Here is a 144,179-nt window from a genome sequence, read left to right on the forward strand (position 1 = left end):
TTCCTTTTTATTATTGCCTTTGCCTTCTCCAGCTATTTATAGCTATATCTACTAATGAGACCCACCTCTAGGTCCAGACCCAGAGCCCACTTAAATCATTCGAACCATAACTAAGGCAAAGTGATTGAGGATTTAGTCTAGGGTATGGACATTTTGAAGGTACACACAATTAAATAATTTAAATGTGCCGTGCAAACTGTAAAGACACCTTATCCTAACATGAAGTGTATTAGAGATGTACTCTAGATGTCTGTGTAACCTCCAAGTCATAGATCCTACTCACTGCACCCTCTGTCACAGCTAGATCTCCTGGAACCAACTAAAGACTCCACCTGTGCATTTTACCTGGAATCATCTGCTGATGGATGGATGTATCCTGTCCTCTTCTTCCCTGAAATATTTTGGAACTTCATGAATTCCTTGGACACAATGCCTTAGACATCCATCTGCCATTGTTGATACCAGCCTCCTCTGAATTGCAATACCTCTGGTCTCAGTGTTGCCACCCATTCTCAGCCTAGAGCCTGAGCTCGCTCTAGTTATACTGCCTTGGTATATGTTGTACTGGAATTTGACTTGTGTAAGAATTAGTGAGTTAACCTAAAATGCGGGTAAACTAGAGGAAGGAAGAGGAAGCCAAACTGATTTATTTCCAAGTGAACCACATATCATATAAATGATATTTAGTTACTACCTCATTCAAAACCTTTGATGACTCCACTGGCCTCTAGTATAAAGTTCTAATTCTTCATTCTAGCAATCAAGGCCTTGCACAATAGCCTCTACTTACTTTTCTAACCTCAACTCCCATTACTCTATACAAAGCTTCTGTGAGATCCTGGAGGGCAGAAGCTTTCTCTTTTTTACTAGTAGCCTGGCACTTTAAATTGTATCTGTTAGTACATATAACAGCTAAAAATTATTGAGTTCTTTACTCTGTGCTAGGCATGTAAAACATGAAGTACTTTACAGATATCACCTCACTTTACAGGCATCATCTCATGTAATCCCCCCAACTTTATGAAATAGGTAGTACACTAATTTGCCCAAGGTCACCCAGCTAGGGAAATGTTAGAACCAAAAGTTGAACCCAGATCTGTTTAGCCCCAGAGCTTGTGCCATTAATAACTACATCATATTACTTTGATGGTGTCTGCAGAAAAAAATACTTGAGCCAAACTATACTCTTAATTGTTTGCCTAACACAATGAACTTACTGCAGCTTATGTGCCTCTACAAACACCCTTTCCCACACCTGAAAGACTTTCCCACAGCTTCTAGGTCTTTAGCCACTCCTTTGGACTTAGGTTATTTCAATGCTGAGTACTGCTGTTTGGATACATGATAAATACTTCCTTGTATTTGTAGTTCTACTTTTATGATATCCATAGCTAGACCCTAAGCCCTTGGAGGGGAGGACTCACGTCTTACACTGTTACGTATTGTCAGTCTTAAGTATCAAGTACAGGAACTTAGATCAATTAAGTAATATTTTCTGTTGGCGATGGCTTAAATGGGGATGAAAAAAATAAATTGAAGTAAGGCTCATGATTAATTACAGTTGGCAAGAGACCTACATTACATAAGGATGTATCAAAACATGAAAGTCCTTTCATGGGCAAATATTAGTTACTGGGATGAGAAAGTGAAGAAACAGGAAAGAAATAGTTAGTCATCATCATAACCATCATCCTTACAAGTAAATCTGCTTCGGAGGTTGAATTATCCTAACACCTATCTTAGACCAATCTATGGGAACTTCCAGAAATCAGAAATTAGTTGCTTAGGCTGGACATAATTATTTTGCATTTATGGAGTAATTTACATTTATAAAACTGCTTTATAATAATTACAGTGTTCACAGGAGATCAAACAAGACTGAACAGGAAACCTGGGAGGAACTTCAAAGGCTTCCTGATGACCAGGGACTGCCTATGGTAGGAAATCTTTGGTTAAACTCTATGTAGATCTCTTTTTCTCAAGAGAGGATCAGATTTCATTGATCTCCATGTTCCAAAGCTGTTCATGAGCCCTGCTGCTCTGGATGTGTGACAGCTATTTATTTCTCAGGGAAAAGGGAACTAAATTAAGCATCTTTATTTTACTCTCCTTGGCTAGAAAAATGTAATGCTATATTGGAACAGGTTAATGGTCCACCAAGTAATATTCAGAGCCCTGAGTTATAAAGGAAGAGAAGCCCATGCGTGAATCTTCTTTAACATATAAGAAAATATGTGAAATTCAGAGTTGTAAATTTTCTTCTGACTCTTGTAGGTGATTACATCTGCTGGGGTTTTAATTTGGTGATTTCACAGACTATGAGGTCAAGTATGGTACTCCATTAAAAAAATACATATATATATATGTATATAACGACATAACTTTCTATTCTCTTTACATTAGGAAGAAGAGTCTGTGGAAGACGTCTTCATATACATTGACACTGAAGAGGGAAACTCTATCTAAATTTTTTCCCCCCCAGATAGCCCTGATCTCTACTATGGAGCATGCAATTTGATTAGCTTGCTAGTGCTCACTTATATTGCATGACTAACAAAATTATTAATAGCTATAAAATTATTCAGTTCCTTAAAGATGCAGTCACTATGCTTCTCTCAGTGGTCTCTCACAGCAGCAAATTCTAAGCTGATAAGAAGTTGCACACTGATTTTAATTTTAAATGTATTTTCCATTAATTTAATTGAGCTTACTCTTGCTCTTCTGCAATGGCACCAAGAATCAGAAGGGCTTTCCTGTCTCTCCCACCACATCTCCATGGATGGAAGAAATCAGACGCGGATTTTCTCACTTCTCATCTTCAGGCTGAGCCTGTCTTTTTCACTTTACGGTTTCTTTCTGAATGACCCTGTTGTTGACCCTGGGCATGCAATCTGAGAGCTGCATGGGGGGTGGAGTGTGGGGAGGATGTTCTGGAGCTCAGCAGATGGATCCCAAGAGCACAATGGCTTACTAGCCCTTCCGTGATTGTTGCCAAAACGCCTTCCTGTTTTCAAAAGTGTCTTGCCCCCTGCTCCTTTGTTTTGCTCTGTTAGGAGACTGCAGTTCCGATTTTGCTAGGGACCAAAATCTGCTGTTTCAAGGAAATGCAGCTGCTTGCTTTGGTGGGTGAGTTGAGAGAGGGAATTTTTCTACCCTTCTTCCCCAACCTCCTTGCTACCCCACCCCCACATGAACTCCACTGGCTGGCTCATCATTTCATAAAACATTGATTTTAGAAGCTGACTATTTGCTTTTGATTGTTTGGCTGGGGCTGCAACGAAGTCATTGATGGATCTCATTTTGAGCTATCTCCTGTCCACTCTTTTCGGTCAGCCTTCCAGAACTGATTTCCTCTTCCCCCAAATGAAACTGTACAGCCAGATGGCAAGGCTTTTTCAAGTTCTACTGTTTCCCAGGGCAGAGAACATGCAGAGCTGCCTGGGCCTCAAGCTGGGCCAGCTCTCCTCTAAGACTGTTGGTTCTCTTACCAGCCTATCATTAGGCACAAGGCTTAATCTGATCACTGCTGCCTAGCCTGGTATCCCTGAGTAGATATTGCCTGGTACTGATGTCATTGCATTTTGTGATCTTTGCTGAAAGGGACCAGACACGCTCAGCCCAGCTGGTTTCTTCTGTGATTCAGGACACCCTCTTTCTTTACTCCTCCCAAGTCCCAGCTTTTGGAAGAAAGGTCTTTGGTTCTCTCTGGCCATTCTGACCTCAGCTGCAGGCAACAGACACAAATTAATATGCTTTCCCTCCCCACGTCCAGTACACCAATATGCAGACTCTTGGACCCCAAATCGGGATGTTTTCCCAGCTGGCAAGCCATTGTTTTCTTCTCATTCAAAAAAGGTGCATAATTTCTCTGCTGCTAAGATGATTTTTCTGTCACTTCTGCTCTGTCTGTCCCCTTTATGGTACTCTCTCTGTCTACTTCTGGGATCTCCATCTTTCAGTTTATTCTCCACTGCCCCAGGGCTTGTCAACCTGAACAGATATGGTGCATTGTGCTGTTAGTGGCATACGTGACATGCCTTTGGTACTTACATTGCTAGCCCAGGTACTGTAACTGTAGCTGTCAAACTGGTAGTTCTTCATGTTTATTAGTTTTCTTTCTTTCCTTCTTAAGTTGACATTAAACCAACTAGTAAGTTTCCTAGTTCAGTGACAAATCAGTCAGTGGAGCAGCTGGAACTCCCAGGGAGCTACACAAGGCCTCTCCTGAGTTTTGGGAGAAGCTTTGGAGGAACCAAGAGCAAACCTAGGCCCAGCCTGGTCACCTAGGATGAAAGAGTATACAACAGGTCGGGGGTCCTCACTGAAATCATCTTTTGCCCAAGATATCTAGAGAAGCCCAGGAAGCTGGCTCATCAGATTGATTTTTGTGTTCCTCTTTTCACCAGCTCTTTGGCTATTATTGTCTATTTGAACTTAAGGCAAAGGGCTGCTCTAGGTGGAGTTCACACACTTACCCCAGCTCCATCACTGTATATCTCAAAGCCTTAAAAGATCTGATTTGTTTTTTCCAGTCCTGTGGACATCTCCAAAAAGAGTCCAGCCTCCTATAAAACCAGGCAACCAGATAGATATTTTTTTTTAGTTTAGAAAATTAATCTTCAAGGTCCATCCTGTAAGGCTGATATTTTGGTAAGGGATCTTTCAGCACCATCAACCATTCCTTTCAATTATATTTCTGCATCTTTTCCTGCTCCACTTGAACAACTCCAGAAATAGCAGAAGAGACTTTGAGAGAAGTCGAGGCTGGGAGTCAAAAGCCAGCCGTGTCTGGAGCTCTAATCTAGGCAGTTACACATGGTATAGGGGCCCCTAGAATCCACTTACTAGGTTGCAGTACTAAAATGTGGGGATAGCAGTGCAAAAAAATGGATTGGCCTAAAAGAGAGCATCCCTAGTCTGTACACTTTCAATTGTCTCTTCTTTTTAGCATTCAGTTTATATTTCAGTTGGTTTTTGAGGTCTTATTTGGTGATGATTTTTTCCCAAGTTGTCAAGAAAGCATTTCTTCTGGTGGTAGTGGGGGTATGGAATGTCACTCTTACCCTCCTCCTTGGGATGAGAGAAGCAGCAGTGGGAAGGATGGGCATGATCTGATCAGAGTGCCTTTGAAGGGAGAGCTTTCTGTTTTCAGAAGTGCTGGTGGTGGGGAACAATAACAGTTGGTATGAGTTTGCACCTAGGAAAATAGCGTTTGGGATCCACTTGGAGAGAATTCACATGAAAAGGTTCAGGCAATAATGTCATGAGCTCAAATGGTGCTGTCAAAACATCACAGGTAGTCACTGCAGGATAGTACAGAAGGTGTTAGAGAGCAGTGTCATTTATTGAAATGTATCTGCTGATTTAGCTTTTGCTAATTAAATAGTCCCCATGATGTGTGTTTATGTAGGGACCAGTTATGAGTTTTGTAGCAGCAGGGATTTGGCCCTTTGGGAAGTGCCATTCCTAATGAGAGGGGTTAAGCATGGAAAGGACTTGGGCATAATCTGTTCAGGAATGCTGGTCTTGTCAAAATGGGAAGACTTGGACTGATTAATAGCTTTCAGTCTCTTTTTCACCACTGTTCCCTACCTCTCTGTGTTTCGTGGAAAAGGCAAGCATCAGGGTCATGATGAACGATTTTAGCATGTAAGGAACACTTTCTCTACTCTTTGTTTTTCCTGCTACAGCTCTCTGGCTGTCATTATTATCCTTTGTCACAGGGTGGGATTGGGGGTGGGGCTTGGGAGGAAGAGAGGAAAAAGTAAAAGGGACTCAAAGACTTGCCTTGTCCCCCTTCCCTTATCTTCCTGGTATTTCAAAAGTGTCATAAACAGCATCCAGGATGGTGAAAAATCACCCCACCCCTGCCCAGCAGGCCTACATCCCTGGCTGCTTCTCTTAAGGCCTTTCCTTGTGATGCCTGTGTGTGTGTGTGTGTGTGTGTGTGTGTGTGTGTGTGTGTGTGTGCTGGGGGTTGTTAACTAGAAATTGGGCAATCACTTTGGGCAGAAGGGACAGAATTTCAGGAAGATGTCAACATGATATACCTCATTCTAGTTCTGCCATTCAGCATTATTTCAGTGGCATGGCTGAAATTTTAAAGATAAAAGTATCTTACCAGTTTGATTCTGGCCTCAGAACCAAGAGCTGTCTTGGTCCAGAGAGCTGGCCCGGGCTGCACAGCATTGTAGTTGATACCTAGGGGGGCCTAGTGTTTCTCAGCAAAGTTGGATCAAAAATACTGAGGATGGTCACTAGATGTCCCTCTTGTGTCTCTAAAGAGGCTGAGGAGGGGGGGCTCCCTTCAGGATTGAAGTAAAGGGAAGCTAAGACTGAGGGAACTTTCTTTTTGTTTTTATTATCTACACCCAGAACGGTTTTATTCAATTAATTAATAAATTCCTGATCATGAAGGTGTTTTCGGCTACTCACTTAGTCAATAACATTGTTGCAGTACAATGATCAAGTGTGTCTATGAGCAAACATTGGTGGAGTATAATGATAAAGTGTGTCTATTCGCAAAAAATACATTCTGAGAGCAAAGGACGGCGGCCTTAGGGTTATCTGTAGAAGTTGATTGCGGGGGATGGAAGAACTATTTTTTTGGAAGGGAGGTGTCACTATCACTTTGATCTTGGGGGTGATGGGAAGGTAGGAAAGCAGAGGCACCCGCCCCTGCCTCTCTCCATACCTGGCTTCCATAAAGCAGTTTAGTATAGCTGGGAGTACTTGGGGTGCTCTACTTGGAAAGGAGGGGCGCATTGAGTGTGAACGGGGAACAGGACCCAGGGGACCACGTGTGATCTCCTTAGCTAAGAGAGCATTTGTCTTTGCAAATGCAGAACAGGTTTTTACAATGTGATTGCACTTACAAAGGTAATGACATTGTACATGAATTGAATTCTCCTATTTATCTTTAAAAGACAGCAGAATATAGACATTCTATTAGCACTCCCCAAGGTAAGAGGTCCTCAGCCCTCTTATCTTGTTGTGTGCATCTTTTCAGATGCCACGGCAATATTAATCATTTTACCTGAGTAATTCTTCCATTTCTTGTTACCTGGGGGATTGTTAATGGCCGAGACTACTTCTCAGACTCTTTGCTCCCGCTCAATCAAGCCGTGGAGGCGCCAGTTTACTTTTATTGATCAGCGGGTTCCTGACAGCCTTTGCCACAAGGAAGCAGCATCATCCTTTTTTAACTTAAAGGGGAACAGATCGCCTTAAAGTTTACAGCTAAAAGCTTCTAAGCAGAGCATGCAAACATTTTAGTATGCTGCTAATTGTTCTGTTTAAATAGTCCAAGCAATATTTTAGAAAGCTGCCAAACGCCGAACTCATATCCCGTGATCAGATAGCAAACCCATTTCAAATGCCTTTTTAGGCCTTTTTAATTAGACCAAGATGCACTTCATTCCCACTCGCTGACATCAAGGGTAAATAACTGTGATAAATCAAATGGAGCCCTTCTCTTTACGGAGCGCGTGAGGTGCGCCCGCGTTGCCTGCCATGTTGTCACTCTCCTCCAGAAGGGTCTGCAGAAAACCGGGCGGGCCGCGGGGCTCCCTCGAGCCACGCTCTGCTGTTCACCCGCATCTCTAAACGACCAAATTAAATGATACTTATTGCAGATGCTTCGATTTTCTCCTACATCTTCTGGGCTGAATTGCATCCTAATGTGAGAGAGTGAAACGACCCCCGCGCGGAAAGCGGATCAAGCTCTCCGCGCCCTCCGCTTGGTCTCAGATGCACGTTTAGGGGGTCTCAACCTCACTCCCGAAATAATTCCTTCCTGTAGGAGGAAGCTGTCTTCTTCCCCTTCCAAGGTAAAGGCTGCTAAACTAGCTCCTTTTGGAAAGAGAAATATATTTTTTAAAGCAGCTGGGTTGCTCTCTGCAAGAAGATGGCAGTTTTGAGAAAACCTATTATGTGTTCAAATGTCTTTTTCCCTTTTCTTGTTTAATGTTTTTTAAAGGGCAAAAGTGAGTCTCATTTTAAGCAAACAGACTCGGGCCAACGTCGCTGGGCTAATTATGACATTGCTCACCCAAGATTCCCAAATATCCGAGACGACTCACTCAGAAGGGAGGTTTACTCTTCCAAGAATTCTGAATTCAGAAGCCGGTCCCCTCCACCCCCAATCTGTGATGAAAAAAACACTCCAACTTGTTCGGCGAAGTGCTTTTTATTCTTCCCGCCAGTGACCTTAATTAAGAGACTCAGAACGGGGCGGGGAGGAGTCCCCTCTGTCCCCAGGGCGCCTTCAGTCCAGAAGGCAAGCCGAGTTTGATAGCCCCAGCCACGCTGGCCTCCCGCTTCTCAGCACTGGCACACACCAGCCACTGTCGCCACCACCGCCCGAGCGAAGCTGGCAGCCCCCTAGGACCGAAGCCCCGCAGGAAGGCTGGGGCGCCCAGCACACCGGCGCCGGCTCCAGCTGCCAGCGACCTATGTGGACTGTGCGCCAGCTCCGCAGCTCCCGCTGGACTCGGGGCTCTCCCGGCTTGGCGCGGCGCGGCGCGGCGCGGCGGCGTCCGCTCCACCAGCTCTTCTCAAACGTACGGTTTATTTATAGGGAGCTAAATTCTCCAACGGGGTGGGGTGAGGGGCAACGAAATGTGTCCAGCCCTCTTGGCGGCTCACTCCCTGCGCCACAGATCTCATTTGATTAATAAACAACAGACAAGAGCGAACCGAACCGGGTCAGGGGCCCTGCTTGGGCCGGGGGTGGAGGGGGAGCGTGGTGCTGCGTCTGCCGGGGAAGGAGGGAGAGGGGTGACGGTCCAGGAGGATGGCTGCCGTGGTTCTTAGCTGAAGTGAAGAGTCACCGGCCAAGAGCCGGATGAATGACCACCTCTGGGGCGCTTTCTCCTTTCCGTTCTTCCTTCCACTACCCGAGAAGGAGAAGGGAGAAAGAGAAACTGACTGACAAACCCAGGGCGAAGAGACAAAGAGGGAGGGGGGAGGAGGAGAAAAAGGATATGAATATGAATATTATATTCAAGACATGAAGATATGTGAGGGAGATAAACACGCCGAGAGAATCAAATCCTGCAATCTCTACAAACATGAGAGGCGCGCAGTTCCTGGGGAGGCTAAGTTGCAGCGCCAGCACGCCCCTCTCTTTGCTCCACCCTGCCTTCTTGCCCTGGCTGGGCCTGCCCGCCTGGCCTCCCCTGACTCCTGCTGCGGCTCCGCTGGCTGGGGTACCACTTAGTCCCGCCAGTGTGTAAGTTTCCGGCTGGCCCCGCCCCGCCCCCTCCCGCGCATGGGCCCCTCCCCAAGCCCGGAGCCCGCTGGGCTGCGCGCTGATTGGCTAACGCCTGGCGTAGCCGGGCTAGGCAGCTCGGGCTTTCTCCGGCTCTCTCCAGACTCCACGGCCAGTAGTTTGCGGCATCGGCAGGAGCAGCAGCAGCGGTAGCGGCGGCGGTGGGCGCAGTGGGTAGACTGACGAGCGGGCACAGACGGTAGCACGGCTCCCGCGCGCCATGCCCCGGTTGCCCGGGGGACACTAGCACCCGCGTCCCTAGCCTGGCACGGGCCCTTGGCGCGTTACGCTCCGCGGCATTCTGGCTGAGCGGATTTATCGGCGATCCGAAACCTCCCACCCCTGCTCGCTCACACTCCCCACTCACACTCCCCACACCACACACTCACTCTTCCTTTCTCTCACACATTCACCCACAGCCCGAGACAGAAAGAGACTGCGAGATAGACCTCCGAGTGCTGGAGCGCCCGGGAGGGAGTGAGCCCAACGCAGCGCGGCCAGCGCCTCTCCAGGAGGATGGAATCAAGTCGCTCCCGCAAGTAAACTTTGGCGGCGACATAACCGTCGACCGTGGCAGCTGCTGAGGCGGACCCCAGCGACATGCAACTGAGCTAGGAGGGCTTCCTACCGCGGCGGCGGCGGCGGCGGCGGCCCTCGGAGCGACACCCCAGCCCAGACTGAGGGAGGAGGAGAAGCCCCTGGTACCTGCGGCGTCGGCCCCGCCTCTCCTGGCCGGTACTGTTGTTGCTTTGCCTCCCCTCCTCCCCATTCCCCGCCCCCCGGGCCATTGGAAAGACCCGGACTTCTATTTTCTTGGACAAATTGCCATCGGCCCGCTTTCGCAAACTTGACGTGGAGGCTCGGGCTGCGTTGGTAACTGTGATTTTCGAGACGAAAACGCCCGCAGTCCAACTGCTCTGTGGGGGTGGCTCCGTGCCCATCTCCGATCCTGGACACACGCGCCCCTCAAGCCTTCTGAAGCCAACCACAGTGCAAGGGAGCGCGTTCTCGTCTCGGCAGCCTCTCTCCCCTCCCCCTTCTTCTGCCGGCCCGGGGAGAGGCGTCCCGCTCAGCCGGATACTCTGGCGGCTGCGGCGCTTGACAGCAACTCAGACTCCCTCCTGCGACCCCCCTTTCTCCCCAACAGGCCTCGAAAAGACCAGCGTGACCCCCCCGGACGCGGGGCGCGTCCAGGCGGGTCCTGTCTCCGCAGTGATCCAGGAGCACTGGGGGGGAGGTCCTTGCGCATGCCAGGTGCACAGACTACGCGATAGCCAGCCCCAGTGCAGGTGCGCCGCGGCGGGCCGGGCACTGCTTGAGAGGCTGTACCCTCACTGCACTCCCCGCCTTCGCCTCAAGCGCGGTCAGGACTCAGCAGCGCGTCGACCCGGCCGCTCAGACGCCGTCCGACCCGCAGCCCTGCGCCGCTGCGGCCAGTCGAGCCCGGCTAACTTTGAAGGGGGAAAACTGAGTAGCCGGGCTGGAGGGAGGGGGCTCGGGGCCGCGCGGCGCTCCCTCGGCCCCCCGGAGCCCCCGGGTCCCCCGCGAGCCCCCGCCCGGTCCGCCGCAACCTCAGCATTGGAGCCGGCGCGGGTGTCCCCCCCGCGCCGCCGGGCCGCCCTGGGCGAGACTCCTCCGGCGGCCTCCGGGGCCCCGGGGCGCGCGCAACAGGCGGCCCGAGTCGGCGGGAAGCTGGAGCGCCGGCGGCGTCGGCCTCGGAGGGGTGTGGAGAGGCGAGGCCAGGCAGAGCCCCGCGCAGCCATGGAGTCGCTCCTGCTGCCGGTGCTGCTGCTGTTGGCTGTACTGTGGACACAGGCGGCCGCCCTCATTAACCTCAAGTACTCGGTAGAAGAGGAGCAGCGCGCCGGGACGGTGATCGCCAACGTGGCCAAGGACGCGCGCGAGGCGGGCTTTGCACTGGACCCACGGCAGGCCTCTGCCTTTCGTGTGGTGTCCAACTCCGCTCCGCACCTGGTGGACATCAACCCCAGCTCGGGCCTGTTGGTCACCAAGCAGAAGATCGACCGTGACCTGTTGTGCCGCCAGAGCCCCAAGTGCATCATCTCGCTTGAGGTCATGTCCAGCTCAATGGAGATCTGCGTGATTAAGGTGGAGATCAAGGACCTGAATGACAACGCGCCCAGCTTCCCAGCGGCACAGATTGAGCTGGAGATCTCAGAGGCGGCCAGCCCCGGGACACGCATCCCGTTGGACAGCGCGTATGACCCGGACTCGGGCAGCTTCGGCGTGCAGACGTACGAGCTCACGCCTAACGAGCTATTTGGCCTGGAGATCAAGACTCGCGGCGACGGCTCGCGCTTTGCAGAACTCGTGGTGGAGAAGAGTCTGGACCGGGAGACGCAGTCGCACTACAGCTTTCGCATCACTGCGCTCGACGGCGGCGACCCGCCGCACCTGGGCACTGTTGGCCTCAGCATCAAGGTGACCGACTCCAATGACAACAACCCTGTGTTTGGCGAGTCCACCTATTCAGTGACCGTGCCAGAGAACTCACCTCCCAACACGCCTGTCATCCGTCTCAACGCCAGTGACCCAGACGAAGGCACCAATGGCCAGGTGGTCTACTCCTTCTATGGCTACGTCAACGACCGCACTCGAGAACTCTTCCAGATCGACCCGCACAGCGGCCTGGTCACGGTCACTGGTGCCCTAGACTATGAAGAGGGCCATGTGTACGAACTGGATGTGCAGGCCAAGGACCTGGGGCCCAACTCCATCCCGGCACACTGCAAGGTCACCGTCAGCGTTCTGGACACCAATGACAACCCGCCGGTCATCAACCTGCTGTCGGTCAACAGCGAGCTGGTGGAGGTGAGCGAGAGCGCCCCACCGGGCTACGTGATTGCACTGGTGCGGGTGTCTGATCGAGACTCCGGCCTCAATGGGCGCGTGCAGTGCCGTTTGCTGGGCAACGTGCCCTTTCGGCTGCAGGAGTATGAAAGCTTCTCCACTATCCTGGTGGACGGACGGCTGGACCGCGAGCAGCACGACCAGTACAATCTCACGATCCAGGCGCGCGACGGCGGCGTGCCCATGCTGCAGAGCTCCAAGTCCTTTACCGTGCGCATCACCGATGAGAACGACAACCACCCGCACTTCTCCAAGCCCTACTACCAGGTCATTGTGCAGGAGAACAACACTCCCGGTGCCTATCTGCTCTCTGTGTCGGCCCGAGACCCCGACCTGGGTCTCAATGGCAGTGTTTCCTACCAGATCGTGCCGTCGCAGGTGCGGGACATGCCTGTCTTCACCTATGTCTCCATCAACCCCAACTCGGGTGACATCTATGCGCTGCGATCCTTCAACCACGAGCAGACCAAGGCATTTGAATTCAAGGTGCTGGCCAAGGACGGCGGCCTGCCCTCGCTGCAGAGCAACTCCACTGTTCGGGTCATCATCCTCGACGTCAATGACAATACCCCAGTCATCACCGCCCCACCCCTGATCAACGGCACCGCTGAAGTCTACATACCCCGCAACTCGGGCATAGGCTACCTGGTGACCATTGTCAAAGCAGACGACTACGATGAGGGCGAGAATGGCCGGGTCACCTATGACATGACAGAGGGCGACCGCGGCTTCTTTGAAATAGACCAGGTCAATGGCGAGGTCAGAACCACTCGCACCTTCAGCGAGAGCTCCAAAGCTTCCTACGAGCTTATCGTGGTGGCCCACGACCATGGCAAGACGTCTCTCTCCGCCTCTGCGCTCGTCCTAATCTACCTATCCCCTGCTCTCGACGCCCAAGAATCGATGGGCTCGGTGAACTTGTCCTTGATTTTCATTATCGCCCTGGGCTCCATTGCTGGCATCCTCTTTGTCACTATGATCTTTGTGGCAATCAAGTGCAAGAGAGACAACAAAGAAATCCGGACCTACAACTGCAGGTAGAGCCAACTTTTCTTTCTTTCCTTCTTTGTCTTGGGTGAATAATGTGTATCTGTGTCTCTGTGTGAAAACCCCAGTGCTTTTGTTTCCTATTTAAATACATGCACCCTACTTACAGCCCTTCTTTTTGGAGGGAGGGGGGAGTTTATGTCAGCCCAAGTTGATCAATTCTTTTGAACTGACAGTTTTCTGGAAGACAATCATTTACTGTTCGAATGGATTCTGTCACATAATGATGATGAGCAGAATAGCAATTATCATTTTAAAATTTGCACAGCTGTCTCCATGAAGTTATGGCAGAAAAAAATTAATATGAGAGAGAGAGAAAGATTGATTGATTTTTAGTAGAACCTTGAAGTACCACAACTTGATTTGGGGGCTGTAGTGTTTTGGGGACAGGTACTGAAAGGAAAGGGAGTACTGGCAGCTGTCCTGTCCTGTTGTAGAGAGAACCTCTGAAGAAAGCCTGTGAGTGGGAGTCTAAGGTAGGAAACAAAGTTGGGGGAAGAGAGAACAGGAGTGTATGGGGAAGCAGGCAATTAGAGTGTTTTAGTGTGTTCTTGGCTTATTTTGTATCCAGTCCCCAAACATCTGGCTATGTGAAGTGAAATTCTACTAGTCATCTATATGTTTTCAAATATCTGGTTATTGGGTAGAGACCAAACATCCCAATGAGGAACAGGACTTTTGCATCCAGATGTTTCACTAGAAGTAGCAATCTTCTGGAGTTGATGGTTCTTTCCTCTAATGTGGAACTCTGCTGTGGCCCTAAGAGCTGGTCCTTACCAGTGGATGTCACTATGGGCTGTGGTGTTACAGTTTCCCTTGAAATGTGTGCAGAATATGTGTGTGGTATGCCTGAGAGAGAGGGAGGTGGGGGAAGGAGGGAGGGAGGGAGAGAGATAGAGAGAGAGAGAGAGAGGGAGGGAGGGGGAATAGAAATGTGGAAACTGGAATGACACGTAGTAATTTTTTAAAAAAAAGATTTCCTGATAAGCACTTTGGAGGGTCTTACTGAAGCCCTTCCTTACAATATCCAATTTAGGATAATACATGTAATTTTTTTTCAGCAGTGTCTCATTGAAACGGTTGAAAAAAAAAGTTGTTTCTTTAGTTTGCTGAAAATGAATGATGCTGCTATTTCCAACCAAGGTGTGTGTGTGCTTTCAACACACCTACACATCCAGTGTGTCTTTTGTGCCATCTGTGCTTGCATGTTAATCAGTCAAAATATGTTCCTGTAGGTCCAATTTGTATTTGACATGAACTGAAATGCACACTTCTGTGAATCAGAGCCCCCTGAATATGTAACAGCCATGCAATTATTGTTTCCCTTTTACTATTCTCTGCGTTACACAAGTTAGTAGACAAATGCTAACCACACATGAATATCAATCAGGTGCCATAAAAGAGCAGCTGCAATGCCTCATAAATGCTTTAATCCTGTTGCTAGTGAAATGGCCATGACTTTTCTTTCCTTCAGCTCCGAGTCATTTCAGATGGGAGAAATGGAAATTAATATTACTCTTACCTTTGAAACCTGTGACTGCCAGTGGCATTTTTTATAGGAGAAAAATGAGGAGTCTATAAAATTTTATTTATATGGAGATAATGATAGAGGGGACTCTTTTAAGCCATTTCCTCAGCATAAAGTAAATGCATAAGACCCTTTCCTTGATGAAAAGAAATCAGGTTGAAATAAAGATATTGAAGGCTTTGCCACCTCTTGGTGATATATGACTCAAAGTGAGAGCTCTTTCTGAGAGCTTGCCAGGGAGATCATTAAACAGGGAGGAGAGCATTTGAAATGAAAAGAAAAAAAACAAAAAAAGTGAATCTCAGTGCTCTCCAACTTCACTCATATGTGTATTTTGTAAAGAGCTCTGTTTCCTGCGCTGGTTTGGGATTAATGAAGTACAGTTTAATTAAATAATTGCTCGATACAGAAAGGGCTGTGCAATGAATGCCTCAGCTGAATAATTGGACGGGGCATTGCCAAACTTACCCATCGTGGGTAAACAAAATGATTAGAACTTCTCATTGATTCTAAACGATTAGAAAAGAAAATCAACCCCAGTCCTGGGGTCTTTGGGATTTTATCTGCTCCCAAGCCCCAATAGCATCAGCTTGCCCTCACTGCAAGTCTGCCTGAGCACAGAGAGAAAGGGTGAGGGGAAGGCAACTGCTCAGCTCTAGGAAGATCCCTGGGACATAGCAAGAATGTGCCTCTGGAGATAGGCAATCTCCTGGTCTGATCACTTTTTAGAAACCTAAAGTTTAAGAGCTTGTCTTTCCGTGTATTAAGCAGAGGTTTCTTGTTCTCAGCCTCTGCAGAGCCTCTTCCTGAAATGCATTCATTTATGATACTTGCGAGATGATCTGCACTTGCTGTTTGAATTGGGCTCCCTTTTTGTATTCAGACAATTAGCTTTGTCGAGGGAGAATACAGGCACAGTCTTTCTCTTGTAAAGATCAACCTGTATTATTTATTAACCCTATTGTTTTGCTGATTATTGCTCAGAAATGGAATTTCCAGACAATAAGCTGAATCACTGTGTGCAAAATAATAAATGACTTTAAGAATCTGGCTACATTTAAATGTATTTCTTTTGACAAGTCTCTTAATGCTTGGTGTCTTTGGTGCGCGTTGCTGGGTCTGTGTCGGTGTTAATTAAATTGACCTCTTTATGTTCCAGCACAGCTGCTTGTAGGTACACCTGAATGGAGAGGGATGCTGAATGCACTAACCTTTAAATTCCTTTGCAGTAATTGTTTAACCATCATTTGTCTCCTCGGCTGTTTTAAAAAAGGACAAAACAGCAAGTGTCTGCATTGCATCTTGGTTTCTCCCATTAGCAAGGAGCAAGACAAAAAGGCTGAGGAGAAAGTGAGCCTAAGGGGAAAGAGGTAAAAAGTCTTTTCCCCTCGTTCAAATGGGTTTGGCTATCAGATTTCTTGAGGAGAGGTGGGGGGTGGGGTGGGGAGTAGAAGGGAGCAGGGCTAGGGCAGTGGGAACGAGGGTGTGGAGGAGAGGAGCTGAGGATTTGTCAAAGGACAGGGTCTGATTTGCTCCCGTTCAAAATCGATCAGTTCAGTCACCAAGGAACCTGATTGAGGGTGTTCGTCACATGGCAATTGCTTGGAGGAACTGGAAAGGGGATTACTTTTTATTTCTTTCTGTCTCCTCTTCTGTTAAATTAGAACTAGCTTCTTATTTCACCCAGGAGTTCCTTTGGCTTCCAAAAAAGCTCCCGATTTGAGCATTTTCATGCTTTCTCTCCCATAGGCTCAACTTTCCCCGTCCCCACACTCTTGTTAAATGGTCACTCACAATGAGGAATTCCAAATCTAAAGTATAGAAAATTTGGGGAGAGGTAGTGGGAGGTTACTATGTTTAATATAAAAACTTTACAGCCCTCAGCTTGTTTTCACATGTAGAAAGCACAGGGAGAAACCTGATGATGTAATGCACCAGAATAAGAAGCTGGAGCGGAGATGGGGTGCAACCCTCTGGGGTGCTTAATGTTTATTAAACGATGCATGGTTTGGGAGGGCGTTAGCGATACATGCTGCCTTTTCTGTCACATAGAATCGCTGAGTACTCCTATGGGCATCAAAAGAAATCAAGCAAGAAGAAAAAAATCAATAAGAATGACATCCGCCTGGTACCCCGGGATGTGGAGGAGACAGACAAGATGAACGTTGTCAGTTGCTCCTCCCTGACCTCGTCCCTCAACTATTTCGACTACCACCAGCAGACCCTTCCTCTGGGCTGCCGCCGCTCTGAGAGCACTTTCTTGAATGTGGAGAACCAGAATACCCGCAATACCAGCGCCAACCACATCTACCATCACTCTTTCAACAGCCAGGGCCCCCAGCAACCAGACCTGATCATCAACGGTGTGCCTCTGCCCGAGGTGAGTGCAGCTAAGCGGCTCTGTGAGGTCCTCCCAGGCCTCTTTCCCATGCTGCTCGCTGGACCCCATCAGCCTCTATGGTGGCACATTCCCTGGCAGGGGTGGGAGAACTTCTCTGCCTAAGCCCATTTCCAAAGTCAGGGTTTGCTACCAGTGCTTCTTGGGGCAGAGGGTAACCCAACATATTGAGCCTTTGTAGGGGTGGATGTTGGGAGTAGGAGCTCAAGGTCTGAGCCTTTGAAATACCTATATGGTATTTTGGCGTAATATGAATTGTACCACCTGTTGCAAATACAGTACGCTTGCCAGCCTGTTGTACCAGTACGACAGTTAAAGTGGCTAAGAATCAACAAGTAGTCTTAAAGATAGATGAGCCCTAGAATGCTCGGGGGCCAGTTTCCTAGTGTGAGAGTGATTCAGCCTTCTGAAGCCCCCTTTTGCTTTTTCTTTGGTCATATACGTGCTTTGCTGAGAATATGGATGGGCCGGTTAAAGGGAGGCAAACAAAAATATAAAAAAGCCACATTGCTGTTTCTTAATAGTTCTTATGGTGACATTTGACAAATGAGGAGGTTGAAACTGTCACTAATAATGAAAATTTCAGGAATTAACTATGTATTTGAGTTAGCTCTGTTTCTCTTTACCAGGAATGACTGTTTTCAAATGGAAGCATTTTTTTTTCTAGACACTACATGGTCCAGTGTTTGCTGTCTATTGAAATTTTTCAGGGTAGTAGGGTAGTAACGTGGATGATGGTAGGTTGGTGGCTGGGTGGAAGGCTATAAATAACAGCTCTTAAGTTAATTTCATTTTTCCTTGAATTGTTTAAGTCCCTCTTTGGTTGGAAATTTAATGCACTGGGAGGCATATGCCCTCTTCCAGGCCACTAATGAAAGGAATACTACATACTTGGAGAGCACTTCACAACCTTTGTCTTCTTTGATCCTTACAGTCAGGTATCTTAATAGGTTGCCCTTCAGTAGATGATGAATGGAGGTCCAGAGATGCTAAGGGACTTGTTCAGACTCACTGGGCAGGGATATCAAGAGAGAGAGAGAGGAAGGACTAGATTGCAGGGCTCTATAACTCTGGCGAGTGCTGTTTCAGTGACACTTCCCTGCCTCAGAAATAATTCAGCCTAACATACCTGGGCTGGGATGCATATAAAATGGCCTGATAGTATTTATATCAATTTCATAGGGCAAAGGGTTTTAGGATCACTTTTATCGACTGCTCCTCCTAGTTCCTGAAAAATATTTCTCATCAGAATTAATGGGGCCAAAAAGCAGTGCTTTTCATTAGAAACTGATGATTTTCTTCTAGCAACAGAGACACCAATATTGTCAATCTATAAATCTATAAGTAAGGATTTATTGAAAATCCAGTATTATGCTAGGTAGGCTCAGTTATAATTATGAATGTCAGTGGATACTACTAGGGACTAGACCATAGACTTTCTGGAGGACTGCTCATGGACCACCAAGAGTTCAACAATGCAGAGGGAGAGGTAGTGCTATGTAGTGGAATCAGATAGACCATGATTTTGAATCTGGGGGACATGTCTCACTATGGTATCCCTCTGAATCTCTGTTTCCTCATCTACAAAATGGGTACATGTGTCATGCAAGGTTGGTCCAAGGAATAATATGGCATTATGTAATGTAAGGGGACTGACACATAGGTACCCCCTGAATCGTAGGTCTCTTCACCAGACAATAATTGGAGAGTGACTATTGTAATGGCCTGCATACCTGAGTGTAACTCCCTAGGCACTTATAACCAAAGAGGAATTTAGGCTGGTTCTGTATAGAGAAGATCTACAAAGTGGTGCGGTTACCGTATTCATACTGGACTTTTAAATAACGGAGGTAAAAAATGCCAAGGTTTTGGGTTAGGTGCTGACTGCTGCTGCCAGTGGAGATGTACAAAAGAATTGAATCCTGAGGGCTTGGTGACTATGCAATCAATTCAAAGTAGTAGAGAAACATAAGCCCTGGTGTCTATGGGATGCTTTGAGGGGGCAAGAGATATATGACTATATCTGCATGGTTTACTTGAGATCTTGGTGTTCTTTCTGAGATTCTCCTGTGGACAAAATTAAACAAAGTATTGCTTCAGTTATTTAGAAAAGCCATTGAAAGTCTGAATTCTGATCTTATCTCTGACTCACAAAGCAAGATACTTTCTTATTTAACAAAGTCATGCAGACCTAGCGTCTAGGGCTAGTCAGGGCCAAGACAGCATATATTAGGCATGGTGAGGTTGTGTATTTCTAATATGCAGTCCTGGAGAGTTCAACTGACAAACCCATTCAGAAAGGAGAGAGGCCCACTCACAGCAGAGCATGAATCAGGCCATTTAAACCTGCATCTGTCACAAAATCCTGCATAGAGAAAATGACACTTCTTTTCTTCCCATACCAGAGGCCCTTGAACATGGACTAGGTAGAATACTTAGGTACAGTGAAATCTGTAGAGGTGTAGGGATGATTGATTCATACATTCAACTAATATTTGTTGTGTGTCTATTCTTTGTAAGGTTCTGTTGTAGGCTCTGGTGTTAGAGAAATGAAAAAGATGTCCTCTGATCTCAAAGAAGGCACATTCTAGTGAGGGAGATAAGCAAATAGGTGATTTGCGGTATGGAGTGATAAATGCTACTATCAGGTACAATGGGATAGTCTCCATTACTAGGATAATAATATCATAATGTATTTCCTACCTTTTCTTTATATTTTTCCAAATTAATTAATTGATCCATCTAAGAAACCAACAATTATTAAGCAATTATAGCACAGAGTGTTAAGTGCTACCATGTGATGCATATAAGATTCTGTGGAAATTTCTGTATTAAATCTTATTATGTCATGTACATTTTTCTCTATATTATTTCATTAAACCATTTTTTATTCATTAACTCAACCCAGGAGCATTTATTGCACACTTAGAACATGTCAGACACTGTATAACTTGCCGAGGATACAAAAATAAAACACTTGATCCTTGACCCCAGGGAGCTTACGGGAAGACAGACAAGTAAACAGGTCATTTCAGTTCAGGAGAACATCTCTTTACTGAGCACATATTACATTCTTACTCACCAGACTGGGACCAAAGGTCACTACGCATTAGGTTCCTTTGCTGGGCTACCTTGTGGACAAACTCACTCCCTTCATTAGCTGCAGCGTTGGTTACAGGGCTTACTGGCAATGGCATTACAGAGGAGTGAGAATTGCTTCCCTCACAGCGCTGCATCACACTTTAAAGTTTATCACCATGGCATTAAATCAAATCACTAAACATTGTTTCAGTGTCCACTGTGTGCTCAGCTGTGTGGCAGGTACCATGGGGATCCCAAATAAATATAAGATGTAGCATCTGCCTTCAGAGTTCATAGTTTGGTTGGGGAGCTAAGATCACCCACGTGATTTCCCTGTAAGCAACACAAAAGGGTTTCTAACCCCCAGTCACTTTGCAGCCTGCTTAGTACTCTCCTGCTACTCCTTCCCTGGCAGCGCAGCCATCATTTATATGTAGATTTACTGTTGAGCTCTCAAGTTTGGTGCTGATGTGAGGGTAACTTTTGCATCAGTGTGCAGACCTAGCCACATTTGAATATTGTTGGCTCTAGAAACTGAAGGGAACGTGACTTTAAAGGCAGTTAGATAGGAAAAGGCAAAGGGAATGGAGCACTGAAACATTCAATATTAAAAAACTCAAATTAAAAAATGCCTCACCAAAGAGACTGGATGTTTGACCATTTCAGCCCTCCTGAAGGCAGGAAGAGGTCCCACCCAAGTCTCTATTAATTACCAGCAGAAGGAATGAGTTGCATTGGAACTCAGCCTTTAGAATTATGGAGACCATCTTGCCTGGAATTCTTTTTTTTGTTTTTTTTTTTTTTTGCGGTACGCGGGCCTCTCACTGTTGTGGCCTCTCCCGTTGTGGAGCACAGGCTCCGGACGCGCAGGCTCAGCGGCCATGGCTCACGGGCCTAGCCGCTCCGCGGCATGTGGGATCTTCCCAGACCGGGGCATGAACCCGTGTCCCCTGCATCGGCAGGTGGACTCTCAACCACTGCACCACCAGGGAAGCCCTTGCCTGGAATTCTTTGTCTTCATTTACCTGTCCTCTGATGTTGGTCAGGAGGTCAGCTGTGTGGATTTTGTGGTTTTGTACACAAATTTGATGAGGGAACGTGGAGGATGCTTTTGCTGTTTACAGAAGACTTTTGTAGGATTAGTGATGTCAAGTATCTCTTAAATATTTTAAATTGAAGGTGAGATTTGCATTCTTTGGCATCCTGGTTTATTTAGTCCGTAGACTTAGTGTATATGTAAGTGAATGTGTGTGTGTGTGTGTGCACATGCATATGGGTGTATGGGGTGGGGGGATAGTGAAGAGAGAGGAAAGGAGGTTGAAAAAATAGATAATGGAGAAGAAAGTAAGTAGTTTTGCCAGTTTGCTAAGATTTTTCTAAACTTAGTCCAGTTTTTTTTATTATTATTATTTTTTTGATACACGGGCCTCTCACTGTTGTGGCCTTTCCCATCGCGGAGCACAGGCTCCGGACGCGCAGGCTCAGCGGCCATGGCTCACGGGCCCAGCCGCTCCGCGGCATGTGGGATCTTCCCGGACGGGGGCACGAACCCGTGTCCCCTGCATCAGCAGGCGGACTCTCAACCACTACGCCACCAGGGAAGCCCTAGTCCAGTTTTTTTAGAGCCTCCTCAGTACGGCAAATAATGTTTCTTCCAATCTTATGGAATGGTGGCATGCCTTCTGGGTGTCTCTGTATGCTACAAAGTATTACTCCTTTGTACATCAGCATTCCTGCATTACCCTTTTTGTCACCCAGGCCATGGTCCTTGTTGAAGGAGGAAAATGAAACTCATTTCTTCTGCTGGTAATGGAGACTTGGGTGGGACCTCTTCCTGCCTTCAGGAGGGGTGAAATGGCCAAACTTCCAGTCTCTTTGGTGAGATATTTTTAATTTGAGTTTTTAAATATTGAATGTTTCAGAGCTGACAATTCTAAGAGAGTGATAGTGGGCAAGAGCTTCCAGAATTCTAGTCATAGGGTGCATAGGGATTTAATTTTGGTTTCAGACTCCATCTTGAGCTCTCTCTTTTTATTTTTCCTTCTTTCACTAGCAAACTGTAACATCTTTGATATAAGACATCCTCAGGGTGTGTGCGTGGTCTGCTATGGTCACTCACGGAGCAGTTTCATAAGTAGCAGCACGGTAGCAGTGGATGAGTTTGCAGGACAAGGATGTATGTGGCAGACCAGATTGAATGCTTCCAATTATCCTACCGAAAGTCTCAGTGCGTGTTATCTTAGTGCAAATAATGAAACTAAAACATCAGTTAGGCTTTGAAGAAAAATAAGAAAGAAATAGCATGCTTTGGTCCCTAAAAAGAGTTTTAAAAGTTAGGGATTTGCAGTGATCTGAGTGAAACTCTGAGCTAAGGAGCTAGAAAAGCAGCCACAAACCTATCAGGTGTCAGGTTCAGAAGTCACTAGAAAATTAATAGGTACAATGAGGCTGGTTAGGATAGCAAGGTAACGACACAAATCACCCCCTCCAATTAAAACAAACCAACAAACGCTTCAGGAAGCAATTTTATTGTAATTTCCTTGTTTTGACAGGGTCTTGGAACCATCTGAGTCTTATCCCTAAGGGTCAAAAGTACCCCTCAGGCTTCAGAAGGAAGCAATGGAAAACAGTGCAGCCCACATATTTTCAAGGCTTACTCCAGTTTTCTTAAAAATCAAAGGCTCCACTTTTACTGAGAGACAGTCTAGGGCCACCCATTGCCTACATTGCATCTTATTGGCCCGTTTCACATCTAGTCTAAGCAGTGCGTTCCCCATGGGGATCCGCTTGCAAGATGTGTTCCAGAATAAACTGCTCCTCTGTCATCTCCATGCAACTGCTGCAGAACTGAGTTAGTTTACATTAGTATTTGCTAATTTATTATTATCATTCCTTATTGGCAATTAACTGGTTACTTTAGAGATCACCTCTCTCCCCATACACCTTCACTAAAGTTGAGCTCAGCCAGAGAGCTTGCTAATGATCCTGAGATTTCTCTCCCTAGGGGACTGGAGGCAGGACATTGCCATAGAGGATTCTGAGCCTTTGGAATTCCTCTTATCAGAGGACCACTTGCTTTGGGTCCCAGTAACCCTACCTGGTTTTTCTCTGTCAGTCAGATTTATAAGGTGGGAGGAGCTGCAGACCTCTTCTCCCCTAACCTTGCCCTAGTCTTTGCTGTGGCTTTGGTATACCATGCCCTGAGGCTGAAGCAGTAGGGTTGGGGGATTTCTTGCTCGGAATTGGAAGACTGAAAGAGGATGAAGTCACCTCCTGGCAAAGCTGGAGTCTTTCAATTATGGTGCTGCAGTGGATCTGAGGCGTCTGCTTGGAGTTTGAGATGTTGACCCCTCTGCATGTGTATCTCAGCTTCTAGGGCTTAGGGGAGGCCAAGCTTGACTGGATCAAGTGTCTCAGATGTGGGTAAATGAAGCCATTTGTACAAAAGGCCTGTGTATAAGAGGCGGGAGGCTGGCTCTGGAGCAGCCATTTTCCCCCACTGAGAGGAGGCTTGATTTCTTGATGTGTGACTGGCTGGCCTTTAATGTGAGCCTCATTTACTTCGAACAATTGATAGGCTTGAAGTGAAAAGTCCCAGAGGATCAGTTGTTTGTAGAGGGAAATGCTCTTCAAGTTACATTTCCTCTTTGGCTGTTGTGTAGTTAGGAGTGGTTTTTGTGTGGGCTGCATGGTGAGGGTCACTCTGCTTCCAGTGGGTGTACCCAGGCTGCTAGTGCCTTCCTATGTCCCCCCAGAAAACCAGGAGGAAAGTACTGCAGCCTGAAACTGGAGAACAGCTCTGCCAGCTCTAGGAACTTGGGGTCCCATGAGGAAATCTCATTTGCCATCATTCAGCAGCATTCAGGATTTTGCTTCAGGATACTGGTTAGGACCACATAGCGCCACAGCACTCCTGGAAGAGGTGTCAGAAGGGACCAGTATTTCTACTCTATAATCATGAAAATGGAGTTGCAGAGAAGGCAGATGAGTTGCCCAGGCACACATCATTTGGGGCCAAACTGGGTCCCTTTGGATCGATAGCAGTTCCTCTGTTGCAGTTTCCAAGTGCTTTCTGTCACGTAACAGAAAACTTGACTGGATTCCACAAGAAGACCTGTGGCTATACCTTTGGCCCGTAGTTGTGTTCCTGAAAAGTTGTGCAGCAGGAAGTGTTTGTTTTGTAAATTAGACCCCCTGTTAGCCACAGTAGTGGCATTCCGTATAGAAACACTGTGGTGGATTCTTTCATAAAGGAAAGAACCCTTGTGTAATGTGAATAATCAACTCCTTACCGATTTCCTTTGTAAATCTGGATTTTTCACATATCTTGTTTGCTTAAAGTGCAATTCCTCACATTGGCAAGATTTACAAAGCCTTTGAAAGGTGGGCCAATTCATTATTCCCTTGACTTCTCACTGTTTAGCCTTCCTGGTTGAATCTCACTTAATTACAAAATGTAATTATGTAATACCTAAAATACATGGTGTCCAGAGAAGACAGATAATATCTCCCAGATTTAACAAATGTTAACATTTCATATTTGCTCCAGATTTTAAAAAATTAAAGGTTACAGCTATCCTCTTCCCATTCTATTCCTCTCCCTCTATCCATTCTTTGTAAGTCTGTAGCTGGAAGAACAGCAACCCATCAGGAATGTTTTTGGTGCATTTTGTCTTAGCCTCATGAGCTCGCTTCTGAAAGAGATGGCTCTCATTTTGCAGCCCCAGGTCCTAAAAGCTCCCCAAGTCAATATGGGTCTCCTGGATTGAGTAGAGCCTGGGAATTACTTTGGAAAATGAAAACGCTCTCTTAAACTTGCTTTAAATTCAGGCTTTGGTAGTATATAAAGATGTTAAAAAAATTTCAGCCTTTGGGGAGGGAGAAAATTACTTTTTGGAAAGAAAATAAGTGAGAGTGAGAGTTAGACAGATTGACAGACAGACAGATGTCAGGGGCAGCTATCTTGAGTTTTGAGCAGACCATTTGGGATTGAAGCAGGCAAGAAGCTTGGTGTGAAGCCTGCATTCTCCTTGAGCTCAGTGTTCATGGACTAGCACTGGGGCTTCTCCATGTCAGATGCTTAAGCACTGCCTTGGTGTGCATAGTCTTCGGATGCTCCATTAAGTCTCCGAATGCCAGGGTGGCCAGTTTTCAGCTTCTCCCACCAGGCCCCATCTGGCCACTGTTCTGTGGCAAGCTGCTCTCCCTCACTGCCACCAGCACTGGTCTTGGCAGTCTCTGCTTTCTGGATTATTTTTGCTTGTAAATTTGATTTCCAGAGCATGAAGGGCACTTCATCTCAGATTGTGTAGTTTGCTCTTCTGAACAAAATGGATTCCCTGTGTAAGCTGGTGGGAAGATAAGTTCAATACAAAGGCCAGACTCTCCCTTTAGGGGAGTGTGTGTGTGTGCGTGTGTGTGTGTGTGTGTGTGTGTGTGTGTGTGTGTGTGAGAGAGAGAGAGAGAGAGAGAGAGAGAGAGAGAGAGAGGGAGAGAGAGAGAGGACATATCTACTTGTCTCACCCACTTATTCTGCCTCTGAGGTGATGGAGCCTTTATGAGCTGGCCTGATTGTATACATATCTATGAGCTTAGCTTCTCAGAGCTCCCCTCCCCACTGTGACACTTTGCTGGTTATCTCCCTGAGGAAATGCTTATAAACCTCATCACAGCAGGGTGTGATCCCCCAAATGTGAGGCCAGGGCACCCCAATTTGATATAGTCCAGGGACAGATATCCTGGGGACTATTTTTAATTGAGAGCTCTGAGTAGGAAGCAGTCAAATAAACATTGCTGTGCATACAACCTAGCTTAAGAAAACCTTACAGGGAATCTCAGTTCCTTGGAAATGATTTTCTGAGTCTCAGTTTCTCTTTTTGTCTTTTTTGGGCATAATTCTGTTTAAAGTCTTCCTCTTTGATTCACTTGGCTCAAGGAAATCTTGTTTGGGCTGCCTATGTGTATAGGTACTTTGCTATAAAACCATATCTTTTCTGAGTGAGATGTATGAGTAGGGAGACTAGATCAGACTGCATTCATAGGGATTGACTTAACCTTTAAGCAACTTTTTTTTTATAACTAAAGATGCCTGTAATCTAGCATTCATATTTGAAGCTTGACATGCTTGAGGGATACAGGACTCTGGAAATGCAGGGACAAGCAGAGGCATCTGGCTGTAGGTAATGTTGAATGACTTGTTGGAAGACTGATTCCCTTCTCTGTGCTGCCAGGCACAGAGGCCATGGTGAGGACACAGGCATGCTGCCCTCAGAAGACTGTCACTGACTCTGATCTTGCCATCCTGGTCATTTCTTTAATTAGTGCATTTCTATTTTCTCAAGTATGGACTTTCAAGTGATGGAGTATGCTAATGGCAACATTTGTTCCTAAGACCTTAGGGGAGAGAACATGATGGCATTAGTATTAAATAATGTCTTTTTCATAGTGAGATTTTGCCTGATTTTTAATTGCAAAACAATTTATGATAGTTATGGCTCTTTAGAAACAAATCTCAAATGCTATATATGAAACACTAATTTTCTGTGTGGCTTGTGAGCCTGCTAATGGGATGTGTGTCCTTACATCTCTAGGTCACTCTTTCTAATTTTGCCTCTACTGGTAATTCTTTAGAAACAGAAAAAGGTGTGTGCTTTGTTGCAGCAAGAAATACAATAAGGAAATGCCTGAAATGGAAAGAAAGTTAAACTGCTTTTGCACGAACTCTATGTAGGGTCCTGATAGAGCAAAATCTTATAAAACTGGTAAAGCTTGGTGTTTGCACATCTGATCATCTAGCGCCCTCAAGAAGTGATCATGGAAGGTGGAGAAAAACTGAACTGCAAGGGTTCATCCGGAACTGCAAAGGTTTGTGGCTGTGCATGGTGTCATATTTGGAGTCAAATATGTGTGTGACACTTGCAATACCTTGCTTTCCTCACCCTTTGAGCCTAGAAAGCTCCATTGGGACAGTTATCCCTAATGTGTGTGTCACCCCTAGTCACTGTATTCCCAAAGATAATCTAGAAATCTGTAATTCTGGGATAGGGGAGGAGGAGGTCACTAGCAAAACAGGTGAAACAGAATTAAAAACCTCATAAAAGAGGAGCTTTAGTTTATTGAAATCTATTATTACTTAGGAAAGCAGACTCCAAGACATTGAGAATTCTGAAAAATCCAAACAGATGCCAAACGGCACCAATCCTGGAACAAACATATAAGGAGACTGGGTCAGGGGATCTCCAAGTTCTTTTGCAGTTCTAAGTATAATTTGAATTTTGCAGTATTGGTTTGAAGGGTTTCATATAACTGCATTAAGGTTTGAGTCTATGATGACAATGGCTGCTACAATGGCTACCACAATGGTGGTATTGAGACTAAGGAACTTAGCTATGACAGGTGACACAATAGATACGGCCCTTTAGCTTTTACATGAGGGCAAGATATTCTGTGTCTAATGTGAGTTGTATGTACGTCAAAAGTCAGTAGCCTCCCTATTCAAATGGGTCTCCTTGTCCAATGTGAGTCCTGTCATAAAGGCAGCAATGAGTACATTAACCTGACTTCAATTGGTCTGTACTTGCTCTAGGGATGAGTAGGAGATACACTTCTCTTGCCTGGCCAGCTAGACCTTTCAGAAGAACACAAATTCACTTAAGTATAAACTATGTTGATTATCACGCTACCGAAAAAATCACAGGGCTGTAAGTCACCAAGACCTCCTTTTTAAGTTAGGTATTCTTGAGAACTGTTTTGTATATCATGATAAATTATCTAACCTTTCATACTTTTGAAGGCCAACATTATGGAAATAAGCAGCTTTTTATTCCATTCTAAGGTCAGTCTAACTAAATTATGCAACTTCTAATGCAATTGCTTGAAGCTTCAACTTTGAAAGTTTTCTCATTTTAATACCCTGCAACAGAGATAAATATTTTTTAGCTACTATTCATGCTTAACAATATATTTCCGTGATTGTCCATTTTTTTGGTGGCATTTGTTGGCATGAGAGGCAGTTCACCATGGCTTTGCTTATTTTGCTGTTTGCTATAGATAATCAGCAAAGAGCCAGAATTCAAAAAAAACATGTATTTTTGTTTTTGTTGTTATTTTTAAATTTCAGGCCATAGGAGGCTAACTGAGCCCTACAGAATCAATATATAGGGGGCACTTGGGGTTTTTCTTGAGAATCAAAAATGAGGTAGATTTTCTTTTAAAGTAGATTTGATTCCAGAATTATTAAACTCAATGCATGTTGGAGGCTGGCGGATTGCATTTAGCAGGATTTGGGGCACTATCTGTAACAAAGCAATCTACTTCTTTCAGAGAGTAAACTGCAATTTCAGGGGAAGGAGAGGTCAGTAGGGGAGCTTTTGGGAAGCTCTGTTTTACTTTTAAGCCCCCTAAAGAATATTTTTCAGGGGCTCCTTGAAGGCAGGGCCAATTCTGTGCAATTCCTTCTGTACAGTGTCAGGTGTTATTGTGTTTTGTTACTCGTGAGTTATATAGTTTCTGTGGTGGTTATTGTGCACATTAGTAAATGGTATTCATTTATTCTAGGTAAAGCCTGGCCCTCTATGTGGATTACTTCCAGACTTTAGTGAATGTACTTCCTGTTTAATTAGTTAGACTTTCTTTCAAAAAGATATTTTGGCTTGAAAATATTCACCCATTCGTCCATCCACCAAATATTTGTAGATCATCCTTTATTGACCAGCCAGTACTCAGCTCTGAGGGACATAGAGCAAGTATAAGCAGTGCCTACCCTCATAGCTTATATTGTCATTGAGGAGACAAACTGAGAAGTTAAACACATTTTAAAAAGTCAATGGGGAAACTAAGGATTATTCACTAAGTGGTGACATGTAATTGATTAACAATTAAAAAAAGTTTTAATTTCCCACTATATGTCAAAATAAATTCCACATGGCTTAAAGAGTTAAAACTTTAAGATGAAAATTCAAATAATACAATTATTAAAAGAAAACAAATAAATATCCATCTAACCTTGAAACTGAATAGGACTTCAGAAGCGTAAAAGCAGTGTAAATGAATGCGAAGAAAAATACCAGCAGCTCTGGCTAAGTAAAATTTAGAAATGTCTGTATGTCCCAAAATATCAAAAGCTAAATAAAAAATAAACTATAAGCCAGGAAATATTTTCAATTTATATAGCAAAGAACCTATATTTATTATTTCTACAAATATTTATAGAGTGCTTACTGTGTGCTTATCACTATTCAAAGTGCTGGGGATACAACAGTGAACGAAACAAAGTCTCTGTCCCCATTGAGTTTATATTTTTATGGGTACAAATAATAAACAAATAAATATATAATATGTTAGGTGGTGATATGTAGAAAAATAAGGAATGGTAAAGGGCACATGCTCTGCCAGGAATGAAGATTCTCTAGGGAGGTCAGGGAAGACATCTTGGATAAGGGGACATTTAAGCAATGCCCTTCAAATATATAGAGCTCTTACAAATCAATAAGACAAATACTACAATATAAAATTTATGGGACTTCCCTCGTGGTGCAGTGGTTAAGAATCTGCCTGCCAATGCAGGGGACACGGGTTTGAGCCCTGGTCGGGGTAGATCCCACATGCTGCTGAGCAACTAAGCCCATGCGCCACAACTACTGAGCCTGCGCTCTAGAGCCTGTGAGGCACAACTACTGAACCCACGTGCCACAACTACTGAAGCCCACGTGCCTAGAGCCTGTGCTCTGCAACAGGAGAAGCCACCTCAATGAGAAGCCAGTGCACTGCAAAGAAGAGTAGCCCCCACTTGCTGCAACTAGAGAAAGCCTGTGCGCAGCAACAAAGACCCAACACAGCCAAAAATAAATAAATTAATTAATTAAAAAATTATGCAAAGGACACAAATAGGTAATTCATAAAGAAGCTGTACAAATGACCAGTATATGAAAATATTTCAATCTTAATAACCAAATAATAGCAATGGAATGCCATTATTAACTTTTAATTATGGACACTATATATACTTATTAAAAAGTCAAGCAGTACAGGAGTGTACAAAATAGAATTGAAGTCTTCACAACTCTCTTCTCACCCATCCATTACCTCAGGGGAACCACAGACAATAATTTGATGTGCAAGATGTCATTTTTTACTTATCAAATAAGGAAAGATTAAAAAAATATACTGAGCATTGGCAAGAGTGTGGTTATCATACGTGGAGTATAATTGATAGAACTGAAATTAATATAATCTTTCTTGGGGTGCAATTTGTCGATATTTAAATGTCCTTGAGGGCTTCCCTGGTGGCGCAGTGGTTGAGAGTCCGCCTGCCGGTGCAGGGGACACGGGTTTGTGCCCTGGTCCGAGAAGATCCCACATGCTGTGGAGCAGCTAGGCCCGTGAGCCATGGCTGCTGAGCCTGCGCGTCCGGAGCCTGTGCTCCGCAACGGGAGAGGCTACAACAGTGAGAGGCCCGCGTACTAAAAAAAAAAAAATGTCCTTGAATATGTAGTGTTTCTTCTTCTGGAAGTTATCCTAAGGAAATAACTTTAGATTTGCTTAGAAATTTATGTTCAAGGGTGTGAATCTCAGCATAGATTATAGAAATAAAATATAGGAAATATCCTAAATATCATCAATATGTGAATGACTAAATATATCATGGTACATATATTGCTAGAATTCTATGAAGCCATTAATATAATATTTTGAGGAATATTTAGTGACACAGGAAAATGCTCATGTTTTACATTAATTGAAAAAAATAAGTAAACAAAACAGCATGTATAGATTGATTCCAGTTGTTTATAAATACATATGCAGAGAAAATACACTGGAAGGTAAATTACCAAAGTGTTAATAGTTATCTCAAGTTCAGGAAATCAGGTGATTTTTACTTTTTAAATATACTTTTCTAATTTCCCTATTTTTCTACATTGAACATGTATTATCTTTGACATCGGAAAGCAGTTACTTAAAAAAGTTAACTACTGTATTACACAGTAACTATTAAGGAACAAAGAGGTGGCATAAACAGGATTGTAAGTTATTATGAGGAGGGACAGATCAATTATTCTTTTCAATTTCATTTTTCAGTCAGATTATACCTTCTGAATTTTTCTTCTTATTTTTCCTTTTTTGGAGGTCTCTCTCAGATGATAACAGGTATGAAGGTTTATATTTAAAAATAACCCTTTTCTTTACAGTTTACGTTTTAAGTGTGAGAAATAATGTTATGAAAAATATATTTTCCTCCTTCATTCTTCTTACCCATATGTATACTCTTGCAAAAGTAGATTTATTTCACCAGTGTTAGACATCTGGTTCAAAAAATTTATTTTTAGAATGAGGGATTTTGAAATAGTAACATTTAACTTTAATCCATACAGATTTTTAATACTATAAAAATGGTGTAGACTTTTTCTAAGGGCCAGTTTTCACAAAATATATTTTTCAGTGCCCTTTTCAGGACCAAATAGCCAATTCAAAGGAGAATTTTTTTATACTCCTCAGTATTTGATTTCATGTTTGGGTTTGTTGGCTCTAAGACATGGGATAGCCCTGACAATTTGAAACAATAAAAATGAGGGAGTTGATGAGTTGGTGGTCACTGAGATACTCAAAATTTCAAATTTCAGCCTTGACTAAATGCACTGTTTTTTTCCCCAAAAATTGAATGAGTTCAATCCTTTTAAAGAAATGCTCATTTATTTGATTGCCTCCCCATCTAGTAGCCTAACTTTAAACAGCATAAATACTACAAAACCCAGTATCCATTGGGACACCTTTTAAATGATGGCTGTGTAAACTTCTCACATACTAAGTACTGCACTTAGTATGTAAAATGACTATTCAGTGGCCCTGTGTAGATATCAGAACTATTTAGATATTGTAAAGAAAATTCTCATTACAAACAAACAAACAAACAGATGCTCACCCCACCACCCGCCACCATAGCTAATAGATGAGAATGTCATCTGTACAATGTCACCCTGATTGTAGATGAAGTGTTTGCCAGCTATGGGAAAACATCTGTGGCCTCATTCTGTAGTCTGTCCCTTGGATAAATGGAGACTATGGACTTCAGTTGAACTGTATTTCTTATATGTGCAGTCATTTAACTAGATGAGTTTCTATTCAAATTGTGTTTTTCATGTTATAACATGGAGTATTTGATAGAAATAAATAGCTATTTCTTTCTTTTTTTTAAATAGCTGTTTCTTTTTTTGTGAGTGTGGTCACAGGAAGAAGGGACTAAAAATTAAGGGCAATTAAAGGAAACACCATTACCTTCCTCCCAGCCCTCCTCTTTTCTATCTTAGATCTTTAATGAAAAAGTCCTTATTTAAAGAAATATTGAGAATGCTTGAAACGATTATGAGGCAACTTAAAAAAGATTCACATTTTTCCTTCATATGGCTTGAAGATGAGGTTGTTTGGATTAGAAAAGAATTCCCAGGAAATCAATTTTTAATTGATTTTAAGCCAGGATTTGAAAGAAGTTAATGTGATAAAGCAGAGTATTCTACGTGAAAAAATAAAATGTAATACTATGTAAATTTGTATCACCACTAGAGTGTAAATCTCCGGAAGGTGATAAGAAGATTGAAAGCAAGGAATTTTGTTTACTGAATTCTGATCCTATTGGCGGTTGCCTATCTGTGGGGGTTTGGTACTGGCTCTGAAGAAGGCCCTACTAAACACATGCTGCTGCCAAGTATGTGTGTGAAGCTCTGATTCTGAACTTGCCTATGGGCCATGGATAGGTCTAAAGACCTTGAAGTTCTCCCTACCCTCCACTTTCCACGCTGTTGTTGCCTGGGGCCCAAGAACAGAATTGATTAGACTTTGTGGCTGAGAAGTTCTTGTTTACTAGTGCCATTATGAGGGAGATTGAGCCATGTAGGGAGATATAGACACACAAAAGCCCCCTGCCACAAATGGTAATCTCACGGGTTAGTATCTTTAAAGACACATCTGTTAATGTCCTGAGTGAATGTAGCATACTAGCTGACTTTAACTTGACAATTATTAAGAAACCTGTTGCTCTCTGGGGGAAAAGTAGTCTGGGGCCACAAGGCTTGCGGTACCTTTGTTCTCTGACGAAGGATCAAACCCATGCCCCCTGCAGTGGAGGCGCAGAGTCCCAACCACTGGACTGCCAGGGAATTCCCCCAGTGTCTTTTTTATTATTGTTCTTATTGGTTACTCATTACAAAATCAATTCATTTTCATTGTGAAAACAATGGAAAATAACAGAAATATTTGAGGAATTTGGAAAATCATCCATAATTCTACCACTCAGGGGCAACCACCATTAACTTTCTGTTCAGTGCCTGACACAAAATAAATGCTCAATAAAAGTTAGTGAATTAATGAAAAAAACTTCCACGGTTTTACTGTTTTAAAATTGGAATCACTTTAGTTGAGATCATTCTGTTTCTTTTCCCATCTTTACATTATATCATAAGAGTTTTTTTCTATATCAGTAGAAAATATTTATAAGCAAGATTTTTTTAGTGGTTGAATTGTATTCTTTTCTATAGATAGGATTTATTTTACTCAAATAACTTTTAATGTGGATCTTTTAAGTTATTTAAATTTTTGTCATATTATAAATAGCACTGTAATAGATATCTTATGTATAAATCTCCTTGTTATCTCTGATTGTTTCCTTAGAATAAATTCCCTAGAGGTGAAATTGTTTTATCTGAAGGCTTATATATTTTTAAGACTTTTGATATATATATTTCTCCCAGAAAAGTACCAATGTACAGTCCCACCAACAGTGTATAAGAACCCATTTCACTGTACTCACAAAGCATTATTATAAAATATCATCACCAATCTGATGAAACCATAGGGAACCAGGCAGTCTCATACATTGTTGTTGGGTGTATAAATTGGTACCAATCCCATGGAGGACAATTTGACAGCGTTCTTCAAACTTGCAAATGATATATTTTGACCCAGCAATTATGTTTTTAGGGTATTCATCCTATAGATATGCTTGACCATGTGCAAAATTATGTAAATACAAGATTATTCGTTAATGTATTATTCGATATAGCAAAAATTAAAACAATGTGTATGTCAAGCAATATAACCCTTTCAAAAATGAATGTTTTATGTATTGATAGTGAAAGATCTCTAAATATATTGTTAACTAAAGGAAGATTCAGGAAAATATGTAAGCATACTATCATTTGTGTGAAAAAGGAGAGAAAAAATGTACATTTTATTGTTTTATATATGCATGAAATTGTATGAAACGATAAACAGGAAATTAATTAGAATGGGTACCTGTTGGGAAAATGGCAAATGAGAGTATAGGGCACAGGAATGGGAGGAAAAATTATTAGTTCCATAGATGAAAATGGGTATCTAATTTTAGTTTAAATTTGTATTTCTTTGATTTTTCAAAAAAAAATCTCCCTTATAATTTGTTGCAAAGACTTTTTTTTCAGTGCGTTGTATGACTTTTAACTCTGTTTATGCTTATTTTTTATTTACAGTGTTTTGGAATCATTATATAGAAAAATATATCAGCCTTTTAGTCTGTGATATCTTTTGTTCCTTCTAAGCTATGAAACTTTCTTCCAACCCCGAGATTATATATATACAGTTGTCCCTCAGTATCTGTAGGAGATTGTTTCCGTGGATGCTCAAGTCTCTTTATATGTCACAGTATTTGCATCTAACCTACACATCCTCCCGTATACTTTAAATCATCTCTAGGTTATTTATAATGCCTAATAAAGTAAATGCTATGTAAATAGTTGCCAACATGTGGCAAATTCAAGCTTTGCTTTTTGGAAATTTCTGGATTTTTTTCAAATATTTTTCATCTGTGGTTGGTCAAATCTGCATATATATATATCACATTTTCCAATATTCTTATGAATTCATTTTTTCATTACATTTTAAATGCATTAGGAATTTATTGTGGCATGTGGTTGGAGGTGACTGTAAAAAAATATTTTTCTAGATGGTTAGTTGGTTGACTTTGTATCATTTATTGTTTATTTCTCCTCCATCCCCACTGCTTTCTGTTGCTTCTTAAAAACATCATATATTAAGTTTTTATATATACTAGGAACTTACCTGAGTTGTTCATTTTTTCCCATTGACCGGTTTCTCTACTTTTGTACTAATACCACACTGATTTAATCACTGATACTCTATAATAAATTTTAATAAATAGTAAGATTTGTTTCTCCTTATTTATCTTTTCAAAAAAAAACTTTTAGTTTTTCTGTATTTTTTTCAGATAAATGTTAGAATCATGTTAAATTTAAAAATGATTATGTTGGGATTTTGATTGGAAATAAATTTAGGAAGAACTGATGTACATATAGTGTTTAATACCTTTTTATAGGAACATGATATCTTTTCATTTAGTTATGTTTCATTCCATTGTCATCATTAAATTTATACAGTTCTCCTTACATTTCTTGTTAACCTTATTTCCAGCTACTTTATAGTTTTGCTGTTATTTTGAGGGGGCTCTTTTCCCCATTACATTTTCTTTTTTTTTCTTAACATCTTTATTGGAATATAATTGCTTTACAATGGTGTGTTAGTTTCTGCTTTATAACAAAGTGAATCAGCTATACATATACATATGTCCCCATATCTCTTCCCTCTTGTCTCTCCCTCCCACCCTCCCTATCCCACCCATCTAGGTGGTCACAAGGCACCAAGCTGATCTCCCTGTGCTATGCAGCTGCTTTCCACTAGCTATCTATTTTACATTTGGTAGTGTATATATGTCCATGCCACTCTCTCACTTCGTCTCAGCTTACCCTTCCCCCTCTTCGTGTCCTCAAGTCCATTCTCTACATCTGCGTCTTTATTCCTGTCCTGCCCCTAGGTTCTTCAGAAGCAATTTTTTTTTAGATTCCATATATATGTGTTAGCACATGGTATTTGTTTTTCTCTTTCTGACTTACTTCACTCTGTATGACAGACTCTAGGTCCATCCACCTCACTACAAATAACTAAATTTCGTTCCTTTTTATGGCTGAGTAATATTCCATTGTATATATATGTGCCACATCTTTTTTTTTTTTTACATCTTTATTGGAGTATAATTGCTTTACAATGGTGTGTTAGTTTCTGCTTTATAACAAAGTGAATCAGTTATACATATACATATGTTTCCATATCTCTTCCCTCTTGCATATCCCTCCCTCCCACCCTCCCTATCCCACCCCTCTAGGTGGTCACAAAGCACTGAGCTGATCTCCCTGTGCTATGCGGCTGCTTCTCACTAGCTATCTATTTTATGTTTGGTAGTGGATATATGTACGTGCCACTCTCTCACTTTGTCCGAGCTTACCCTTTCCCCTCCCCATATCCTCAAGTCCATTGTCTAGTAGGTCTGTGTCTTTATTCCTGTCTTACCCCAGGTTCTTCATGACATTTTTTTTCTTAGATTCCATATATATGTGTTAGCACATGGTATTTGTTTTTCTCTTTCTGACTTACTTCACTCTGTATGACAGACTCTAGGTCCATCCACCTCACTACAAATAACTCAATTTTGTTTCTTTTTATGGCTGAGTAATATTCCATTGTATATATGTGCCACATCTTCTTTATCCATTCATCCGATGATGGACACTTAGGTTGTTTCCATCTCCTGGCTATTGTAAATAGAGCTGCAATGAACATTTTGGTACGTGACTATTTTTGAATTATGGTTTTCTCAGGGTATATGCCCAGTAGTGGGATTGCTGGGTCATATGGTAGTTCTATTTGTAGTTTTTTAAGGAACCTCCATACTGTTCTCCATAGTGGCTGTACCAATTCACATTCCCACCAGCAGTGCAAGAGTATTCCGTTTTCTCCACACCCTCTCCAGCATTTATTGTTTGTAGATTTTTTGATGATGGCCATTCTGACTGGTGTGAGATGATATCTCATTGTAGTTTTGATTTGCATTTCTCTAATGATTAATGATGTTGAGCATGCTTTCATGTGTTTGTTGGCAATCTGTATATCTTCTTTGGAGAAATGTCTATTTAGGTCTTCTGCCCATTTTTGGATTGGGTTGTTTGTTTTTTTTTTATTGAGCTGCTTGTAAATTTTGGAGACTAATGCTTTGTCAGTTGCTTCATTTGCAAATATTTTCTCCCATTCTGGAGGCTGTCTTTTGGTCTTGTTTATGGTTTCCTTTGCTGTGCAAAAGCTTTTAAGTTTCATTAGGTCCCATTTGTTTATTTTTGTTTTTATTTCCATTTCTCTAGAAGGTGGGTCAAAAAGGATCTTGCTGTGATTTATGTCATATAGTGTTCTGCCTATGTTTTTCTCTAAGTGTTTGATAGTTTCTGGCCTTACATTTAGGTCTTTAATCCATTTTGAGCTTATTTTTGTGTATGGTGTTAGGGAGTGTTCTAATCTCATACTTTTACATATACCTGTCCAGTTTTCCCAGCACCACTTACTGAAGAGGCTGTCCTTTCTCCACTGTACATTCCTGCCTCTTTTATCAAAGATAAAGTGACCATATGTGCGTGGGTTTATCTCTGGGCTTTCTATCCTCCCCATTACATTTTCTAATTGGAAAGCTGGTAGAGTATGTAGGAGAGCTCTTGACATTTGTAGCTATTTTGCAGCTATATTTTGTATCTAGCTTTTTTTTTTTAGACATGGTTTTCACTTGGGTGAAAAGTTCCTTTTGGAGAGACAAAAAGGCAGGGCTTGGACTTATACATCTAGGCATAGAATAGGCAGGATAGTGGAAAGAGCTTGGATTCTGGATGCAGACTATTAGAATTCTAACCACTCTAGTCTTTAGCCAGTGACTTTAAGGGAAGTTACTGTCTGAGCCTCAGCTTCCTCCATTGAAAATGAGAATAATACAACCTACTTCATAGATTTTTGTGAGCATTCAATGTGAGTATTCAAGTACCTGGCACATAGTAAGCCTTTCATAAATATTAAGTAGCTATTATTATTATCATCATCTCTTTATGCCTAAGAAGGTATCTAATTTGCACCTCTCTGTTTGAAAGGAAGCAATCAGAATCTCATGTCCCTAACCATGTACTGTAGAGGGCAACACAATCCAATTTTGAAATTAAGGAAAACTTCCATTTGCCTCTATTTAATTATTACAAATAAATTCCACCCCAGCATACGTTTTTTGCTATTAGTTACATGAAGTCCCTTTTGCATGACAATATTTAGTTTTTTTCATTAGCGGCTCCTTCAAGGTTTCTCATTGCTCTTTACTATGATACTCATCTCTAGTTCAACTGTGAAGTTGCAGGAGGTCCTACACGTATCAGAGTTAGCTAGATGTGCTGGCAGGAGAGCAAAAAGCTCTTCTCTGATGTTATCTCCTTGTATTTTCTTTTCAAAGTCAGTGGATATCAATTTAGGCCTTAATCTGGCATTTTTCAACCTTTCTCCTGCGTGACTCTGTGCTGGGCATCTCCATTAGCTAGGAAGCTCTAGAGATGGCAATTTCATGGACCACTGGCTTGGGGTTGTGACTTGCACTTCAATAAATACTGCCCCAAGCCTTTCTTCTCCTGTGACCTGCTGCTTCCGCAGACCTGGGCTCTGTTTGAGGCCCACTGCTTTTTCTTCTCTCTTTCATGCAAGTGACTTACAAATGAATTTTAAATAACTAGTTCATGGTGAGGAAATTTTGAGCTCACGTTTCCAGGACTGTGCTCTGTGCCAGACATGCCTTCCTTCCACCCAGGAAACCAGTTCCTGGTGTCTCTTTTGAGGGATACTTTATACTCTTTTCTCAACTTTTGGGAAGGAAGATAAGGGCCTAGGACAGGGGCTCCAATTCCACTTTGGCCACTTGGGGACCATTTTATACTTTTGGGAGTTTCAGGGAAATGCCAGGAAGTTAGTGGGAGTGGGGGTAGGAAGGGAGAACAAAGGTTGATTCTCTAGTATAATATTTAATGTGAATGAAAAGTGTGAACCTGGCAAACATGGCTTTACTCTGAGTGAATATATTTCACCTGAATGGAAAGTGTGAACCGTGGCAAGCGTGGTCTCACTCAATCATTGATGCCAACAAAACAATAGGTAGCTGGGTGCCACTATTTCCTAATCAGGTTGTACGTAGTCCTGATACACTAGTTTGCTTTTTTAAATGACTAGATATTGTTCCCTATAGAGTCAGAAGTTGAGTATCAATCACTTTCTGTTTATTTAAATACAGGCTGATCTTTTTTTCTTTTTTTTTCCTTTCTAGCTTATAGAGTTGTAATCCATGTGCATACAATTAAAATGATATCCACATACAGCTCAGGGTTTCCTGCGAATTTGTAGTGGCTTTTGTGCGTAAGGAAGGTTGTTGCTTTGCTGTAAACCACAGACCCAGCGTAAACCTCAGCTGTGCTGTAGCTATTTTGGACTGCAAGTTTCTTGTTGCTTGTGTGTAATTGCCCATATTACATCATCCTAACCATTGTGAAATGTGCAAAATACAAAGCTTATCTGATGATTCATTTCAGGTGGATAGTTCCTTTTAATGTAATTTTAGAAGTGGTTCCCTGCACAAAGCAGATTCCCCCCTTTGCTCTTGCTTTCTTGTTCAGGCACAATGTAATTTAATGATTGATAACAATGTAGCAGAGAGAAGTGTATCATATACATTGTGCTCCATAACCTTGACAGTCTACCTAAAACATTCTATGGGATGTAGTTTCTCTTGGTGCAAGAACCAAGGGGGAGAAAAATTCCCTCTACATCAAATCAAGTAAGCATTAACCCCAAATGAAATTTGATTTCCCTATGGCTGAGTGGAAGAGGAAGAAAAAATCTGCTTTCAATGACCACAAGAAGCTTGGATACAAATCACTCACTGGTTTTACCGGGGTTTCAGTTTGTCAGATTATGCTGTCTTTTGTGTTGGTAAATGTATGTCATACAGAAGACTTTAAAATGTCTCTGTTGGTGGATTGCATTAACCCATCTTTAAGTCAGGTAGGTGAAATTCCACTAAGCTAAGACCTTCTGGCATTTTCTTACCAATGTTAAACATTTGAAGACTAGGTAATAGGTCATGTATACTCATCTATTAGTAGGAAGGTTTTTTTAAAATAACATTTATCTTTGGCCATGGACTTTATATACTGCATACAGAGTATAATTTGGTGAAAGGCTGTATAGATAATATTTCAAAGTGGAAAAAAACGATTTCTTAGAACATAAAAGTCAGAAATAGATCAAATGATTCTAGGTCTTTTTATTGCTGAATAATGGACTATGTAAATACTGTATGTGACTATTAGATCAAATGAGAATACATAGAGTTCAATATTAATTGGTTAAGCATCAGCTGATGGCCTGTTTGCAGGATACAATGAAATTATGTTATCAATATGTTTTATTGATTCCTTGGTTTGCAAAATTAAATAAGCATAGCATAAGCACTTGGAGTGGTAAGTTGTAGCAGGGAACAGGATTTTGATTTGGAATTTGAAAACAGAATTAAAGGTAATTGAAGCAGAAAGCAGGCTGTGGCATAAGAGTTCTGCCAGCATTTCTTGATGTAACTAAGTATATCTGGGTGTTTGGGAGGAATAAGAACCAAAGAACAGAGATTTTGGGGGAAGTGTTCCAAAATGCTTTTTAAGGCTTATGTCAATATTAGAAAATCCTTTTCTTGAATAGTTTAGCTTGCTTTGCTATGGATATATTCATTTATTTTATTCTATACTTTTTTCCCAGTGTTTTCTTAGTGTTCTAGATACTGGTTAAAGAGCGGTGACCAAAACGGACATAATCCCTGCCTTTGTGGAGTTGGGAGACAAAAACCCCAATATAAGATCATAGTGCTATGAAAGAAGGATCATGTTATTATGAAAGAAAATGGGAGAACCTGACCTAGTCTGGGGGATTAGGGAAGTCATATTTGAGTTGACACTTGAAAGATGAACAAGAGTTGGTGATGCAAAAAGGTGTGGAGATGGGGTGATAGTTGAAAGCTGAGAAAAGGAGTAGCTTGTATGAAGACCCTTAGGTGGGAAAGAGCTTGCTGGAGCCAGAGTGAGAGGGCCAGGGAAATCAAAGCAGGTGGGTAAGTGGGAAAACATCACATGCTGTGGCTGGTGAGGTGTGGATCTGGAATGAAACCCTTGGCTGAATTTCAGGGAGTTGTTCTTTCCCCCCAGGTGGTTTGAATCTGAATGCTGACGTCTGGAATCCCACACATAGCGGTTGGCTGAAAAAGGGAAAAGGGGTTGAGGCAGGAGGGTGGTGCACAGAGTCTACTGTGAATTCTGCAGAAAACAAATTCATTTCAGAGAAGTAGCCATGGAAAGGACTGATTTTAACGTAGAGAAAGAAGCAGCCTGCAGCCAGATTCAGATGGATGGTTTGTAGTTCAAGCCCATTCTGCTCGATGGCCTTTTGTGTTCATGCTGCATCCACACACATTAGTGAGTGGTGTACTGATGAGCTCTGTGACATAGTGTTTGTGGCACACTGCAGGCTTATCAAGTTACATTTACGACATGAATCAGTAGTGTCGAGGCATTATTTATGATTTTATCTTCTTTCTCGGCTGCTCTTGATGGAGAAGAAGGCAAAGAATTCCTCCTTTTCATCTTCCCTCTGGATAAATAAACAGCAGGCCCCAGAGAAGAAAGAACTCTTTCTTCCCCTATGTCTCGGCTTCTTTTTCTCTCTTCCCTTTCTGTTCCTTCTTCTTTTTCTGTGAAGTTCTGCCCAATAGCCAGTAGAGGGCGCACAAATGCACTAAAATGCAGCCTTTATTCCTCTGGCCACAGTAATTTCATTGTCTTTATCTCTTCATCTTTACATTCCTCAGAGACAGGGATGCATCTTGGCCTTTTCTCTTTTAATATTTTCATCAAGGGTAATCATTTCCCCACCTATTTTGTAAAGGTGGGAAAAAACTACCGTCTACATTTTTTTAAAAAAAGAGAGAACTGGATTGTATTCCTGAGATCTGGGAGCAAATTGTGTGTGTGTGTGTGTGTGTGTGTGTGTGTGTGTGTGTGTGTGTGTGCAACTGTGACAGATCTCAGAATTGCTGGTACCCTCTGTGACTCATTTGGGAAGGACTCATTTTGCCAATAACAAGGCAGAATGTCTGGGCTCCTCTTCTTTGCTTTCCCTGGGTTGTTGTCCTCATAGCAGCTGCCCTGCTTCCTGACATGTCTTAATAATGAGGATGATGTGGCCAGGGGGAGATTCACCTTCTTCCCCAAATATGACCTCTTCATTGAATTTGCTCCTTGTTGAAGTCCAAAGAGGATTGTCTCCTTTTAACCGTGTGCTCTGTTCACTCTGCCCAAGGTCAGAGAATCCAGCTGGAGCCTGTCTGCCTCCAACATCACTGGCCGTAGAAAGCAAACCACATATGCCTGTGACAGTTCTGTGTGTGATGTATGAGAGGCAGAGGAGAGCTAGTTTAAGCTCCTCTGAAGATGTCTTGGCATGGCAGTGCTGACGAAGGTGGAGACTTGTTTGTGTCAATGACATAATCGGAGAAGACATCCACAGCCCAGCTGCAGGGAGCGAGGAGGTGTGCAGCTTAGTACCGACTTCTGACAAAAGCCCACGCACTTCACATTCGTCTGCCCCTAGTGCCAATCTCCTTCTGATGTCTTAACCTGACTTTTGTTCTGCTTTGCTCAAATGATTCTGGTGTCACAAAGAATTGCTTGGCTGGGGGTAGTTATACTGGCTAGCACATTGATACAAGTGCAGGGAGCTTTATAACTAACTAGTTTTGTAATAACTCCACATGAGGAATGAACAAGGTTTAGTTTAGCATATTCTGCCTATTGTGAAGCATCAGGCACAGTTATAGCTTTCTCATAAATAATAGTGATAGCTCTGAAAGGCCATTTGCCATGTAAATTTTCTGACTGTTGGCGAGTTTGGAAAAGAGCTGTGTTGAAGAACAGGTTATTTAAAAAGCAGAATGATTTCCCAATAAAATGCTTTTCAGCTTTTCCCCTTGGGGCTCTGGGCTGCCCCCCTTCTTTCTAAGATCCACGTGGGTAGATTGCATGTTAGCTTATGAGCCCAGTAGAAGTATTCTTCTTTTCTATACCAGCAAAACACTAATACTTTAAACACAAAGGGCATTTAACACAGTAACTGTTACTGATGGAGTGAGTGGTGCTGCCAGCTTGCTCTCTCTTGGATGGCTTCCGTATTATGGGAGCAAGATTAGGAGTCAGGCCTAGGCTACTACTCCTTGGTTTGTGTGCTATAAATGAACAACTTAAAAAAAGTGTTTGTATAGTCAGGGTCATTCCTGCCCTTTCTCAATAGACTTGCAATCCTGTGTTGAATACTTATCCGGCTTGGTTTTGTGTCTTTGGAACAAGGGAAACTTCCAGTGACCAGTTTGGTTAATCACTGTGCTTATTCCCTCTTCCCTACTATTCCGTATTGGGTTTCCTTCTACTCCAGTACATTGGATTTCCAATCACATCAAACCCTATTAGGCTGCCATCCATTCATAGTAGATTAGATTCCCTTACACCTCACTGCCTAGCAGGATTTTCCTCCCCACAATGTGGAGAGTATTAGGTTCCCTTACATGGGTTGCTGCTTGTTAAGTTGTGTTTGGTGCTGCGTAGTATTGAATTTTCTTTCCCATCAGCAGTCACTGAGTTGTTAATTACACACTTGCAGATTCATTTCTCTTGAACCTTCTCTAATGTACAGCTCTCCGTGAGCTCTGACCGCACACTTCAGTGCCTCAGGCAGCCCTATCTGCTCACGGGCTTGGTTCAATTCAGCTGTGTGGTATTGAACACCTGTGCATCAGAGTCTGTGCTCGAGGCTGCAGAGTCTACAAAAGTGAGTGGGGAATAATCCTTGTCTTCAAGGAGTTTACAGTCTACTGGGCGGGGCTAGGACAGGGCAGTACATAAGATGAAAAACTATGTGCATGAAGAGTAAGTGTTGGTTTTACCACTTCCCTAGTAACAGTTTATATTTGGCCTAATTAAAGCACCTTAGAAGGCAACTTGTTACTTATAATGCCATTATTGCCACCACTCTGTTCCATAATGAAAAAAAAATTATGAAGCACAATTGAGTGGAATATGGACATTTTACCGGGCTCCATTGCAGGTATTGACAGAATTGCGATAAAATTCTGGGGTCTCTTAACACACTCAATCCTGCTTGCATATGTACCTAGTATGATATTAGAACTCATGTGATTCTAAGAGATTCCCATCAGGCATAGAGTAATAAAAACTCATATGTAGATTACTCTCTAACAGGCCTTGACACTACATACAGACTAGGGTCTATATCTTTTTCTTTTGACTCCCAGATATGTACAATTTAATTCATCCCTGGAAGGGTGGGAACAAAAAGGAATGGAAAATGGAGTCAGTCATGGTTTCCCACAAGCATCAGCAAGGGGACAGGTGTTACCAATTGTGATCTTAATGCTCAAGAGTCTCAACCTGGTGGCAAAATCACAATCTGTGTCCCATATTAGTGTAAATATTACCTAATTCCTTCTTCGTGTAGCTCCTCACTCCTTGAACACTCACCACATGCCAGGCACGGTTCCAAGTGCTTCATTGCAGCATCTTAGTAATTGCTGACCATAAATGAACCTTCTCTGCATTTGCTGTCGATAAAAAAAATCCAAGTTTACTGGCAACAAAGGGATGTGTTTTGTATCTCTGCCAACTCAACCAGAGCGCTTCATTAACGCCAAATTTCTAATTTGATGTGAACAGTACTTAGAGCACAGTCTGAAGCCTGAAATGACAGTGATCTCAGAAGGAATGCAGTTTAGAAAAAGACCTAGCTAATAAATACAATTATTTGATATAGGAATGAAACAAAAAACAAAACTTTGGTCTAGTTTTTTTTTCTTTGACACCAAAATATTGTGCCATTTAAAAAAATCTCTGGAAGAGAGGGAACCAAAAGTAAGGCAAAGTAGAAAGAGGAGGCAGGACCAATGTTTTTGCAATTGACTCAATCTTTTCTAACTAGTCAAATTTATAGTGCATCTAAAACCCAGAGTATGATATCTGTATTTCCTATTCTAATTGTGGAGTGTAAAGACGTTTTACTAGTATGGAAAAGTGACAGCGACATTCAGAACTCATTTTTCAAAGATGTGTTACTTTTCAAACATGTGGACCATAACAGTGTTTCATTAGAATAATAAAACATTGATCTTTCAACTGAAATGCCTTACCTCCTTACTTGACCAAGGTCATCACCAGTTGTCAAGGGGACTTTTCTGAGGTTTGTCCTTACTGCATAGGGCTTAACATGCACATCTGGACGCAGACTTTATTATCCCTGAACACTGTTCCTGAGGCTTTACTGAGCTCCTACTACGTGTAACACAGCATAGCTACCCTCTCAAACCCTCTTACCAGGGTATGTACTTCCATAACTCAACTATTTCATATTTCATCCCCTTTTGAATCCAAGACTGTGACCATCACTTATGGGTTATGGCTTCAGAGGAAGAGTCGGTTACAGTGTACCCTGCTATTCTTTGGACAGGTCTTAGTTCATAGTACAGTTACCACTTTCCCCCTGTTGCTCTTTTTTAGCGACAAAGACCATAGAGTCAGTCACTGCCTCAAATTTGGCCACCTCCTTCCACATTAATAGCACAATGGCGAACATTTTGTACATTGCCTGTGACTCACATAATCACCATGCAAAATGCATCATTCCTAAATTGTTTAGTGTGACCTTTTGCACAGTAGCACTAATTATTATTATCACAGAAGCCCAGTAAACTAGACGGGTAATTATCAGGGATTTATTTGAATGGACAGCTAAGCTATTCTTGGCAAGTTAGTCAAAGCAGTTGTCATGACAGCCATACAAATATGTCTCATGAATTGGGTTAATTAGGGTAATTAATAACTGTTATTTGGCCCCCTTTTCCCAAGGTATTGCCTATGCATTATCAAAAGGGGAGAGGTAAAATTTAAAAAAAAGTTTGTTTTCTGGAAGGCAAAATCGATTTCCCCCTGTTTCTTCCATAAAGCTTTCTTCTAAGAAAGCTACTTTTTAAATCAATGAAAACCACCCAGCCTCCAAAAGTGGCTCCCCTAGAGAAACCCTTATTTTAGGGAATCTTCTCCTGCTTTTGGAGGTTTCAGAGCCAACAAGCACAAGCCACACTGGAAAAAAATGTAGTTAAAAAGAGGAGCTTCCCTGAGGCTGCTGCTTTCCTTTTAGTCACCTGTGAGAACACCCAAAGGACTGTCCCTCTGGCTTCCACTTTTGGCAGAGCCCTGCTTTGTTTTGTTTCTCATCTAGAACTTTCTTGCCTTGCTCTCTAGCCTGTCCATTGTATTGGTTTTCTTATTTTTCCCTCACAAGGAAGTTGCCCCTCTGAGGTTTTCCAAGTTTTAGTTTTGTTGGAGGCCTTTTTTAAATTTAATGCCTTGGGGACTATCTAACATTGCCTGGTGGTGGTTTGTTCTTTTTTCAAAGAAAGGAAAAGGGGCTAGCTCTGAAGAGCTTTCTCCTGGAAGAGTAAGGGGAAAAAGTCCAAGTTTCTTCTCTGTGCATCTCAGCATATTAAGTTGTTTTCCTTATTATAGTGCAAAGAAAAGACAAAGGGAGACGTTAAAAATGAAACCAGTTTTCCCCAATGAGATCATCCTTTCAGAGGATAACATTATGCGCAACAAGAATTCAAGATTTTTTATAGTGCTTTTGAATAGCAAATCGATTTCCCCCTGTTTTTCCCATAAAACAAGGAGAAGGGATCCAAGGAGGGAAGGGAACTGAGGACATTAATTGGACACTGAATCTACGTCAGTTCTTGGGCTTGATCCTTTCTTATATTAACTAACGATAGTCACAACAGCCCTTTGAGACTGGAAACAGTATTATCCTATTTCTACAGATGAAGAAACTGAAGTATTTAAAGGTTAAGTAATTTTCCTGAGGTCACATATATATCAGGACTTGAACCCAAGTCTCTCTGATCCAGAGTCCTTTCTTCTGCAGAAAGCTAGCAGAGTTTTCCAGAAAAGTGAGAGGCTTCTAGTAGTTCTAGTACAAATTCCAGATCCCTCTTTGGCATCTGGAATTTGCTTCTCTGCCTCTTTGGCAATTGAGACTTCTAGGTCAGGGGGCAGCATTCTGGCTGACCCATAAAATTTGAGTTGGCGGACAATTCTAGGAAAAACTTTTAGTAGAGGGCATTAGGCTAATACTTTAGAAATGACCACAGCACTTTCTTCCCATGTCGCAACGGAATCTCATTACCAGGAAAAGGCAGTTCCCTTCTCTATTTTACTTACAGCTGCCCTGTTAGGAAAGAAAGGCATTGTGTTGCCTGAAGTGGCTTGGTGATGCTTGGAAGACATAGGACACATGGGAAATGGAGGTGGGTGGGGTCCTCTAGTAAAACAGGACCATGTTCTGACATCTTAGGAAGCCGAAAACTGACAAAGGGGGCTAGTGTTGGCCCATTTCTCTGGTGTGCCCTTACAAAATTTAGAATGAGTATCACACATTTACTATGAAAAATTTTTTTGTGTGTGTAGCCATTTGCCTAGTCCATAAAGAACATTAATTCATTCAACAAGTAGCTATTGAATACCTACTTCACGCAAGGCAGTGTTTTCAGGGTTCCAGGAAGAGCAGTGAACAAAACAGACAAAAATTCCCAACATCATGGAGTTTACATTCTAGTAGGGGGAAAGAGATAATAAACAAAATAAATAAATATATGATATTTTAGAAGATGGGTGTTATGGAGAAAGACAGAAAAGAGGGACTGTGAGTATTGGAGAAATTTTGCAAATTTAAATAGGGTGGTTAGGTAAGGCTTCAGTGAAACTTATTTTTATTCCTTTTCACTTCACACACAGGCTCTTCTCCAGCCAGGCCCATAGTTCATTCATTCATTAGTACCTACCCTACCTACTACCTTTGTATCCTACATGGGATATGCATTTAAGAACAAAACAGATATTTCTCCTACCCTTATGGAGCCCAGAGTATAGTACAGGAGACAGTAAAAAATGGTTACGCGGATAATTACTTGCAATCATGATAAGTGTGATGGAAAGCAGTACAGGGTACTAACATGTACCACACATGGAGGCCAGGACACAGCTACCAACTCTGTGAGGCTAAAGGCCATAGACAAACCACTGAACATTTGATCTCACTGGATTATAGTAGGAAGGACTATGATGACATGATTACAAAACAGCAAGTCTCATTTGATTTTGGTTGTATCTAGGGATCCACAAATTTGTGATTTCAAATGTCTGATTGCCATAATTTCATATAGATACCTTCAGCCTCCATCCTAGATAATTACTAGCATTTGATTTTAAACACACACACACATATATGACTGTATTTTTCTGGAAAACAAATTAATGACTGTTTGATGTGGTGGATTTGTGGGGCTACTAGATAAACTAACTTAAAAGGAGGGAAAGCTTTAATGAAGTAATGGCTGACTTTCAGAGCAGAGTGCCTATTTATTTTTTTCTTCTCCTCTCATTGTGCCTGCAAAGATTCAAAACCCCCTAAAATGAAAGATTGTAGGATAAAATGCATCCTTTTATTTTTAAGCCATGGAGAGCAAAGTATTTTCATGAAATATTTTATTCTCCTATGAACCAAGGGCTAATATCCTGGAACTGGTACTTTGGCTCCCTAAAAAGACCAACAAGACAAGCCAATTACGGACTCTGAAACATTTTTATTTTCAGTTCCTTGTAATAGCGATTCATTCTCTGCTATGGTACATTAACTGGGAAACAAGTTGAAATGAGAGTTTGGGCACCTTTAGAATAATTAACTATATTTACCAAATTCTTAATAGTGTAGAAAGGCTAGTGGGTGGAGAATAGAAGAGCAAAAGGAGACATGAGGGGAATGTGTGTCCAGGAGAGCATGACTTATAATAAAGTTATGACTTTTAAATTGACACCTGTGGAATATAGTTTAGCTAACTTTTTTTCTTTCCATTTATTCTTCAGGTAGACAACAGTTTGGTTATTTATGCTGATCTCTGCCTTTATGTGCTATGTGGTGTTACTTTTTGTTTAATGTTCCCTGAATTGTTGGTACAACTTATTCTTTTAATATTTATTTATTTATTTGGCTGCACTGGGTCTTACTTACGGCATGTAGGATCTTCATTGCTGCATGCGGGATCTTCGTTTGCGACATGTGGGATCTTTAGTTGTGGCATGTGGGATCTAGTTTCCTGACCAGGGATTGAACCCAGGTCCCCTGCATTGGGAGCGCAGAGTCTTACCCACTGGACCACCAGGGAAGTCCCTAATTCATTTTTTAAAAATTGAAGCATAGTTGATTTACAATGTTGTGTTAGTTTCAGGTGTACGGCAAAGTGATTCAGTTATACATATATAATATATATGTATTCTTTTTCAGATTCTTTTCCCTTATAAGTTATTACAAAATATTGAGTATAGTTCCCTGTACTATACAGTAGGTCCTTGTTGGCTATCTAATATTTTATATATGGTAGTGTGTATATGTTAATCCCAAACTCCTAATTTATCCCTTCCCCCTTCCCCTTTGGTAACCATAAGTTTGTTTTCTATGTCTGTGAGTCTGTTTCTGTTTTGTAAATAAGTTCATTTGTATCACATTTTAGATTCCACATATAAGCGATATCATACGATATTTGTCTTTCTCTCTCTGGCTTACTTCACTTAGTATGATAATCTCTATGTCCATGTGGTGTTACTTTGGTGAGCAGGAGTAATTAGCTGTTTACAAGTGAAGAGTGCAACAGGCAAGGCTATGACATTCTTCTCCATATCGTCAAATCTGGCAGTCTCCAATTGTCCTCTTTATCTAGGTAACCTATTAGCTGGTAACCCTATTAGCTGGCCTGTTCACTTTCCTTTTCAGGAGAATTTCTTTTGTTTGGGAGTTCTGTTACTTTCCCTTTTGGTCTACTCTTCAGTGGCTCTGCTTGCCTATCTGGTGGTTTTTTTGAAAGTTCCAACCCAATGTCAATCTGGAGTGGGACTGGTAATGCCAAAATGGAAGGAGTCTTCAGGAAGGATAGAAATGTTATGAGGAGAGCAAGTTGAGGTTAAGTGGATTGCTAAAACAGATAGGATCTTAGGCCTCATTAATGAAGTATAGTTTGCCGATTATAGAAAGGATTAGCTCCTCTGAACTCTTTGCTGCTCAGATTACATCTGGAGTATTATGTTCAATCCTGCATCGCCTTATTTTAAGTAGGACACTGACAGACTAGAGTAAGCTTCAAAGGAGGTTAAGAAACTGATCAAGGAGACCATGTCATTTGTGGAACAACATTTCTATTGCTTCATTATGATGGAGGCAAAAAGTCAGTTGCATGAAGCCAACATTATCATTGGCCTGCACTGGGAAAATGTGTTGAAATGCAGATACTGAAACCAAAATGTCACAAAAGTATAAAACATTCTTCTTCCTAATGTTTGAACTTTGAATTAGTTACTTTGAGTAAAAATATATGCTGTTTGAACCCAGTACTAGCTAATTGTTCGACCAGCACAACAGCCTTTATGTACTCAGCCTGGAAGATCAGTTCTCAGGTATAAGGCTAAAAGCTCATGGATCCTTGGGTGATCATGGGGATTTCCCTTCCTCTTGTAGAGTGCTATATTTAATATTCTCATCATTTAAAAAACACCACTGCCAGAGGCAAGGTCCTAGAAAAGATGGACTGATTGCTAGTATGCTGTTTTCCATCTTCTTGACATCCTTTGCAGCTTTGTAGTGGTGCGCTTTTAGTGGAGTTAGGAAGGAGTTAGTATCTTGGAATAACCTTGAATGTTGTTTGTTTTCCTCTTAGGAATATTGAGAAGGTGAGCATGTAGGGGGAAATTTTGAGATTTTCTGGTTTATAGGCTCTTTTTCTAAAAAACACTTCTAATCATCATCATCATCATCGCAAATGGCAGAAGAAATATTAACTTATGAAAATAAATGTTCAAAAGGCAAATTTTATGAACTGCTTGACCTCCATAGGATCCTCATTATTTTTAGAACACGTAGGGAGAGGTCACTCATACCTTTATTTATTAATTGTCTATCTTCTCATGCCTTATTCATTTATTTTTAAAGCACAGGGGAGAAAACTTGTGAGGGAAGAGATAAAAGTAATCTTTTGTTTGCACAGAAACACAACGTGTACATGTTGGCTTAAGGCCTGTAGTAGACAGAAAGAGTCTGGATTGAGAGTCATCCAGAGCAGAGACAGTGTTTGTGAACAAGCCAAGATTTCCCTTGTTTCCTCTTGTGACCTTCCCTCACTTTGAGGTACTGGATGGGATCAGGGCTCCAGGGATGGCACTCAGTTACCTGGTGATAGGGAGGAACTAGGGATCCAGCAGTACCTGGAAGGCAAGAGGGTGATCCAAGAACTTTCAGCTTCTTCTGGAAGAAATGCACAATGTCAGGCAATCAGAAGAGGAATGGAAAAAGCATAAAATCCACATTCTTAGATTCCATAAAAGGAGAAAAGAAAGTGCTCACTCTGCTCCCCACCAAATGTGCAAGTTTTATGGTAATCTCTTGTAAGGCTGAGAGCAAGTGGGTCAGCCGTGCAAGGAAAGTGAAGGTCTCCACCTGCAGGCTGCTGTAGGAAAGAGCTCCATCTTCTTTCCTACCTCTGACAAGTGGACTAGGGCACCTTTTAAGAGATTATCCAAGCTAGGGTCGACTTGTCTCGGGACTCATCTTTATGCAAAGGCTGCAAAAAAGAATTTGAAGGTCATGAACATCTGACCACTGGTGAAAACCTTTCCTGGCTCAAAAATAAGTCTCTGTGGTTTAATTAGCTACCCCTTCGGACATTGAGTTTTTGAGCACTTGTACTGAATTTAGCTTGTCTTTCAAACTTTACAGAAGAGCCAACCCAAATCCAGTTGGATTTGTGGCTGTAGGGAAGTTGCTTGCTTTTATTAAGCATGGCTTATGCTCTCTTTCTCTCACACCTGACACTCACACGTAGCTTGCAAAGTCAAGAATTAGAGCTAGAGAGAAGAAAACTCTTCCCCCCAAACAAATGATTTCCCTAGTTCCATCCCCCACCTTAGATTGAATGTGTCTGAAAGCAGTTCTGATGTCAAGTGTCACCTAGAGGAAACTTCTTCTCTGTTGCTCTCTCCTCTGTGCTCCCACACATATATACCCTTGTCGTAGCACTTACAACATGGCATTATAATTCTGTCTTTACTTACATGTCCCCAACACTAGAAATGTGGACTCCTTGAGGGCAGGAGTGTAATCTGATACATCTCCATACCCTTAGCATCTACTATGGGTCCTGGCACATAGTTTTAATAGTATTTGTTGAATTGAATTAAATTATTTCAGGCCTGAGCTGTGTATTGCTTCCATTTGTTCTAAACAGCAGTCAAGGACAGCCAGGGAGCATGAGGCAACTCTTTTCAATTGTGGGGAAGGCTCTGAATGATCTTTTTGCTTTTCCCTCTATCCCCCCTCCCCCATTACTCCCATCTACCATTTTTCACTGCTGGATGCTTATAGTTTGTGCAAAGAAAAGTCTTAAACATAGCGCTGGATTTTCTGTGACTTTTTTGTCTTTTGACCTGGGGCTGATGGCTTTGTCATTTTACTCAGCCTTTATTTAGTACAGTCAAATCTGATTAATTGGGACTAACTTGAGGGAAGGCCAGTCAGAATTATAGATAGAAATGAAATGCAATTTTATTACTTTCAAGTTCATAGAGCAATAAGAAGTAGACTAACAAAGCCCTTGCCAGGAAGTTTTGCCAAGTAGAAGTCCTTGGATCTTCTTTAATGAATAAATAAGAATGATGTGCAATTAACATATTTATTGTTTGTAAATTGCTTCTAAAGTGCTTAAAAACAATTTATTCTCTTGAGTAGTTTAAACACTTCCCTTGTAATCTTGTTTACACCATAATTTGCCCAGCAAACGTTTTAAAAAATAGATACAGCAGCCTAGCTCTATCAGAATGATCACCAAATGTGAATTAGTGACATCTGAACTACAAAGGTATGACTCCAACACGGTGAAGCAAGTAAGCCTGAGAATGATGCTTTGAGGAAGTGGGCAGAGCAGATTCCTCCTTTCCTGCTTAGTTGTTAGTCACAGAGGCAGGACCTCAGTCCTATTCAGAGAAGAGAAAAGCTCCCTCACCAGGAAGCAACACTTGCTATCAGTCTAGCCCCCCCTCAGTGGTCTAATGCCAGTTTCCACTGAGGCAGTAAAAATGAGCAAATTTACCTTTTCAATAATTTCAGTATGATCAAACAATCCCCAGTGGGCAAAACTAATAGAAGATACTGTATTTTGATTGCAGTTTATCTCTAGCAATTATAGATGAGCAATTTAAGTGGCAACAAAGCAAGTCATTTGCTAGAATGAGGCTGTATTTCATCGAGCTTTATCATTAGACTTTTTTCAGATCACTCAGCTAAAGACAGTCTGTTTCCTTGGGTGGATCATACATCCTCTTTCTGCAGTATCCTGAGGAACAATTACTTTTCTTAATGATAGGACATTGACAAAAAATGATTTACAAACATCATTTGCACTAAATTTTACTTTTCCCTCCCTTTAGAAATTTTGTTGACGGAATTTACAGCATTAGGTTTTACTCTTTGGAGACTTCTTAGAAGAGATAAGAGGAAGGAGCTGGGAAGGTGGAAAGGGATGAGCCCTGGCCTGGGTGCCCAAAGAGATGAGTTCTAAACTTATGTCTGGGTTTCTAATAACCAGCTGTGATGCTTTGAGGGTGGTGGTGAGGTTCCCTGGGCCCATTTCCTTGTCTTAAAAATATTGACTGTGTGTGCGTGTGTGTGTGCATGTGTGTGTGTGAGAGACAGACAGAGACAAAGAGACAGAGAAACAGAGAGATAGCGAGGGAAGAGAGACAGAGAGAGATTAGATACTCTCTAAGATCTTTTTGAGCTTTAATGCTCTCTGAGTATCTGATTCTGTGACGGTCATGAGGCCAAAAGGGAATTTTTCAAAGCCTAGGGCATAGCATGGTCAGACTGCAATAATGATTTCAAGAACTTTGCAAATGACCACATTTGGCAGAAAAGCAACTGAGGGCTCTATCATGACCTGAAGAAATAATTAATATTGCATAAAAGGATGTATTTCTTTGTAATTTATGAAAGATAGAACTCAGAAGAGACTATAGATTGAAAGCAAAAGCAGTGCTGGCCAACTGGGTTTCCATTTCCTACTGTCTATAAAGTTAGACTGGGTGGAAGGTCCCCTGGTCTGGGAAGCAAGAGTCTCAGGTTCTTGCTCTGACTCTGCCAAAAATTGGCTATTGATTTTGGATTCAAAAACTCTCTGGGCCTCATATTTTCCATCTGTTAAAAAGGGAAAATAATACCTTGCCTATGTACTTCTTAAGACTGTTGTGGTTATTGGAAAAGAGCATAGAGAAAGGCTGTGTGAAAAACAGTCACCATACTGAAACAAGGTGCTATTTAAGAAAATAATTTTTTTTAATTGGGCCATTGAGAGACACAGCCCTACAGGTGTTTCTCACTGTATTAGATTGTAAAAACTTGTTTTAAATGTGTAGATTGTATCATGTTCATCATGACGTGTATTATACACTGGCATCTTAATGTTAATAAACATACCATTCTAATTTTTTAGGTTCACAAGTGATTCTTTGGATGAATGAAAGAGATGGGTTTACAGGGGTGGGAGACAGAAGGGTAGTTTTAACTTAAGCCAGTCCTCCCTACAATCTAAATTCTTGAGAAATGTTGAAACAAATACAAGTCTAGGAAGCAGAGTAGCCTTTCTTAAAAGAATTTTGCAAATCCTTATATTTCATCTATGGAAGAGACAAATGAACTCTTCCTATCTGATGGACAGGTCTAACATCAGCTGTTAGCTGACTAGCAAGTAGTGGGTGAGTACCTGCTCTGTTCCAGGAATGGTGACAGGCACTGAAGATACAGACACTAAAGACGTGGTCCTTGCCTTCAAGGAGTTTCCAGTCTCATATAGGTAATAAAATGTGTTACATGATGTGATAGAGGTAAGTCTACTCCTTATATTTCATTAGGTCACCAAGGGCATCACATTTCATAACTGGAGAGTCCTGAGTCACAGGCCAACAGTCTCTCTAAGGCAGCACTATTCAATAGAACTTTAAGGGATGATGGAAATATCTATATCTGTGCTGTTTAATACGCGAGCCACTAGCCACATTTGCCTACTGAGCACTTGAAAGATGGCTACTGTGATTGAGGAACTAAAAATTTAACTTGATTTTTGATAATTTAAATTAAAGTACTACATATATCTGTGCTATTGGACATGGTATCTATGCCATTGGACAGCACAGCTCTAAGGAATGGTAGAATGAGCCCACAGTAGGCTCCAGGGTGGTCCTGAGTTGAACTCTCTCATTTCTTTGGAACTTAGAAGGCCCTGGTCAAGCTGCTCCAGCCCTTTAACCATGTTTTTCTATCCACACACTACACTAGGTTTTGAATGGCTCCTTTCCAGCTGACTGCTCTGAATTATGCATGCTAATGTGCTTTACTTAACGCTGGGATGAGGTTTTCTTTTTTTCTTCCTTCCTTCCTTCCTTTCTTCCTTCCTTCCTTCCTTCCTTCCTTCCTTCCTTCCTTTCTTTCTTTCTTTCTTCCTTCCTTCCTTCCTTCCTTCCCCCCTCCCTCCCTCCCCCTCTTCCTCCCTCCCTCTCTCTCTTTCTTTCTTTCTCTCTCTCTTTCTTTCTTTCTTTTTTCTTCCTTTCTTTCATCTTCCCTTTCCCTCCCTCCCTCCCTCCCTTTCTTTCTTTCTTTTTCTTTCTTTCTTTCTTCCTTCCTTCCTTCTTTTTAAAAAGAGATTCCATGACAGTTCAATCATAACAGAGGAAGCAAATGGGGCGAAGGAAAACTAGTTTATAAAGGATTTTAAAGTGTCTCAAATCTTGCCTTTCACATAATTTCAGATGTTATGAGGTCGTTTCAACTCTCTTTAGATGAGTTGTCTTTCTCTCTCTCTCTCTCCACACACACACACACACACACACACACACACACACACACACACACAAACACACTCCAGCTAAGGTGTTGAATCAGCAATTAGAGAAGTTGGGTTCATGTATATATATTTTTATCTGTCATGCCAGAAAACAAGACTGTTCACTGCATTCTTTCTTTTTCTGATAGTACAGTTAGGGGGAGAATGAGATAAAATATCCTAGTAGGAAACCTCAGAAAAAAACTATTCATGATGTTGAATGGAAATTTAGTTGCAAATAGAAATGAGTATTCAAGAGAAATCAAGTTTATAACCTGATAATCAGATGACCTGTCATTTGTCTGGAAGTTCACTTTTAGAAAGCACCTGCACATTTATTATTTTATTTGATCCTAATAACAACTCTGTAAGATAGTTAGGACAGGTGCTATTTCCATTTTATAGATTAAGAAATTGCAGATCAGAGAGGTTCAGTGATTTCTGCAAGGTCACACAGCTATTTTTACCTTGAAGGTTCTGTATTTGGAGGGTTTCTAGGACTTTTCTTTGAATAGTCTGTGTTCTTTTCTAACCTTAAAACAACCTGAAGAAACAATCACCAGGGTGACTTATGGCCCTAACTGAGCTGTGTCGACCAGGAACAAGCATTTTTTAATATGGAGACACAAAAACACAACCCTCTTTCCCTCACAAAAATTATATGTAATCTGCGTGTACCTGTGTGTGTGTTATGAATGAAGATATGACTGCCCGCACCTGTTTGTACTGGTTGAACCCCAAACAAAATCTTTCTTTGTTATCAAGTAGACAGAAGTATTGGGCAGACCAGGATGAGGAGTGAGTGTGCTAGAAATGGAGAAAGAGCTGAGAAAACCATAATTCAAAAAGAGTCATGTACCACAATGTTCATTGCAGCTCTATTTACAATAGCCAGGACTTGGAAGCAACCTAAGTGTCCACTGACAGATGAATGGATAAAGAAGATGTGGCACATATATACAATGGAATATTACTCCGCCATAAAAAGCAACAAAATTGAGTTATTTGTAGTGAGGTGGATGGGCCTAGAGTCTGTCATACAGAGTGAAGTAAGTCAGAAAGAGAAAAACAAATACCGTATGCTAACACATATGTATGGAATCTTAAAAAAAAAAAAGGTTCTGAAGAACCTAGGGGCAGGACAGGAATAAAGACAGATGTAGAGAATGGACTTGAGGACACGGGAAGGGGGAAGGGTAAGTGGGGACGAAGTGAGAGAGTGGTAGTGTATATATGGACATATATACACTACCAAGTGTAAAATAGATAGCTAGTGGGAAGCAGCCGCATAGCACAGGGAGATCAGCTCGGTGGTTTGTGACCACCTAGAGAGGTGGGATAGGGAGGGTGGGAGGGAGGGAGATGCAAGAGGGAAGAGATATGGGGATATATGTATATGTATAACTGATTCACTTTGTTATAAAGCAGAAACTAACACACCATCGTAAAGCAATTATACTCCAGTAAAAATGTTAAAAAAAAAAAGAAACCAACGCAGCCAAAATAAATAAATAAATTTATTTATTAAAAAAAAAAAGAGCATTTGGAAGACTGGCCAGGAGAAAGCTGGGGAGGGAGGACACTAAGAACTGTGTGGAGAAAGCAACATAGAAGTTACTTGTACAGGTTGAGTGGTAGGGCTCCCAGGCACAGTACAGTGTTATGTTTCTGACAGCATTAAGTTTTTTTTTAGACAGTTAATTTTGGAATTGTTCCTGGTTTTTGCTGCTGGGAGTCTGATGGGAGAGGGAAGGTGAGGTGTTCCCCCTCATTATTTCTTAATCTTCCTGCAGGAGGAAATTGCTCTAGTTGTGTTCACTGCCCTTGAACCTGTCATGTTCAAGCAGGCTAGGGTATTTTTTTTTCTCCCAAATAGTACATCCAGTCAGCCAGTCTTAATTACTTCTATTTCATTGCATTTCCCAGAATCCTAATGAGGTGTGGCCTAGTGGTGTGAGTGCAGGACCTGCAGTGAGAAATCTTGAATTCTGGTTGCAGATGTGACACTGCTTCTCTTTAGCAGAGGGCAAGTCTCTTAACGTGTTTTGTCCTGCTGTTAATGGGGTTACTAATATTTATTTAACTTATAGTAGCAGGAGGATTAACTAGTTAATGTTGGTTAAAAGGGAAAAAAAGAAAAAAGGGCAAGTTTTTTTGTATCGTGTTCATTTCCAAATGCTAATTCTTTCAGGATGATATTGACAGGAGGCACCTGCTCTGTTGCACTTATCAAGCACCTCCTGGAAGTCTTGCTGGATGGATGAGAAGCAAAATTCTGTGCCATGACCTCTGTAGAAAATGTAGCTACCTTCAGGCCCAGTTTCTAACCTGGGTGTCTGTTTTCTGCCCATCTAAGAATATTCCTCTATCTTATGGTTACTCAAAGGTTAAGTACATTTTTTTCTCTCTCCTGAAACTCTTTTTAAACTTTCTGAAATTCTTTGTGAAAAAGGTTTCATATACATGCAAGGTGCTTTAGTAATTGTTCTGTTGGTGCATTGCATAACTACATTACAGATTTCTGATACTCTGACAATTTCAAACTGCTCATAATATTAGCCACTTTTCAAGGTGTAATCATGGATTTACTGTGCATGGTTGCCAGCATTCTTAACGTCAGATAGTAGCCTTTTGATTAATCTCTGTTTAAAAAATCAGGTCAAATTCCAGCCTACCCTCACCACCCCCACCCTGGCATAAAACAAGAAGGTCTGTTAGGATTTGGGAGGACAGGTAGGGGTTTTGAAAGAATGAGTAAACATTTCCATTACTTCCTTGAATCAGTCCTCTTCCTATTGCTTCTCATTGATGCTTCATGAGGTGATGCCGAAGTGTAAGCTCTGTCTTGTCTCCAGCACTGATTTGCTGCAATGCTTGTTTTAAGTCACTAGAAATTGGAGGTTACTGTGGATTTCCTTCAGTGCCTAATAATTTCAACAAAACCAAATGCCCTTTATTTAAACTCCAGTCATAATTAGAGGGTTGCCAATGTTAAGCAACCGATGGAGTCTGATTTTGAGAAATGTTTATTGTGCCTCATTAAATTTGAAATTAGTACTTAAGATCAGAAATAAATAATCTGTTTATATTTTGGTAGTGGATGCTGTGTGTGCACACCCTTTCCTCTATGCATCCCAGTGAACTGAGACACCCCTATGTTTGCCATGGTGGTAATCAAAATAGCTACACCAAAAGAGAACTATGGAGGATTTCATTGACGACAAACAAGAAAATGATCTATTGAGTTGTATCTAATTAGAAAACATTAATATTAGAAGCTAACACATTCACTATTTCTAAGATGGTATATAACTCGGTTGTTTTTTGTCAGCATGATCACACATTACTGGCTTGAGCAACAAGCCAATACAAGGGAAATGAATTAAGAATGGTATGCCAAAGGCTGTTACTCCTTCACTCTTAAATAAGCTTGTGGAGACAACTGGGTTTTAAGTGATGTATAATATAAATAATGAGATTGGGGCTGGAACTGGATTTGGGGGTGTTGTTTTGGCCCACAGGCACAGGGCCACCCACTGCTTTCCCTCCAAATATTATGAAAGTTTTTCAGCTGGCAAGGCTTGCTCAATAGAAATTGTACTCTGCAGGCAGTCAAGGCTCTGTAGCTGCTAAGTAGTAGAGAATTGAGACCAATGAAATAGAATTTAGCAGAAATGGACCAGCTCAGAGTGCTGGACCTTCTCTAAGCCAGGAGGGCTCAAAGATAGGCTGGATTCAGGAGAGCTCATACTGTGGATCCATGGGCCATTGCTTGTGGGACACCTTATATTGGTTTCTAACTGTCAGTTAGACCAGCTTTACCAAATCATAGCTTCTGAAGTTGAAGCTACACCATAAGTCATCACTAGTCATCTTAGGTCATCTTGTAAAGATGGTTGTAAATGCCTCTAAAGGACAATTGAAATGGTCACCGAGGTTGCAGGGAAGAAAGTGGCTCATTCCTGGATCCTTTGGGCTATGTGACTGGGTCCTCCATCTAGGTCTGGAGAACTTTCTCCAGTTAGTGTGTGCCAAATTTTTCTTTTGTCTATCTGCTACACTATACTCTCCTGACCCACTCACTGAAAGTAGCCAAGAAAGTCATTCAGAGAAAAATAGGTATAAAGCCGGCTAATCACTTCCCTGATGTTTCCATCTTGTGTTTGCTTTCCATCTCAGTAGTAGGTAATGCCAAGAACAGTGTTCCTGGGGATTTTTCTTGTTTTTGTGACTTGTTCTAGCTGAGTCAGTATTTAATGTGGCTGTAGCACTTAACCTGTATGTTTGTTTTCTTGGCTGTTTAAGGGGGAGAGTAACAATTGGCACCTGCTTGTAAAGTACTTTAATATTTGGGGATGAAAGGCACTCTGAGCCTGCAAAATAGCTTTAATGTGTTGTAGTTACATATTTGGGGATGGTGATTGGACTTCAGGGTTTGTTCCATTGGTGAATGTGGTTGATAGCTATTTACTTCTCAGGTTGAATTTTGTTTATGTGGGATGAGATAGTATGACTCATGTGATTGGGTTAGTCATTTTATTTAAACTACTTGTATCCACACCGAAGTCCTGTTGATTTTGCATTCCTGTGTAGAATAGGCATTAACTGGTTCCTCAGAGCTTTTTACAAGCAGATATTATTTTAAAGTGCACTGTGCCCCACAGAGGACTTAGAAAAGGGTCCCAGAGCCTTATTCAGAAGCCTGTTCTTATCTATATAATGGGATGGTGCTTAGCCTGGTCATTCAGTAGGCTCTTTGCCTCTGAATTGCATGGATTCCTGAAGAAAGCTGCTAGGTTTCTCAAGGAGGCCTTTGTAGTAAAATTTGCACTGGGTTGCTCTTCTAAAGTCACAACTTTGACTCAATAAAAGATGAGGGTGGAGAAAAGTGATTTCCCTAAGCTGCCTTTGTCACCTCTAGGTAGTCTGACCACATCAATGGTGCCAGTGGAATTTTAGCAGTGATGACAAAAGGCCACCAAGAGGGGAACTCTTTCAACTTGACTTGGATGTTAGCTAAATGGGCTGTGTTTCCCACTGATAGCCCTGTCCTGAAAGCCATTGGAATCCTAGAGTTCCCTTCCACATGCAGAAAAGTAGCTGCCACGCTGTCAATCTGTGGCTCAGAAGTCTACAGATAAGGCAAAGCCTTATCTTATCACAGAAATTTTATCTACCCCTGGTTTGGAAACAGTATCATGTGTCACTACTGCCATTCCCAGAGATATGGCAGGACTGATGGATGATGGGCAGGAAGCACCTAACTGTGGCATCTTATCTTTGGCAGTTATATCCAGACTACTGTGTATTTATAAGGTCATAGTTGAAAGTGAGGACAGAGAACAAACTGTAACTACAGAAGACAGTGGGCAGAATAGATACTTTCTGAAGAAACAAGACCACCTTGGACTAATAGAATTGGTCACCTGCTTTAACTGCAATAAGAAGCTTCATTCTAAACCTCTTCCATTTATTCTCTGGTCTTTCATGGATGGATTCATTACATGAGCACTTGCTAAGTGTCCAGCATTGTGGCATGGACACTTCAAATGAAAGCTTCCAATCCAGTTGGAGGATGAACTGACATGCTACACACTGAAGTAATCATAGAACCTGAGGAAATTCATAACTACATCACACAGTCTGTACACTAAGTGCTGAGAACATGCTAAGCTATGTGGGATGATCAGGGATGTAGACATATTAGAAATGAAGGAAATGAGATATGAGGGAAATAGAGGACTTGTGTTGGATGACTGCTTAGCTAAAGATTTAATTTAGATTTAGTGCTAAATGTAACAGGGAACCACTGAAAGGGTTCTTTGAGGCCTTGCAAACAGAAATGCTGTGATGAAAATAGTGGGTGAGGAATATTATCCACATAACGTTTTGCAAAATGGGCTAGAGGAAAAGGCAAATGGAACTGAAGAAATAGTGTCACAAGGTGATGAAAGCTGTTGAAGTAGAGCCAAAAGGACGTATACACATGCTATTTCTAAGAACTTCATAAGTTTTATAGCTCATTTGATAGGAGAGGGATGTGGTTTGTATTTGTGATATGGGTTTGTACATGTAACAAATATAAAGGCCAAATCCGCCTATGTGCATCACCTACTACCATCAAGCCACCAGGATGCTACTTAGTTACATAAAGTTGCAGTGTAATTCTCAAAGTTGCACTCCATAGCCTCTGTACAAGTATATGCATGTGTCTGCAGGTGTATGTGCCTCTGTGTGTGTGTGTTTCATGTTTTTCTGAATGGCTGACATTTTAACCATCCCCAGCAAGAGGCCTATCAATTTGTGACCTCCTTACCGGTACAGCCTATATCTTTTTTTCATCCTCAGGGTTTGGTGCATGTGTTTTGAATGGATGAATGAATAGATGAATCAGTGCGTGAACAAGACCCATTTTGTTTTAGAATCCTACAATTTGAGGGGGCTCGAAGGGAACATTGGCATCATTTGGGTTATTCTCTTCATTTCCTAGATAGATAAATTAAGGCTTCAAGAGGAAACAAATGATTTATTCAAGGCCATCAACAAGTCAGTGACAAACATGAGGAGGGAATTCAGGTCACCCCACTACACCACCTTGCTTACTATAGTCAAACCGCGTGTGTGTGTGCGCACGTGTGCGCGCATGTGTGTGCATGAGAATTAGTGCTGGTGTGTACATAGGCATGGCTAGTGGAAGTTTATTTAGCTTGTTTTCCAGTTCAGGGTAAATATGAGCTTTCTAGTGATGGCAGCTCTGGGGATGGTGCCTTTTATTCCATCTTTACTAATTCCTCCTCCAGCTTTTGTTGTCTGGATGGATGTCTTTGAATATACATTCTAACTGGAGGCATGTTGACTTTGTTTTTATATAGAATTTACATTTTAATTTTTATGTGTTGAGGATAGTAAGGAGGAAAAAGCCATTTTTCAATTCATTTTCTAAAAACGCCTTTGTGAGGAGATGCCATTTGAACATCTAAAGCAGCAAGCGCTTTTAGAAAAAGGTTATGCGTCTTATCATTATTGATCAAGAACTAGCATTTAAAAATCATTTTGCTGTGCATCTGATTTAGGATTCCAGTTTTCCTATTTGTATTGATAAGATGACTGAGTGAAAAATTAAAAAGAATTAGCAGATCGCAGTTATAATGATTTTCAGTTTGATGGGACTTTTAAAGTGTAATTTAAAATGGCTGTTCATTTTCAAATGAAAACCTTAAGGTTTGATGAATCTCTTGTTTTCATCTCAGCATCTGTAACCTTTTTTAACTTTGTAGCATGACCTGGGGATTTGTGCCGCTGGGCAAATATTCTAGTCCTGGATATCTGCATTTATTGGGCTTGTTTCTCCTTAGGGCTGAAGTCTCTCCTGGTGATAAATGTGGTGCTGAGAGAGTCGCAGTCACTCTTCCAGAGACTAGGGCACAACTTAGTGAACTGTGAAAGTAATGCAAAATGACAGTTAAAGTAGGGCATTCTGGTACCTTGGGGGCCTGACAAAGTGGAAGTATTTGACTTCAGATGTGCCAGACTCATTAACATAATAACATACTACCCACCCCAAAGTCTCTCTAGAAACCTCCCATATCCAGAAAGGAGCTGCGAGTAGAAAGTAGTTAGCAAAGAAGGCTCCTGACCAGGTAAAAAAACAAACAACAACAAAACCCAAAACATTATACAGAAGTCCCTATAGTAAAGATCACGTCATTTCCCTCTCAGAAAAACATCTCAGCTCTCTACCCAGAACTTAACTCTCATTTTCTAGACTGTTCTAATAATTATATAGTTTCCAAGACAGCAGAGTGGAAATATCAAACTTGAAACAGAAGAGGAGCTGCTTTTGATATACTAATAGTACTGAGAAGTAACAATATTGAGTGTTTTATAGCAAGTTGGTGGGAGACATATGTTAAAAATTAAAGGTAAGAACTCAAAAAACACAGTGCTTTGGGGTCAGTGAGTGTACAGGCAAAACCTGCACGGTACAGTGATTTATGTTTAGAAAGGTTCTTCTAAGGAACCAATAAGGAACTGTGTGATAACTTTCAAAAAGAAGGCAGAATGGGTAGGATTTTAAATCAAAGTTTTAGTCCTTAGAGGAGAAAGCACTAAGCTATCTAAAATGTGCTATCCAGGGGCTTCCCGGGCTTCCCTGGTGACGCAGTGGTTGAGAATCCGCCTGCCAATGCAGGGGACACGGGTTCGTGCCCAGGTCCGGGAGGATCCCACATGCAGCGGAGCAGCTAGGCCTGTGAGCCATGGCCGCGGAGCCTGCGCGTCCGGAGCCTGTGCTCTGCAACGGGAGAGGCCACAACAGTGAGAGGCCCGCGTACTGCAAAAACAAACAAACAAACAAACAAACAAAAAACCCTCTGCTATCCAGAAGTATTTATTCTTTAGGTTTTCAGAAAATTAAGATTTTATTAAACCTAAACAAAGTAAGAAGTCTGCTCTCAGTGAATCCTAGGATAAGGAATTCTAATTAGAGAAGGGATTTGGGAGAAATATATTAAATGATAGGAAAGTGACTCTTATTTACCACTGAGACAGAAAATAAGTTTGCTCTAGACCCATTTTTTTTTCTAATGTCAAAATTTAGGTTTTTCAGAAACAAATATTCTTGTCTCTTTGTTGTGTTCCTGTGTTAACTTGGCTGTCTCATTAGAGATGGGGACATTTCCTAGTGAAATTAATGTGACATTTAGAGAAAATTTCCCCTCTCAAATGTTTTATGTTATTTGCCATTTAGAATACTTAGAGAGGGGATTGGAATAATGTCAAGCAAATTCTGATTAAATAAGGCTAACCAGGAGCCAATACATTCATGCAAAAAAAAAAAAAAGCTCTTCTATTATTTCTTAAAAAGTGTATTTCTGTTGTCATTCTTTATCTTCTATTGAGATCACCTTGGCAGATAATCTGACAAAAGAGATCCATCTTCTAAACAGCTGAGCTTGCCTTAGAAAACACAGCACATCAGGTCAAAGCCTGTGGCCCATCTTTTGCTCAGGAGAGTTCTCCACTCTGGATGTCTGTTAGAATTACCTGGGAAGCTTTTAAAAAAAATACTAATGCCTGGGCCGCATTCCATGCCAATTACCTCAGAATCTCTTGGAGTGGGACCTTCACAACAGTATTAAAAAAAAAATTCCCTAGTTGATTCTAATGTGCAGTTAGGGCTGAGAATCACCGGCTTAAGGCACGCAAACTATTCATTAAGAAAAGATTATTTCCTTCTTCAGGGTGGTCTGAGTCTCATTGTTTGCTCTGCCTGAAGTGTGAAAAAAATTTGCTCTTTCAATGCACAGGAGTTGGGTTTGAGCACACGCCTTGGATCAGTATGAGCAAGAACACTTGATGTTAGTATACCCTGACCCATAAAAGGCCATCTATGGCCAGTTAGCTCAGTTGTTTGGATTATAGTTCTAATGAGGCCAGAATAGTGTATCCTACCCAATTAGAATAATTCTGTTGCATACGTTGCTTCCATAACGCTAACCAAGCTGCCTCACAAAGAAACTTGATGCTGATTAAATAGGCAAAAGACAATGGATGACTCAGCATAGTACCATCCATTATGGGAAAATCAGTTCTAGTAACCTGCCTCATGAACAGTACTTCTAATTGCATGAGGATGCAGCATGGGCCATCTGTCCATTATGGTTGGTGCTGGTTTGGGGAATGGAGTATTTACATTTGAAGGCCAGGACCCACGAGAATGGGAGGGGGGTTTACTCTTTTAGACTAAGAAAAAGGAGAAAGATAGGAAGGTGATAAGCTTCAATGATACTCTCCTACCTACAGTGGCAGATCATGGCTGGCTTTTCTGCCCAGGTTAACCCATCTGTATATCACAGCAAGGGAAAGAGAATTGTTAAGGTTTCCATAAGCAAGCCTTTTAGACCTATGTCCTCTTTTAACTCAGTGCCTGTGAGTGGGAATCCTCAAGGTGAGATATATTATTCCATTAGGACCAAGAAGTAGTACAGTCACCAGGGATAAATTTGTATGGTTTTGCTTATTTGCCCAGAGTTCTGGCACCGTGCCTGGAGGTCACATCTCCACAGGACTCCATATTTGATGCACAGTGCACACAGATTGGACACCCTCATATGCAAGTCTATGTAAAATATTCTGCTTGAAAACTGGCTTCTTTAACGTGACAATATCTTGGGATGTTGCTCATGCTTTCCCTGCAAAGCCAGTATCCTCTTTTCTTTTACATCTGTTTCTCTATCTATTAACTTTCTTGAAAAAATGATTTAGGAAGTTTGGAGGCTGAGATGGAATGTATGCACATTACTCTTTTATTGCCTGAATGTGGTCAAATCCCTGCTCCTACTCAGGGATCCAGGTTCTGTAGAAAGCAGAGGATAAGGGTTTCCATCATTCCCACCATGAGTCATGATAAATGCACTTGAAATTCCCCTTTGGATTTGTGTTCTATTATGCCTATTTTATAGAGGAGTAAAATGAGACACATAGAAATTAAGTAATTTGTCCCGGTTGTACAAACTAATAATTAAAACTCCTGAGTGCTTAATCAATTCCCTGTTTTATTTGGACAGAATGCTTTTGGGGGGGCGGTTAGGAGATTTCCACTTATTAAATTATATATTGTGCTGAATATCATAGAAAAGCCCATTTACCCAACACCATTTTTGCATTTTATGTTGGTATAAAAATCAGTTCAAGAAGTGTTTGTTGGTTGACTGACTGATGGACAACCTCTTCCAGCATTGTATTCCCCATGCACCTTCAAGTTTGCTTCCTCCTTCTGTAATTATGTTTGCAACAATTTCAGCCTCCATTTTCTTATGAACAAATTAGAAATGAAATGACCCTTTTGATTTTCACTCTCCCAATCCATTCCTTCCAACAGCACAAAAACTTACTTGTGGTTTTCATTAAAGGGGATTTTATCCTCTAGATAAAAGCAGTGTGGGTGGATATTATACAGCTCATCTTCAAATAAGGGGCATGTGGAGGGCATGGGCATGCCTGAGTAAGTACAGGGCAGTGATGGGATTTAGTTTTCTTCTCCATATGTTCTTCCTTCTTTCTCTCACCTACTCTCCACCCCCATCCCCACTTACTCTAGATACTTAGGGTCCCTATCCTGACTATTGGCTATTTGGTGCTCATGTGGTAGTTAGATCTGCTTTCATCTGTCCTGTTTTCCCCTCTACCAAATTCTGAGCTCCTTGAAACATAAAGCTGCATCTAAGAGCCTAGCGACAGTAGTCATCGGAAAGGAATGTACTATTTTGTTAGCTCGACAGCTATTGTGTTTCCTTTCCCAGGCACTTTCAGTTGAAGTGATTTCAGAAGGCCCTAAGGAATGGTGAGAATGGTGAGAATTTCTGGTAGACTGGCATGAGAGTGGAGGAGATGTGTTTGGACATTTTTCAGTTTATACAATGGTTCAAGGAGAGTAGTACTTTAGTGTTAGAGGTAAGATCCACTTTACTGGACTTTCAGTTACTTCAATGTTGACTTTTCCCTGTGTTCCCCCTTCTAAGGCTGCCCCCCCTTCAATCCACCCCCAACCTCTGGATGCTCATCAGCTGTTAGCCCATCTCTTTCATCTGACAGGTATTCTGCATTTGCTTTTGTAAAACCATTGTTCAGGCAGTCTGCTGTAACCAGATTAGACAGTGGTGTTTTAATGATAGGAACGTGCTATGATAGGTTTGCTTGCAAACTTCATGTTTCACATGAAAGGCTTTGGCACCCCCTGTGGACTGCCCTTCATCCCGTTTTAGGCATAATACTTGTTTGCCTTTATGTCTGTGATAAAACGAAGGCCTTCCTGTATAACCAGTGCTGAGCAAAATGTCTTAAAACAAAGGGAAGTGCAGTTTAAATCCACAGTGATTACCTTGCTTGCATTTCCATATCTATGGAATACATATTTTAACATGTTAATTATCTACTACTAATAAAAATACCTTTGAACTTCCAGTCAATTTGATGGGCACAGAATTGTGTCCACTGGGGAATGGGAAGCAATTAGTTTCTGTAAAGATTTTGGGTCATGCTGTATCTTCCCTAAGTGGTTGCATGGTCAGTAGCCAGGCATATTCTAGGGGATGTTTGTGTCAAGTTCATCTTCATCTGCCTGGGAGAGCTGCCTCCACAGAGCCCCCAGGGCCCCAAGGAGGTGTCAGGCATTCGTCAGGCTGTTGCACCACTATGGCCTTGGTTTCTGATTCATTCATTGCCTCTTGCCCAGTAGAAAAATTCCTCCTAAGCAGGAGAGTTTAGCTCTTTTCATGAGTCATCTCTGTAACCTTTTTAATCTTTTTTTCCCCCCCACTGCAGACTGAAAACTATTCTTTTGACTCCAACTATGTGAACAGCCGAGCCCATTTAATCAAAAGGTATGTTGGTTTGCTTGCCTATTTCTACAACTAAGCTTGATTTAATATAAAAAGCAAAAAGATTAAGTATTTTTAATGGTGCCGTTTTCAGATTTTGAAATGAAAATACCTATCTGTTTATCGTAGAAAATTAGGAAAATTCAGAAAAGCACTAAAAAAAACTAAGTAAAAATCACTGGTAATTCCGCCACCTAGAATCACTGTCGACATTTTATCATGTTTATTTACATAACTGTATACAGAAATAATTAACAAAATAAAAAAAATTGGGGTCATATTAAAATACAGCTTTATGTGATGATTAAGAAATCTAATATTAAAATTTTCTCCTGTGGAACTTCTAGTGAATTTCAGCATGGCTGTTATTTTGACAACTTTGAAATCATTTTAAGGCTATTTTAATGACAGATAAACTAATTCCTTATCTTTAAAAAACTTTATAGATGAGAGAGGGAAAGAAAAGGTATTTGCCTAATTCAATAAATCTTGAAATAGAAGTATTTCAAATGAAGCGTTCAAAGTTGAGATTTGTGTGAATGGTTGGTCATAACTCAGTTATCCATGGAGCCACAATGTATGTGAATACAGAGCTGAATACTGCCAAGGAAGATTTCTATCTGGTGCGGTGGGCACTGAGGTGCACAAGGCAGGCAAGACAAGGGGTTCAGGGAGTCCTCTAAGGAGAGAACTTGTGCAGAAAAATTGGTACTGACCATTCAGATGATGCCTTTATTACTGTTTGATGCAGATATCCTCTTGAATGGTCCAGTGGTTATTCTGCAGCTAAAATTGAACTCTGTGTGTGATTGTTAAAATAATAGAAATGAAATAGAGAAGCAAGCAGGGTATGTTAGAGCTGCAGTAGAGAAGATCTGAAAATTCTATTATTTGCTGGCTCTAATTCCATAAATTTACATCACCAGAAGTGTAGGATTCGAGGAATAAACTAGTTTGTTGTACAAACAACTTTAATTCCGATCTAATTTAATTCACGATGCTGCAGTAACCCCTGAAAACTGCTAGGTTTATCTGTATCGGTCTGGAATCGCTTGTGACCTTAAGTGTCGATCGTTAATTATCTGAAAATGGATAGCCCAGTATTAACAGTCATAGCATTGTTTGGAAGTTTTTGAGGGGTTGGGAGGAATTCATTTTGAATATTTTCTTGGCCTACAGAATAAAAGCAGAAGGGGAGGAATTCAAAATTATCCGACTGATCTATTAGGAGGGAAAAAGCCCTCTTTTTTGTGCACTTATTAGAGTAACCACAGCAGAAATTTGCTTTCTTTCTGCTTCAGAACTGTTATTTCATAGCTCCTTTTTTAAACTTCTGGTAAAAACAGTGACTTACCTTATCCTCATAGATCCCTTGGGCTAGCTCTGGGTACCCGGGGATTCTACGACCAGGTTAAACTAATAGCATAAGCCGGATTTTCATAGCATGGCAGAAAGCTAAGACTCCTGGGGACCCTCACCGTCTTAGGTCAGACCTGAATATCCATTTCACAAGGCAAACTGATGAGATGAAAACTTATGTTCGAACATTTAGCTGTCGGGACACATGTATTTCCACAGCAGCTTTGGGACTCACTTGAACTTCTGATTTTGATTAATTACTTTATATGTTTTTGTTTGCACACACAGACACACAAAAGGCACAACCTGGACTCAATAGGATCTCAGTGGAAAAATCTCCTGATGTTGCCTGAAATCAAAGATAGTGGCTTTTTACCAGGGACAACCTTGATTAAGAGGAAACATCTGAAAGCTCAGGAACACATGCATTTTTGCCAGGTTCTGTTTTTGGAGCCCTGAGGGCTTTAGAAAACCACAAAGGCCTTGGAATTTATAGGATCAATTGAATTTAGACAAAGCACAATACCTGGAAAGACACAGGGAATCTTGTGTGCTATGCTTTTGGGGGGGACTAACTATTTTAAATGTAAAATGTGTGGAAAATGTTAAGAGAGTAGTGACTAGGTGATAAAACCACACAAAACATGTTCAAATAGCTCACAGTGATGTTTGAAAGGCGTTTCGCTGTATGTGGTTTCTTGAGGATCCATTTACATGCATGGAAAAAGCTCCTGGCCAGGACATTCTGAATCTGATTATCAGTTTTAATTTTATTATCAAGTCCTTGTTTCTTTAAATGCCAATCCAATTTCAGGCCAACCTTGAGAACTTCTTTTCCTATCCATTTTTTCTTCCTCTATTCACTTTCTACCCATCCAAGGATGCTTCTTGGGCCCTTCTTTTTAGCATTCTCCAGCAGTTATTAACTGTCTTACACTCAGACTTCTTTTTTTCTCTCATCTGTCTACCTAGGGTAAACCAAAGGAAAGCCAGAGGGCAAGGGGGTTCTCCTAGCACAAATCAAGGTTGAGAAGGGTGAAGAGTAGATATGGAAGGGTAACGGAAGATATATGGCACATTCGTCCATAATCTTCTGCACTGAGTAATCTAGCAATATATTTCTGTAGTTTTTTTTTTTTTTCAGAACGTCACCTGTAACCTGCAGGTATACTCAAGATTTATGTCAGAGTCCAGATTAACAAGCCAAGACAGTTAGGAGTTTTTCTGGATGGATTTCCTTCCTGCTATGTTTGTTTCCTTGCTGTCATCTCAGCAAGGAAAGCCAGCAGTGCTACTTTGTCCCTGCTGCAACACTCTTTCCTCATGCCAGTTTTCTGTGCTGCTGTCTGATACCTGCTTCTACAGTGCTTTTTGAGCAATATCAAGCAGTGCATGTGGCTATAGCTCAAAGAAAATAAAACAGGAAATGAATATGGTACTGAAGCAGTGTGGGGAAAAAAATGAGCATTGGCTCCTAAACCATGCATAGTGCTTTCCTTTTCCACCCGAATTGTCCTGGGGTTTTGCAGCACCTGGTATGGTGCCTTGTCTATAACAAATGTTGGTACATGTTTCTTGAAGGAATGGAGGAAAAAAGTTGAAAAAAACGCCTCAGTATTTTTCCATTGAAAACTAGCATTAAATGTTCCCTTAAACCTGCAATTTCTGTCCTTTTATGTGCATTAGAATCTCCTGGGAGGCTTGTTAAATGCAGAGTCTCTAGCTCCATCCCTGGAGAATCTCCAGTTTTCACAGGTTCCCAAGGTGATTGTGATACAGGTGGTCTAGGAACCACTCTGGGATCTTCCTTATGTTTCTTAAATATAGTTTCCCTTCTCTTTTGACTTTCACTCTTTTCTCATTCTCAGAAGGTATTTCCTGGGTATGTGGTGTGACCTACTAGGAAGATAAGACCTGTTTCCTTTCAGATTTTTTTGTCTTTTGGAAAGATTTCCAATATTTTAAAGGGTAAATACGGGTCAGAATGTTATTAATGATCATTCATCAAGAATTTTATGAGTAACCATTGTGTGCAGAATCTTGTTCTAAGTTTTCTCAGACAAACTTGTCCCTCTGTTGGCCACCAGAGCAAGTAATAGAAACATTTGTATTTACAATACCATTGCAAAAAGAACCCTAATTTATTGTCCCACAAAAGTTGGTTTACAAGTCATTCATCTCCCAAGAAGTACACAGGTAATAAAGCAAGTGGAATCAGCATTTTTTATGCCTGGCATAAATTGTTATTTGTTTTGGGTGAGTGGCCATTTACCAGGCTGTTTTACAATTTGCAGCATCTTACTTACTGTCTTAAACTGCCTTACAGAAATCCATTCATTAAGCCACTAAATGTCCTTACAGGATGAGAGAGAGAAAGTGGTACTTAGAGAGTAAGTGGTACTTAGTTTGTCAGATGGGCAAACTGAGCTTTAAACAAGTTAACTATTCTAAGGTTTGGAGGAGGGGGTTAATACTCCTTGCTTTTTCTTTAGAGAATATATGACTTATTCTCTCCTTACCAGTCCCTTAAGTCCTAGTAGCCAATTCTTCACTATTTTATTATTTCTCTTCTTTCTACCTAAAAAACCAAAAGCTCCGAGGTGGTTTATAATATTTAGATGCATATAAAAACGATGATCAAAAATTTAAAAGACAGATCCAAAACCAATTACAAGAAGCTAAATAGAGATCCCTGGCATGTAACTCACTGCAATTAAACATTATATTTTCCTTGAAGCTTTTGAGAAGCCAAGACAGAAAGGTAAGTATACCAGAGCGTGTCATTCTCATTTTTTAATAAAGGAAGGACACACATTTGACAGGAGAGTTTTTTTCCTGTCCCTGAATTTTAGAAGAAATTAACAGAGTGGACAATGTCTGACTATAGTTTATAGAAGATATAGAAACATTATTTATATATACATTTCCTATATCAATCCTATAAAAAGACTATGGACATAATATTTAATGGTAACTCAGTGAAAGCATTACCACATATGGGAGTAATGATCATATTAAACAATAACCATTTACTGAGCATTTGTGTATACCTGGTACTTCATGTGAACTATCTCATTGAGTCCTCAAAATGGCCTCTTGAAAGAGGTTTTAGCAAATGCATTTTATTATTTTTTTAAGTTTTTTCTTTTTCTTTCTTTTTTTTTTTTAAATTGGAGTATAGTTGATTAACAATGATGTACTTAGTTCCCCAACAAGGGATTGAACCTGGGCCCTTGGCAGTGAAAGCATGGAATCCTAACCACTGGACCGCCAGGAAATTCCCAGCAAATGCATTTTACAGACAAGGAAGTCTAGGCACCAAGACATTAGCTATCAGGCCCAGGTTCCCATAGATGAAGTGGCAGATTATGGATTATCACTTGTTCTAATGACTCCAAGTTCAGTGCTCTTTCCACTACAGTCAGGAAATCTAATATGCTACAGGAATAGAGTTTAAAGAACCTAGAGCAGTGGTTCTCACCTGGGAGTGATTTGGCAAAGTCTGGAGACATTTTTGGTTGTAACTTCTGGGAGGGGCACTACTGGCATCTAGTGGGTAGAGGCCAGGGATGCTGCTAAATATCCTACAATGCACAGGACACCCCCCCCAACCCACAACAAAGAATTATGCATCCCAAAATATCAGTGGTGCCGAGGTTGAGAACCTTACTCTAAGGAATGGTTAGTTGCATTGTCCTTATTCTACACCCCTCACCATCGTATGTCTCAAGCAAGTTTTAGCAACTGCTGAAATGCAGTCAATTCAGGGTTGAATTCTGTGATTTAAGGTAACAATTTTGCATTGTGGATTAAAGAAATTTTCACATGCTTCAGATAGCAGAAATGCAGGTCAAAAAATTATTTGTTATAAAAATGTAGGAACCAGTAATACCATCCAGGCAGGTTTCCTTTCTCCTGAGGTGCAGGGGTGCATGTGGGCAGGACCAGATTTTTTTCTAAAAAACAAACTTTGAATCTGTTCATGCTGTGTGATTAGTATTTACAGGAAGCCTCCAAATCTGTGCCATAAAACTAGAGGTGGTGACACACTTTAAAGCATGTGTTTCCATTTGGTCTTAATGACCATAAAAGACTCATAAGATGATTGATTTTTGAATAGGACTGCATCCTGGTGGGTCCATAGGGCTGAGTAGCTGCATGACATAATTTGGAGGAGCTGAGTGAGTTGGCCTATTGAGTGATTTTAGTTTTAATACAGTTGATGCTCAGTTATTCTTTCTGAAAATAATTAGCAAACAGGTCAATGCTTCACCCCCTTCTGCCCTTCATTTTCTGACAATTATGGCTTTCCAGTTACTGCCCTTTTGGTCTTTTCCTTTTCATATTCAGGGCAGCAAGCATTCTACATCTAGGTTGGTCATATGTTAAAAATCTGCTGTGATTTCCTTTTGACCAAGTGTGGAGATTGACAATGTAGCCATTGTGTCCATGGCATAGCTCTTCATCGTATGTACTGAATGTTCTTATCAAAGCTTCAGAGAGCCAGGCCTGTGGATGTTCAAGGTTGAGCAGATCAAGCGAGTTTGCAGTGTCATCTCCACAGGGCTCCCTTTTCAGAGGTAGAGTAGATCTGTTGAGACTTGTCCTAATTCACAAGCCTGCCACTCTCCCTTGTTGAGACAACAACACATTTTCTTGAGTATGCCTTTGCAGCTTCCTCACTGACTAGGGAATGGATTCCCCATTCACTAGGTATTTCAGATGCATAATTTATGGTCCATGGTGGAGCACAGCTGCAGATTCTGTCAGGACACACAAAGTATTAGAAATAGCAGATGGGGCCTCTATGGATGTACCTAATGTATTGTTCTCTATTTCGTGAGAAATGGTGTGGGGATTTGGGGTAGTATGCTTAGTGCATTGAATGGTGGATTGATTTAATAGGTGCAAGAAAAATTTACACACAAAGTCTTGAGCTGCAAGTTGCCATGTTCTTAGCATAGCTACACTCACAGTTTTCTTAGAGTTCACTCTCTGGTTCTCACTTTTGTCTTACTTTCCATGCACGAAGGCTCTCTTCTTCTCAGCTCCTACCTCTCCTCTTTTTCTTTGACTCTGTCCCTCAACCTTTCTCAGTTAAAACTGACCTGAGTTCTCTGATCCTGATAACCCTTTCTATTTGAATTGCATTACCTCAATTTCTTCCACTTTCATTTTCACAGTTGGTTAGTAGATATCTTTGGAGAGGTAGTATACATAGTGTTTAAGGGTCCAGGCTCTGCAGCTAGACTGCCTGGGTTTGGTCTTAGATCTGCTACATTTTAACCAGCTATGTGACCTTGGACAAGTTATTTAACTTCCATGTGCCTCTCTTTTCTTCACCTGTAAATGTGAATATTAATAGCACCTGTCTCTTATAGAGTTGTGATTATTAAAATAGTTAACTCATGTCAAGCGCTTAGAACAGTGCCTCATGCACAGTAATCCCTCAGTAAACATTAGCTGTTATTATTTTAATTTGATTATATAAGAAGAGAAAAAAACCTTCTGAAATGATGATATTTTTTGCAGGTGGTTGTTTCAGAGTTGTAGCTTCTTCCGCCTCGCCAGTAGTGATGCAATGAAGATAAGTGAATGAAAGTATTAGCTGCATCAGCATCCAGTAGTGGGAACCTCTCTACAATGTTAAGTTCCGTGATCTTTAAACAGAAATTTCTCTTCCTCCTGCCCTGTTGGACAATCCAGTTGCTGTTGGCCTCACCACAGAGCTGACATCATCCTGGCTCTGAAAGAGTTTTAAAAATCAGATCTATCACAGTTATAAATTATCATTCTTTCTTTAACCCAGCAGCTCCACCTTCAAGGACTTAGAGGGCAACAGCCTGAAGGATAGCGGCCATGAGGAGAGTGACCAGACCGACAGTGAGCATGATGTCCAGCGAAGCCTGTATTGTGACACTGCTGTCAATGATGTGCTGAACACCAGCGTGACCTCCATGGGATCTCAGATGCCTGACCATGGTAAGGGCTGATAGGCTGTAAGTTGCAACCATAGATTCCAAAGAACCCAGGATGTTTGGAGGCTCACTGCATTACTTTACTGTAATAAGTGTATTTTCCTACAGGGTTTTGAGATGTCCTGACACCTGTCCAGACTCTTCTTCACCCTCCATGAGTGGATCCCCTATGATCATATAACGTTCAGGCATTTAAAAAGCCAACTACCTATACATATTGTATACATACTCATCGATCATAACTGCACTGCACACATAGGAAATTAGTAGATGCCTTCTCACTAGGAATAAACGCCTCTTTTTGCTTTAGTACATGAATTGGACTGATCAGTTGAGTTGCAGAGAACACAGCACTTATGACACCAAAGGGGTGAGTTTTATTTCCATATCAAGTTGGTTAACTTTACCCAGAAAGAGACCCTGTTCTCTGACCACAGATTGCATACTCTTTACTGAGGAGAGAGTACAAAACTTCCCATTTTGTCTATGGGGCTGTGATGCCAAATCCCACTAGCTACCATGCAAATGCATGCCATTGTTCATAGGAGAGACCAGGGTAAGAAAACATGGCTGAATTAATGTAACATTCTGTGCATGTCAAAAATGCCTCAAAGCGCATGTCAGGAACAGCATCCTCATGTATGAAGAAGAGTCTATTTTTGGGAACTCAGCCACACATGCTTTAGCAAGAAGAGCCAAGCATAAACCAGGGTATAAAAACATTAGCAGAGTTCAGCTAAGGCAGAATGTTCAGATGGACTTGGGCACAAATGTCATTTTCAGTGTTTTACTGATGCAAACATGTTGGGCAAGCAGCCTGTCTTTTTCAATTAAGAACTATGAATTCAGCTTGGTGTTTAGGCTCAGTGAAGGTTCAGAATGCTTGGCTATGTCTTGAGAGAAGCTAGACGCAAGCTCAGCTGGAAGCCCCACTGCTAAAAGACTTAAAGATGAGAAAACAAAATATGGTGATTATGTGCTGGTCTTCAGCTGTTTCATTTCACTGTAAACATCATTAAATGCTTTTGTTTTGGTCTTGTAAATGAATCCAAAGGAAAAAAAATGTAAGATCCACAAAATAAAATGTTTTCTATGGAGAAAAAGTTAGTCACTGTAGATTCTATTAAGTTGTTTAGTCCATCCCCTCCCCAGCAGATCCAAGTGTCAAAGTCTATAATATATATGTCACTACCGATTGTGCACTGCTGCCTTCTCCCATTGGTGAGTGGTGCCATCCGCAGAGATACTATACTTTCTGGGTAATCTTACTAAGACTAAAGATGAAAAAATTAAACATTTATATAACTGAAACAGAGGCTATTTGATTCCCAGAGGATTAGCAGTGTGTCACAGGATACAGACTGATATGTATCATTTACTGGTCTTGTGTCTCAAAGAAATGCTTTTTCATTTGTATCAGAAAGGGTTTTAGTTAGATGCTCTCTAAAATGAAATGACTCCAGGAAAAGAGATAGTCATAATTGATTCTCACTTTGTGCCTGGCTAGAACAACATTTGTTTTAGTTTTTTGTCACATGTCTCTAGGAAAATAGTACCAGTGGACTGCAGCTAATTTTTCTGAGTGTTTCTTACAAAAGGGATGTATTGTGTATAGATACTGTAGATTTGTAATAATGAGACTTCTAAAGCAAATGTGTGGCATTATCCCAAGGCTCTCCTATGTTTAAGATGGGGATTACACACACACACACACACACACACACACACACACACACAGTTTTTTGCTCTTCTGTTTTGGCAACACTTTTACATTTTGTTTCTCAATATTCGATTCTTATCTATGTATCTTCATTTTTTCCATTATTCTAGCAGTGGCTAAACCTTGAACCAACCCTCGGGTTTGTTCTTTTCAATTTGGTTGAGTCATTAAAGTTTAGTTACAAAGGGAATTCAGGCCTTGTTTACATCTCTGGCTCTACCTTATGATATCCCAGTACTACTGAGCTTTCCATAATGGTACTTAATTGTATCCCCAATCAACTCTAGGCTAGCCACATAGGTGGTGTCACCAGTTTACTTGGGTTGAATATTGCTACCTCAAACAATAGCAATGATTCAAAAATTAACGTTTTCTAGCATTTTCTCAAACTTGGATTCATATAATAAATGTTTTTCATTTTATCCTAAGGCACAGTGGTTGAAAGTCAATCACTGACTGATTGCATTTTGATTGCCCCAACCAAACACATCTGTGAGCTGGGTCAGGGTGGAGATATGATGGAATGGCAGGAATCTCTTCTTTCTGGCTTATTATCAATCCTGGTATCACTCTCGACAAGCCTAAAACCAGGTCAGTGGGTTGATGAACTGGCTGAGCTGAATTTCCTGGTTGCCAGGTGACTGAATTACATTTATCATCTGCAGTGCCTTTGAATTAATATGTCTCAGCTTGTCCCCCATACTGTAGCTCTTGTCATGGCTTCCCAGAAAAGAAGGTGATGGAACATTCTTTATCCTGTACTTCTACTGGCATATGGCACTTTTTTGCAATGCTATCTCTCTATAGCTCTCAGAGTGCCTTGAGAACAAGTAAGTGTTATCACTCAGCAGATTTTACCACCTGATCTGGTTCCTGATGTGATTTGGTGCTGAGCTGGGGAGTCGCACTCAAATCTTTTAACCATTGTTTTCCCTCCCTGAATTTGAGTTATTTGGTAAAATTACCACCTTCTGGCAGGGACAAAAATTTCTCCCTATGCAATTTCTGCAGACAATCTCTAAGAAGCATAGCCAAAAAGTAGGGTGGTCAGAGATGCCAGAGGCTCATGGGTTTGTTGCACAATTGGGGGTTTCACTGGGCTTGAATCTCTTCCTGTCAGGGTTATTTTTGGATTGAATAGTGCTGGGTTAAGAGGCTTTTGTCTCCTTGCTTCTTTGCATGCCCATTTGTGATGACTTGGATATCCCATTATGCATACTCAAATGTGTAGTCCTGATATGAAATTAGAGTTTATAGGTTCATGTCTTAGAACTGTACATACTAGTCCCAAGCCCAGCTAATTTGTTTCAAATCACACTCAATCTCTTACCTTATGATTTTAGTTATTGATTATAAATTCATCAGCTGAAAAGATGACTCTAATTCCTGTAATATGCACCTAATTTGGAGTTCACTACAACACTGAATTGGTTTCCCCTCCCATGCTAATTGATACCAAATGGAAGCAACATACAGAAATTTGTGATAACATCTAGCTGATTTTGACATCTAAAATCACCAAAATGCAATATAATGATTGCTTTATTTCTCGGAGTGTAGGTTCTTCTGCATGTTCCTAAACTTGTTTATTTGCTAGTTTCATCGCCTGAATATCATTTAACATGTTTGTTGTGTAAAACATGGATTTGAAGAACTTGATCTGTGTCTAATGTAACCACTGTTGCAAATTAGCCACGAAAATGTTCTGTAGACTGCATACTATGCATATTCTAATTTCAACCACAGGTGTATTAAGACGTTTACACTTTCAACACTCTACCAACAATGTGTAATTTAATTTCCTCTAGGCTTTTAATGAAATTATGATTCAGTGACTAAACATCCTTTCCTTATCCTCTTACCTATCCCCCGACTCACCTCTCACCTCACTAAATTTCCAAACACTCATTTCAATTAATCTCTTAGCAAAATAGGGAGTTCTCAATGGAGAATATTTTGTGACATTGCAAAGCAGTGTGCTGCTGGGCTCCAGAAATGGTAGCATAAACCAGATGTTCATAGAGTAATTGAAAATTCCATTTTATCAGAATAGCATTTGCTGTCAAAAAGTTTTATCTTTACTTCAACAAAGAGGTTGATTAGCTCCCCCTGGACCCGAATTAGCATCTTTCAGGCTAGATATACTGTTTTGCAATTCATGTGGTTATTTCTCCCCTGGTTTTGCTCATATAGAATCTTTTAAAGGTGTCTTTAGCCTCTTGAAAATATACCAGGTAAAATGTTTAATTACTTGGACACAGTAATGTATATGTATACAGTGTTTCTATATATATGACTTGCAGGTTTTTTTCATCTTGCCTTAGGTATACAGCATTCTAACCAGACAGGAACAATCCATGCATAGATATATATTATTCATTCATTCAGCAATATTTTGGAGTGCCCACTATATGTCTGGCTCTGGGAATGTGTCAACTACTTCTGTTATTGACTGTGAAAGTTATCTTTTTAGCTATGCTTATCCGGGTTTTACTGGGGTGACCAAGGTCAGCTCAATGATGAAATGAATAATTCTTTCTGATTTTAGAAATCATCATAAGAATAGAGCCTGGGACTAATAAAAACCTTATTAATATTGTGCCAATAAAGCAAAAGAAGCAATAAAAGAAGACTGTTACACTCAAGATCTTATTTTTAGTAAGAGTATCACGAAAGGTTCTTGATGTTCTAATTTGAACAGTGTCACAATGTTAAACATTTTCTTTTTAAATCCATCTACTCTGAGGTTGAACTTCCTGCTTACTTTTAGTTACTGTCATTGTAAGATGGTTGGTTTAATCTCTGACATGCCCAGTTACCTTGCTGGTTAAGAGGTACTCAGTGATACTCAATACCCAGTCTCCCTTTCATTCTGACATCCAGGACGTTTATCCATTCTCAGTCTCAGCAATGGCTGGGTAGGTGGGAAGAGAAGTGACAGGTGGATGCTTTTGTTTATTTCAACTACATTGCTGCACCAGATAATTGAACTCCTTCCAAAGCATTATTTACATTTTATTGGCAAGGTAGCCGCTAGAATAAAATGTGTTGTCCTTAACTAATGGAAACATCCATGCTCTTAGCAGTTGTTTACTAGCATTATTTTGGCCTGGGCCTTTTGGTCAGAGAATTCTTTTAGGACAGCTCTGTTCATCTGCTTTGAAATAAAAGCACTATTCCTTTTCTTAATATAATAATGTTTTCCTGATCCACTTGGAACTTTTAGTTGTCTCATAGTCATTGTCTATTTTAAAATTTATTATTATTAATAATTACCTGTAGTATGGGATTCATTACTCATCACGAGAGTAAATGCCAAGGGCTTTCTTTACTGGTTGGCACTAAGAATTTCTATATTTCTGAGCACTCGGAAAGCATTGGAGGATGGAGGCTATATAAAGGGAGCACACTGAACAATTAGCAGTTTCATTCTCTAGGAGTTTATGATCCAATAGCACAAATGGTCCCGTATGGAATAGACTGCATAGGATCAGTGAAGAAATTAATTAAGATTATTTGAGCTGGAAAGCAAAGTGCATTTCAAAAGACAGTTTGGTGTAATGGGATCCCTTTGGAGGAAGAGTGGAAGCCAGGCCCCGACATAGTATGCAAGATAAAATTATGCTCTGTGTGATTTGCTAGGTGAATTTTTTCCCAATTGCTTCATGATGAAGCAAGTTCTATAGGCCATGATAAGTAGGGACATTGCCAATAGGACAACAGATGAGAAACAAATCAAGTTGTTGTATAGGGCTAGATCATATGGTTGATTCACATACTCAAAAAGTCCATTGAAATGTCAAGATAATTGTTTTCTTTGGGTCTCTCAATCTATTTAACATTATTTCTGTCCTATCATAAGATGGTTAAGGACCATAAATAAACTCCATCAGGATGGGAAAACATAAATCTGAACTTTCTGTTCAAATATTTATGAAGTATTTTTTCTGTCATCTTCCCTTTAACCCTTTTATTATGAAATAAATATGAAGAATTGAGTCATAATTTAAAAAGCAATTTCAAGAATACCAAAATCATGTATTATTCCTTTATTGCACTGTAGGCAAAATACTTGTGAGATGGCTTTCCTTTCTTACTGTAGATGCTTTTTGTCATCCAGGATCAGGTCTTTGCCCCAGGTATTTTGGTCTCTGTCTTCACCAGATGGCTCATTGCCTGTTTGTTCATTTTGGGCCAAGGAAAGCTAATTTGACACATCCACTTTTGAAATGTGGCTTGACAAGAAAGTCTTTTCAATTTCTATTCCTACCCCAAGGCTTACCCCCAATAAAACTTCAACCATGGAAAAATCACCAGGCACCAAATTGGAAAAGGTTTGAACTGGCCTTTAGAGCCATCAGAAAAGTTACTTTTTAGAGACTTACACACAGCTTAAAGTGGGTAGACAAAACAGATGCTTTTGCAATTGGGCAGAATGGAACCCCCTCCCTGCCAACTAGTTATTCTGCCTTGCAGAGAGAATACAAAGCAGTTCCCCACGGCTTCTCATAAAGATTATCAGTGAGATACCAGTCTCTAGAGTTGTTTTGGAGCAAATCCTTTGGGACTAGACATTTGTGTGCAAGTGACAAAGTCAGAAGGGTGTTGTGGGATTTTAGGTTTTATGATGAACACTGGACTTCACCCCAAAACGTGCACCCCAAAGATCTACTCTTCTGGTTAGAGGAATAGGTGAGATGGTAGGTAGCAGAGGTGATTTGAAAGGCACTGAATTCAGAAGGGGCCAAAGGAGTTTGTCATAAAATGAACTCTGGATGAATTCATTCAAAGTTTTGTCTCATTGAGGTGGCCTCATGAGAGACACTTTGTCTTTTGTGGGTTCCTTGTTATCAGAAATAATAATTCTACTCCATTATTCTTCACAACGGTGTAGAAAACAAACTTGTAAACTGTTAAATCTGAAATAATAGACGACACCATCTTATTGTTAGTTCTTTTAAATCTTTAATATCCATTTTCATGGCAAATGAGACTCTTTATGTTCCTTTCTTAGTTGAATGGGGAGATTTTCAGTTTGGAAGAAGTTAAAACCTTAAAAACACATTCATCTCCCCCACCCCAGTTAGCTAAGCCTTAGATTCTTTCTAATTTGTGGTTTAGTAACTAGACTCTAAGTCATGCAGGAGTGCAACTGTAATCTACTTTAAAATAAAAGCATAACCTATTATACTGCTTCCCTTTGAATAGATATCTGTAAACAAACACTACTATAATCACCTGGAGAAACTTGGTAATCTTAGTTGATTACAGCAAGGCAGCTTCCCAGCCATGAGTTTGCAAATTCAAATCCAGTGTCAGAGATACATTTTTCCAATGTGTGGCCGCTTTTGCCACTTCTAAGCTCATATAGTCTCTCCTTTCTGTCCTTAGGTTGCATAATAATAGATGTTTGACCACTTGCTTTCTTCTCTCCTCTTTCACCCTGTGGAGTTTCCAACCTGTGTGAACAATAGAATCTTTCCTTTTTAATACGTGTAAAAGGGGGAAAAGAGGAATGGTAGAGGTTCCAAGATACTCAGACTGGTCAAACTGTTCTAAGACATCACCACCTGCTGTTTTTAATCATTAATGAGGCTGTCAGTTGCTCTAATCTGGGAGGTGAACAAAAAGAATGGTTTTGATTTTAATTTAATTTAAAAATCAGCTTATTGGAAAAAAAATGCCTCCAGCTTGTAAGAGTCAGGTTGCCCACTGTTGATAAACTAAAGTAAGTCAGATGCAGAAGCTGAACCATGATTCATATGCAAATGTGAACTATTTTAAATTTGGGGAGCTATTATTATTATCATCACTAGCTAGAAAATTTAGTCCGTTTAATTCAAGGACCCATTTTATTGCAGAGACATGCTTCGTATAAATATCTGTTCCATTTTTTTTTTCTGGAAGAAAAACTGATGCACCAAGAATTTGAAAACTTTATTCACATCAGAACACAAATCAATGGCAAAGTCCAGAGTGAAACCCAAAGTGCAAATTCTTTTGCTTGACTCACTGCCCATCAAACTGTACATTTTAGAAGTTGAGTGATTATCTGTGAGTACTCTATATTAAGTTTGGGTTTTCTTACACTGGATGATTTTGCTTAGCAGCAAAATGAGAATTCAGAAATATGGTGTCGATGCACAAATTGGATATTAAAGACCTGGAGCCAGACCTTTGTTTGTGCCAACTGTCAACTTAGAAGGTTTCATTATGCCTCTCAGAGCTTCACCAAACACTTTCAGATTTATAATTGATGTCAACTGAAGTTGAAGGCAAAGAAAATCTGCCTTATTTGACTGCAGAAAATGTTACCTTACTGTTGGGCCCTAGTTAGCTGTAGGGTAGGTGTATGGAATCACACTAGCTTTCTGCTAACACAGCAAGTGAGCACTTCCTGAATTCAGCTGATAATCAATCTAGGCAGCTAATGAGTTTGCAAACAGACTGAGCTGCTGGAGCACCAGGAAACCACCATTCCAAACTAACCATCTCTTATTAACCTTTTGGTGTTTCCTTTGTGATGCTAATTAGAGACTCATAAAGCTATCTGCTTTGTATCTTTGGTTTAAAATCCAGTTTTCAAAGAAACACAGTCTACTTTAAGGCTTCCATTAGTATGGTGCCCCTCATGGAGGAAAATGACTGACTTGCCATTTAAGTAAGGTTTGCTTAATTAATCTCTAATGTTCCAGCAATTAAAATGCCAGAAAAAGTTGCTTCTGTAGTTGGTATAATTTATAATGCTCTCCAGATTCCGGTGGTTTTGAAGTGGGTGGCAGATGTTTCTACCAACATTATAGGTTGATGGTCTGAAGGTACCCATTCCCAGGCTGTAACCCTGTCTGCCAGACTCCCTGTCTGCCTTCTGCGTTGAGCTAAATTCCTCTTGATTGCCTAAGGGCGTTAGAGGTGTGTTTTGCTTATTTTCTGCAGGATGATGAGCCAAGGAATGAGAATTGTACTGTCGGGAGGGGGGAAGTCTTCTATATTTAAAGAGCTGTTTAAGTAAAAATGATAGGTTATCAACTGGGCCTACCCAACATTCAAACGATTACATTTGCATGATGAAGATGAAGGAGCAGCATTCCTTTCTGCTATTGTCCCCCATCCCACTGCCTCGTTGATAGTTTCCACGCCCAGAAATAAGTGTCACTGAGGAAAGAGCATTGTGAGATAAGCGTTCAAAACCTGTTGGACTCATGTCTTCATCCTGTGCTTTTGTTTATCCATCTACAGCACCTTTAACTGCCTCATTTCTCTCTCATTGTCGTAATGAAAAATTATCTAAAATGAACAACTTACATGATCCTAGGGGACAGAACCTTTAGATGAGGAATTGGCTGTCTATTAAATAAGTGAGATTTGCAAAGTTAGACATTGTCTTATTTAATTTAGAAAAGTGGTACTTTTTCCAGAAGCCTAATGTTAATTATGTAGGATCCTTTAGAGATTAAAATACCTATACCAGAAATGCAGACACAGAACCTAATATTCTACCTGCAGCATTACTTAGAGGCCCCTTTGGTATCTTAATTTTCCACTTAACATAGAATGTTTGAAGTCCTGAAAAGTCCCCAAAATCATCGTGAAAGGGAGTTCATGTTATATCATTTATCTATTACAGCAACCCTGAGAGGGAGACAAGTGTAGAATTTTAAAAAGTTAACAGAGGAGTGACAGCCATTTAAAATGAGACTCAAAATCAGAATCTTAGCTGATTAAGAAAGGTAGACAAGGTTAGAATGAAGAGTTGAGAGAAATGAAATAAGATACAAATATCTGTGGTTGAAAGTAAGGTTGGCAGGGACAGGAGAGGCATAGTCCAGACAGACTATCTAGCTAATCCTCATAGGTAAACCGGAGAATGCTAATTGTCATTAGAGTTTTCCAGACACACAGTGTCCCACCAATTCAGGCTCCAACTAGTATAAGCAAGTCCAACTTCTACCCTGTTCCATTCTCTTCAGGATCGACACCACTAGTCTGCCTGTAAATCTGAAGGCAAGCATAGCATCATAGTGACTACAGATTTTGGAATAAGACAGATCTAAGTTCCATGCTTATCTTTGCTTCTTAATAGCTATTAACCTTACTCAAATTACTTATTTTTTGGAACCCTCAATGTTCTCATCTATGAAATAGGAGTAAACATAGAAATTACTTATCAGGATGGTTGTGAGATGATCCAGGTAAAGCACTTAGTGTTACTTCCTGGCACATAGTAAGTGCTCAAAAATAAAAAGTGCTATTATTACTACAGAGATTCAGTCAGTGGAATATCTACTTTCCATGATTTCAGGGACACCACTGTCCAGAGCCTCTCATCTGCTTGCTGCTATCTATGATACCTTTAACAGAGGGTCAGGCATTTCATTTTACAATTATAGCTCAAATTTCAAGCAGCCCATGGGAAGAGGGAATGCATTTATTCAAATTCACACTAAGTTGTAAATGACTGCTATTAGATTGTTTCTAAGTTTGGAATTTGGTGTGTGTGTGTGGGTGGTTTCTAGAATATTGAAGACTGAGTCTCAGCAGGTAGAGGGAAGCACAGAAAAGGAGTGCCAAAGATGACAACCTCATGAGTTCACCCACAGCTATCAATGTCCAAATGAATGCTGGATAATTATTTGATTTACTCACTGTGAAATATCTGAATGCTGAAAAGCTGCCTTCACTATCACATCATGTTTCTGAATTAGCCCAGACTTTGGTTTGAGAAATTAAAGGATGTCCACTAAATGTTCTTATCGATGATGAAAACTTGGCCTCGGTGCACAGGTGCCAAATAGAATCTTTGAGACAGAGTTTTGGGTGAAGTAGAAAAGAATATCTTTGTTGCTTTGCCAGGCAAAGGGGGACACAGCAGACTCGTGCCTCAAAAACTGTGTGTCCCAACCCGGGAGGATTTGGTGAGGAGTTTTATAGCAATGGTTCAACAGTGGGGCTGCTGATGAGGATCAGGGTGCGTGCAGGGCCTGCACTCCTTTAATCTGGTTTCAGGTGGTCTCCTGATGAGTTTCTCTAGATATTCAAACTGTGATCTTCTCTGGAATGAAGAATGCTAAAATCTTCCATTTGTTGGGGGTTTTAGTTCTTTACAGAGCTCAAAGATATTGTTATGTGTATCCTTGAGGCGGAACCAGGACCCTGCCGTAAGGCTGCACTATTGTTTCTTGGCTGCTCCTCCTTTGTCTCTGCATCCCCTCTCTTCCCTGATTAGCAACTGTTCGAATCTGCCCTTTGAAACTCAGGGAAGGTCATGGAGGCTGGATTCTATTCCCTACAAACAAGAAATGGGGGACATGGAAAGGCTTCTGTGCCCAGGAGCCCCACAGTGTCCTGCTTGGTTTCATTGTGGAATTTGAAAGAGAGGTCCATGTTAATCTATGTTACAAAATGCACATATTCTTGAACACCTGTGGTGAGGCAAGCAAAGTTCTAGTTCTTTTCTGTTGGCATTGACTCTGCTTTGCTTTCCCTCTGCAAAAATGTGCATGTTCCAACCCCCAGGGGCTTTATCCTTCCCTGCTCTCCTTCTCTTGCCTCACTGCTTTTAAATGGCTAATGGGCCATCATTTTGATTCCTTTTTGTTTGTTTGTTTCTACCTCATGCCCAGACTTTCATTAAAAAATAAATGAGAAAAAAAAAATGAGGAGATACATTTTTCATTTCTAGTTCTCCTCTAGAAGTCACCCTGCAAAGGATCATTTCTATTCTTTTTTTCTGCCAATGGACTGAAAAATGCCCAGCTCCTACCTGAAAGGTCATATCTCCTTGTCATATGAATGAGCTCACAGCAGGTCCATGGGGACAATGTCATCTGAGCAATGATGGGAATTTATGTGCCTTTGGATTTCTGCCTCTTTTTTGTAATGAAAAAAATGAATTTGTTAATGATAGAAAAAAACTCAGCCAAAGCCCCTTATAAAATCCTCTCTATATAAATGCCAGGAGAGAGCCACTCAAATACACAGTTGATAAATGAATTTTCTTTTTCTTTTTCTTTTTCCTCATGCCTTGCTTAGAGCTGTTTGTCTTATATTAAGGTAAGTCAGGTAGCTCATCTTCACTGGTTATAGTGTGTTGAATTTAGCTGGCAGGCTGTGGTTTTGTGACATAAAATGCTTTGGCTTGTAAGGGACCTTATGCTTCTGTTTGCCAATAAATGGAGATGGAGAGAGCAAGAAAGACAGAAAGAATGAGAGAGGGAGAGAGTGAGAACACATACAGAGACTAGTGTGGAATTAGGGATATGCAAAAAAGACTTATAACACAGGAACACGCACTGTGTTTAAAAAAGGCAGGTTCTGAAAAAGAAAACCAAACTTCCCTAGCTTGAACATAACATTCTATGATCAGTGTAACTGGAAGGGCATAATTTTTGCCTTTATAAAAATCCAAATCCACATGATACTGCAAAATGCTAAAAAGATCATTATAGCCCTAAAATGATTTAATACCATGTTGCCCAGGGGAAAGAGAGTTATAGTTTTCACTCTATTATTTATTCATCACAGAGCCCTGGGTAAGTCACTAACCTCTCAAAATCTTAATTCATATATTTATAGAGAGGCTGATGAGCAATGTTGCAATAATGTTGCTAGGATCAATAACCAAAGTGCTATTTATATGTGTATAATACTTTTTCTTGGTACAGTATAATTGTGATCAGCTATTTTTTTTTCTCTGCCCGTCTCCTGCTTGACCTTTTGACCTGAGCACTTTACTATCAGCACAATCTAGTTTAGCAGATAAACACTGACCTGAGAGTCAGGGGATTTTGGTTCTCGTTATATTCCACAAATTCATAGCTGTGCAACTGTATGCAAGTTACTTGTCCTGTCCAGTCTTTGGGTTTCTCATCTGTAGAACAGAGGCTATTGGTAGTACCTACCTTATAGGGTGATTGTAAGGATTAAATGAGATAATGCATGTAAAAATCTTAGATAAGTACCTTTCTTATAGTAGACACACAAAGAATCATGGTGGTAAGATGAAGCTAATGAAATCATTCTCCTTCTTGGCTTGCTTCCCCTCTTCACTTATCCATATCTCTTTCTTACTTTAAAATCCTCTTGGGCAAAATTTAAGTCCTATAAGAAGCCATTCTTGACTGACTCTCCTTTACTTGGTACCTCTTCAACAACTATATACACAGTTTATATCACATTAATTTGCATTTTACCTATTTTTTAAAAATGTAAAATGAGGGTGTTGGTAATTGTTAGGACCTTTCAACTTCCAAGCTCTTTTTATTCTGCATTTTGGGTTCTGGGCACAATCTTTTTAGATTCCTGAGCACACAGCCATTTGCCAATGGATCTGTAATGAGTGCCATACTCAAGTTAACAGACGGTATGGTGTGCTTGCTTTGAGGGGTAATTGCTCTTTCATCTTAATTTTCTCCCTTTGGCGTTCCTTTCTTGGAAACTGCTCAATGGCAATGTCATGAAGCATGGAGTGAAAATCAAACTGAAGTAACAGGTCACTTGTCTATTTTAGGAAAAATTACAGTTAAAAAGTAAGGAACAGTGAAGTTCTACCAAGGGAGGGGCTTTTCACCCTAGTATTAGAGGCCAAATAAGTCTAAGGACACAATGAACTTAGAATGTCTGTTCATTCCTCTTTTCCTAAGCAAGTTGGCTATACCTAGTTGATAACTGTCTTCATTTTCCTTAAACAATGTTTAAGACTCCTCCTCCTTGGCTACCATGTCACACCTCTCACAGTCAATCTGTTGTTCTTAAAATCTAATACTCTAAGCCAAATCTGGTGTCCTTTCTTCTATGGGGTCAGTTGTAAACTGCTCACTTTACTGTAGCCTTTCCCTCCCCCTCCTCCTCTTCCCTCCCCCACCTTTTTCCTTTGATGTTTCTTATTTAGTTCTTTCTCCAACCCTACCCCTTTTAAACTCAGCCTAATTCCATCCTCTTTTCTTCAAGGGACAGCTTCTCTTTCACCACTATATTTTTATGAAAAACAGAGATATTTTCAATGACATCGAGTAAGAATTTTTTTGGTTGTAGTGGTTCAGTGTTCCTTTATGGGAGATTTTTATGGCTTCTTTTCATTTAGTAGAGTTGCCTTCTTTATTACTTTTCCCCTCCTCCCACACAGCTCATAGCACACTCCTATGACTAGAGAAGACCCTTAGTGAACAAATGTTGATTAGTTCATTGCTCTGAACACTACCAAACAACAGATGCCAGCCACCAATGTTTGACCCCCAGGGCAGTTCTCATCCACCCCTTTCTACAGATGGCGGAGGTGAAATGATTTCCTCTAAGACAGTGCAAGGATCAGGAGAGAGTTTGTGTTTCCTGGACTTGTTATGTGACTCCAGGGCATTGTTCTGTTTTTCCATTTGAAATCTCAAAGGCTATTGGGCTGGCAGGAAATTTTCATTCCTGTTATTAAAGGGCTACCTCCTCCAGTTTAGAAGATATGTTGCTTAGGGAAATTGCAGCAGAATATGGCAGTGAAGCCAGAAAGATCAGGGAGTCAGAAGCATTACTATGAGATGGGAGGAAAGAAATGTGCCTAACTAGCCCAGGGGGCATGTTTGATAGTACCTGGGTGTGTCTACAGTATATCTATATAGATATTGGCCTTTCACTTTGTTTCTTACATTTTACTCTTTGAGTTGGTCTGCTGTGTAATCTGTTTCACTGGCAATTCCATTGACCACAACACTTCAATTGAATCACAGCTTGAGTCTTCTTGAAGTTTCCTTCCCTCTAACCTTGATGATTTCTTGCTCATGTTGGAGCTTGAAAAAATGCCTGATGAAATTCAAATCTTTAGTTTCTGTTCCCCTCATCATTTCCTCTGATCTGGACTATTTTGGGTCAAATATTTTCATTAAGATAAATGTCCTAAGTTTTATCATATGGTTTCATTCTTTTTCACTTATTGGACTGCAAACTTGCTGAGATCCAATCATTCTAGATTGGCTTGTTCTTTGTGGTACTGTATGGGCATTTTGGTGATAGTCATTTCTCAAAGATGACCTAAAAAATATTTTCCACATTGTTAAAACACCCTGTGATCATTCTTCACTAGAGTCTGTCATACAGAGTGAAGTAACTCAGAAAGAGAAAAACAAATACCATATGCTAACACATATATATGGAATCTAAAAAAAACCAAAAAGGTTCTAATGAACCTAGGGGCAGGACAGAAATAAAGATGCAGAAATAGAGAATGGACTTGAGGACTTCCCAGTATTTATTAAGGTGTTTTCTATTTTTTTTCTTTTTATTGTGGTTTTTGTTGTTTGGGGAAAAGCCCTGATTCAGGCATCTGAATTCAAGTCCTGGATCTGTTACTAACTCCCTTTATGATCTTAAGCGACTTACTTCCTCATTTTGGGCCCCAGTTTCCTAATCTGTAAATGAAGAGTTTGGACTGGAATGATTTGTAGGGCTCATTATTGCTGATACTTTATGACTCTTTAATTTTCATTTAGTATGAAACGATTATTGGGGAAGTAGAAGGCATGTTGGCTGAATTTTCCTTTGTGTTTCTAAAGACCAAGCCAGGATGGGAAATATGACTCAGTCATGGGACTTTGGGTTGTAAAAATCCTTCCATCGTGGCAAGTGAAATTAGGGTGAAACATTGGTGAAGATAGCTTGTATTAAACATTCTGAGTTTCTTCCTTGTCCTTGACTTTTGCTTGCATGTGTTTAGCTTAACTCTGCTTTCAAGTGCATGCATTTTTGTGAAAATGGTCCTCCTTTCCTTTTTACACCCGATTCATGTTCTCATCTTCCTTCTCCCTTACTGAATCATCGATTTCTGAATAGTTTGCAATTTTCAACTTAATTAGGTCTTTCCCCTAACTGAAGAACACAGCTGTTCCCTCTCTGATGCTTTGGCAGCTGCCTCTGCCTTTCCCAAAATGTAATGATTAGCTCTTTCTTTCAATTTCTTAGCTGTTCATTAGTTCAGGACTACTAGCCCATCTCCTGGTGATGGAACTCCCAAATCTGATGACCAGAGTTGTTCCCTTTGGTGCCTTTCAATCTTTGGGGGTCTTAATTCACATGAAATGGGGAATTTAGCAATCTTTCAGAGCTCCATTTGCCTCATTATCCCCAGTGACTCTGTTGTTCAGCCTTTTGAGACTGATTCATCTATGAGGAGAACCTAGGCCAATGTCTCTAATGTGGTTTTGATGGAGAAACAGAGGGTAAGAAAGATCCTAAATATACTTTTCCCCTGAATTAAATGGCTCTCATTTGTCCATTTCACAGATTCTTCACTTCAATTCCTAAGAAACCTTCTTGCCTATTGTTTTTTTTGTTTTACTTTTATGTACACCTGTATTTTAGAAAGAAATTGCTGTTTTTCCCTAGGTGCTTTGATGTTATCTGCCCCTCTGGCCTTTAATCTTATGATGACTCACTTCCACTGTTAACTGTTGGGAATTGCACTTATCATAGCTTGCCCTTACATCTAAGATATCAAGTCAGCTTCTCCACTCCACTCCATCTTCCCTCTCATATTATGTTCCCTGTTAATCAACTGAAAGCGTTTTGTATTGTCGGTTTAGTACTGCCGTTCCAAATGTGTGTGGTGCAGCCTGTTTTTGCTTTCCCGCCCCAAGTGCCTCATTCAATTTAATTCCTCATACTTAGCATATTAGGCATCTTGTCAATATTTCCTTTCTGAGGTCTATTTTTTAAATTTGAATGCATTCTGCGTGTGTGGTTTTTTTTTTTTTTTCCCCTTAAGTGATGAGCTCTACTGCAGCAGAGAGTCAGAATTAGCTCTGTGCCTAGGAGGAAAAAAAGCACAGAGGGAAAGAGCATTGCTCACATTCTCAGAAGGAGTATGCGAGGGCAAGCCCTTGGCAAAATTGTGTCTATCGTGCCACTATATCTGTCTTCTCCTTCCCCTCCATTTGGGAACACTGGCATCTAATACTCCCCTTGGGTTTTCTTAGTTTCTGTCACCACTCAGGGCCCTGCATTCTCAGGCTTTGTTTCCTACTTCCCACATATAAACTTATCTGTTTCACGTTCCATTTCCCCAAGGTCCTAATTATTCCAAGGGATCTGCTAAACTCATTGGTCTCTCTTTCCAAATAGCATTTGATATCTTAATGTGATGATAATACAAGGGAATAATTAATGGTGGCATTTGGGCCACCAAGGCAGCCTGATGAGGGTTTAACATGGGATCTTTCCCAGCATCCCTTCCTTTATATCCCACCAGTAGTTGGCTACATGTTCTAAGGATAAGGCCAGCTTGGACTCCATCTATCCCAAAGAGTTAGAGCTTCTTGACCTAAACATGTATGGAGTTCTTCCTTTGTGCCAGGTACTCTTTAACTTGGTTTACATGCATTTTTACTTTTAACCATCCCAACAACCCCAGGAGGTCAGTGGGGTTATTCCTATTTTACAGATAGAAGAAAAAAAACTAAGGCACAGAGAATAATTTTAAGTAATTTCCCGATAGGGCTATTAAGTGGTAGAGCTGGGACTTGAACCAGGCAGTCTTGCTCCAGAGCCTACAGTCTACACTCTATGCTACACTGCCTCTGGGAGAGAGGGATGGTGCCTTTTTCAAATGCACACTTCACTGAGAGAAGCTGGCTTCAGGTGTGCTGCAGGGTGATAAGCTTCCCTTTGGCAAGGAGCAGATTAAGTCTTGAGTTGCTCCAGTAGATCTGACTTACATACACCTCATTCTATCTGGAGAGAAGCTTGCCTTTGGACACAGTGCTGCATCAGCATGGTTTACCTTTGCTTTTCTGTAACCCCAAAATTAGCAATGCTAAAAATTTTCTTCACCAGTCCCTATGACTTTAGGTCCTCAGCAGGAATGGTTGTCAAATGCCTAGGACCAAACTTACACTCTATCTGTTCTCTACTTTTGGAGCTGATGGAGCTGTGTGGAGGGTTTTCCTTGGTGTTGGCCAGCAGAACATGACAAACTCAGGGTGGGGGCTCTGTGAAGGGGAGAGCAGACTCACCCATACTCTCAAGGGCCAGAATGGCTAGAAACTGTGCCTCACTAAGGTAGTGCCAGTCTCTCCACTAGAAGTAGTTTTTCAGTGTAGTCACTCAGTGAATTGTTTTCTGACGTGAATGGTTGTGTTTCCTGTTATTACTGCTTTTCCTACTGGACTGAACTTGTATTGGTTGCTGCTTACTTACTAGCAGACATAAAGCCTCACACCTGTGGGATGCTGCAGGAAGGGGAGTTTTCTTTCCTGGTAGCCGTTACCCCAGTGCTGGGAATTTAATACATGCATTTATTCTTCTTTGGATAAACAGGATTAAATCTAGAATGAAGGAGGGAGCAGTCTTAAGCAGTCTGCATTTTGCATGATTTTCAGGGTCTGCACAGTTCCAGCTGTGTAAACATGATTGAAGAACTTAGGTATTATCTAATAAAGGAGGATTGCAATTTGGGGGAGGCCCACCATGGCTGGGCTGGAGCCAGACATTTTTCTACCCACTCTAGTCCACACCCTGTGAGGTTGGCTTGCTCAGCTCCTAGAGTCAGAAGTGAAGATGGGGCAGCTGGTGTTAATTATATTGTCTTATAGCTTCTTATCAGTAGGGGATAAAAACTAGGCAAAGGTTAGGAAAATCTAAAGACACATCCTCAAATATGTTCCAGTTATGGTGCTAGGAAACAAAGAAATGGAAGATGTTGGACAAAATAAGGAACCCTCAAAGATTAAATATGACAGTGAAAAGAAAATGTCTAGTGAAATTGTAGCTGCATTTATATTCAGTTTGATTCTCTCCATGTTCACTGGAAGCAAAGGCAGAAGAATACTGCCTTTGGAAAGGACTGATTTGTTATGATATCTGGACTCAGTTTTATTCCTGAGATTTGTTTAAATAATGACTAGCTCAATAATACTAAAGACTTTTAATATATGATCACTATTATTGTGAAAGGAACTGTGGTTTCCCCATAGCAAATACAAATATTATGGATTATCCAACTTTTCCATTCCCACCCTCCACACACAATTATGTACAAAGTTGGCTCTGCTCAGTTCAATAGAGTCTGGGACCTAGTAATTGTTCTATCCCTCTAAAGAGGCACATGGGCATGCATATACCTGAGCCCCAAGGTATGGGCTTTCTGAAGAGATGCCAGGTTTCCATGCCTTGGATTTTCCAGGTTATTCTTGGAAGAGGGTCAATGATAGTTAACACAAGGCAGTTGGCTTTCCTCTGGATATGAATGTCAGGATATGGTCCTGATCAAGGAAGAAAATAAAGCAGCACCCTTTAAATGCACTGGGATGCTGCTACATTTAGGGATAACTCAGTTAGATTCACTCCTGATACAACTAGCTATTGAAAAACTGTTTTCCTGAGCAGCTCACTGTGAAGTAGTGTCTCTGAGATGGAATATTCTTTTATAGGATGGGAAGCCTCTGGTTTGAGAAGAAAAGATAATTTGATAGAGCATTGAGTTTGAATCATATGGGTAGTGTTCAAGAATAGAAAGGGAAGGAAAATTCAATAAATTGACATTTGATGCAATATTAGGATGTTAGGGAAATAAGAGACCCACTAGAGAGTTCTAGGCTATAACATATACACATGCATTCCTTTGTTCACTAGCTGTGGGAGTCTGAAGAGGCAGAAACAGGCCTCCAGACTAGCAGCAGGGCATATGAGAACCCCTACATCTTCCATCATATTTAACCAGGGATGGGAGGGGTAATCCTGTCAATACTGTGCATGTGGTGCCCTTGGAACTCGAGACTGGGATGCCTATTAGTGTTATGCTGAATGCTGTAATTGTAGCATGGGCAGAGCATCCCATAAAACTTAGCTCCTGGATACTTGTCTGAATCATTAGGTATGAGAATTATGGGTGCCATAATAGCACTGGAATCCCTGAAGCTAAAAAGGAAACACATTTGGCTTGTACTTCATCTACAGTCACTTACACTTAAGCTATTGATAGTTGATTGGGATCTGTAGACTGCTGGGCTTGGGCCTTGGGACTTCTAAGCATATTTGATGGGTGGAACAGACAGGGAGACTGTAGATTTTGGCAAGCTGTAGTTCCCCTTAGTCAGACTGACTATATCTGACACTAGAGATTCCAATTCACCAAGATGAAGCTTACCACTTCTCTAGGCCTTGGCCGATGGCCCAAGGATACTAACGTGAAGGACAGGAGAGGGCCAGTGTTAAATTAGACTGTTTCCAGTGAGCAAATAGTTGAGTGGTTTACTGAATACCCTTCTGATTTTTTTTGGCAGACATAAAATTCACGGCAACTTTTTTAGAATTTGAGGGAATTGTCTTAAAATTTTCTTTTACAATCAATGTTAACCATTCACTCTCCTAATAGGGAAATGTGGGCTCTTTTATAGGGTGTGCAGACTATGTAGTTGTACAGATAATATTCCTCTCCTCAAGTTTTTCTTGTAAGGGGTTCTGGTAACATATCTGGCTAAGGAATTTCCAGACACAGCTGTTTCTAATATTCGGAGGGGCCCCCACAGAACCATCAGGCTTACTCTGAAGGTTCCTTGGTGGGAAGTGGGAAATGTCCCAGGGAACAGGCCTTTTTCATATTGGGGGATTTTCTGTCAGAGATTTGGCCACTGCTGTTACTTCTGATTGCCTCCCTGTAGCTTCCCTGGAGGTGTGGGTGTGAGTTTCTAGGCAGAAAGATTTGATGTGATGAGGAAAGGCTACAAAGCTAAAGGAAGAGAAATGAAGTCTGAGCAGAATGGTAAGAAAGAGGATATTTTGGGCAGGGCAGAGATGTGTTGAATACTATGGAATGGAGACAAAGGAAATGAGATGAGAAAAGAGGAATGACAATTAATTCATGAGAGCACTTATTATTTATAGGTGGAAATAAAAGGTCCATTGAACTCCAGGGGAACCTTCCTTTATGCAATGCCTGTGAATATGTTAGAAATTTTGTGAAGGCAATTCCATCTTAAATGCAATGGGGGAACCGACAACCTACCTTGGACTATTCTATCTGGTGCATAATCAATCTACTCTTTCCCTGCCTTGGACAGTCTTTGGGGTGTGGTCAGAAGAAAGTAAATAGAACAGATGAAAGATTTCCTCTCAGGACAGTTCAAGAGCTTCCTTAAACAAAGGCGAGATGTCAACGTCCCCTTTTACCCTCCAAACAACCTTTCTGAGAACCATCTTGGCAATTCTTTGGCTTCCGCACAGTTCCTAAGTAATTTCTGAAACACTTAGGTACCCTGATTAGTGTTACTTTTGAAAATAAAACTTGGTTTGTGTTTTTAAAAAAATCATCTGGACACTCTGTGTCTAGTTGGGTGGTGCAGAAGAAAGGCGAGCTCTTGTATCAATCTTTATTCCCTCTGTAAACACAGATGACCAGAAGGGAAGGCTGTTATTAATGGTAATACAGACGAGAAAAACGGCTATTATTTTCAGTCTGTTGAACAGTACAAAAATGCTTCTCAAGCACTGTGTTCACATGTTTCTTTTTATTAGCCGTCACACAAGGAATTAGACTCATTTCAAACCGTTCATTTTCCCACTCTTGTCTCCGTAAAATCATTACTCATGAGTGGTTTCTTTGTTGAAATACCGCTGACCTCCCATATTGGAATGGATAACAGGGTGTTAAACATATAAACCTTTCAGTTTGCATAAACTCTGGAAGAAGGGGGACAAAGATTCCTCAGGAGAATAAAACCATGTGTCAATGTCTTTGTTACTGTCCTATAAGTATCTCATCCAGGAAGCTATGTCAGCATTACAATTCTGTGTTGTGTGTATATGTGTGTGTGATTAGTAACAGCAGAGAGCTCATTGATTGCCAGCAGGAGGTTTTAAAATATAATTCTGCATCTGCCCCGTTCTTTACTCCTTTCCAACCCTTTTCTAAACCCTGCCCCCAATCCAGGACCATTAGGGTAGTTAAAAGAGTTGTGTCACGTCTTCATATGTGAGCAGATGATGATCCTTAGCTCTTCAGCTAGTCACCGTTTGCATTTTGCCAAAGCTGATTATTTTATATGCAGTTTTAATAACAAGCTAGATTATTTGCTGTTCACTAACTGAGGGAAGCAAAGAAAAAAAGATTGCAAAGTGGAATTAAGGGGATAAGAAAGCTCTAGGGCCAAAGAAGTCTTTTTCTTTAATTATTTCAGTTTACTCTTAGAATATTTTTATGATAGAGTCCAACATCTTATATTAAACAAGTCTACACCCTCCTTCTCTATAACTGCCAAATTGGAATCTCAGAGAATAGAAATCATGCAGGCTTGAATGAAGCATCAAATTCTCTACTCCCAGTGCTGTCTTGTTTTCTGAACATAGAACTAGGCTCCTCAGGGCTTCTTAAGCCACAGCATGGCATTCCTTCATTAGCCCCATGTTTCACAGACCCAGTCATGAAAGATTGGCATATTAACCAACAAGGGGCAAATGCAATAAAATTGGAGTTCAGAAGAGGCAATGTTTTGGAAAAACAGATTATTCCAAGGGTGTAAAGATACATGATCTGTACAAAATGGACAGAGCATTTAAATTTACCAGACTGGTTTTTAGTAATCTTTTGATTTGTTCCATTTGATTTTTTCCAGCTTTATTGAGATATGATTGATATATAATGCTCCATTGTTTTAACTTGTGAATGGAGATGAGTATTCAGGATGATGAGGACTGATAGGGGTGCTGGTGAGTGTGTGTGTGTCCATGATAGTTTTTTTTATGGCCATAATTTAGGATTAATATGCATCAGCTCTTACATAGATTTTTCTAGAGCCATGTCAGGATGTCTGAACTCAGGTCATCTCAACCGAAAAGCTTCTGCTACTTCTGTATTCAGAGTTCAAGCCAACTCAGAAAAAGCCCTCACAGCTGTGGCCCAAAGAGTTTCTAAGACTTCCTCAATGCTTCAGATGGAGCAGCCATTCTTTCTTTCCAAGTAGAGTTGGACAAGCTGAAGGTCAGGCGGTCATACTGGAACCACCATGTGCTAAAGGTGTAAAGGATTTTTTTCTTCCTAAAATGAGCAGCAGGACTAGCGTCTCATGCTTTCAAATGATCAAGCTTCCTCAAAGAGTATACTAATTGGCCTTGCTTCTGAATTTGTCTAATTGCTTTTGAGGCAACACCCTGAAAAATACAGCTTGTTTTCTCCTACTAGTATGATTAAGTGGACAACTGGAAAAAGAATAATTCTAAGTAATTCTAAGGAAAAGAGCAAAAGAATAAAATTAAGCATTGTCCGTGAAAGATGGATAATGACAAGTAAACATAGAAGGTGGCGTTTGATCCCTTCAATTTTGGTATTCATTATTCATAGTTATGATTCATAAATTCCAGCACAAATATTAGGCCTGCACCTCAGTGACATATTTGCATTTATTTTAAGTTGATTTCTACCTGGTTTTGCAAACAAGGATTTAATGATTTTGGTTATTTCTCACTCTCCCTCTGCTGCAATTTTGTCTTTTTCATATACTGGCTTCTATCCCTTTCACACTACCTCCATCATCCATCTCACTCCCCCATCCAAGATTCATTCTCTCTCTCTGCCTCTCTCTCTCTCTCTAATGTTTTAGGAAAAAAGATTTCTAACATGGAAAAGTGATATTTGAATAGATTCCCCTAAGGCAATCAATTTACTTTTAATTTGTCTGGAACGAAGCTTTTCTTTGTTGCTATGTGGAAGGATTGAAACTGCTGTAAAATTTATTAGCTTCCAGGAAGATATTTGAAATGAATATTTTTTAATGATTGTGCTGTTTGCTGTACCCAGAAGCAGTGTCATTGCAATTACAGTATTCCAGATGGTTGCTGAAGTTATGCTGAAATATCAAGATAATGCTAGACTTTTCTATGAGGCTTTTGTTGGTAATGAATAGTCCAACCTAAGGTAGTTAATAGATATTAAACCCTCCGACACTCATTTGCTTCCAGTGACTATTTCTAGTGATTCTTACCTATCTGATGACATGACACACACTATCTTTTTGAATCATTGCAAGAAACAGTGATTGGTTTACTGAACACTTAATTTTCAAATGGGAAGGAAGTGATTGGAGAATTACTAATGTTGTTTCTTAGCCTCCCCACCCAGTAACAAGAACATTTTGGCAGTCGAGAATCTTTAAAGAATTTAGAAGTTAGCTGCAACATTTTTCATTGACTCGTGTATGACATTGCCTGTTCCACAAAACTGAATGTCCTGGGACTTGACTGAAGGAAGTGTCAGTTCCTGTTAAGAAGAACACCAGCTGCTGGGTGCCTTTTTTCCCCCACCAACATTAAATTTTCACTCAAAAAGGGAAGGTTTTTTTCTTGGCTAACGTGCCCTGCCCCTCCTGCTTTCCATACCAGCCTTATTTGTGACATCCTCACTACGTATTATGTCCAATACCCAGAAACTTATGACCAGCATAAAAGTGGCTTTTTTTCTCATGCTAATTATGTGTCAGCAATTTCCTTAGTTTCAAGGAAAGAGTGAAACTAAGTTGGCGATAACATTAAGTTCAGTGCTACTTGCAAGCATCATCTAAAGGCTTTGTGTTCACAGCGGTACAACTACCTGTAGAAGGTGTGAAACGGTCTGTCTGTTTTTCATCTACACAAAATTAAACAGCTGGTTTGAACTCTTCACAGAAGTGATGAGGTGTTGTAGGTGTCCAATGGATGTAGGCTAAAGGACTTAATTCTGTGGACATTGTAGAAAGAAACTCTCTTTTCTCAGAGTTGCAGTATCTCAATGTTCCTCCTTTGGGGGAATAGTTCAGTGGCCTTCTGTGACACCTCATAGTTTAGTTGTAAAGCTTTTTCAAATGGTTTTGAAGCACCTCTATGAAGTCCAGAACTTTGTCAGATAATTTGCTCCACATAGAAGCCAAAATACAAAGATTCTAGTCTAGCCAATCTCTGCTTATCTCAGTCACTGTCAGTGCCTCTTATTTATCAGTCTCAATTTTCCAGGCAGCCCCAGCTTCATTTCTTTACTCCCCATGCATCAGCACAAATGATTTATACTTATAAACATCTTGAAATCTATTCTTTATGGATTGAATTGAATTGAGCCCCAGTACAAAAATGAAAACTCCAGGAACTATTGTGATTGCCCAAATTGCAACTTAGATTGTATGACTGTACACGCTATACTCTCATCTATCATAAATATTAAATTCTCAACCACTTATACTTTAATATGTTTTAACTTTATCTTTTCGACCAACTCAGCACTGAAGATTCCATTGAAAATAATTCAATTGCTTTGCATTCTGGAAGGGGCATCTTTTTTTTTTCTTTTTTTTTTTGGTACGCGGGCCTCTCACTGTTGTGGCCTCTCCCGTTGCAGAGCACAGGCTCCGGACGCACAGGCTCAGCGGCCATGGCTCATGGGCCCAGCCGCTCCACGGCATGTGGGATTCTCCAGGACCGGGGCACGAACCCGTGTCCCCTGCATTGGCAGGTGGACTCTCAACCACTGCGCCACCAGGGAAGCCCAGGAAGGGGCATCTTTTTAATCTATTTTCATGTTGCACCAAGAGTAAGTGAATTTCACGTGCATAGACCATGAATGAGGGGAGAGACCTTTGTGCCATTTGGCATCACAGAGGCCCAATATCGGGTGGCACTTGCTAACTGATGCTGATCTGTCAAATTGTCTAGGACAAGGTTGGGATTCATCAGTCTTTTCAGCCATCCTCTTTATTGCAAGCTAAAGCTAAACTTCACAGAATTCTTGCTGTTTAACTAGTTAGCCATCCTGAAAATGCCAACCTATGCTGATCAAGGCTGACTTTTCTCTCTCTCTGTCTCCTCTCTTTTGGCAACATACCTTTGGCAGTCTCAGGAACGCTGTTCCTATATCCTATCCCCCACCTTGCCTTTCCTGAGGTATCTCTGCCTCCAGACATTTCTAGTCTTTCTTACCCCCATCAGAGTCTCCTCTCCTGGTACCCTTTACCCAGGGCTTTGCTCTATGACCAAAGGAAATCTGTTGATATCAGTTTGATAGTGGATCCTCTTATTTTAACAGGGACTTTTAATACCTGTATCCAGATGAATGAAAAATGTGGGAATTTCTCTCCACGTTACAAGGGTTGGTTTTTGTATACTTCTTCTTTGGCATCTGTCAAATAATACCACATAAGCGTTTTGAATGCCAATCACAGTTTTTGGTCCTATCCCTTCTGCATGTTGTCTGCCTGGCCATAGTGCTCTAGGTAGGGCTGCTAACTAGCAGGAGGCTAAGGAACAGGAGAACAGAAAGAAGGAGAAACCAAAATGGCAGAAGACGCTGCAAGAAAGAGAAGAAGAGAATGAGAGACAAGGAGCTGTTTGTAGTGTACATAATTTGTGATTTACTTCTTGTCACACTGGAATGGCTGCAGAATAGCTTGGTGTCATTGGTTCACGAGTCTCTAGAAATGTCCCAGCCTTCACTGGTGCGCTCTTGAATATTTTACAAATGGAGCTCCATCTTTACTTGCTGAAACTTTGGGTCCTTTAGGAAGTGAGTGTAAATTCCTCCCAGAATTACAGCTGGAAGAGGGGAAGGCTTTGGGAAGCTGTGATTTTGCAAAGTCCTGAGCCCTTATTGAAATTTTGCTAGATGCTCAAATGGTATCTAAATACCCAAAAGAAGCTTAGCCCTTAATATATCAATCAGATCAAAACTAAGATGGGATATCTGAAGCCTAGATAGTGCTTCCTGCTCTCTTTCCTTTCTTCCCTCTTCCTTCCCTCCCTCCCTTTTCCACTGAGCCCATTGCTACTCGTTTGCATTGTTAAGTTACAGATAACAGATGGATGTTCTTTCTCCTGACTCTTTGCAGGCCTTAAAATGCTTTTAAGAATTATTTCCAGGATAATTCTTTCCTTTGGTAATTCCCAGGCATATTTGACTTGAGAAGTAGTCTCTTGATGGGTATTTAAATTAGTTTTGCCAGGAAGAGTCAGCATCTGCGGTGGGTATTTGGACAACAGATTAATTTCATAAAACAGACGCTTCTGCTTATTGTGTTGTTAACTTATGAGTACAGGCCCCATTAACTATTGTTAGAATTAAAAACTCCAAGGTACATGGCAAATGTATTTTCAACTGGACATCAGCGCATAATAGATCTCTTTAAGATCTGTATATAGTGTGCAGGAAACCACTCAGAGGCCAAGATGACGTTTGACTTCAATGTTTCTCAAGTGTTCATTTACTTTATTGCCTTCAGCAAAGCTACATAGTTTTCTTTGCAGGTTTCCTACTAGTTATTTCCACTTTTAGGAGTTGTATTAGTGGCACAGTATCTGGTGTGTTGACCAAGATTCTTTGTTCTGTTGCCATCACTTTTTTGGGTACCTTTTTCATTCAGTTAAATTAAACTGTTATTGAGTACCTGCTTTCTGCTGGGCCCTTTGCTAGGTTCTGTGGGCATGGGAGGGAACAAAACAGATATAATCTTTGCTCATTTAGAGTTTACAAGCTGGCATTGAATATAGATATTAAACAAGTAACTACAAGTATGATGAGTGCTATATAGGAGGTGGTATGGGACCTACCTTAATCTAAGGAATCAGGCAAGGATTCCCTGAGGAAGTTACATTTAAGTTGAGACTTTAGGGATAATGTATCAGATATGAATAGTGTTAAACTGCTGGTAATAAACATCCCCTCCCCTCACTAAGGGAAATAAATCAGTGAATGAAATAAGAGAGAAGCTTAGTTTTCCTCTTATTTAAAAAAAGTTCATGTCTAGTGAGGTAGGTTTACAATATCTTCAGTATCCCAAAGTCCTTATATTTTTTTACTCTGCTATTCATAGGCACATGGCTTCCATCCTCAGGGTTGCCTCACGGTAGTAAGACGGATGCTGTGGCTCCATCTATTATGTCTCCATTCCAGACAGGACAAAGCAGGGAGAAATAAGGACAAAGGTCCCCCAGTTAAGTCAGCTCACCTCTTTTAAGGAGACTTCTTGACATCCTACCTCCATAACATTGACCCACTCTTAGTTACATGGCCACTCCTATCTATAAAGGCTAGAAAATGTAGTTTTTTAGCTGGCACGTTGCCAGTCCTAACAGAAGTGGGGTTTTGTTTCTAAATGATTCACTTTGTTATAAAGCAGAAACAAATACACCATTGTAAAGCAATTATATTCCAATAAAGATGTTAAAAAATAGATATGGATGTTTGGTAGGCAGTTTGTTTTTTCTGCTTCAGATGAGTAGGAGTTAGCTAAGTCAAGAGGGGACACTTCTCAACAGTTATGTTTTATTGATTAGGTGCATGTGATCAATTTTAACAGCATTTAACCTCTTCATAATCTTTGCCACAATCCCTTCTATTGTATCTTACAAAAAATGGCCCCACTTTGGTCTTAGATTATTTTGTTTATGGGATGATGCAGGGTAAGCTAAGTGGATATATATGAGTACAATCCAGGAAGCTTTTCTGATTTACACATCACTTGCATCTAAGTTATGTTACTGCTGCTACTTAGATGTAGCTAACTACTTGAGCTCTCAGGAACTGGAACTCATTTTAACTTTCCCTTTCTGCCTCATTGATTGCAGATCACTTCTGAGGAGGTAACACATTGCTCTTGTAATTCTTACCTTGAACTATTTTAGTGTTGGAGTTTTGTCTCTGATCATTGGGATCTTTGAGTTAATACACCAAACTCTGAATCATGGTAAAGAACTGCCAGCATTATTGAACACATCCATTGTGGCTGAACATCTATACAAACCCAACAGAGCCTCTCAACTCTTCTATTATACCAAGACTTTGAAAGTTTTAGCAAAGCCTGAGATGGTGTTTTCATCATTTTCTTTTTTTACTTTGGTTGGGGCCTTGGGTAGGCTCTTTCTAGTGTGTGGAAACATATTGTTTGCCCACATCTGAAGAGACAGCAGTTTCACGTCCTGAGGAGGGTAGTAATTGCTGCAAAAAGTTTTGCTATTATCTGCACAAAGTAACATATTCTGTTCTTTTTCTATTTGAATTACTTCCTTATCCATCATGACTTAGGCGTTGCAGCCTCTTATGCCTCCCATGTTCTCATAAGACTGATGCATTAAGATTTATTTATTTTTTCTTTTGCCCAGAGGTTTTGGGAGTCTCTTACAAAAGTCCCTAATGACAGATTGTGACCAAAAATATATTTATTACTACCTAGATTGAAGAAGCTTTATTTTTTCTCTATATTTTATTTATTTTTTTGTCTAAAATAATCTGATCTGTTTTGAACTAAGGAGTTCCATGGCCTCAAGATTTGTGTCCTCTTCCAAACTTATGCACTCTCTTCATTTATTTATTTATTTATTTGCAAATCCTAGGAACAAGTTCAGAAGCAGGGAAAACCAATTTGCAAATTCATCATTCACCCCTAATCATGTGTGTATTTGAATTAAAGACACCTGCTTTTATTCATCTGTACATGTTAGTGTGTTTAAATTTCCACAACTTTGTATGGATTTTAGTCTTAACATTTTGCTTTGCCTAGTCTCAGGGTAATACTTTCAGAGAAAGATATAGCAAGGTATAGAGTCACAGATAGGCTCATAAGAGGAATCTTAGCCGGGAATTAGTGAATTGTTAGCTTACCTCTATTTCAGCTGGAGCCAGAATCTTGACAGTTAATTTGTGACAGTACAAAATGATTCCTGTCTAGTCGCATAGCTCCATCCCCAGCCACAGAACTACATGATGGCAGGCACATAATCTCTAACAGTTCTAGGCAATTCCACAAGTCGTCTCTACTTTTTTACATCTGGTATGTCATTATTGCTATTCTTAAGGGACTTTGTGTTGTGACTTTCTAACATTTGTTTTTTTTTTTAACATCTTTATTGGAGTATAATAGCTTTACAGTGTTGTGTTAGTTTCTGCTGTATAACAAAGTGAATCAGCTTTATGTACACATATATCCCCATATACCCTCCCCCTTGAACCTCCCTCCCACCCTCCCTATCCCACCCCTCTAGGTGGTCACAAAGCACCGAGCTGATCTCCCTGTGCTATGCAGCTGCTTCCCACTAGCTATCTATTTTACATTTGGTAGTGTATATATGTCCATGCCACTCTCTCACTTTGTCCCAGCTTACCCTTCCCCCTCCCCGTATCCTCAAGTCCATTCTCTACGTCTGCATCTTTATTCCCGTCCTGCCCCTAGGTTCTTCAGAACCCTTTTTCTTTTTTAGATTCATATATATGTGTTAGCATATGGTATTTGTTTTTCTCTTTCTGACTTACTTCACTCTGTATGACAGACTCTAGGTCCATCCACCTCACTACAAATAACTCAATCTTCTTTCTTTTTATGGCTGACTAATATTCCATTGTACATATGTGCCACATCTACTTTATCCATTCACCTGTCGATGGAGACTTAGGTTGTTTCCACCTCCTGGGTATTGTAAATAGAGCAGCACTGAACATTGGGGTACATGACTCTTTTTGAATTATGGTATTCTCAGGGTATATGCCCAGTCGTGGGATTGCTGGATAGTATGCTAGTTCTATTTTTAGATTTTTAAGGAATATCCACACTGTTCTCCATAGTGGCTGTATCAATTTATATTCCCACCAACAGTGCAAGAGGGTTCCCTTTTCTCCACACCGTCTCCAGCATTTATTGTTTGTACATTTTTTGATGATGGCCATTCTGACTTGTGTAAGGTGATACCTCATTGTAGTTTTGATTTGCATTTCTCTAATCATTAGTGATGTTGAGCATCCTTTCATGTGTTTGTTGGCAATCTATCTTCTTTGGAGAAATGTCGATTTGGGTCTTCTGCCCATTTTTGGATTGGGTTGTTTGTTTTTCTGATATTGAGCTGCATGAGCTGCTTGTATATTTTGGAGATTAATCCTTTGTCAGTTGCTTCGTTTGCAAATATTTTCTCCCATTCTGAGGGTTGTCTTTTGGTCTTGTTTATGGTTTCCTTTGTTGTACAAAAGCTTTGAAGTTTCATTAGGTCCCATTTGTTTATATTTGTTTTTATTTCCCTATCTCAAGGAGGTGGGTCAAGAAGTATCTTGCTGTGATTTATGTCATAGAGTGTTCTGCCTATGTTTTCCTCTAAGAGATTTATAGTGTCTGGCCTTATATTTAGAACTTTAATCCATTTTGAGTTTATTTTTGTATATGGTGTTAGGGAGTGTTCTAATTTCATTCTTTTACATGTAGCTCTCCAGTTTTCCCAGCACCACTTATTGAAGAGGCTGTCTTTTCTCCATTGTATATTCTTGCCTCCTTTATCAAAAATAAGGTGACCATATGTGTGTGGGTTTACCTCTGGGCTTTCTATCCTGTTCCATTGATCAATATTTCTGTTTTTTGTGCCAGTACCATACTGCCTTGATTACTGTAGCTTTGCAGTATAGTCTGAAGCCAGGATGCCTGATTCCTCCAGCTCCGTTTTTTATTCTCAAGATTGCTTTGGCTATTCAGGGTCTTTTGTGTTCCATACAATTGTGAAATGTTTTGTTCTACTTCTGTGAAAAATGCCGTTGGTAGTTCGGTAGCAATTGCATTGAATCTGTAGATTGCTTTGGGTAGTATAGTCATTTTCACAATGTTGATTCTTCCAATCCAAGGACATGGTATATCTCTCCATCTGTTTGCATCATCTTTAATTTCTTTCATCAGTGTCTTTTTTTTTAACATCTTTATTAGAGTATAATTGCTTTACAATGGTGTGTTCGTTTCTGCTTTATAGCAAAGTGAATCAGTTATACATATACATATATCCTGATATCTCTTCCCTCTTGTGTCTCCCTCCCTCCCACCCTCCCTATCTCACCTCTCTAGGTGGTCACAAAGCACCAAGCTGATCTCCCTGTGCTATGCGGCTGCTTCCCACTAGCTATCTATTTATGTTTGGTAGTGTATATATGTCCATGCCACTCTCTCACTTTGTCCCAGCTTACCCTTCCCCCTCCCCATATCCTCAAGACCATTCTCTAGTAGCTCTGCATCTTTACTCCTGTCCTGCACCTAGGTTCTTCCTGACCTTTTTTTTTTTTTTTAGATTCCATATATATGTGTTAGCATATGGTATTTTCTTTTCTCTTTCTGACTTACTTCACTCTGTTGACAGACTCTAGGTCCATCCACCTCACTACAAATAACTCAATTTTGTTTCCTTTTATGGCTGAGTAATATTCCATTGTATATATGTGCCCCATCTTCTTTATACATTCATCTGTTGATGGACACTTAGGTTGCTTCCATGACCTGGCTATTGTAAATAGAGCTGCAATGAACATTGTGGTACATGACTCTTTTTGAATTATGGTTCTCTCAGGGTATATGCCCAGTAGTGCGATTGCTGGGTCATACGGTAGTTCTACTTTTAGTTTTATAAGGAACCTCCATACTGTTCTCTATAGTGGCTATATCAATTTACATTCCTACCAACAGTGCAAGAGGATTCCCTTTTCTCCACATCCTTTCCAGCATTTATTGTTTGTAGACTTTTTGATGATGGCCATTCTAAGTGCTGTGAGATGGTATCTCATTGTAGTTTTGATTTGCATTTCTCTAATGATTAATGATGTTGAGCATTCTTTCATGTGTTTGTTGGCAATCTGTGTATCTTCTTTGGAGAAATGTCTATTTAGGTCTTCTGCCCATGTTTGGATTGGGTTTTTTGTTTTTTTGATATTTAGCTGCATGAGCTGCTTGTCAGTTTTGGATATTAATCCTTTGTCAGTTGCTTCATTTGCAAATATTTTCTCCCATTCTGAGGGTTGTCTTTTGGTCTTGTTTATGGTTTCCTTTGCTGTGCAAAAGCTTTGAAGTTTCATTAGGTCCCATTTGTTTATTTTTGTTTTTATTTCCATTTCTCTAGGAGGTGGGTCAGAAAGGATCTTGCTGTGATTTATGTCATAGAGTGTTCTGCCTATGTTTTCCTCTAAGAGTTTGATAGTGTCTGGCCTTACATTCAGGTCTTTAATCCATTTTGAGTTTCTCTTTGTGTGTTGTTTTAGGAAGTGTTCTAATTTCATTCTTTTACATTTAGCTGTCCAGTTTTCCCAGAAACACTTATTGAAGAGGCTCTCTTTTATCCATTGTATATTCCTGCCTCGTTTATCAAAGATAAGGTGACCATATGTGTATGGGTTTATCTCTGGGCTTTCTATCCTGTTCCATCGATCTATATTTCTGTTTCTGTGCCAGTATCATACTGTCTTGATTACTGTAGCTTTGAAGCATATTCTGAAATCAGGGAGACTGATACCTCCAGCTCCGTTCTTCTTTCTCAAGATTTCTTTGGATATTCAGGGTCTTTTGTGTTTCCATGCAAATTGTGAGATTTTTTGCTCTAGTTCTGTGAAAAGTGCCAGTGGTAGTTTGATAGGGATTGCATTGAATCTGTAGATTGCTTTGGGTAGTATAGTCATTTTCACATTGTTGATTCTTCCAATCCAATAACATGGTATATCTCTCCATCTATTTGTATAATCTTTAATTTCTTTCATCAGTGTCTCATAATTTTCTGCATACAGGTCTTTTGTCTCCTTAGGTAGGTTTTTTCCTAGATATTTTATTCTTTTTCTTGCAGTGGTAAATAGGAGTGTTTTCTTAACTTCACTTTCAGAGTTCTCAACATTAGTGTATAGGAATGCAAGAGATTTCTGTGCATTAATTTTGTATCCTGCTACTTTACGAAATTCATTGATTAGCTCTAGTAGTTTTCTGGTAGCATCTTTAGGATTCTATGTATAGTGTCATGTCATCTGCAACCAGTGACAGCTTTACTTCTTTTCTGATTTGGGTTCCTTTTCGTTCTTTTTCTTCTCTGATTGCTGTGGCTAAAACTTCCAAAACAGTGTTGAATAATAGTGGTAAGAGTGGGCAAACTTGTCTTGTTCCTAATCTTCGTGGCAATGGTTTCAGTTTTTCACCATTGAGGATGATTTTGGCTGTGGGTTTGTCATATATGGCCTTTATTATGTTGAAGAAAGTTCCCTCTATGCCTACTTTCTGGAGGTTTTTTTCTTATCATAAATGGGTGTTGAATTTTGTCGAAAGCTCTCTGTGCATTTTTGAGATGATCATGTGGTTTCTCCTTCAATTTGTTGATATGGTGTATCACATTGATTGATTTTCATATATTGAAGAATCACTGCATTCCTGGGATACACCCCACTTGATCATGGTGTATGATCCTTTTCATGTGCTGTTGGATTTCCTTTGCTAGTGTTTTGTTGAGGATTTTTGCTTCTATGTTCATACGTGATATTATTGGTCTGTAGTTTTCTTTCTTTGTGACATCTTTTTCTGGTTGTAGTATCAGGGTGATGTTGGCCTCGTAGAATGAGTTTGGGAGTGTTCCTCCCTCTGCTATATTTTGGAGGAGTTTGAGAAGGATAGGTGTTAGGTTTTCTCTAAATGTTTTGTAGAATTTTCCTGTGAAGCCATCTGGTCCTGGGCTTTTGTTTGTTGGAAGGTTTTTAATCACGGTTTCAAATTTAGTGCTTGTGATTGTTCTGTTTATATTTTCTATTTCTTCCTGGTTCAGACTCATAAGTTTGTGCTTTTCTCAGAATGTGTCCATTTCTTCCAGGTTGTCCATTTTATTGGCATATAGTTGCTTGTAGTAATCTCTCATGATCCTTTGTATTTCTGCAGTGTTAGTTGTTACTTCTTTTTCATTTCTAATTCTACTGATTTGAGTCTTCTCCCTTTTTTTCTTGATGAGTCTGGCTAATGGCTTATCAATTTTTTTATCTTCTCAAAGGATCAGGTTTTATCTTTACTGAACTTTGCTATCATTTCCTTCATTTCTTTTTCATTTATTTCTGATCTGATCTTTATGATTTCTTTCCTTCTGCTAACTTTGGGGTTTTTTTTTGTTCTTCTTTCTCTAATTGCTTTAGGTGTAATGTTAGGTTGTTTATTTGTGATGTTTCTTGTTTCTTGAGGTAGGATTGTATTGCTATAAACTTCCCTCTTAGAACTGCTTTTGCTGCATCCCATGAGTTTTGGATTGTCATGTTTTCATTGTCATTTATTTCAACGTAGTTTATGATTTCCTCTTTGACTTCTTTAGTGATCTCTTGGTTATTAAGTAGTGAATTGTTTAGCCTCCATGTGTTTGTAATTTTTACAGATTTTTTCCTGTAATTGATATCTAGTCTCATAGCGTTGTGTTCGGAAAAGATACTTGATACAATTTCAATTTTCTTAAATTTACCAAGGCTTGATTTGTGACCCAAGATATGAACTATCCTGGAGAGTGTTCCATTAACACTTGAGAATAAAGTGTATTCTGTTGTTTTTGAATGGAATGTCCTATAAATATCAGTAAAGTCCATCTGTTTAATGTGTCATTTAAAGCTTGTATTTCGTTTTTTATTTTCATTTTGGATGATCTGTCCATTGGTGAATGTGGGGTGTTATAGTCCCCTACTGTGAGTGTGTTACTGTCGATTTCCCGTTTTATGGCTGTTAGTATTTGCCTTACGTATTGAGGTGCTCCCTTTTTGGGTGCATAAATACTTACAATTCGTATATCTTCTTCTTGGATTGATCCCTTGATCATTATGTATTGTCCTTCTTTGTTTCTTGTAATAGTCTTTATTTTAAAGTCTATTTTTTCTGATATGAGAATTGCTACTCCTGCTTGCTTTTGATTTCCATTTGCATGGAATATCTTTTTCCATCCCCTCACTTTCAGTCTGTATGTGTCCCTAGGTCTGAAGTGGTTCTCTTGTAGGTAGCATATATACGGGTCTTGTTTTTGTATCAAATGTTGGTGTGTTTAATATTGTCCCAGAGGTCTCTGAAACTGTCCTCAATTCTTTTCATTATTTTTTCTTTATTCTGCTCTGTGGTAGTTATTTCCACTGTTTTATCTTCCAGGTCGCTTATCTGTTCTTCTGGCTCAGTTATTTTGCTATTGATTCTTTCTAGAGAATTTTAAATTTCATTTATTTTGTTGTTCATCATTCTTTGCTTGCTCTTTCATTCTTCTAGGTCCTTGTTAAATGTTTCTTGTATTTTATCCATTGTATTTCCAAGATTTTGAATCATCTGTACTATCATTCCTCTGAATTCTTTTTCAGGTAAACTGCCTGTTTCCTCTTCATTTCCTTGGTCTGTTGGGTTTTTAGCTTGCTCCATCATCTGCTGTGAATTTCTCTGTCTTCTCTTTTTGCTTAACTTACTGTGTTTGTGGTTTCCTTTTCATAGGCTTCAGGTTCATAGTTCCTGTTGTTTTTGTGCCCACAGTGGGTAAGCTTGGTTCATTGGGCTGTGTAGGCTTCCTGACAGAGGGAACTGGTGCCTGTGTTCTGGTGGATGAGGCTGGATCTTGTCTTTCTGGTGGGCAGGACCATGTCTGGTGTTGCGTTTTGGGGTGTCTGTGACCTTATGATTTTAGGCAGCCTCTTTGCTTATGGGTGGGGTTGTGTTCCTGTCTTGCTAGTTTTTTGGCATAGGGTGTGCAGCACTGTAGCTTGCTGGTCGTTGATTGGAGCTGGGTCGTAAAGTTGAGATGGAGATCTCTGGGAGAGCTTTTGCCATTTGATATTCCATGGGGCTGGGAGGTCTCTGGTGGAGCAATGTCTTGAACTCGGCTCTTCCATCTTAGAGGCTCAGGCCTGACAGCCAGCTGGAGCAACAAGACATTGTCAGCCACATGACTCAGAAGAAAAGGGAGAAAAAGGAAGAAAAGAAAGAAAGAAAGATAGAAAGAAAGAGAGAGAGAGAGGGAAAGAAGGAAAGAAAGAAAATACAATAAAGTTATTATAATAAAATATTAAATTAAAAAATTTTAAAAAGTAATTAAAAAAGAAAGAAGAGAGCAACCAAGCCAATAAACAATTCCACCCATGATAACAAGTGCTAAAAACTATACTAAAAAAAAATCCAAAACAAAACAAACCCAACCAACAAAATCTGGACAGAGATAACCCTAGGGCAAATGGTAAAAGCAAAGCTATACAGACAAATTCACACCAGGAAGCATACACATAAACACCCACAAAAAGAGGAAAAGGAAAACATACACACACACACACACACACATATATATATATATCAAAAAAAAGGAAGAGAGCAACCAAATCAATAAACAAATCTACCAATGATAATAAGCTCTAAATACTAAACTAAGATAAACATAAAACCAGATACAAATTAGATGCAGAATGCAAAACCCTAGTTTACAGTTGTTCCCAAAGTCCACCACATCAATTTTGGGATGATTTGTTGTCTCTTCAGGTATTCCACAGATGCAGGGTACATCAAGTTGACTGTGAGGATTTAATCCGCTGCTCCTGAGGCTGCTGGGAGGAATTTCCCTTTCTCTTCTTTGTTCGCACAGCTCCTGGGGTTCAGCTTTGGATTTGGCCCCACCTCTGCATGTAGGTCACCTGAGGGCGTCTGTTCTTTGCCCAGACAGGACGGGGTTAAAGGAGCATCTGATTAGGGAGCTCTGGCTCACTCAGGCCAGGGGGAGGGAGGTGTATGGATGCGTGGAGAGCCTGTGTTGGCAGAGGCCGGCATGACGTTGCACCAGCCTGAGGCGCGCCGTGTGTTCTCCCGAGGAAGTTGTCCCTGTATCATGGGACCCTGGCGGTGGCAGGCTGCACAGGCTCCTGGGAAGGGAGGTATGGATAGTGATCTGTGCTTGTACACAGGTTTCTTGGTGGTTGCAGCAGCAGCCTTAGCACCTCATGCCTGTCTCTGGTGTCCGCACTGTTAGCTGCGGCTCTCGCCTGTCTCTGGAGCTCGTTTAGGTGGTGCTCTGAATCCCCTCTCCTCTCACACCCTGAAACAATGGTATCTTGCTTCTTAGTCAGGTCCAGACTTTTTCCCAGACTCCCTCCCGGCTAGCTGTGGTGCTCTAGCCTCCTTCAGGCTGTGTTCACACAGCCAACCCCGGTCGTCTCCCTGGGATCTGACCTCTGAAACCTGAGCCTCAGCTCGCAGCCCCCACCTTCCCCAGCGGGTGAACAGACAACCTGCTCAGGCTGATGAGTGCTGGTGGGCACGGATCCTCTGTGTGGGAATCTGCCCACCCTGCTGTCTCCCTCCCACTGGTGCAGGTCCCATCCCTATTCTATTGTCTCTGTTTTTCCTTTTTTTTGTTGTTTTTTTTTCTTTTTTGCGGTACGTGGGCCTCTCACTGTTGTGGCCTCTCCCGTTGCGGAGCACAGGCTCCGGATGCACAGGCCCAGCGGCCCAGCGGCCATGGCTCACGGGCCCAGCCACTCCGCGGCATGTGGGATCTTCCCGGACCGGGGCACAAACCCATGTACCCTGCATCGGCAGGCGGACTCCCAACCACTGCGCCACCAGGGAAGCCCTGTTTTTCCTTTTCTCTTTTGCCCTACCCAGGTACGTGGGGAGTTTCTTGCATTTTGGGAAGTCTGAGGTCTTCTGCCAGCATTTAGTAGGTGTTCTGTAAGAGTTGTTCCACATGTAGATATATTTTTGATGTATTTGTGTGGAGGAAGGTGATCTCCATGTCTTAGTCCTCCGCTGTCTTGAAGTTCCCCCCTCTCACTTTTAAAGCACACTTAATTTCCTTACTAAACGGAAGTTTTGATTTTTAAAGGTAATTCATCTGCATTGCATTTATGAATGTAGGTTACCTTGGGCTGGGAAGACATTCTTTCTGTCCATCTATATTCTCCATATTTTCTTTCATATTTCATATGTCTATAAACACTAAAGCTAGGTTAGATTTTGTTTCAATAGTATGGACACAAATGTCACTGAGTGTTGTTTGATACTAAAATGATAACCAGCAAGTCACTGCCCTTGGTAAGGGTTTAAGGAAATAAAGAGATCAGATCTAAACCAGGAGTGAGACATTGTGAGTAAATGAGTCTTTCAGATTGAAGTCTTCACTTGCATGGGGTAAGAGCAGTGTACCTAATATGTACACATAATTAACTGAAGAAAATTGCATATTATTCTAGCTTCCAAAGGGCTGAGGTGGGCTTAGTGAGATTGGTGTGTAGGCTTAGACCGATTGCGTTCCTGGGGGTGCTGAGTGAGTTTACCTTTTTCTATTCCCAGAGAGTGATCTATTCACTTAGGCAGTGGGTAAGCTGAAAGCAAGCACTATCTTTGCAGAGAAGCTTCTGAGATGATTGAGTTCCCTGCTCTGGTCTTTGTCAATTCATAAGATCTTAGAGGTATCTACCTCTGGGGTCTCTGCCCTCTGTGTATGCTGGGGATCCAGGTCTCCTTATGTTGTTCATTTGAAGCAGCCTACCGTAGTGAAGGAGCACTGTATGTGGATTTGGGGTGACACATGAATGGTGTTCTCTTAATGAATTGTGTTGAGAAAAGAAGTACCTCTTCAAATTTTAAGATAGCTACTTGAAACTAAAAACTTAAAAGAAACTTAAGAGAGCTTTATGTTGAGCCTATTGAGAAGATTCTACTAGATTGTCATTCATCACTGTTCTGCTCTGGGCATATGAGCAAGTGGCCTGTAATATCAGTCTGAAGGTCAGCTGGGATTTCCTCTTCATAGCTGGTCATATGGCTGTGGTTCCATGGCTCAAAGGTTAAGGCCTCTATGACTCTGTGCCCTAAATTGTGGACAAAAAGGACAGGGATCCCACAGCCTTCCAGGCATTTTTTTCTGACTTCCAGGGAGCTCACTCAGAGTTATAGAAATGGAAGTTAGTTATTGAACTGTTCCCCCACTTGCACCTCCTTACTCCCCACCTCCAAACAAACACTCAAACTAATTCTTTAGAGCTATTACTTAGAGAGTTATGAGATACGCCTCAGAGGAAATGTTGAGGAAGAAGCATCTTTTGGGGAAACTCTGAAGGTGTGAAACTTTGTCCTACTGGAGGGATACTGGGGTCATCCACTAGATTTGGATGAAATTGAATGTGGGTGGATCAGCTATAGGCTCTTCCACTCATAATGTTTGGGTCTACACAAAGTGTTTCCCAAGTATATCCCAACATGTTTCCCATACTTTCATACTTTCTGCCTCCCAGGAACATATGTGTATTTTAAAAAAAATATTTGTTGGAGTATAGTTGCTTTACAATGTTGTGTTAGTTTCTACTGTACAGCAAAGTGAATCAGCTATACATATACATATATCCCCTCTTTTTCGGATTTCCTTCCCATTTAGGTCACCACAGAGCATTGAGTAGAGTTCCCTGTGCTACACAGTAGGTTCTCATTAGGTTATCTATTTTATACATAGTATCAATAATGTTTACATGTCAGTCCCAATCTCCCAATTTGTCCCACCCCCCCTTTCCCCTTTAGTATCCATATATTTATTCTCTACGTCTGTGGCTCTATTTCTGCTTTGTAAATAAGATCGTCTATACCAATTTTTTTCAGATTCCACATATATGCATTAATATACAATACTTGTTTTTCTCTTTCTGACTTACTTCACTCTCTAAGAACATATGTGTTTTGAATAATGATAAGTTATCAGATGGCAACACTGAGAGTTTTCAGGGAAGAGGCAGAGAAAGGGCTTTTGACAAACCATCATTTTGCAGAGGTGGCCAGGCAACCCTGACATGGAACTGTGCTGGAGATTGCAGAAGCATTGTCCTGTGTATGGGGAAGGCACTTATCCTCTTGGTGATAATGCTCATTTGCTATTTGGTTGCACCTCTGCAAAATTCTGAAAGTTTCATTCTTCAGTACTGAAAGGGGGCTTAAAATGGCCATCTTAAAGATAAGTCGGCAAATTGTGTCCAGGTGCATTGAAGGAGGTCTTACCTTTGGTTGGCCTTTCCATACTTTAGACTAGGTTAAAGGCCATTTCCAGAGTTGTGTTGAAATTTAGACTCAGCCTGGATTAGGCCTTGATGTTTAGCTGCTTCTAACACTTTTTCTCCAAATGATGAAGTATACACCCAATTCAACCATTATTTCTTGAGCCCCCTCCCAAGTGCACCTTTACCAAAATAACTTTTGATGATTGAGGCAGAGCAGTGCCTCTTTGCTCCGTCATTTACTCTTTAAAAAAATCAAGAAACAGACTAAAACACAGAAATACAATTGTATAAGGAAGGTGTGTTATATATAGACTAATATCAGGCAAGACCCTGAATTGCAGACTTCTTCCTGCAAAAAAAAAAAAGCAGTCACAGCGCATATTTATAACTTTTTTTTGACATGTACTTTTTTGTCCTTGCGATCTCTTGTGGTCTCCCCACCTCCTCTGATCCTGCCCCAAAGATTTCTATAAATGTTAAGCTGCTAATATTTTGATGCATTGTGCAATGTTATGAAAATCTTCATTAGGTCATCCTCATGCAAGAATGTAACAAATATAAATTGATCTGGAAAACTAGAGCTGTAAACCAGACATTAATAGTTTTCCAGTGGACAGGTAGACGTTAACCCTGGGTCCATGCTTTAGTGAAGCCCCTGTAGAAAGCCTTTCTGAGAGCCAAATTAAAACCTTAACTCTAAATGAACCGATATGAAAAGAGCAAAGCATGTCTTGCCAATAATTATGAATTCTATTTGCTGAGATCTTCTATGATAGGGTTAAAGTAATCCATGAAAGAATTATTTTAAGAAATATGACCCTAATGAAACTGCAGATAAGAAAGATAAGGAGGGATGGCTAGTTGGGTATAATTAAATGATGTTCAATCTATGAGTGATGTGTGCATAAGGCCAATGAACCTTCTGGGTCACATGTAAGGAAGAGATCTCAATATATTCCTTCTGATGGGAAATGAAATTATGTAAATGGTTTAGTGAGGAGATTGGCTGGTGGGACTGATGGTCAAAAAGAAGTGACGTGATTGGGTTTTCAAAGAAAGCATGTTACTAATCTAAAATTAAGCATTGCATATCATTAACAGGTAGGGTGGGAATGTGGTTGACAGTGCTACTGCTCAAAAACATGGCCAAGACTTCTCAGATATACTGACTGTTGGATTCCCTGCTCTGCCTCCACTCCCTCTTCTGCTGGAACCAGTTTCAAACACAGTTGATTTTTAACAGGAGTTGTTGATAAAATTGCTGACTCTCAGCACCTCTACAGTCAGGATAAACTTCTTAAAAACATATTTTTTCATCACACTGTGTTTTCCTTTAGGTTTTTAGTTTTGTCAGCAGTGGGAACAGCAACAAAAATAAAAATAAAAAAGAAGGGGAGAGTATTGAGGGGGAGATATGCAGCTTTTTAAAAATCCAATTCTTCACACTTGTCCCAAAAGGCAATAAAGGACTATCTAAAAGTATCATTTCCCAAAAGGGCCTGTGGGTACCTAAGAAACCAGAACACTGGGGACTAACAATGATTCCTGGGAAAAGCTGATGAAATTGACATTTTATTTTCTCCAAACAGATCAGAATGAAGGATTTCATTGCAGGGAAGAATGCCGGATTCTTGGCCACTCTGACAGGTGCTGGATGCCCCGGAACCCCATGCCCACCCGCTCCAAGTCCCCTGAGCATGTGAGGAACATCATTGCACTGTCCATTGAAGCTACTGCTGCCGATGTTGAAGCTTATGATGACTGCGGCCCCACCAAGCGGACTTTTGCAACCTTTGGAAAGGATGTCAGTGACCACCCAGCTGAGGAGAGGCCCACCCTGAAAGGCAGGAGGACTGTTGATGTGACCATCTGCAGCCCCAAAGTCAACGGCGCTATCCGGGAGGCAGGCAATGGCTGTGAGGCTATTAGCCCTGTCACCTCCCCTCTGCACCTCAAGAGCCCTCTGCCTACTAAGCCTTCTGTGTCTTACACCGTTGCCCTGGCGCCCCCGGCCCGCGATCTGGAGCAGTATGTCAACAATGGCCCTTCTCGTCCCTCTGAAGCTGAACCCCGTGGAGCTGATGGCGAGAAAGTTGTGCATGAGGTCAGCCCTATTCTGAAGGAAGGTCGTGACAAAGAGTCTCCTGGTGTGAAGCGTCTGAAGGATATCATTCTCTAAATCAGTCTTGGGGAAGAAGAGAGAGAAACCATGCTGGCTAGCAAAGAAGCAGGAGCTGATCATTTTAATTGCTCACCAATGGTTGGTTCTTGAGTGGCTGTATTTCAGAGCTTTCCCTAAATGTATTGTTTATAAGTGACTATCATTCTGTGACAATCCCTCTCATTTCAACAGGCAGCAGGGGTGTTCCGTTGGAGCAAATTAGCTTTGGCTTGAGTTGTTCATGGGGCCTTGATGTTGGGGAAGCAGAGACAAATTCAGTTGTGAAAAGTATTATGTATTAAGTGTTTGGATTTATATATTTTTGTATGTCAAAATTATAATAAAAATTACCATTGTTTGTGGAGGATTACATTTTAAAAAAGCAAAAAAAAAAAAAAAAGCTCTGGACACCTTTAATAGGCTCGCCACTGTTTTGTAGTGTAGACAAGTTAATGGTCATTTATTGTGTACTATTCATTGATTCAGTGATGTGAAATCAAGCCCCCAAATGGTTGTTTCTGAAGCTCGAGTACTTTCCGATGCCACTACTTTGCTGTGGACATCCCTGCTTTAAGAACCCTTTTGCTAGCTGTGCTATTGTCATATTTGATATTGCAAATTGCTATGTGTGTGGTGATGGCAAAAGGCTTTTAGAAGTTGGTGTTTTTTTTCTTAAAAAACTAAAATAAAACTACAGATAAAAACAAAGTGCAAACAACTGAGACAACAAGTGAATGAGTAACACCACACATATAGATTGAGTACTTGGAGGATACTCACTCACAGAGTCTACCCACGGAGTGGTTGCTCACCACATTGCAGGGTATTTTTCCTGACTTTCAGTCTTCTGCCCAGATCCATGATAGATCATTGCAGAAAGACATTCTTGGATATTCTGCTATCTAATTTGCAGCTGTCAGAAATACTGTGCTGAAAATTTTATGAGATCAATTTTTCTAATTTTCAGGCCCTGAACAGGAAAGCTGCTCCTGAAGTTATCAGTTTCCAGGCTTAGAAATTCCTTATCTCCAATCATCTAAAACTCAAAAAGACTGAATCTATTTTGAGTTCTAAATAAGCATCTTTTTAGACACACACTTCCTGATTCAGTGTTTCCCCGTCATGATTAGAATTAGACTGCAAAGCATGTCATGGGCTGGAATTGAGAACTCCATGTTGCTCTGTATCATAGGATTATAAATAGGGATAGAGTAAGCAGTACAAAGTGTACATTTAGGAAAAGACAGGTAACAGGTAACAGCATCATTAATTCAATTACTGTGCCTTCTAAATGGAGACACTTGGACACTTGAACTCGTCTTTTTATGACTAACACTTTTTTTAAATTAAAAATGTGAACAGGAAACTATCAAAAATGCATTACATTTAGCTAACTCTTTGCTGTAGGCTAGGAATACATCTTTTTTATTAACAAGTTTGTTACACACATTCTTTTTTTGTTTGTTTAACATTCCTCAAACTCCCGTTTATTTACTGTCTATTAATATTCACTAGCCAACATAGTATTCTTGCAGCCTAAGAGTTCATTATTTAAAAATAAACAAATATGTCACCTTTGCTCTGCCTTGGTCTTAAAAGAGTTGTTTCTAGAGAAACAAGTTTTGTGGTTATGTTCTCATTTGTTTCATTTTTTGAAATTCAAGAGTATCCAGCAAAAAAAGGCTTAGAGGTTAGAGCACTAAGAATGCAAAAGAGGATTTATTTTCTTAAATTTAGGTAGATAAGTCTGATCTTTTAAATGTTTTAGTTATTTTTTGCCTGAGTTCCTGGCTTTATACATTACTAGGAATATTTTCTTTTGCAGGAGGGATGGTTTTGGGGAGGGTGGGTAAGGCAGTGGGGATGGGGTTACGTAGGGGAGAATATTTCTGAAAAAGAAGTTATAATGAAGCTACAAATTCATCCTTATTTCTTATTCAGTGATGAATACTACCTCATGCAAAATATTGGCGTGGCTGCAAATTTCCCTCTGAAACTGACACAATTAGAAATCAATTACCATAGCATCTTCATTTTGGCTCATTTTATTCTTTTGCTTTTTTCCCCTTTGATTCATTTCATTTTAGTAGTAGATTTTGAATTAGGTATTTATTTCTGTTTGCAAGTGAATAGACTTTGATTAACACGTTAAAAATTAATTTTTTTCCATTTAAGTTATGATGGCTGCCTGTAGAATTTAGACTGTTCCTCACCTGATCCATCCTGATATCATGTTGTTAGCTACCACTTCAAGGTCGCTTTCAAGTCAGATTTGACAGTTTTTGTATAGGTGTATTTCTTATTATGCTCAGTCAGAATGAGGGAGCTGAAAAGATTGTGGCAAGTGGGAACATTCAATGTTATGTGGCTATTGAGCCAGAGGGGCCACTGGCTGCCATGTCTCTACACTAACCATTTTAAACCAGCCAAGTTTAAAATGTTAGTGTAGGAGTGACATTGATTCTGCTTTTCTCTTGTGTTTATTTTCGTCCAATTTTTTTTCCAGAATTCAGTTTTAAGCGATAGACCAATCCTTTTTCCTTCTCAAAATACTTGTTCACAATGGGCAGTCAGACATTTTTTTGGCTTCCAAACCCTTTATTGAGCATGTTCAGAGAATTCCTTTCATTAAGAAAATATCTTTTTTTTTTTCTCCTCTACAGTTGTTTGATGTATACATCCTCCCAGAAGCACAAGTGCATCCTAGGAGGGCTTTGTAAGCTGGCTGCAAATAGGAATTTTGTGCAAGGATCCTAAATTTCTCTTTTGGCTCATGTTTTTCTCCCCTTCTTTTGAGCATGTCTGATGAAAAGCCACAAAGGCCAGAGGGCCGAATATTCTCTTCTTTTCCTCTCTAAACATGTTACACATTTAAATGTGAGGCAGCAATTTCAGTTCCTAAATCGTAGGGAGTTCTATTCCATTTATTCTGATGTCCCTTTTGGGGAGGAGTTGGTGTTGAGACGTGACTTGCTTTACTAATAACTGTTTTGGGCACGTCCCTGAGTAGATGAACATCTTCATGCAATATAAAGGTTTTAGTTTGCATTGATTGATTGCTTCTCCCCAAATATGGGAATACACTACATACAAGGAATAGGAAGAAGGGAGCCATGCTGTGTGGAGTCTCTTTTTTCTTTTCCCTATACTGACTAATCTATGAACCTGTTCAGAAGGAAACTTACCATCCCTTTGATTCTCTTAAAGCCAGCAGAGTAAATTATGGCCCACCTTATTGCCCAAATAGGTAATGGGCCAAGGGACCCCGCAGTTCCTGATTTTCAAAATGTAGTCCCTGGACCAGCAGCACCAACATCACTTGGGAACTTGTTAGAAATGGTAACTCTCCATCCTCACGCAAACCAACTGAAGCAGAACTTCTGGAGGTGGGACCTAGCAATCCATATGGATCAGATGCCCACTAAAGGTTGAGGACTAGTTAAAGCATGGGTTGATGGGCCCCGCACTTAGAGTTTCTGGTTCAGTAGGTCTGGAATGGGGCCTGAGTCTTTGCTGATTTCAAAATTCCCAGGTGATGCTGATGCAGCTGGTCCAGGGACCACGCTTTGAGTATCACTGCTCCAGTGTGAACCTGCCTAATAGAGCTAATTACACCTAAGGTGCCCATTTAAACTGATTAGTCGGTGACCCTCTCACCACTAATCAAAAATATTAAAGGAATACAACTTAGAACTCTGAAAATTGGAACCACCCAGAGTGTCATCCCAATAGTGTTACTTCAGCATACAACTGATTGTCTGAAGGGAATTCAGCTGAGCTTTTTGTATAGCTCTATCGTATTAACAAGCAAAACAAAAGCAGTTCACTTGAAGCAGCAAGGATAAAGGGCAGTTCTGGGAGAGGCAAGGGTGTAGCGATAGCTTGACTGTGCATTCAGGGTGGGAAAAGGATTATTATTGTACATAATAGAAGTTCTGGCTGGGATTCCAATTCACTTTATGGGGATCATTTTGATGTTGAATGTTCCCCAAAGCATCCTGACAAGTATGGTCCACTTGGCTCTTTACCCAGGGTAATAAGAACCTGCCTTTGAAAAACTGGCATAAATGAGCTTAAGAAGTCCATTGTGTACAGTCCTAGTGTTTGCCTTCTTGGTAAAATTACATTTAAGGATGTCATTTCATGAGTCAAATTGTATCTGCTGACACTGAAGTGTATTGAGATGTTGTTCTTTAGTTTAAGTATGTAACAAAGTAATATTCAAAGGGGATGTGTGGGGGTGGGGCTGGGACTGGGTGGCTTTATATTGATATGAAATATTCCAGAGCAAAACACATTGTCCTAATGAAGTTATTGCAGCTCTCTTTGTTTTCTTGTGAGGCTGGAATTGGCCTGTGGGTCACATGTTGTGCAAAGTGAATTAATTTCCAATAGAACTCATATTGCTTTTGTAAAACAAAGAAAATCAACCACCTTGTCTGAAATATATATCGTAAGGCGCTCTTGGTAAAGAACAACCCACAAAAACTTGATCTTGATTGGAAAGCACTGTAGGTCATTAGGGAAAACTGATGATGCTGATTGTTGCTCCAGCTGTGTTGGCAATTAAAGATGACCTTGTTACTAACTGAAAGTTGCTGTCAACCTTAGCAAACAAACCAGCTAACACCATTACAGCACTGGTTAAGTAGATTTTTGCTGGCACTGGCTGGCGTTCATCTGAGGAAGGCTAGGATACAGACTTTAATGACCAAGAGCCAGACTAGCTCGAGCTAGAAATTCAGCAACAAATACCTCCTGTGCTATTTGAATGCTAAGGTATTAGTTGCAAAAGGCTTACGCCTTCGCTCCTCTAGTGAGGGGAATGAGCCTGATGACACTATTACTGTTTACGTGTCAAACCAGGGTGGAAATTTAGAGGGATGCAAGTACAGTATGTCTCATTAAGCAGTCTCTGTTGCTGACTATATGAAGATGAAATTGTTGTATATGCTGATCTGTATGTTATGTACATTTTCACAGTGATTGAATCATTGTAAAAAGAAAAAAGACAAAAAAGAATCACCACTCTATTTTATGAAGATGATAAAGCAGCTTTATTAAATTATTACAGTTATGTTTTAGATGGTGTTATCTGCCACATTGTTTCCTTTTATCTGGTGGTTCTCTGTTTTCCCCTTAATGTGTTTTCTCTGCTTCAAAAATTTAATGCATTTTAGTATTAAAGGCTATTATGGAAAAATGATTGTTTGGTGAAATGTGTCTCGGAGGGTGTTGGTTGGCTGGGGTGTGAGGGTGACTATAAGGCTCAGGAGGGAACCAGCCCTTGGTGGGCTCACTGATGTTCAGACCCAAAGGATTTCTTTTGCCTTTTTCATTTCACATGATCACCAACTCTCCAACTAAGAGGAGATTCTTCCTTCAGCCAGGCTCCAGTCATTTCCTTAGTACCTCTCTCCTTCCCACCCCAGTCAATACCTTTTTCTGAGGAGGGAGACCCATTCATATCCAGAGTGGTAAACAACTTTCCTGGGTGGTACTTTACACAAGAGCACTAAAACTCTTCTTTAAAATAAACCATTTCAGGCCAACTCCACAGTGGGTCTTCTCTGAAGAATTAATTTTTAAAAAGGTGAGAAATAGTAGAGGCTGACAGCAGGGGGGAAAAAAGAGTTTAAAACAAAGATGACCTGGCTGCCCCTTTGATGCCTTCAGGTTTGAAAGAAGCAACAGGAGAGGCTCTGACTTTCCACATAACAAGGCTGCAGTGAAAGCCCTGACAAGCTTTCTTTATCCAAACTCTTATTCTCTGAGATTTAGCACTTGTGCTGTAAGTATTCATTCTGGCTGCAACTGGCAGGAAAAAAAAAATCAGAGTAGAGGAAAAAAAGGGAGCATGGCAGACCATTTCCAAATACTGCCTTTAGTGGTTAAAGGCTAAGCTGCTTCAGCATGACCTACTCTCTCTGGACAATTAAAAAAAAATGATCTCAAGGAAATCCACTGCTTCCCCGGATCTCCATCTTCCTGTTATTGCTACCAACATGTATTAAATTGAGATTGTATCTTATTTCCCAGAATTAGCCCTAAAGCTGCAATAGCCAGCTATTTGGTGCTGCAGTTTAGCAGGTGTTACATCAGAAAGCAAACATGGACATGGGGGGACACGCAAGTCACATACACTGGTATAGATGCAGATGTTCACACAGACTCACAGATGTTCATAAACGTGTATTGGAGGGAGGCTGGTCTGTCACTTGCTTGGAGGGCATTATGTCTTAGAAGGCCATTATGAGTGCTTCTGGGTTAGTCCACACTAAGAGGGCAAAGAAAAGTTTTTTGACTCTCTTCCGTCTACCTTTTGTTTTTTGGTCCCCAAAGAAATGGAAACTCCTCCTTTAAAATTAGATCCTTCAAAGAATGAGCAATAAATAAATAAGTAAATAAATTCTCATGTAATGGAGGGCATTCACATATGCAACATACGTATATCCAAGGTCATGGACCACTACTATGTACCTCTACCTAACATGGGAGAGTGACCAGATTAGAGGCGTAACCTAAAACTTATTCAAATTTATAAAGCACAATAAAACAAATCATTAAAATAATCCCCTCTTCATTTTGGTTAACAGAGTGCTTTTGACTTACCTCAAATGTGTCACTGGTTTGCTGTGTTGGGAGTCAAGAAACCATGTTGGGAATTGATGCCTAAGAGGGTGTTTTCTGAAAGGAGGTGACAGCTGCTCCAGGAACAAAGATAGCACTAACCATTTTTACTATTTTGGTTTGGGGGAAGAGATATGCCTGAGAGAGGAGCATCTTGGATGCACTGCCACGGCTTGTAAGGGGATCAGACCCTTAACCCCCAAAACAAAATTCTCCAGGATGGAAGCAGAGAGGTGTCCTCTTAGAGTTTTGCGTCCCTAACCTTTCTTCATGTTGGCAAATGACCTAGTTGCACATGTCTGACACTGCATTCTTGTACTGCTTTTTTTTTTTTTAACATCTTTATTGGGGTATAATTGCTTTACAATGGTGTGTTAGTTTCTGCTTTATAACAAAGTGAATCAGTTATACATATACATATGTTCCCATATGTCTTCCCTCTTGCGTCTCCCTCCCTCCCACTCTCCCTATCCCACCCCTCCAGGCTGTCACAAAGCACCGAGCTAATATCCCTGTGTCTTGCGGCTGCTCCCCCCTAGCTATCTACCTTACTACGTTTGTTAGTGTGTATATGTCCATGACTCTCTCTCACCCTGTCAAAGCTCACCCTTCCCCCTCCCCATATACTTAAGTCCGTTCTCCAGTAGGTCTGTGTCTTTATTCCTGTCTTACCCCTAGGTTCTTCATGACATTTTTTTCCTTAAATTCCATATATATGTGTTAGCATACGGTATTTGTCTTTTTCTTTCTGACTTACTTCACTCTGTATGACAGACTCTAGGTCTATCCATCTCATTACAAATAGCTCAATTTCATTTCTTTTTAAGACTGAGTAATATTCCATTGTATATATGTGCCACATCTTCTTTATCCATTCATCCGATGATGGGCGCTTAGGTTGTTTCCATCTCCGGGCTATTGTAAATAGAGCTGCAATGAACATTTTGGTACATGACTCTTTTTGAATTTTGGTTTTCTCAGGGTATATGCCCAGTAGTGGGATTGCTGGGTCATATGGTAGTTCTATTTGTAGTTTTTTAAGGAACCTCCATACTGTTCTCCATAGTGGCTGAACCAATTCACATTCCCACCAGCAGTGCAAGAGTGTTCCCTTTTCTCCACACCCTCTCCAGCATTTATTGTTTCTAGATTTTTTGATGATGGCCATTCTGACTGGTGTGAGATGATATCTCATTGTAGTTTTGATTTGCATTTCTCTAATGATTAATGACGTTGAGCATTCTTTCATGTGTTTGTTGGCATTCTGTATATCTTCTTTGGAGAAATGTCTATTTATGTCTTCTGCCCATTTTTGTATTGAGTTGTTTGTTTTTTTGTTATTGAGCTGCATGAGCTGCTTGTAAATTTTGGAGATTAATCCTTTGTCAGTTGCTTCATTTGCAAATATTTTCTCCCATTCTGAGGGTTGTCTTTTGGTCTTGATTATGGTTTCCTTTGCTGTGCAAAAGCTTTGAAGTTTCATTAGGTCCCATTTGTTTATTTTTGTTTTTATTTCCATTACTCTAGGAGGTGGGTCAGAAAGGATCTTGCTGTGATTTATGTCACAGAGTGTTCTGCCTATGTTTTCCTCTAAGAGTTTGATAGTTTCTGGCCTTACATTTAGGTCTTTAATCCATTTTGAGCTTATTTTTGTGTATGGTGTTAGGGAGTGGTCTAATCTCATACTTTTACATGTACCTGTCCAGTTTTCCCAGCACCATTTATTGAAGAGGCTGTCCTTTCTCCACTGTACATTCCTGCCACATTTATCAAAGATAAGGTGTCCATATGTGCGTGGGTTTATCTCTGGGCTTTCTATGCTGTTCCATTGATCTATCTTTCTGTTTTTGTGCCAGTACCATACTGTCTTGATTACTGTAGCTTTGTAGTATAGTCTGAAGTCAGGGAGCCTGATTCCTCCATCTCCTTTTTCGTTCTCAAGATTGCTTTGGCTATTCGGGGTCTTTTGTGTTTCCATACAAATGGTGAAATTTTTTGTTCTAGTTCTGTGAAAAATGCCAGTGGTAGTTTGATAGGGATTGCATTGAATCTGTAGATTGCTTTGGGTAGTAGAGTCATTTTCACAATGTTGATTCTTCCCATCCAAGAACATGGAATATCTCTCCATCTATTTGTATCATCTTTAATTTCTTTCATCAGTGTCTTATAATTTTCTGCATACAGGTCTTTCGTCTCCTTAGGTAGGTTTATTCCTAGATATTTTATTCTTTTTGTTGCAATGGTAAATGGGAGTGTTTTCTTGATTTCACTTTCAGATTTTTCATCATTAGTATATAGGAATGCCAGAGATTTCTGTGCATTAATTTTGTATCCTGCTACTTTACCAAATTCATTGATTAGCTCTAGTAGTTTTCTGGTAGCATCTTTAGGACTCTCTATGTATAGTATCATGTCATCTGCAAACAGTGACAGCTTTACTTCTTCTTTTCCGATTTGGATTCCTTTTATTTCCTTTTCTTCTCTGATTGCTGTGGCTAAAACTTCCAAAACTATGTTGAATAAGAGTGGTGAGAGTGGGCAACCTTGTCTTGTTCCTGATCTTAGTGGAAATGCTTTCAGCTTTTCACCATTGAGGATGATGTTTGCTGTGGGCTTGTCATATATGGCCTTTATTATGTTGAGGAAAGTTCCCTCTATGCCTACTTTCTGCAGGGTTTTTATCATAAATGGGTGTTGAATTTTTTCAAATGCTTTAACTGCATCTATTGAGATGATCATATGGTTTTTCTCCTTCAATTTTTTAATATGGTTTATCACATTGATAGATTTGCGTATATTGAAGAATCCTTGCATTCCTGGAATAAACCCCACTTGATCATGGTGTATGATCCTTTTAATGTGCTGTTGGATTCTGTTTGCTAGTATTTTGTTGAGGAATTTTGCATCTATGTTCATCAGTGATATTGGCCTGTAGTTTTCTTTCTTTGTGACATCCTTGTCTGGTTTTGGTATCAAGGTGATGGTGGCCTCATAGAAGGAATTTGGGAGTGTTCCTCCCTCTGCTATATTTTGGAAGAGTTCGAGAAGGATAGGTGTTAGCTCTTCTCTAAACGTTTGATAGAATTCAGCTGTGAAGCCATCTGGTCCTGGGCTTTTGTTTGTTGGAAAATTTTTAATCACAGTTTCAATTTCAGTGCTTGTGATTGGTCTGTTCATATTTTCTATTTCTTCCTGATTCAGTCTTGGCAGGTTGTGCATTTCTAAGAATTTGTCCATTTCTTCCAGATTGTCCATTTTATTGGCATAGAGTTGCTTGTAGTAATCTCTCATGATTTTTTTTATTTCTGCAGTGTCAGTTGTTACTTCTCCTTTTTCATTTCTAATTCTATTGATTTGAGTCTTCTCCCTTTTTTTCTTGATGAGTCTGGTTAGTGGTTTATCTATTTTGTTTATCTTCTCAAAGAACCAGCTTTTAGTTTTATTGATCTTTGCTATCGTTTCCTTCATTTCTTTTTCATTTATTTCTGATCTGATTTTTATGATTTCTTTCCTTCTGCTAGCTTTGGGGTTTTTTTGTTCTTCTTTCTCTAATTGCTTGAGGTGCAAGGTTAGGTTGTTTATTCGAGATGTTTCCTGCTTCTTAAGGTGGGCTTGTATTGCTATAAACTTCCCCCTTAGAACTGCTTTTGCTGCATCCCATAGGTTTTGGGTCGTTTTGTCTCCACTGTCATTTTTTTCTAGGTATTTTTTAATTTCCTCTTTGATTTCTTCAGTGATCACTTCCTTATTAAGCAGTGTACTGTTTAGCCTCCATGTGTTTGTATTTTTTACAGATCTTTTCCTGTAATTGATATCTAGTCTCATGGTGTTGTGGTCAGAAAAGATACTTGATACAATTTCAATTTTCTTAAATTTACCAAGGCTTGATTTGCGACCCAAGATATGATCTATCCTAGAGAATGTTCCAGGAGCACTTGAGAAAAATGTGTATTCTGTTGTTTTTGGATGGATTGTCCTATAAATATCAATTAAGTCCATCTTGTTTAATGTATCATTTAAAGCTTGTGTTTCCTTATTTATTTTCATTTTGGATGATCTGTCCATGGGTGAAAGTGGGGTGTTAAAGTCCCATATTATGAAAGTGTTACTGTCGATCTCTCCTTTTATGGCTGTTAGTATTTGCCTTATGTATTGAGGTACTCCTATGTTGGGTGCATAAATATTTACAATTGTTATATCTTCTTCTTGGATCGATCCCTTGATCATTATGTAGTGTCCTTCTTTGTCTCTTTTAATAGTCCTTATTTTAAAGTCTATTTTGTCTGATATGAGAATTGCTACTCCAGCTTTCTTTTGGTTTCCATTTGCATGGAATATCTTTTTCCATCCCCTTACTTTCAGTCTGTATGTGTCTCTAGGTCTGAAGTGGGTCTCTTGTAGACAGCATATATAAGGGTCTTGTTTTTGTATCCATTCAGCAAATCTGTGTCTTTTGGTGGGAGCATTTAGTCCATTTACATTTAAGGTAATTATCGATATGTATGTTCCTATTCCCATTTTCTATATTGTGTTGGGTTCGTTATTATAGGTCTTTTCCTTCCCTTGTGTTTCTTGTCTAGAGAAGTTCCTTTAGAATTTGTTGTAAAGCTGGTTTGGTGGTGCTGAACTCTCTCAGCTTTTGCTTGTCTGTAAAGGTTTTAATTTCTCCATCAAATCTGAATGAGATCCTTGCTGGGTAGAGTAGTCTTGGTTGCAGGTTTTTCTCCTTCATCACTTTCAGTATGTCCTGCCACTCCCTTCTGGCTTGTAGGGTTTCTGCTGAGAGATCAGCTGTTAACCTTATAGGGATTCCCTTGTGTGTTATTTGTTGTTTTTCCCTTGCTGCTTTTAATATGCTTTCTTTGTATTTAATTTTTGACAGTTTGATTAATATGTGTCTTGGCGTATTTCTCCTTGGATTTATCCTGTATGGGACTCTCTGTGCTTCCTGGACTTGATTAACTATTTCCTTTCCCATATTAGGGAAGTTTTCAACTATAATCTCTTCAAATATTTTCTCAGTCCCTTTCTTTTTCTCTTCTTCTTCTGGAACCCCTATAATTCGAATGTTGGTGCGTTTAATGTTGTCCCAGAGGTCTCTGAGACTGTCCTTAGTTCTTTTCATTCTTTTTTCTTTATTCTGCTCTGCAGTAGTTATTTCCACTATTTTATCTTCCAGGTCACTTATCCGTTCTTCTGCCTCAGTTATTCTGCTATTGATCCCATCTAGAGTACTTTTAATTTCATTTATTGCGTTGTTCATCGTCGCTTGTTTCATCTTTATTTCTTCTAGGTCCTTGTTAACTGTTTCTTGCATTTTGTCCATTCTACTTCCAAGATTTCGGATCATCCTTACTATCATTATTCTGAATTCTTTTTCAGGTAGACTGCCTATTTCCTCTTCATTTGTTAGGTCTGGTGCATTTTTATCTTGCTCCTTCATCTGCTGTGTGTTTTTCTGTCTTCTCATTTTGCTTATCTTACTGTGTTTGGGGTCTCCTTTTTGCAGGTTGCAGGTTCGTAGTTCCCGTTGTTTTTGATGTCTGTCCCCAGTGGCTAAGGTTGTTTCAGTGGGTTGTGTAGGCTTCCTGGTGGAGGGCACTAGTGCCTGTGTTGTGGTGGATGAGGCTGGATCTTGTCTCTCTAGTGTGCATGTCCACGTCTGGTGGTGTGTTTTGTGGTGTCTGTGAACTTATTATGATTTTAGGCAGCCTCTCTGCTAATTGGTGGGGTTGTGTTCCCGTGTTGCTAGTTGTTTGGCATAGGTTGTCCAGCACTGTAGCTTGCTGGTCGTTGAGTGAAGCTGGGTGCTGGTGTTAAGATGGAGGTCTCTGGAAGATTTTCGCTGTTTGTTATTATGTGGAGCTGGGAGGTCTCTTGTTGACCAGTGTCCTGAAGTTGTCTCTCCCACCTCAGAACCAGAGCCCTGACTCCTGGCTGGAGCACCAAGAGCCTTTCATCCACACGGCTCAGAATAAAAGGGAGAAAAAGTAGAAAGAATTAGTAGAAGTATGAGGAAAGAAAGAAGGAAAGGAGGAAAGGAAGGAAGGAAGAAAGAAGCTAAGAAGGAAAGAAAGGAGGGAGGGAGGGAGGGCGGGAGGAAGGAAGGAAGGAAGGAGGGAAAGAAGGAAAAAAGACAGAAAGAAAGGAGATACAGTAAAAATAAAATAAAGTATAATATAGTTATTGAATTAAAAAATACTTAGAAAAAAAAGAGGGACGGATAGAACCTTAGGACAAATGTTGGAAGCAAAGCTATACAGAGAAAATCTTACACAGAAGCATAGACATACACCTTCACAAAAAGAGGTAAAGGGGGAAAAATCATAAATCTTGCTCTCAGAGACCACCTCCTCAATTTGGGGTGATTCGTTGTCTAAAGGAGGGAAGGAAGGAAGGAAAGAAAGAAAGAACGAAGGTAAAGTATAATAAAGTTATTACAATTAAAATTAATTATTAAGAGAAAAAATTTTTAAAAAAAACCATGGACGGATAGAGCCCTAGGACAAATGGTGGAAGCAAGAGTATACAGACAAGATCTCACACAGAAGCATACACGTACACATTCACAAAAAGAGGAAAAGGGAAAAAAATCATAGATCTCGCTCCTAAATTCCACCTCTTCAATTTGGGATCATTCCTTGTCTATTCAGGTATTCCACAGATGCAGGGTATATCAAGTTGATTGTGGAGCTTTAATCCGCTGCTTCTGAGGCTGCTGGGAGAGATTTCCCTTTCTCTTCTTTGTTCTCACAGCTCACAGGAGCTCAGCTTTGGATTTGGCCCTGCCTCTGCGTGTAGGTCGCTGGAGGGCGTCTGTTTTTTGCTCAGACAGGACGGGGTTAAAGGAGCCGCTGATTCGGGGGCTCCGGCTCACTCAGGCTGGGGGTGGGGTGTGGGAAGGAGGGGCACTGCGTGCGGGGCGGGCCTGCGGCGTCAGAGGCGGTGTGACGTTGCGGCAGAGGCCGGCGTGACGTTGCACCAGCCTGAGGCCCGCCGTGCGTTCTCCCGGGGAAGTTGTCCCTGGATCCCGGGAACCTGGCAGTGGCGGGCTGCACAGGCTCGGCGGAAGAGGGGTGTGGAGAGTGACCTGTGCTCGCACACAGGCCCCTTGGTGGCGGCAGCAGCAGCCTTAGCGTCTCCCGCCCGTCTCTGGGGTCCGCGCTTTTAGCCGCGGCTCGCGCCCGTCTCTGGGGTTCGCGCTTTTAGCCGCGCCTCGCGCCCGTCTCTGGAGCTCCTTTAAGCAGCGTTCTTAATCCCCTCTCCTCGCGCACCAGGAAACAAAGAGGGAAGAAAAAGTCTTTTGCCTCTTCGGCAGGTGCAGGCTTTTCCCCGAACTCCCTCCCGGCTAGTCGTGGTGCACTAACCCCTTCAGGCTATGTTCAAGCCGCCAACCCCAGTCCTCTCCCTGCGCTCCGTCTGAAACCAAAACCCGAGCCTTAGCTCGCAGCCCCGCCCGCCCCGGCGGGTGAGCAGACAAGCCTCTCGGGCTGGTGAGTGCCAGTCGGCACTGATCCTCTGTGCGGGAATCTCCCCCCTTTGTCCTCCGCACCCGTCGCTGTGCACTACTCCGCGGTCCCGAAGCTCCCCCCTCCGCCTCCCGCAGTCTCCGCCCGCGGAGGGGCTTCCTAGTGTGTGGAAACTTTTCCTCCTTCACAGCTCCCTCCCACTGGTGCAGGTGCCGTCCTTATTCTTTTGTCTCTGTTTTTTCTTTTTTTCTTTTGCCCTACCCAGGTACGTGGGGAGTTTCTTGCCTTTTGGGAGGTCTGAGGTCTTCTGCCAGCCTTCAGTAGGTGTTCTGTAGGAGTCGTTCCACGTGTAGATGTATTTCTGGTGTATCCGTGGGGAGGAAGGCGATCTCCGCGTCTTACTCTTCCGCCATCTTCAAGGTCCCCCCTCATTGTAGTTTTGCTTTGCATTTCCCTAATGATTAATGATGGTGAGCATTCTTTCATGTGTTTTTGAGGTGGAGAAGGAGGATAGGTGGGAAGTGATACAAGATTCTCTCCATTACATGCAATTCCTGGCTCACTGGCCATAACCCCATCCCACTCTCTCAAGGATCAGTGCACTGCAGGGAGTCCATTGGGCCCTGTTAGGAACACCTGCTGTTTCTGCCCAGAAGTGAGGCGGGAGCTGGGCTAATGGTCCCAACACTTCCCTACTCTCCTTTTCTGTGTGTTTTTGCGTCTTGACTTTCCTCAGGTGCCCAAAGCCTGAATTTCTTTTAGCTCTCTAGGTTTTCCAGTATACCCCGTCTCCCCAACCAGAGGTCTCATCTCTCTTGTAAGGGTCTCCCTACTTCCCTCTCTACTTTATCTCTAAAATTTATCTGAATCCCATCTCTTCTACGGTTTTTCTCTGCTAGGGTTTAAGGGAGTCAAATGTTTATTGAGCACCTATTATGTACCAGATGTTTTACAAACATCATCTCATTTTATCCTCACAGTAACTTTATGTAGTAGATGATGCTATCTCCATTTTATACACAAATAAATTGAGGCTTAGAGAGCTTAGGAGACTTGCCCAAGGTCACACAATTACTAAGTAGCAGAGCTACAATTCAAAACCATGTCTGTCTACTTAGAAATTATTACTCTTCTCAACTACTCTTAAGGGACAAATAATCAACCTGGTAAGTTCTTCCTTACTAGAGTAATAACGACGGATGCTAATATCTTAAGGCATTTATCCATCTGAAAAACATATTGACATTTTAACTGAGATTTTTGTGAACTCAGTGTCATGGTCCAAAGAAGTGATTGCAGCAGTGGGATTTTTAAGCTCGGGGCTTTTGATCAGCCTCATAAGCCACTCCCTACTCCTTCTATAGCCAGTACCTGCCTTTCAAGTTGCATTAGTCATGCACGACACAACTATGGCTCCTTTTAGAGTCTGTGCACACTAGCTAGTAAACAGCCCATGAAATGAAGGTCTGGTAACCCTATGTTCATCTGTCTCTCTGGGTTTCAAGCAATCTGTCAAGGATGTATTCATGTGTGTTACAGGTCAGCACAGCTGGATTCGATCCCAATATATGTTCACAACAGGCCTTGGTGACTTTTTTAGGTCCAAAAAGTTGATTGAAAGTGAGGTAGGTTGAAGGCTAAAACAGGGTGGTAGTGAGGGTGGGGATGGGTGGCATGCTTGAAAAGAAATTGAAACCCAGGCTATTGCAAAGAAAGATATCAAGGAGTCAAAAAAATTAGCTGAGAAAAGTGGCTGCACTAGTTGTGAACACTTGGCCACCAGAGGCCTAGGAATTTGTTCCCATGCCTGCCTCATTGTTCAAGTGGGGTCGAAGAGGTGTTGATAGGCCCCCAAAGTCCCTTTGTCTGGTCCTTCTTAGTCAGCAAGGGCCTTAACACGGAGCTAAACTAGGAAGTGAAGCCAGACAAAGAAAAATGGGAAGGGAGGAGAGGAATGATCCCAATTACATGCATGAAGTTTCTGGTAATGAATATACCAGGTTCCCCAAAAGGAGGCCTTGATATAAAGAATTTAAAGACAAACCTATTTTAAAATTCCTGTTATTGAAATGATCTTGTCCAGTTTGCCTCAGTGGTCCAGAACTTAGTCTGGGATATAGTTCTTTAGGATTTTGGATGTCAGAATTGAGTTACAGGGAATGCTATGCAGGGAGATGTTTTACCAACACTGTTCTAGTATTCATTTTTTTTCCTTTTAGCAGAAAAATATGGAGTGTCAGAGACCAAGACAGAGGCATTTTATGTCCCCAAATTAATACAGAGGAGCTTTTCCCCAAATATCTGATAAGCTTTCCTCTGCCACCACTGTGATCCAGGCCACAGCATCCCTCATCTGAATGGCTGAAATAGTCTCCTAATTTGCCTCCTCTCATCCACCCTGCCTCTATTTATCACATTCTTCACACTGTAGCCAGAAAGATAGTGCTAAAACAAAATGCTGGTTAAGTCACAACTCTGCTTAAAACCTGTCAATGATTTTCTTAAGATGAAGTCCAAACTCCTTAATATGGACAAGAGTGCTTTTCAATTTGGGGGGATTGCTCCCCATAGTAAGAAATGCATTTTGCATGATGACTCAGTATCACACACACACATAACTAAAACAAGCATTCCACAAACAATTATCCTTGTTACCTGCAATGCACTCAGATATTTTCTATTCAACTCTGTATGCCAATGATCAGCAAACTTCTTCTGTAAAGGAACATACGGTATATATTTTAGGTTTTGTAGGCTGGATGATCTCTGTTGCAACTACTAAACTTTACTGTTGTAGTGGTGTGTACAAGTACTTTTGTTTACAATTCCCAGGACTTTGTGCATTCCCCAAAGATCCCCCAGTTTTCACATGCAGAGCAACTCATCCCCAATCCCGAGTAGTAAGCGCTCTAACTAGAGATATTTCCATATCATACAGTGCCTTACTCATAGGCCCAGATCTTGAGAGGCTCCGTACCAGTGTCCCCTTTATATGTCATACTTCTTATTTTCTATATTTCTTCCCCTCGTAGTACAACTGAAGTGTTTATCTAACCTCGATTAGCAAGCAATGAGCTAGAAAATAATTTTCACGATCACTAAAGAGAGAAAAAACCCCAATCAATCAAAACAAATTCTATCTCTCTCTTTTTCTTTCTCAATATATACAATGGTCACATGTATGTATGCAAATAAGTACATACATATACATGACAAGTAAAGCACAGTTTAACATAAATTCAATCTCCAAGCCAACTTCACAAAATGAATCTTTTCAAAGAACACAACTCAGAGGAAGAAAGAGACACTCTTGTTTCATAGCACATTAACTTGAATTTTCAGCTGATGTTACCTATATACTTCACAAGTTTTGAGGAGAATATTGAAGCTTGAATCTTATAGTTAGCTGTATAGTTCTTTCCTACATTTTTTCTCTCATTTAAGTGCTTACCATTGTGTCTGAGAAATTGAGCTAGCTGTTTTCCTCTTCAGCCTGTCTCTGTCTTTCTTCTTTCTTCAAGGATGATCCATCTCTGAACTTCATAAGAAATCTAGCTGTGTCTACCCTCCTTCTCTCTGAGCCTCATGTACCATAACTCTACTTCTGCAACCCTAGGCCCATTGCACATAGCACAAGCTTTGAGGGGCCTCAGAAAGCATTACCTCTGAGTGCTTGCTGAGTACCAGACTTCTTAAAGAGTGGTTTGACAGTGGGATGGACATTGGGGAGAATAAGTGGAAGACTCTTGCTACAGTTTAGGCATGAGGTACGAGGACCTGAATTAGGACAGTGGCAGTCGTACTAGAAGGAAAACTTGGCAGATCTTATTATGTGATTAGTGGTTAAAGGGCAAGAATGAGAAAAAAAGAGTTGTTAAATGGGAGAATTTATAATGGTCTGATTATAGGAAGATGATGATATAATACTACTTCCTACCCTATCCTTCAACCTACAGTCCCACCAACACCAACACACACCCACAGAGACATATATATGTACCTACTGTGGTTTCGGATTCATTCATTTAGCCGACAAATACTAATCGAGCACTTACTCTATAATAGGTAGTCTGTTAGGTGTTAGGGATATACTAATGAACAACATAGACAAAAATCTTTGCCCTTATGGAGTTTACATACTGTGAGGAATACAGACAATAAATAAGATAAATGAGTGAAATATATGTTATGTCAGATTGTGATAAATGCTAAGGAGAGGAAAATAATCAATCAGGGAAATAAGATACTCTTGGGTGTTACTGAAACTTTAGTTAGGGCAGCCAGAGAAGGCCTCACTGAGAAAGTAATTTTTGAATAAAGACCTAAAGAAACTTAATTAGTAGCCACATGTGTATCTGGTCCAGAGATAGGTGGCATCTTCAGGTTTGAGCAGAGCAGTAATCTGGCTCAGAAATTTGACAGTATCACTCTGACTGATGGACTGCAGAGGGTCAAAGTCAGAGGCAGAGGGACCAATTAGGAGGCTACTACAATAATCCAGGCCTGATAAAATGGTAGCTTGAATCAGGGTGATGGCCATGGAGAGGGTGAGATGTGATCCAACCTGGATACATTCTTCACTGCCTCTTTGTAGCCAAAAATGAGGATATCAATATCAATAAATAATAAAGGCTGGAGAGAGGCAAGAACAATTGTAAAATGCTGGGGAGGTAAGAGGTCCTGGTAGGTGAGACAGAATACGCAACGGGGAGTGGAGGAAAGATAATTGTGAGAAATAAAATTAGGGCCATGTGGGAGAGAAAAAGCAGGCAGTTAGAATGTGTTTGAAATCAGTTTTCAATATCAGATGTTTCTGATTATACAGACTGCACAGTAACCAGGCCTTTGGCAGTGTCTATCACCTTGTAAGGTAACGTGATTTGCAGCATTTTGAAATAATGAATCTGTTCTTTTATTATGTATAGATTAGGGAGATACTTGTTCTTCTCTAAGATAAATGAGGCAAAAGTAAATTCTAATTAGCCCTGAGAAAAGTAATTAATGGGTCAGAACAGCCCCATCCATTTGTTTTTATTTGAGCAGTATTCCCTACATGAATGGATATAGGCAAAATCCCCTCTCTTCTCTGCTCTCCAATCATCAACTGTATGATGCTACTTCTGGAGTTCAGGACCATCTAGACAACTTGGAATTCCTTCCTGTTGGTAGAAGCCTGGAAGCAGAATAAGAAATACCTGGAAATTGTTTGGGCCTTGAATTTTTGAATTGTATTATGAAAGATTTCAAACATACATAGTAGTAGAGAGAATAATATAATTAATGTGATATCCACATCATACAGCTTTAATAATTGTCAGTACACTTGAGCTTTATATTTCACAGAGAATAAAGGAGAATTGGAACCCTGGGTAGACTGTGTCTTTTGGAATGCTGACATTTTTATTTCCCTGCAATCAGAAGATTCAGAGTATAGTCTGGTCCAGAAATAGGAGACACCTCCAAGTTTTGCAGACTGAAGAACATTGAGGGGCAGAGAGAAGGAAAATGATAACTTTTAGAATTAGGAAAAAATCTACTAAGGAAAAGTACAAAGCCCTGAGCTGCTGGTGGAGTGCAACCCTCTAGAGGTTACGAGGTTGGCATCTAATGGTTAACTTTTCTCTTCCCAAAGTTTTCAGCTCAGTTTAGTCATTCTACTTGGGGTGTTTCCTCTTTTTCTTTTGATGAAGCATGAGATCATTGTTATATTTCAGCAGTAAAAATCCATAGGAAAAGTAATTTACTTTGCAAGTAGTTGTTTTTCACTCACCACTTTTTTTTTTTTGCAGCATGTTGACTTTTAAAAGTTCAAGCTCTTTTTTTTTGTTGAAAGATGTAAGGTCCTTACAGTTTACAGTAGTGTCTTCTCATAGGAAAAAATGTCACAATTAACTTTGCACCATCTTCAGTTTTCTTATCCCTGAAACTTGATTGCATTGGAGACAAAAAAGCTGTGTGTATGTGTATTTGTGTGTTTGTGTGTGAGTGTAATTATGTGAGTGTGTGTGTTTGGAGAAGGGTGCTTAGATGGTTCTAGGATGGGGTAAGTGAAGGGTGGAGTAACTATAAAAGTTTACTTTCTTTTGATAAGTAATTGTTGCCAAAGAGTGATCCAACTGATAACACTGTTACACTTTGGCTTACAAAATAGCCAGTTTAGAGAGACCTTCAAGATGGCGGAGGAGTAAGACGAGGAGAGGACCTTCCATCCCACAAATACATCAGAAATACATCTACATGTGGAACAACTCCTACAGAACACCTACTGAATGCTGGCAGAAGACCTCAGACTTCCCCAAAAGCAAGAAACTCCCCACATACCTGGGTAGGGCAAAAGAGAAAAGAAGAAACAGAGACAAAAGAATAGGGATGGGACCTACAACAGTGGGAGGGCGCTGTGAAGGAGGAAAGGTTTCCACACACTAGGAAGCCCCTTCATGGGCGGGAGACAGCGGGTGGTGGAGGGGGAAAGTTTCGGAGCCACGGAGGAGAGTATAGCAACAGGGGTGCGGAGGGCAAAGTGGAGAGATTCCCGCACAGAGGATCAGTGCCGACAAGCACTCACCAGCCCGAGAGGCTTATCTGCTCACCCGCCGAGGCGGGCGGGGCTGGGAGCTGAGGCTCGGGCTTCGGTAGGAGCACAGGGAGAGGACTGGGGTTGGCGGCGTGAACACAGCCTGCAGGGTGTTAGTGCACCACGGCTAGCCGGGAGGGAGTCCGGGAAAAGTCTGCAGCTGCTGAAGAGGCAAGATACCATTGTTTTGGGGTGTGCGAGGAGAGGGGATTCAGAGCACTGCCTAAACGAGCTCCAGAGATGGGCGTGAGCCTCAGCTATCAGTGTAGACACCAGAGGCAGGCATGAAACGCTGACTGCTGCTGAAGCCACCAAGAAACCTGTGTGCAAGCACAGATCACTATCCACACCTCCCCTCCCAGGTGCCTATGCAGCCCGCCACTGCCAGGGTCCCGTGATCCAGGGACAACTTCCCCAAGAGGACACACGGCGTGCCTCAGGCTGGTGCAACATCACGCCAGCCTCTGCCACTGCAGGCTCGCCCCGCATTCTGTACCCCTCCCTCCCCCTGGCTTGAGTGAGGCAGAGCCCCTTAATCAGCTGCTCCTTTAACCCCATCCTGTCTGAGCAAAGAAAAGATGCCCTCAGGTGACCTACATGCAGAGGCAGGGCCAAATCCAAAGCTGAACCCCAGGAGCTGTGAGAACAAAGAAGAGAAAGGGAAATCTCCCCCAGCAGCCTCAGGAGCAGCAGATTAAATCTTCAAAATCAACTTGATGTACCCTGCATCTCTGGAATACCTGAATAGACAAGGAATCATCCCAAAATTGAGGCGGTGAACTTTGGGAGCAACTGTAGACTTGGAGTTTGCTTTCTGCATCTAATTTGTTTCTGGTTTTATGTTTATCTTAGTTTAGTATTTATAGTTTATTACCATTGGTAGATTTATTGATTTGGTTGGTCTCTTCCTTTTGTTTTTATATATATATATATTTTTTTTCCTTTTTCTCTTTTCATGAGTGTGTATGTGTATGGTTCTTTGTGTGATTTTGTCTGTATAGCTCTGCTTTTACCATTTGTCCTGGGCTCTGTCTGCCCATTTTTTTGTGTGTGTGTAGTTTTTAGTGCTTGTTATCATTGGTGGATTTGTTTTTGGGTTTGGTTGCTCCCTTCTTTCTTGTTTTCTTTTTTTAAATTACCTGTTAATTTTTAAATTTTTAATAATTAAAAAATTATTTTAATAACTTTCTTTTCTTTTCTTTCTCTCCTTCTCTCTTCGTTCTTTCTTTCTTTTTTTCTCCCTTTTCTTCTGAGCCGTGTGCCTGACAGGGTCTTGGTGCTCTGACCGGGTGTCAGGCCTGTGCCTCTGAGGTGGGAGAGCTGAGCTCAGGATATTGGTCCACCAGATACCTCCCGTCTCTGCATAATATCAAAAGGCGAAATCTCTCCCAGAGATCTCCATCTCAGTACTAAGACCCAGCTCCACTGAATGACCAGCAAGCTACAGTGCTGAACACCCTATGCCAAGCAACTAGCAAGACAGGAACACAACCTCACCCATTAGCAGAGAAGCTGCCTAAAATCATAATAAGGTAACATACACCATAAACACACCAGTGGATGGGGTCCTGCCCACCAGAAAGTCAAGATCCAGCCTCATCCACCAGAACACAGGCACCAGTCCCCTCCAACAGGAAGCCTACACAACCCACTGAACCAAGCTTATCCGCTGAGGGCAGACATCAAAAGCAACGGGAACTATGAACCTGAAGCCTGGGAAAAGGAGACCCCCCAAAACAGTTAAGTTAAGAAAAATGAGAAGAAAGACAAATACACAGCAGATGAAGGAGTAAGGTAAAAATCCACCAGACCAAACAAATGAAGAGGAAATAGGCAGTCTACCTGAAAAAGAATTCAGAGTAATGATAGTAAAGATGATCCAAAATCTTGGAAATAGAATGGAGAAAATACAAGAAGCATTTATCAAGGACACAGAAGAACTAAAGAGCAAAAAACAATGATGAACAAAATGATAAATGAAATTAAAAATTCTCTAGAAGGAATCAATAGCAGAATAACTGAGGCAGAAGAACAGATAAGTGACCTGGAAGATAATATAGTGGAATTAACTACTGCAGAGAAGAATAAAGAAAAAAGAATGAAAAGAATTGAGGACAGTCTCCGAGACCTCTGGGACAACATTAAGCACACCAACATTGGAATTATGGGGGTCTCAGAAGAAGAAGAGAAAAACAAAGGGACTGAGAAAGTATTTGAAGAGATTATAGTTGAAAACTTCCCTAATATGGGAAAGGAAATAGTCAGTCAAGTCTAGGAAGCACAGAGAGTCCCGCAGAGGATAAATCCAAGGAGAAAAACAGCAAGACACGTATTAACCAAACTATAAAAAATTAAATACAAAGAAAAATAAAGCAGCAAGGGAAAAACAACAAATAACATACAAGGGAATCCTCATAAGGATAACAGCTGATTTTTCAGCAGAAACTCAGCAAGCCAGAAGGGAGTGGCAGGACATATGTAAAGTGATGAAAGGGAAAAACCTACAACCAAGATTACTCTGCCCAGCAAGGATCTCATTCAGATTCGATGGAGAAATTGAAACCATTACAGACAAGCAAAAGCTAAGATAAATCATCACTATCAAACGAGCTTTACAACAAATGCTACAGGAACTACTCTAGGCAGGAAACACAAGAGAAGGAAAAGACCTACAATAACAAACCCAAAACAATTAAAGAAAATGGTAATAGGAACATACATATAACTACCTTAAATATAAATGCATTAAATGCTCCTACCAAAAGACATAGACTGGCTAACTGGGTACATAAACAAGACCCGTATATATGCTCTCTACAAAAGATCCACTTCAGACCTAGGAACGCATACAGACCAAAAGTGAGGGGATGGAAAAAGACATTCCATGCAAATAGAAATGAAAAGAAAGCTGGAGTAGCAATTCTCATATCAGAAAAAATAAACTTTTAAATAAAGACTATTACAAGTGACAAAGAAGGACAATACATCATGATCAAGGGATCGATCCAAGAAGAAGATATAACAATTGTAAATATTTATGCACCCAACTTAGGAGCACCTCAAGACATAAGGAAAATGCTAACAGCCATAAAATGGTAAATTGACAGTAACACAAGCATTGTAGGGGACTTTAACACCCCACTTTCACCAACGGACAGATCATCAAAAATCAAAATAAATAAGGAAACACAGACTTTAAATGATACATTAAACAAGATGGACTTAATTGATATTTATAGGACATTCCATCCAAAAACAACAAAATACACTTTCTTCTCAAGTGCTCATGGAACACTCTTCAGGATAGATCATATCTTGGGTCACAAATCAAACCTTGGTAAATTTAAGAAAATTGAAATCATATCAAGTATCTTTTCTGACCACAACACTATGAGACTAGATATCAATTACAGGAAAAAATCTGAAAAAATACAAACATATGAAGGCAAAACAATACACTGGTAAAAAACCAAGGGATCACTGAAGAAATCGAAAAGGAAATCAAAAATACCTAGAAACAAATGATAATGAAAACACGATGACCCAAAACCTATGGGATGCAGCAAAAGCAGTTCTAAGAGGGAAGTTTATAGCAATACAATCCTGCCTCAAGAAAGAAGAAACATCTCAAGTAAACAACCTAACCTTACACCTAGAGCAATTGGAGAAAGGAGAACAAAAAACCCCAAAGTTAACAGAAGGAAAGAAATCATAAACATCAGATCAGAAATAAATGAAAAAGAAATGAAGAAAATGATAGCAAAGTTCAGTAAAGCTAAAAGCTGGTTCTTTGAGAAGATAAAAAAAAAATTGATAAGCCATTAGCTAGACTCATCAAGAAAAAAAGGGAGAAGACTCAAATCAATAGAATTAGAAACGAAAAAGGAGAAGTAAAAACTGACACTGCAGAAATACAAAGGATCATGAGAGATTACTACAAGCAACTATATGCCAATAAAATGGACAACCTGGAAGAAATGGACACATTCTGAGAAAAGCACAACCTTCTGTGACTGAACCAGGAAGAAATAGAAAATATAAACCAACCAATCACAAGCACTGAAATTGAGAATGTGATTAAAAATCTTCCTACAAACAACAGCCCGGGACCAGATGGCTTCACAGGCGAATTCCATCAAATATTTAGAGAAGAGCTAACACCTATCCTTCTCAAACTCTTCCAAAATATAACAGAGGGAGGAACACTCCCAAACTCTTTCTACGAGGCCACCATCACCCTGATACAAAAACCAGACAAAGATGTCACAAAGAAAGAAAACTACAGACCAATATCACTGATGAACATAGATGCAAAAGTCCTCAACAAAATACTAGCAAACAGAATCCAACAACACATTAAAAGGGTCATACACGCTGATCATGTGGAGTTTATCCCAGGAATGCAAGGATTCTTTAATATATGCAAGCCAATCAATGTGATAAACCGTATTAACAAATTGAAGGAGAAAAGCCATATAATCATCTCAGTAGATGCAGAAAAATCTTTTGACAAAATTCAGCACCATTTATAATAAAAACCTCCAGAAAGTAGGCATAGAGGGAACTTACCTCAACATAATAAAGGCCATATATGAAAAACCCACAGCCAACATCGTTCTCAATGGTGAAAAACTGAAACCATTTCCTCTAAGGTCAGGAACAAGACAAGGTTGTCCACTCTCACCACTATTTTTCAACATAGTTTTGGAAGTTTTAGCCACAGCAATCAGAGAACAAAAAGAAAGAAAATGAATTCAAATCGGAAAAGAAGTAAAGATGTCACTGTTTGCAGATGACATGATACTATACATAGAGAATCCTAAAGATGCTTCCAGAAAACTACTAGAGCTAATCAATGAATTTGGTAAAGTAGCAGGATACAAAGTTAATGCAGAGAACTCTCTTGCATTCTTATACACTAGTGATGAAAAATCTGAAAGAGCAATTAAGGAAACACTCCCATTTACCACTGCTACAAAAAGCATAAAA

General features: G+C 40.7%; 1 protein-coding gene across 1 annotated transcript; it reads left to right on the forward strand.

The window, feature by feature from the left end:
• The first annotated feature begins 10,993 nt into the window (after positions 1 to 10,993).
• Positions 10,994 to 120,046, forward strand: PCDH19 (protocadherin 19). The gene is made up of 6 exons (XM_022580793.3): positions 10,994 to 13,179; positions 15,947 to 16,087; positions 16,770 to 17,097; positions 68,528 to 68,586; positions 75,752 to 75,924; positions 117,946 to 120,046. Exons 1-6 carry the CDS (start codon positions 11,033 to 11,035, stop codon positions 118,533 to 118,535), a joined length of 3,438 nt encoding a protein of 1,145 aa, XP_022436501.1. The 5' UTR covers positions 10,994 to 11,032; the 3' UTR covers positions 118,536 to 120,046.
• Positions 120,047 to 144,179: the final 24,133 nt, after the last annotated feature.

Source organism: Delphinapterus leucas, chromosome X (genome assembly GCF_059928025.1).
Source record: "Delphinapterus leucas isolate spDelLeu-1000000601 "Yukka" chromosome X, BTC_Dleu_Yukka2, whole genome shotgun sequence".
NCBI classification, from domain to species: domain Eukaryota; kingdom Metazoa; phylum Chordata; class Mammalia; order Artiodactyla; family Monodontidae; genus Delphinapterus; species Delphinapterus leucas.

Excerpts from the sequence above, each read along its gene's own strand:
- PCDH19 (XM_022580793.3), top strand. The coding sequence starts at position 11,033 with ATGGAGTCGCTCCTGCTGCCGGTGCTGCTGCTGTTGGCTGTACTGTGG. Across the intron at positions 16,088-16,769 it reads GTGAGCCTAAGGGGAAAGAG|AATCGCTGAGTACTCCTATG; the intron begins GTAAAAAGTCTT and ends TCTGTCACATAG. Across the intron at positions 75,925-117,945 it reads ATCTCAGATGCCTGACCATG|ATCAGAATGAAGGATTTCAT; the intron begins GTAAGGGCTGAT and ends TTCTCCAAACAG.